Source organism: Lepus europaeus, chromosome X (assembly GCF_033115175.1).
Source record: "Lepus europaeus isolate LE1 chromosome X, mLepTim1.pri, whole genome shotgun sequence".
In the NCBI taxonomy this organism is placed as follows: Eukaryota; Metazoa; Chordata; class Mammalia; order Lagomorpha; family Leporidae; genus Lepus; species Lepus europaeus.
The window spans coordinates 128,885,804-128,998,614 of NC_084850.1; the positions used below are offsets into that span (position 1 = coordinate 128,885,804).

The window sequence follows — 112,811 nt, forward strand, 5'->3', positions numbered from 1 at the left end:
AATCCCTCAATGTGCAAGGCGCAGGGCGTTCCCTCTTTCTCAGAGGGCGGTGGCAGAGGGCGCAGGCGCTCTGGACAGGAAGGCCGAGGTGGAAACGGCCGGTAGAGGGCGCAGGCGCCCTGGACGGGGCACCTTCACGTGCGGAGGGAGAGAACGGTCGTCCGCGAGGCAGCCGGCTCCGCGCGAGGCCGAAGACAGTGGGCGGGCCCAGGGAGGGGGCGGGGCGAGGCGGTTCCGGAAGGAAGTAGTTCCGGGTCTCGCGGCCTCGCTGAGGTAACCATGGTGCCGTGGCCGCCTGAAGCGGCCGCCGTGTGAGGGGCGAGGCCTGAGGGGCCGGGCGGCGGCAGTGCCTGAGGCGGCTTTGGTGACTTCCTTGCCCGGTGAGCGGTCCTGGGGAGCGGGCGGGGCAAAGAAGGCTCCGATCCGCGGGGAGGGCGTGTCCGCTGCCCACGAGGGGCGGTTCTGGGGTGGCGGCTGGGGCCGCTGAGAGGATGCGGCGGTCCGAAAAGGGTTTCCAGAGGACTTTCCTGCGTCCCTCAGGGAGTTCGGCCGGCGCCTTCCCTGAGCGGTGGCAGCCTCACTCGGGCTCCCTTGCATCCCTTGGGCCCCTCGACCTATCCCTCCTGGGTGCCGCGACCCAGGCGCCTACAGCCGCCACCTCGCTCCTCCCCCGCCGTTGGGCAGGCTACCGTCTCCGCGCTCCGGAGCCCTGTCGTGGGGGCGAGAGGGGAGGCTGTGTCGGAAGACGGTGTCCCCGTTCCCTGGGCAGCCCCTGACGCGTCGCCTGCGGGACCGAAGCCTGGAGCCCCGGCTTTGTCCTCGTCGTGAGGCGCTCCTGGCGCGCCGCGGCATCTGCCCCTGATAACGAGCCGCGAGGGCTGCTCTTTCTCTTGTATTACCAAGTCAGTCTGGTGCTTTTAGGAACGAGGATGCAAACTGGCGCAGCTTTTGCGCTTCTCTAGGGTTTATTAGGAAAGTGGGCCAGGCAGCACTGCCCTGTCGATAGGACGGGCGGGAGAGAGACGGCAAAGAAACTTACTCCAAATATTTCCTCCCGAGGTGTTTTTCGGCTCGTCTCTTAGGTGATTGCCTTTCTTTTCTGGAACAAACTACAAAACACGGGTAGAAATCTGAAAGATCTCTTGGGCTTCCGGCCAGGGAACCTTTTTAGCATTTTTTAAATAGGAACGGATTCCCAAGGAAAGACTGGAATTTGAAAGAAAATTTTTTAAAATTTTCTCCTTTTCTTTTCTTTTCTTTTCTTTTCTTTCTGTCTTTCTCTTTTCCTAATGAGTGTTTTATTTTTCAGTGGTGTTTTCATAGTAAAGCTTCATTTTTAATGGTACTTTAAAAAACAGCTACTAAAAATTTCCTCTGAAATCTCTGCTGTTACACAAGCTTTAAAACATCTTATTAGAAAAACTTGGGGGGCCGGCACTGTGGCACAGTGGATTAACGCCCTGGCCTGAAGCGTCAGCATCCCATATGGGCGCCGGTTCTAGTCCCTGATGCTTCTCTTCTGATCCAGCTCTCTGCTATGGCCTGGGAAAGCAGCAGAAGATGGCCCAAGTCCTTGGGCCCCTGCACCCATGTGGGAGACCCGGTGGAAGCTCCTGGCTCCTGGCTTTGGATCGGCCCAGCTCCGGCCATTGCAACCAATTGGGGGAGTGAACCAGCGGATAGAAGACCTCTCTCTCTCTTTGCCTCTCCTTCTCTCTCTGTGTAACTCTGACTTTCACATAAATAAATCTTAAAAAAAAAAAAAAAAACAACTTGGATAGGGTGCCGGCGTTGTGGTGTAGTGGGTTGAGCCACTGCCTGTGACGGGCACTGATTGGAGTCCCGGGTGCCCCACTTGCCTATCCAGCTCCCTGCTACTGCACTTGGGAAAGCAGCAGAGGGTAGACCAAGTCTCTGGTCCCCTGCAGTCTCTGCTGCAGACCAGGATGAAGCTCCTGTTTTCTGATTGGCCCAGCTCTGGCTGGTGCAGCCATTTAGGGAGTGAACCAGCGGATAGAATATTTTCTCTCTCTTTCTCTGTCTCACCCTCTCTCTCTATAAATCTGCCTTTCAAGTAAATAATTCTTGAAAAGAAAAAGGAAAATTTGTATAGGAGCACCTTAGTAAGCAGTTTATCTACAAAATTACGATGGAACCACACCATTTTACCAGACCAAGTAACTGTTGTGAATGTGGTTTCACCATTCTGAATAGCCATCATGAATGTGATTATACACTTCCAGACTTTATATGCAGAGATGATTTTGTGAATTTTCCCTAAAGTGAATTTCTTTTGTAATTACTTTTTTCTATATGACATGCCTTTATATGGCTGCAGTAACTTACCTAGTTGTTTATTCCCAGTTTTTCACTGTTTAAACACTTTGTTGGATGGATGTGAAGTCTGCATATCGCTGATAATTTCTTTGATTACTAGATGATGGAGTTGTTGGGCAGAGTGTGTACATAAAGATTTATTTTTCCTTTTTAATATGAATTGCTTGATTTCCCTCTGGAAAGGGTATGTCCTACTAATAATCCGTGAGTGTCCTTACCCACACCATAGTATGGCAAAACTTAAAGGATTTTTGTAGGAATACTTTTGGGCCATTTATGTTTTCCTCCCCAACCAATTCCAAGTATTCTTCTCTAGTGAAAACATTTTTTTTATTTGTTGGTAACAATTTAGTTTCTTGTCTTTTATTCTACCTTTACCAGTTTAGTAAAGAGATTATGAGGCAGAGGCATAATAGAACAAGAGAGTTGAAGTCAGGACCACCCTGAAATCTTGTATACCTGACTACCTTGAATAAGTCACGTCACTTTTCCGAGATACTATTTCTTAAACTGTGAACTAGGGATTGTACTGTGTTTTTCTTACTGTTCTTAGAGGGTGATTTTAGGGTCAAAGGAGACATTTATGGAAAGTACACTTAAACATACTTTGTGTTTTTGCTTGTATTGCCTGCTTACAAAAATATCAGAATACAAAAGCATCCTGAAATTCATAATTTTTTGGAATAAATTTCAGAATTCAAGAAGTGATTCTTTGGTACTCTTTGTCCCCACACTCTTTTACTTCCTAAATCTGAAATTTTATACTGCTGCCTCAGTTATAATCAGAATGACTTCAGAGTTATAAACTTAGGTGAATGAATGAATCTGGCCTAATGTCAAAAGAGCAAATACTTAAAGCACTATGTAAAGCTGAGGGGATATATATGAAGCTGCACAGTCTTTGGGCTCATGATAAACATAGTCTTTGTGCTCTACAGGCTACACACTGTCCAGGCACCTGGAAGGTATAAGAGCTGTTTTGCAAGTTTAGACGGCAATTTTAGAGGTAATACGGGATGTCAACTATTCTTGAATGTGCTAAAGCGAGTCCTATTCTGCTGACCAGGCTTCTGAGCAAGTGACTGGGCTATCTTCACAGAGTCTCCTGAAGGTAGGAGTTGCAAGGTGGGGAAGTCTTAGTGTTGGAGTTCAAGAACCTGGATTCTAGCTGGTTCCAGGTCCTCTACTTGGGACAGGTTAGTTAAGCTGAGACTTTTTTTTTAAGCTGTGAAACAAATAATTCCAGCTTCTTCAAGGGTTCGTTGTCAGGATTATATGAGAGAATTTGCACAGCATTTAGTTAACCAGAGAATTATTGGCCCTCATGTAATCATTCTTACCTACTAGAGACTTTTTATTTTTATTTCTTTTTAAAAGATTTTTTTAAAATTTATTTGAAAGGTAGAGCTACAGAGGAAAAGGAGGGGAGAGAGACAGAGAGAGATCACTATTCCATCTATTGGTTCACTCCTCAAATGGCCAGGGTTGGGCCAGGCCAAAGCCAGGAGCCTGAAGCTTCTTCCAGGTCTCCCACATGGGTGCAGGGGCCCAAGCACTTGGGCCATTTTCCACTGCTTTTCCAGGCGCATTAGTAGGGAGCTGGATCAGAAGTGGAACAGCCGGGTCTCAAACTGGCACACATATGGAATCCCAGCATCACAGGCAGAAGCTTAACATGCTACACTATAATGCTGGCCCTGAGACTTAACTTCTGCAGGAAAGAAACAGTTTCTGGGTGTGCAGATGGCCCAGCAGTCATTCGCCACTTGGGACACTCGTAATCCCATATCTGAGGGCCTTTTTGAATCCTAGCTCCTCTTTTTCCTGCTAATGGGCACCTTGGGAGGCAGCAGATGATGGTGCAAATACTTGAGTCCCTGCTATGGTGTGGGAGACTTGGCTTGAGTTCTAGGCTTCTGGCTTTAGCCTGGTGCAACCCCAGGTATTGTGGGTATTTGGGGAATGAACCAGCTGATGTAAGATCTTTTCTTTCTGTCTCTGCCTTTCAATAAAATGAAAATAAGTAAATAAAATTTTTAAAAAGCTGGGTTTCTTCCTACTCTTATTCCTAGTCCCAGCATTAACTGGCACTTAGTAATGTTTGATAAATTAACATAATGTAACCACTGATAAAAATTCTGTTTGCACCAAGGAAGAAGATAATTTGTAAGTATAGAATACTGGAAACATTGTCTACATTATTCGCAGTTAATATTAAAGAATCAAAGGAAACATTGAACAAATTGGACCTAGTCTCATCTCTACCATGACTGTCATTCTAGTTTAGATTTCTAATGCCAAATAGTCCCTCCTTAACAATAAACTTCCTCCCTTAAACCCCTAAATCAACCTGCCACACTCAGTTTCTCTCTTCTCCTTTCCAGCTAAATGTTTGAAGGAATTGTTAATAATTGGCTTTCTCAGTCTCCTGATCTTCTGTATAGTCTTTATGCCATGTGTTAACACTTTTCATTTCTTTTATTTGATCTCTGCAGCATTCTCCATTAAAGTCTCTTTTCTAGAAAGATCCTTTAGTATCTGAGATTTTGTGCTCTGGGCTTCCTTCCTTCCTCAGTTCTCTTTGCTGGCTCATCTTCCTCCAAAGGTAGCTGTTCCTGTAGACTTGATCTTGTGCTTTACTGCCTCTGGAATAATTTATAAAGGTTATCTGGTGCGTGAAGGTTTGGTAGAATTCCCTGTAAAATATGCTTTTCATGGGATATTTCCGTGATAATGTTTTCTGTTTCCTTTATGGAAATTGGTGTGTTTAAGCTTTCTAACTTTAATGGGGTAAATTTTGGTGACTTTTTTTTTTTTGCAAATTATCTCTCTCACCTGGGCTTTTAAAATTTGTTTGATAGAAGCCTATGAAGTAATATTTATGATTTTAAAATTTTTCTTCTTTTTCAGTAGTCTCCCTTCATGCTGTTTCTTATTTTGTATATTTTTGCTTTCTCTATTTTTTTTTTACTAATGAAGTTATATATTGGTTTAACTATTTTGTTAATTTTTTTCAGAACCTATACAGCTTTGAATTATTAATAGATCTGTTTTTCTATTTTCCTTAATTTTCTTCTTTTTTTAAAGATTGGTTTTATTTATTTGAGAGGCAGAGTTAGAGAGAGAGAGAGAGAGAGAGAGAGAGAGAGAGAGAGAGAGAGAGATGTCTTCCATCTGCTGGTTCACTCCCCAAATGGCCACAACGGCTAGAGCTGAGCCGATCCAAAGCCAGGAGCCAGGAGCTTCTTCCAGGTCTCCCACATGGGTGCAGGGACCAAAGCACTTGGGCTGTCTTCTCCTGCTTTCCCAGGCACATTGACAGGGAGCTGGATTGGATGTGGAGCAGCTAGCAGTCGAACCGGTGCCCATATGGGATGCCGGTTCCAGAGGCAGAGGCTTAACCTACCACACCATAGCGCCAGCCTCTTAATTCTCTTATACTTCTTATTATTTCCTTCCATGCGCTTTTTTGAAGAAAGATTTTTTTTTTGACAAGCAGAGTGGACAGTGAGAGAGAGAGACAGAGAGAAAGGTCTTCCTTTGCCATTGGCTCATCCTCCAATGGCCGCCGCGGCCAGCGTACCACGCTGATCCGAAGGCAGGAGCCAGGTGCTTCTCCTGGTCTCCCATGGGGTGCAGGGCCCAAGCACTTGGGCCATCCTCAACTGCACTCCCGGGCCACAGCAGAGAGCTGGACTGGAAGAGGGGCAACCGGGACAGAACCGGTGCCCCGACCGGGACTAGAACCCAGAGTGCCGGCGCTGCAGGAGGAGGATTAGCCTATTGAGCTGCGGCACTGGCCTCAAAGATTTTTTTAAGGAAAAAGTACTTAGGCCATCATCCACTGCCTTCCCAGGCTCATTAGTGGAATCTGGATCATAAGTGGAGCAGCACCCTTGTGTCAAACACACACTCCAATATGGGTTGGCAGCAATTGCATGCTGTGGCTTAACCTTCTGCACCACACACCAGTCTTCATGTGCTTTCTTTTTATTTGCTTTCCCATTTTTAAAGTTTGTTTTGATCTTTAATTCTTACCAATAAATATTTCATGCAATGCATTTTCTTCTGATCATTTCTTTAAATATATTCCATAAAATTATATATGTAATATTGTTACTGTCATTATTTCTTTTAAAATATATAATTTCAGTTATAGAATACTCAGGAGTTATTTAATAGAAGGCTTTTAAATTTCTAGGTAGGAGGGCCTTTGTTATTTTAGATTTTAGTTTTATTACATTGTAGTCAGATAATTGTAATGTTTGCACTTTATAGAAGTTACTGATTTTTCCTTTTTACCTAATATGTGGTTATTTTTAGTGAATGTGGCATGGATACTTGCAAATAAAGTAGATTCTGTAGTATCAGGGAGTAGGATTTGATAACTATCCGTAAGATTTACTCTACTTATGTTTTTTAGATCTTTCTCCTCATTTTTGCTTCACTTAAAATGTCTTTTGGGGCTGGCACTGTGGCATAGCGAGTAAAACTGCCACCTGCGATGCCTGCATCCCATATAGGTACCAATTTGAATCCTGGCTGCTCCACTTCAAATCCTGCTCTCTGCTATGGCCTGGGAAAGCAATAGAAGGTGGCCTAAGTCCTTGGGCCCCTGCACTTGCATGGGAGATCAGGAAGAAGCTCCTGGCTTTGGATCGCACAGCTCTGGCCATTGAGGCCAACTGAGGAGTGAACCAATGGATGGAAGACCTCTCTCTCTCTCTACCCCTCCTTCTCTCTCTGTACCTCTACTCTCAAATAAATAAATATCTTTTTTTAAAAAGTCACATTCCACAATAAAAGTATAACACATACAAATATATACAGTCATATTCATATAAACATAACGAACATCTCTATGAAATAAAACAATAAGAAACAAAAGAAGACATATGTACATACATGCTAATAGTAGAGGACATACTACCCTCAGTTAGGTGGAGTGGGCATTTGGTCTAGTGGTTAAGGCACTGTGTTAGATGCCCGTGTCTTACATGTGAGTGCCTGGGCTGAGTTCCAAACTCCTGATCCCAGCTTCCTACTAATGCACAAACTGGGAAGCAGTGGTGAAGTCTTAGGTCATTTGGTCTCTGCCATCTTTATAGGAGACTTGGGTTGAATTCATGGATCCAGGCCTTGGCCTGGCCCAGTTGCAGCCTTCGTGTACATTTGGGGAATAAACCAGCAGACAGTAACACTCTTTCTCTTCCTTTGCCTCTCAGATAATCTTTTTAGACATTTTAGGAGCCAGTGTTGTGGCGTAGCAGGTAAAGCTGCTTGTGACACTGGCATCCTGTTTGGGTGCCAGTTTAAGTCCTGGTTGCTCCACTTCAGGGGCTAATGCACCTGGGAAATCAGCAGAAGATAGCCTAAGAGTTTGGGTCCCTGCACCCATGTGGGAGACCTGGAAGAAGCTCGTGGCTCCTTGCTTCAGCCTGGCCTAGCCCCAGCCATTGTAGCCACTTGGGAAGTGAACCAGCAGATGAAAGACCACACTCTCTCTCATCCTCTCTCTCTGTACTTCTGCCTTTCAAATAAATAATAAAAAATAAAAGACAATTTAAAAAATTATTTATTTGAAACTCAAGAGTTACACAGAGAAGAAGAGGCACAGAGAGAGAGAGAGGTCTTCCATCTGCTGGTTCACTCCACAGATGGCTGCAACGGCCAGAGCTGTGCCCGTCTGAACCCAGGAGCCAGGAACTTCTTCCGGGTCTCCCATGCGGGTGCAGGAGCCCAAGGACTTGGGCCATCTTGTACTGCTTTCCCAGGCCATAGCAGAGAGCTTGATCAGAAGTGGAGCAGCCGGGACACAAAACGGCACCCAAATGGGATGCCAGCACTGCAGGCGGTGGCCTCACCCGCTACGCCACAGCGCCGGTCCCCTGGAATGTGACTTTTAGAATTATAAAATATTTTTCTATCTTTGGGACTTGAATTCTGCTTTGCTTGATGCCAGTATTGCCAGCCTCTACTTTTTGTTTTTAAAGATTTTTTATTATTTATTTGAAAGACAGAGTTAGATCTTCCATCCGTTGGTTCACTCCTCAAATGAGTTCACTCCCTACTTTAATTTTCCTTTTTACTCATATACTTTGTCCATGCTTTTGTTTATGTATTTATAAAACTAATGGATTATTTGAAAGAGAGAGAGAGAGAAAGAGACTGACAGGGTTGGCTTTGTGACACAGCACGTTAAGCCACAACCTATAACACCGGCATCCCATATGGGTGCTGATTCCAGTTCTGGCTGTTCCACTTCCATCCAGCTCCCTGCTAATGCACCTGGGAAAGTAGCAGAAGATGGTTCAAGTACTTGGACCCCTGCCACCCACATGGGAGACCTGAATGAATTTCCAGGCTTCAGGTTTCAGCCTCTCCCAGACCCAGCAGTTGCAACCATTTGGAGAGTGAACCAGTGGATGGAAGATCAGTTCATTTCTCTCTCTCTCTCTCTCTCTCTCTCTCTGTCTCTCTCTCTCTCTTTCTCACTCTCTCTCACTCTGTATTTCAAATAAGATAGTAAGTCTTAAAAAAAATTATCTAGGCCGGCACCGCGGCTCAATAGGCTAATCCTCCACCTGCAGCGCCGGCACCCTGGGTTCTAGTCCCGGTCGGGGCGCCGGATTCTGTCCCGTTCGCTCCTCTTCCAGTCCAGCTTTCTGCTGTGGCCCAGGAATGCAGTGGAGGATGGCCCAAGTGCTTGGGCCCTGCACCCCATGGGAGACCAAGAGAAGCACCTGGCTCCTGCCTTCGGATCAGCGCGGTGCACCGGCCGCAGCGGCCATTGTGGGGTGAACCAACGGCAAAGGAAGACTTTCTCTCTGTCTCTCTCTCTCACTGTCCACTCTGCCTGTCAAAAAAAGAAAAGATCTATCCTCTCATTTACATTCAACATCTGGAACTGAGCCAGGCAGAAGTCGGGGGCCAGAAATTCAATTAGTGTCTCCCACAAGGGTGGCAGGGACTCACCCACTACTTGAGCCATCACCTGCTATTCCCATGGTGCACATTAGCAGGAAGCTGGAATTGGGAGTGGAGCCAAGACTTAAACTCAGTCCAGTATGGGATGCGAGTGTCCCAAGTACCAGCATCTTAACTACTAAGGCAAATGCCCCCCCATTCTTTTATTTATTTTTTTTAATTTTTGACAGGCAGAGTGGACAGTGAGAGAAAGAGACAGAGAGAAAGGTCTTCTTTTGCCGTTGGTTCACCCTCAAATGGCTGCCGTGGCCGGCGCACTGCAGCCGGCGCACCGCACTGATCCGAAGCTAGGAGCCAGGTGCTTCTCCTGGTCTCCCATGCGGGTGCAGGGCCCAAGGACTTGGGCCATCCTCCACTGTACTGCCGGGCCACAGCAGAGAGCTGGCCTGGAAGAGGGGCAATCGGGACAGAATCCGACACCCCGACCAGGACTAGAACCCAGGGTGCTGGCGCCGCAGGCGGAGGATTAGCCTATTGAGCCACGGCGCCGGCCCACCATTCTTTTATTTTTAACATTTCAGAAGCACTTTGCTTTAGATGTATCCTTTGTAAAACTCCTTGAGTTTGGTTTTATTTACCAAATTGAAAATTTTATTTTTTTTAAAGATTTATTTATTTGAGAGGCAAAGTTACAGGGAGGCAGAGGCAGAGAGAGAAAGGTTTTCCGTCTGCTGGTTCACTCCCCAAATGGCCACAAGGGCCGGATCTGCGCTGATCTGAAGCCAGGAACCAGGAACTTCTTCCAGGTCTCCCACATGGCTTCAGGCTCCAAGGACTTAGGCCATCTTACACTGCTTTCTCATGCTGTAGTAGAGAGCTGGATTGGAAATGGAGGAACCAAGACTCAAACCGGTGCCCATATGGGATGCTGGCACCACAGGCAGCAGCCTTACCCACTATGCCACATTACTGGCCCCTTTTTTTCCAGTTTTTTTTAAAGATTTATTTACATATTTGAAAGGCAGAGTTAGAGAGGGAAAGAGAAACAGAGGGAGATCTTCCATCTGCTGGTTCGCTCCCCATATGACCACATGGCTAACCAGGACTTAACATCTATGTCACAATGTCAGGCCTGAAAATTTTAATTTTAGTAAATTAAGCAAATTAATTCTTTGTCAGGACTGAAATATTTGGTTTCAACTGTAGTTATATGTGTTTTCTTTTTAAAAAAATTATATATTTATTTGAAATTCAGAGTTACAGAAAAGGAGAGGCAGAGAGAGAGAGTTCTTCCATCCATTGGTTTACTCCCCAAATGGCCATAAAGGCCAGAGCTTGGCCAGGCTGAAGCCAGGAGCTAGGAGCTTCTTCTGGGTCTCTCACCTGGGTGCAGGGGCCTAAGGATTTGGGCCGTCTTCCACTGCTTTCCCAGGTGCATTAGCAGGGAGCTGGATCAGAAGTGGAGCAGCTGGGACTTGAACCAGTGCACAATACGGTATGCTGCTGCTGCAGGTGGCAGCTTTACCCACTATACCATGGCACCCGTGTGTTTTCATATATTAGCACTCTATAAGAGTGTATATTTTGGGGCCGGCGCTGTGGCATAACTGGTAAAGACGCCGCCTGCATTGCCAGCACCCCATGTGGGCACTTGTTCAAGTCCTGACTGCTCCACTTCTGATCTAGCTCTCTGCTATGATCTGGGAAAACAGTGGAGGATGGCCCAAGTCCTTGGACCCCTGCATTCGCATGGGAAGACCCTGAGGAAGCTCCTGGCTCCCGGCTTCGGATCGGCGCAGCTCCGGCCGTTTCGGCCAATTGGGGCGTGAAGCAGCAGATGGAGGACCTCTCTTCTCTCTTTTTCTCTCTGCTTCTCCTCTCTCAGTGTAGCTTTCTCTTTGACTTTTTCTTAAAAGATTTATTTTATTTATTTTAAAGTCAGAGTTACACAGAGAGAGAAGGAGAGGCAGAGATAAATAAATAAATCTTTTTTTTTAAAGTGCATATTTTGTTATTTTATTTAAAGAATTGAATGGTGTGTGACTATTTAGGGAAGTATGTGTTTTTGTTCTAATGGTTTACTTTTGTAGAAAGAATAGTTCATACTTGATCTCCCCAGGTCTGGCTTGCATTTGTTTGTATCTACAGATTGCCCTCTTGTTCTGAGCGCTCTGACTTGGTGCAGTTCTTTTCTGGGAGTGTTGATTCTTTGTTGCCTTGGTGCAGTTCTTTTCTGGGAATGTTGATTCTTTGTTGCAAAGGCTTTCCTGGGGGAATTTTTATTTATGTTTATAAATGCTGAACTCACATTTAGTGTGGGATCTCTAGCAGTTGATCTTTGTTGTTGTTGCAGCTTTATTGAGGTAGAATTAACATACTACAGAATTCACCCATGTAAAGTATGTGATGCAATGGGTTTTAGTATATTCATAGAGTTATGCAACCATTACCACAATCTGGTTTAAGAACATTTTCTTTGCCCCCAAAAGAAATTGTATGCCTATTAGCCATCTCTCCCCACCTCTTCCTGCCTTTCTCCCTGGTGCCAGTGCACTGTTGCTGTTGAACTTGCCCATTCTTAATATTTCACAAAAGCAAGGTTATACAGTATATAGACTTTTGCAACTGGCTTCTTTGATTTAGCATAATGTTTTCAAGGTTTATCTGTGTTGTAGCATGTGTCAGTACTTCATTCTTTTTTATAGTTGAATGGTATTCCATTGTGTGGGTCTATATTTTGTTGATTCTTTCATCAGTGTATACTTGTTTCTACCTTTTGGCTATTATGAATAATGACCCTATGAACATTTATATACAAATTTTTGTATACATTTATGTTTTCATTTCTCTCAAGTATATACCTAGGAATGAAATAGTTGAATCATGTGTTTAACTTTTGGAAGAATTACCAAACTATTCCCACCAGCAATATATGACTGTTCCAATATCTTCTTAAAACACCTGTTATTGTTTTTTTTATTATAATTGTCTTTATTAGTATGAAGTCACATCCATTGTGGTTTTGAGTTTCATTTTCCTAGTTATTAGTAATGTTAAATACTTGTTGGTACATCTTTTGTATATTGCCTTTTTTTTTTAGAAATGTTTTTCATCTCTTTTGCCCTTTTTTAAAAAAATATTTTATTTATTTATTTATTTGAGAGAGAGAGTTACAGAGAGAGGGCTAGAGAGAGAAAGGTCTTCCATTCACTGGTTCACTCCCCAAATGGCCACAACAGCTGGAGCTGCACCTATCTGAAGTCAGGAGCCAGGAGCTTCTTTGAGATCTCTCACATGGGTGCAGGGTCCCAAGCACTTGGGCCATCTTCTGCTTTCCCAGACCATAACAGAGAGCTGGATCAGAAGAGGAACAGCCAAGACATGAACTGGTGCCCATAAGGGATGCCAGTGTCACAGGTAGAGGCTTAGCCCACTATGCCACAGTACCAGCCCCTCTTTCACCCCTTTAAGAAATTTAGTTCCTACATGAAGGATCTCACTGGGTGAGACCCCAGTGGAAAGAAGTGGTCATCAAAGAAGGAGGTACTTTTCTCTGAAGGGAGGAGAGAACTTCCACTTTACTTATGGCCTTTTCTAAATACTGACTGAGTTTGTGGATTCAGAAGGCTTCCATAGCCTAGGCAGCTCATGTCAAGAGCCATGGTTGATCACTGACATCATACATAAGAGTGTTAATTATTAAATAAAAAGAGTTACTATGCACTAACTTCCCATGCAGGACCTCTGTGCTCAAAGAGTTGTATTTTTTTTTTAAAGATTATTTATTTATTTGAAAGTCAGAATTACACAGAGAGAGGAGAGGCAGAGAGAGAAAGGTCTTCCATCTGCTGGTTCACTCCCCAGTTGGCCGCAACGGCCAGAGCTATGCCGATCCGAAGCCAGGAGCCAGGTGCCTCTTCCAGGTCTCCCACGCGGGTGCAGGGACCCACGGACTTGGGCCATCTTCTATTGCTTTCCCAGCCATAGCAGAGAGCTGGATGGGAAGTGGAGCAGCCAGGACTAGAATCGGCACCCATATGGGATGCCGGTGCTTCAGGCCAGGGCTTTAACCCGCTGCGCCACAGCGCCAGCCCCAAAGAGTTGTATTATAACTATGTCTAAGTGCTCCCAAAAGAAGTATCATTCTTGGGTGCTTCATTAAAATTAATTTTCTTTAAAAAAAAAAACCTGAAATTAGCTTCAAGATGCAATGACTTTGAACAGCCTTATCTTGTCTGTTGAGGAACAGTTTTGTTTTGTTTTATATTGTTTTTTTACTGTGCAAATTGTTGAACTCTTAGTATAGAGTTGGTCTTCTGTGTATAAAGTTAATCAAAAATGGATCTTTGTGGAGAATGGGACTGGGAATGGGAGAGGGAGAGGAAGGAGGAGGAGATGTGGGAGAGTGGGTGTGAGGGCGGATATGGTGGGAAGAATCACTGTATTCCTAAAGTTGTATTTATGAAATGCATGAAGTCTGTATTCCTTAAGTAAATGGTTTCTTTGGGGGGAAAATAAATAAATAAGTTAATTAATTTAGCTATTGGGGCTGGTGCTATGGCTTATTGGGTAAAGCCGCCACCTACAGTACTGGTAATCCATGTGGGCAGTGGTTCAAGTCCCAGCTGCTCCACTTCCAAATCCAACTCCTTGCTAATGTACCTGGCAAAGAGCAGAAGATGGCCCAAGTGCTTGGGCTCCTGCATCTACATGGGAGACCCAGAGAAGGCTCCTAACTCCAGATAAGCCCAGCTCCAGACATTACAGCTGTTTGGGGAGTGGACCAGTGAATGAGCCACCTCTCTCTTTCTCTCTCTATAACTTTGCCTTTCAAATAAATAAATAAATCTTTTAAAAATGTGGTTACTTATCCTTTCATTATTGAGTTTTAAGAGTTTTTATATTTTCTATGTATAATCTTTTTTTTAAAGATTTCTTTTATTTATTTGAGAGTTACAGAGAGAGGTAGAGAGAGAGAGGGGTCTTCCATCCACTCGTTCACTCCCCAAATGGCCGTAACAGCTGGAGCTGAGCTGATCCGAAGCCAGGAGTCAGGACCTTTATCCAGTTTCCTACGTCGGTGCAGGGGCCAAGGAACTGGGCCATCTTCCACTGCTTCCCCAGGCGCATTAGCAGAGAGCTGGGTCAGAAGTGGAACAGCCGGGACTCAAACCGGCACCCATATTGGATGCCGGCACTGCAAGCCAGGGCTTTAACCTGCTGCACCACAGCGCTGCCCCCTGTACAATCTTTTACAAGATAATTGATTTGCAAAATGTTTTCTCCAATTCTCTAGATCATCTGTTCAATTTCTTCATGGCATTTTTTATAGCATAAACATTTTTAATTTTAAAAAGTATTTATTTATTTGAAAGGCAGAGTTAAAAGAGAGGTAGAGAGAGAGAATCTCTTCATCTGCTGGTTAACTCCCCAAATGGCCACACTTGCAGGGGCTGGGCCAGGCCAGGCTGAAGCCAGGAGCTTCACCCAGGTCTTCCACATGGGTGGCAGGGACCAAAGTACTTTGAGCCATTTTCCACTGCTTTCCCAGGCACATTAGCAGGGAGCTGGACCAGAAGTGGAGTGACTGGTTCTCAAACCAGAGCCCATATTGGATGCTATTGTCATAGGTGGTGGCTTAACCCTCTGTGCCACATCACTGGCCCCAACATTTTAATTTTGATGATGACCAATCTGTTTTTACTTTTGTTACTTGTGTTTTTGTTTTCATATCTTAGAAACTATTGCCTGATCCAGTGTCACAAAGATCATGTATCCTTATGTTTTTTTTTTTCTGAGTTTTGTAAATTTGGTTCTTACATTTAGGTCTTTTGTCCATTTTGAGTTAATTTTTGTAAGTGATGTGAGTTAGAGTCAAACCTTATTCTTTTTTTTTTTTTTTAAGATTTATTTATTTATTTGAAAGTCAGAGTCACACAGAGAAAGGAAAGGCAGAGAGAGAGAGAGAGATCTTCCATCCGATGGTTCACTCCCCAATTGGCTGCAACGGCTGGAACTGCCAATCTGAAGCCAGGAGCCAGGAGCTTCTTCCTGGTCTCCCACGTGGGTGCAGAGGCCCAAGGACTTGGGCCATCTTCTACTGCTTTCCCAGGCCATAGCAGAGAGCTGGATTGGAAGAGGAGCAGCTGGGACTAGAACCTGCGCCCTTTTGGGATGCCTGTGCTTCAGGCCAGGGCGTTAACCCGCTGAGCCACAGCACTGGCCCCAAACCTTATTCTTTTGCTTATGGATATCCAGTTGTCTCAGCATCATATGTTGATTCTTTTAGCTTCTTAATACCGGTGTATCATTCCTCCCCTCTCCAGTATCCTTTAAATCCACCTGTTGCCCACAGTAGTGGAGCTCTTTCTCTTTTTCCCTCTTCTCCTTTCCACTTTTTTCTCCCAGTTTTTGTTGCCTTTTTAAAAAAACTATTTAACAATAAATAATAATTTATATGTTAATCTTCACTCTCATCCTTATATGTTAGTGTCTTAGATGTACATATACATATTTCCCCTGCTCACCATCAGTGCTTTTGGTGATATTTCCCCAGTCATCATTTGGTTAGGTAAGGCTCATTCTCTAGTAGATTCTGCATTGAGAGCTATTAAGTGTAGAGTTTCCTACGTTCTTACATGTCAAAACTGTGGGGCAGGTGTTGTGGCACAGTGGGTTAAGCCACCTCTTGGGATGCCAGTATCCCTTATGAGAGGGCAAGCACCTCTGCTTCGGATTTAGCTCCCTGCTAATGTGTCTGAGAAGTAGCAGATGATGGCTTAAATATTTGAGTCCCTGCCACCCTCATGGGAGACCAGGATGGAGTTCTGACTCCTGGCTTCAGCCTGCCCAGCCCTGGCTTTGCAGGCATTTTGGGAATGAGCCACTGGATAGAAGATCTCTCTATCTCTATTTCTCCCCTTCTCTCTCTGTCACTCTGCCTTTCAAATAAATCATAAGTAAATAAATAAATTTTAAGAGAGAGAGAACTGGTTATCTGTTCCCTTGAGTTTTGAGGGATATCTTGGCTGATAGAAAATTTATGGGGGGCCGGCGCCGTGGCTCACTTGGTTGATCCTCTGCCTGCGGCACTGGCATCTCATATGGGCACTGGGTTCTAATCCCGGTTACTCCTCTTCCAGTCCGGCTCTCTGCTGTGGCCCGGAGGGCAGTGGAGGATGACCCAAGTGCTTGGGCCCCTGCACCACCCGCATGGGAGACCAAGAAGAGCACCTGGCTCCTGGCTTCGGATTGGCGTAGCTCTGGCCATGGCAGCCATTTTGGGGGTGAACCAACGGAAGGAAGACCTTTCTGTCTCTCTCTTTCACTGTCTAACTCTATCAAAAAAAAAAAAAAAAGAAAAAGAAAAAATTTTTGGTTGACAATTACTGTCATTTTATAAAGTACTGCTCTTTTACCTTGCTTTATATTTTGGTTTTGGAAAATATGATAATATGCTAGTGTAACTCTTGGATTTTAAAGCTACAGTATTTATTCTTTTTTTCCTAGAAGGCTTGATTATTTTATCTTTGAAATCAAGTCAGTTTTACTGGGCTTTGTTTTAAAGTTGATTGTCCTAGGTTAATTTTCATAGGTACCTGATAAGTTTTTTTTAATTATTTATTTGAAAGTCAGAGTTACAGAGAGGTAGAGACAGAGACAGAGACAGAGACAGAGAGAGAGAGAGAGAGAGAGAGAGGTCTTCCATCCACTGGTTCACTCCCCAATGGCCGCAATGGCTGGAGCTGTGCCAATCCGAAGCCAGGAGCTAGGCGCTTCTTCAGGGCCTCCCACATGGGTGCAGGGGCCCAAGGACTAGGGCCATCTTCTACTGCTTTCCCAGCCATAACAGGGAACTGGATTGGAAGTGGAGCAGCCAGGACTTGAACCAGTGCCCATATGGGATACTGGCGCTTCAGGCCAGGGCATTAACCCACTGTGCCACAGCACTGGCCCCCCGATAAGTTAAATGTATAGATTCAAGTATTTGAGATATTTTGCATTTCTGGAAGATTTTCTTGTATTATTATAGTTTAAATATCAACTCATTTCCATTGTTTGGTTTTTCTTCTTCAGGGACCAGACTAATATATATAATACTGTTTCTTTGCCTATCTTCTATTACTACTACTTTCTCTCTGAACTTTTATCTCCCTCCCTCCCCTTCCATTTTCTTCTCTCTCTCTCACCTCTCATGTCATTTTTATTGCTTCGTTGTTTTCCTGCTTTCCTTTGATGTCCTTCAATAAGCTTTCACTTGAGTTTATTGTCCCTTGGGCCTTGTAATTTATTCTTCACTTTTGAAATAATTCAGTATTTTTCTATTTCCCCTGAGTTCACTTTACATTTTCCCTTTCGTTTCTCCCTGTTTTTTTTTTCTTTTAGTTGTTAGTCTGTTTCCTGTTTTTAGTTTTTGAGTATATGGCTCAAGGTAGGTTTTTGTTTTAATCCTTAAATGCTTTTAAATACGTTTAATACTATTTGGTGTACAGTCTTATGGTTTTCTTCTGCTTCATAGTTTTTGGGGAGGAATTTTTCTCAGGTGAGAAACTCGCTTTTTCTACTTAGTTGTCAGCATGTGGGTACCACCAAATTTAAAATTTTTGTTAATCTTATGTGTATGAAATGGTATTTCATTATTTTATATCCCCTTTTCATAGTAGAGTCAAATATGTTTTTATAATGCTTGTTGAATGTTTGTGTTGCTTCTTTGAAAATTAAAAGATGGAGCTGCTATTTATTAAGATGAAGACAGACAGTAGGAGGAGCAGATTTGGACGGAGGTCAGGATTTTGCTGTTGGACATATTTATTGCCATTATTGAGCTGTTGGATATATAGGACTGAATTACAGAGGATAGGTAGTGGCTGGAGATAATAAATTTGAGGGTGGTTAGTTTATAGAGAGTATTAATAGCATGGAGACTGAATGAGAATCTGGACTAGGGAGAAAATGTTGACAGTGAGAAGTCCAAAGACTGAGGTCACTGTTTAGAGAAAGACTGGGTTCACTATTAAGGCCAGAGTGGTAAGGGAGAATGATGAGAAACCAGCAAAGGAAACAGAATGGTTACAGAGGTAGGAGGAAAACCAAGAAGGTATGTGTCCTGGAATCCAAATGAAGAAAGTGTTTTTAGGTGTGTCAGACACCACTGGTAGGTCAAGGAGAAGGAAGGAGGAGGAGAATAGAGCATAGAGTTTAGCAACTTTGTTGGTTTTTTTTTTTGTTTTTTGTTTTTTTTGTTTTTGTTTTTGTTTTTGACAGGCAGAGTGGATAGTGAGAGAGAGAGAGACAGAGAGAAAGGTCTTCCTTTTTGCCGTTGGTTCACCCTCCAATGGCCGGACGGCGCATCTCGCTGATCCGAAGCCAGGAGCCAGGTGCTTCTCCTGGTCTCCCATGCGGGTGCAGGGCCCAAGTACTTGGGCCATCCTCCACTGCCCTCCCGGGCCACAGCAGAGAGCTGGATTGGAAGAGGAGCAACCGGGACTAGTACCCAGCGCCCCAACTGGGACTAGAACCCGGGGTGCCAGCGCCGCAGGCAGAGGATTAGCCAAGTGAGCCAGGGCGCCGGCCAAAAAGGTTTTATTTAAAAGACAATTATAGACGGGGCCATCAAAGAAGGAGGTACCTTTCTCTGAAGGGAGGAGAGAACTTCCACTTTGACTATGACCCTGTCGGAATAAGATCGAAGTCGGCGAACTCAAAAGGCTTCCATAGCCTTGGCAACTCATGACTAGAGCCTAAGGAGATTACTGACACCATAAATAAGAGTGGCAAATTGTTAAGTCAACAACAAGAGTCACTGTGTACTTACTTCTCATGTGGGACCTGTCCTTAATGTGTTGTCCAATGTGAAGTAATGCTATAACTAGTATTGAAACAGTATTTTACACTTTGCGTTTCTGTGTGGGTGCAAACTGATGAAATCTTTATTTAATATATACTAAATTGATCTTCTGTATATAAAGATAATTGAAAATGAATCTTGATGTGAATGGAATGGGAAAGGGAGCGGGAGATGGGAGGGGTGTGAGTGGGAGGGAAATTATGGGGGGAGCCATTGTAACCCATAAACTGTACCTTGGAAGTTTATATTTACTAAATAAAAAAAAAAAGACAGTTATAGAGAGAAGTAGAGACAGAGAGGTCTTCCATCTGCTGATTCACCCCCCAAATGGCTGCAATAGCCAGAGCTGAGCTGATCCAAAGCTAGGAGCTAGGAGCTTCTTCCCAGTCTCCCATGTGTGTGCAGGGTCCCAAGGACTTGGGCCATCCTCCACTGCTTTCCCGGGTGCATTAGCAGGGAGCTGGATCTGAAGTGGAGCAGCTGGGATTTGAACTGGCACCCATATGGGATGCCAGCACTGTGGGCTGGAGCTTTAACCTGCTGTGCCACAGCACCAGTCTTGCAAACTTTTTAAAAAGCAGCTTTATTGAAATATGATTTACTGGTTTAAAGTATGCAATTCGGGGCAGGCATTGGGGTGCAGTGGGTTAAGCCACCACTTAGGATGACATCCAGGTGCCAGTTTGAGTCCTGGATATTCTGTTTCAATCCAGCTTTCTGCAAATTTGTCCTGGGATACATCAGATGATGGCTCAAGGGCTTGGGCCCCTGCCACCCACATGGGAGACTCTGATGGAGTGTCAGGCTCTGGGCTTCAGCCTGGACAAGCCCCGGCCTGTTGCAGTCATCTGGGGACTAAACCTGTGGATGAAGTGCATGCTCTTGTTCTCTCTCTCTCTCTCTCTCTCTCTCTCTCTCTCTGCTTTTCAAGTAGATGAAAATAAGTTTTTTTTAAATATGCAATTATTCAGTGATATATTTGCAGATTTGTGCAACAATCTCTGGAATATCTGGTCACATTTTAGAACATTTTTAATCACCCTAAAGCTAGTTTTTTATGGCTTTGATATATAATTTATGTGCAATAAAATTCACCTATTTTTGAACGAATAGTTTGAATTTGTTTTAAAATTTTATTTATTTATTTGAGAGTCAGAGTTACAGAGAGGAAGAGACTGACAGGAAGGTCTTCTGTCCACTGATTCACTTCCTAAATGGCTGCAACGGCTGGAGCTGGGCTGACCCAAAATCAGGAGATAGGAGCTTCTTGTGGTCTCCCTTGTGGGCTCAGGGGCCCAAGCACTTCGGACATCTTCCACTGCTTTCCCAAGCCATCAGCAGAGAGCTAGATTGGAAAAGGAGCAGCTGGAACATGAACTGGTGCCCATATGGGATGCCAGCACCACAGGCAGAGGCTTAGCCTACTACACCACAGCACTAGCCCCAATAGTTTGAATTTTAATAGAGCTAACTTTAATGGTAGCTAAAGGAAAATATTCTTAGTAAGACTTCTATCTCATGTAATAAGTCTCACTCGTGAACATGTTTTCCCAAGTGATTTCCCTTAAATTTTCCCTTAAATCACTGATTCTTAGGCTGGCGCTGTGGCGCAGCAGGTTAGAGCCCCAGCCTGCAGCGACAGCATCCCATATGGGCACTGGTTCGAGTCCTGGCTGCTTCTCTTCAGATTCAGCTCTCTGCTGATGGCCTGGGAAAGCAGTAGAAGATGGCCCAAGTCCTTGGGCCCCTGCACCTGTGTGGGAGACCTAGAGAAAGCTCCTGGCTCCTGGCTTTGGATCAGCTCATCTCTGGTCATTGCAGTCATTTGGGGGTTGAACAGGTGGAATGGAAGACCTCTCTCTCTGTCCTCTGTCCTCTCTCCTCTCTCCTCTCTCTGTGTAACTCTGACTTTCAAATAAATAAAAAATAAAATAATTTTAAAAAGTCAGTGATTCTGTAGTCCCTGCACCAGCAGCATCCACATCGCCTGGGAACTTGATAAGTGGGGCTCACTCCAGGAATAGGGCCCACCAAGCTGTGGTTCAGTGAGCCCTCCAGGTTATTTTAATGCACATTCAAGTTTAAGAACCACTATTCTAAGGTATATTCCTGCATGGACTTGCTGGGCTGTGGGATTTGGGTGTGTTCAACTTTTTTTGGGTATTACCATACAGCTTCCAAACCGGTTAGACTCATTAATATTCACCAGCAATATATGAGACTTGTTATTTGTCCATGTCTTTGCCAACACTATGGAATTTGCAACTTACTTTTTTTTCTTTTGGTTAATCTGGGGAGTTTGAAAATGGCTGTGACTTTAATTTGCATTTTCCCTAGTAGTAATAAGGTTGAATATCTCATATACTCATAAGTCATGTGAGTTTTTTGTTCTGTGATGCACTATTTGGAGTCTTTTGCCTTCTGAACTAACTATAATTATGTAAATAAGTGTTCAGTGTGTTGAAATAATTTCAGAATAAACCCAGAATTCCCAAGGGTGATAAGGACCGAAGGTCTTGAGCCATCATCTGCTGCTTCCCAATGGTGCACATTAGCAGGAAGCTGGATCTGAAGTGGAAAAGCCAGGTATTGAATCAGGCACTCTGAAACAGGATGTATGCATCCTAAGCAGCAACTTAACCACTGTGCCAAATGCCAATTCCTATTCCAAATCATTTTGACAATGGTTCTGTGAAGTGTACATGTGTACATGGTGGGAGTTGGGAAGGTGGTACTACTGTGTTCAAGTACAGTAATTCTGGGTAATTTCTTCCTCGTTTTAAAATATTTATTTAGGGGCTGGCGCTATGGCATAGCGGGTAAGGCAGCTGCCTTGCGGTGCCAGAATCCCATATGGGCACCGGTTTGAGGCCTGGCTGCTCCACTTCCAATCCAGCTTTCTGCTATGGCCTGAGAAAGCAGTAGAAGATGGCCCAAGTTCTTGGGCCCCTGCACTCACATGGGAGACCTGGAAGAAGCTCCTGGTTCTTGGCTTCGGATCTGCACAGCTCTGCAGCCGTTGTGGCCAATTGGGGAGTGAACCAGCAGATGGAAGATCTTTCTCTCTCTCTCTCTCCCTCTCCCTCCCTCCCTCCCTCCCTCCCTCTCTCTTTCTCTCTCTGCCTCTCCTTCTCTCTCTGTGTAACTCTACCTTTCAAATAGATAAATTAATATTTTTAAAAAACACTTATTTAGCAGTTGGTATATGCCAAGCTCTTTTCATGATTTTACTCAGAGATCATCAAACTACTATGCATTTGGCCTACTGTCTAATTTTGTATGGCCTTTGAGCTAAAAATGGTTTCTACTTTCTTATTTTCAAAAATTAATTTTAGAGGCCGGCGCTGTGGCGTAGTGGGTTAAGCTGCCACCTGCAGTGCCGGCATCCCATATGGGCACCAGTTCAAGACCTGGCTGCTCTACTTCTGATCCAGCTCTCTGCTATGGCCTGGGAAAGCAGCAGAAGATGGCCCAAATCCTTGGGCCCCTGTACCCACATGGGAGACCAATAAGAGGATCCTGGCTTCTAGCTTCAGATTGGTCAGCTCTGGCCGTTACGGCCAACTGGGGAGTGAACCAGCGGGTGGAAGACCTCTCTCTCTCTGCCTCTCCTTCTTTCTTTGTGTAACTCTGACTTTCAAATAAATAAATCTTTTGAAAATTAATTTTAACAACATCTATTTATCCCCAATATCCAAAATATCATTTCAACATGTAATAAATATTAAAATATTTTAATAAATTATTTTGCTTTTTTGCTGTTTGGAATCTAATATATATCTTAGAGTACATCTCATTGTGGTGAATTCACATCTTTACATTTTTAAGGAATTTTTTTCAAGAGACAAGTGTGGCAGAGACCTTATATAGCCTACAAAGCCTAAAATAGTTACTATCTAGGCCTTTACAGAAAACATTTGCTAATCCCGGTTTTAACTCATTTTATCCCGATAACATTCCAATAAGATTTGTGGTAGTTTTTTCTTCTCAATATTACAGAAAAGGAAATCGAAGCAGAGAGGGATTAAGTAGTTTTTTCTTGGAGACATTCACTGTGTTTTAGAACAGGCTGCAGCCTCTTTCTATACACATGCTAATGCTATGTTTCTTTGCATTGTGAAAGGTGGATTGTGGTTTATATGTCAAAGGATGGTGCGGTCACGATCTCGATCTCGATCCCCCAGGTGGAACAACAGGTGAGTAGTTCTTAGTTTAGCTGAGTGAGCCCTGGATCCCATGGAATGTGGAGCAACTTTGAAATTTACCAGTACTGATCAAAAGAAAACCCATTTTAATAAGCTTGCAGGACCTGATTATTCACAGTAGGTGTCTTATCATGCTGGAGGTCCTATTTCTAGATTCTAGTAACTGACAGCTTTAATTGTGCCTGGGAGCTAGAATTAATCTGTAATTTTAAAAAATGAAATGGCCACAGCAAGAGAAAATGAGAAACATCTTTGAGGGTATTATGTTTTACAAATTAGTGATTTAGAGCTCTTCAGTGTATACTTCATTGTATATTTTATAATCAATATGTTTGAAAAAGTTTGAAATTAAAAAATAGGATGTTTCCTCTTTCTTCTTCATGTCAAAATAATAGTTTCCAATAGCTCAATTTTAATTCAACTCTACTTTTTCCTGTTTGGTAGTTATCAATAGTATATATAATTAGATTGGAACAGTTCGATCAGCCTTTATTGTATATCTGCTACTTTTCATGTTAATTCACATAAAACTTAGCCGTTGTATTCATTTTGGTTATACAATGAGTAGTCACTCATTTTTTCAACACTTTTCATTTTGTGTACCAGTCAGAACAGGCAGGTTCTAGGGCTACAAAGGCGAATGTGTTATCTTCAGTAGCCTCAACAAGCATGCAGGCTGGCTTGGGAGACTGACCCTGTAGCCAGCTGTGATATAGTGGCAAATGGGCTGGGCTATGGATTAGGACAAAATATTATGGATCTTCAAGGAGGGAATAATTGTGCTTTTGTCGGGGGAATAGGGAGATACTAAGAAAGTCTTCGAAGAAGAGATTTTTAAAATATAGATGAGCATATAAGGTTGGATTGAATTTTTAAACACAGAGTGGGTGAAGAAAGTATTCTAGTTAACAGTGAAAAGGAGCAAAGGCACAGGGCTAGAATATGACCAGCATGTTCTAGGACTTTAAAGGACCATAACTGGGGCTGGCATTATGGTGCAGCAGGTTGAACTGCCATCTGTGAGGCCTGCATACCATATGAGCACCAGTTCAAATCCTGGCTGCTCCACTTCCAATCCAGCTCCCTGCTAATATCCCTGAGAAACCAGTGTCAGATGGCACAAGTACTTTGGCCCCTGCACCCAAGGGGGAGAGCTGGATGGAGTTCCAGGCTCCTGGCTTCAGCTTGGCCCAGTCCCGGCCATTGTGGCTATTTGAGGAGTGAACCAGCGAATGGAAGCTCACTCTCTTTCACTCTCTGTCTTTCCTTCTCTCTCTAACTCTAACTCTGCCTTTCAAATAATTAAATAAATCTTTTTTAAAAAAGACCATAATTACACACAAAGCATAACACAATTTTCCTGTTAATGCATGTAAACTTAGCCATCATATTTGTTCATTTTGGTTATGCAATGACTAATCAGTGATTTATTCAGCAATTTTCATTTTGTAATTCACAACACCAAATTGGAATGGGGAGGAGCTTCAGAAAAAAAAGGGGATGAAGCAAATGATTTTAATGTTGAAGGTATCATAGAGGATGTTTTGTTTTGTCCTTTTGTGTTAGCTTCTGATGAGGGGCACTAGCCATCCTGCCAAGCTTAGTCCTTGGTTTCTGGATTCTTCCTCAGGTTTCTTTGTCAGGAACCACGATTTACTGTAATTTTCAAGCTAACATACCTACCTGCCACAGGGTGCTCCTGGTCAGAGATAAAGGCCTTTTTACTCATAGTGCAGCAGACAGCTAAGCTTCATGTTCCTGTAGTTGCCTTTATCCTCCATGTCTCCTGAGGGCAGGTTGTGCAGGTGGTTGGTGGGTGGGTCTTGCAAAGCAGTGAGCTTATGACACATGCAGGGACTTATGACATAGCTGAGGGACTTCAGTCCCCTATCAGAAAACTGGCCTAACCTTTACCTTGGAGGACACAATATCCTTTATTATCTTAGACTTTGGCCTTCTTCCCTGAGGGAGACTATCTCTGTATTCCAAGACTGTTTACCTTGGAACAACAGCTGTCAATGTGTTGTCTCACAAGGCTTGTGAACTTACCTCCCAACAGACCCCTTGGGTCTCTTTTGTCTGTAGAACTGAAAATTATAGAAAACATCCCCAGCAACCTTCATCAGAAGAAAGGGGCACTATACAGTAAAACATATGTTATGAAATATAATAGCAAAGCAGTTTTCTTTTTTTTTTTTTTTTGGACAGGCAGAGTGGATAGTGAGAGAGAGACAGAGAGAAAGGTCTTCCTTTTTGCCGTCGGTTCACCCTCCAATGGCCGCTACTGCCGGCGCATCATGCTGATCTGAAGCCAGGAGCCAGGCGCTTCTCCCGGTCTCCCATGCAGGTGCAGGGCCCAAGGACTTGAGCCATCCTCCACTGCACTCCCAGGCCACAGCAGAGAGCTGGCCTGGAAGAGGGGCAACCGGGATAGAATCCGGCGCCCCCACCGGGACTAGAACCCGGTGTGCCGGCGCTGCAAGGCGGAGGATTAGCCTGTTAAGCCACGGCGCCAGCCAGCAAAGCAGTTTTTAATATGCAGTAAGGATTAAAGTAAGTTATTGAGTATTTCACCAGTCTAGGAGACCTCTGCCTACCAGCTTTTCTCCTGCAGTGAAAGAGATAAAATTCTTGCAGGAATTCTTCCAGCTCAGAGGCTCCATTGATAAAGTGTAGCTAGCTGTGTGGCAGAGGTTCTGCTTTAGCTAAATAATGCTTGCTAGTATGTCTGATGTGGTAACTCCAGGGGGCAATATTGCCAAATTCACTATCTATCTATCTATCTTAGTAGGTACACGAGGAAAATAGATCTGCCTCCATCCTGTGGGAAAGACACCAGCTTGTCATCGAAAGGAAAGGAATTTACCCAAGGTTGCCGCAACAACCTGGCAGCTTCTGAGATGGGGCAGTAACAAAGGCAGCAAGGACACCTTCCTCACAGATTACAAGACATTCAGCCCTCAGGAAGGAGGTCAGATAGGTGAAAGTGTCACTAGAGCAAAGCCGAGGAACCTATAGGGTTCTTGGGGTTCTTGTCTTCAGACAAGAAAGAATGCAGGCATGAGACCAAGAGCAAAGTGATAAGGTATTATTGGGGATAGGGCATCCATTAGAATGGAAGGGACAGAATGCCCAGCCACTGGGACTGGGGGAGACAGAGGTTACATGGTTGAATGCGGGGAGCTCAGCTGAGAGGCAGGGGCCAGGGCAGAGGTAGAGAGCTGGGCGCGTAGTCTGTTTGGACTACCTAGGCTTTTAAACTTTTAAAAGATTTTATTTTATTTATTTGAAAGACTGAGTTACAGAGAGTGGTAGAGACAGAGGTCTTCCATCCGCTGGTTCACTCCCCAGGTGGCTGCAACAGCTGGAGCTGTGCCAATCTGAAGCCAGGAGCCAGGAGCTTCTTCCAGTTCTCCTACATGGGTACAGAGGCCCAAGGACTTGGGCCATCTTCTACTGCTATCCCAGGCCATAGCAGAGAGCTGAATTGGAAGAAGAGCAGCTGGGACTAGAACCGGCACCCATATGGGGTGCCGGCACTTCAGGCCAGGGCTTTAACCCACTGCATCACAGCACTGGCTCCTCTCCCTAGGTTTTTAATGGAGCCTGTTTACCCACCTCCCCCTCTCCTCCAGGACGAAGCATGGGGAGTTTGTTGGGTGAAATTTAGCAAATTCCTCCCCAGAGTTGCTGTACCAGGCAGAGTAGAGGGGCTTCCCTTAGGGAAGGTTTTATTGCCTCATGTTATCAGGACAGGTAACCCATTTGGTCCTGAGGAGAGAGAATTGTCCTGGGAGCTTTCCTTGGGAGAAGGGCTGGGACCACCTGGAAGGTTATCAGAGTCTGAACAGGACTTTGAAATGCAAAATGTTAGGCTTTGGGAGCTTCCGCAGTAGGTGAGGAAGCTACAGGCCTTTCTCACACACACATAGGCTAAATTTCTCACTTTCTACCTAACAAAAGGTCCTCAGGTGCAAAATTGAACTTTCTTATGTTCCAGGTACTGGTGCTTCTTATCCTTAATTTTAAGTCTGGGCAGTCCAAACTGGTTGCCCTGGATACAGGAGCCTCTCTTTTCAGTTGGAGTAGAAGGTTTAATGTTGTCACTGCTGAAGTATTGGAGAAGGTAGTTGCAGAGGGATGTACTGTCCCTGAAGAGTGTTACAGCTGCATTAAAGCACATCTTTATCAAAGTTGAAAGTTTTGTTTTGTTTGTTTTTTGACAGGCAGAGTTAGACAGTGAGAGAGAGAGAGACAGAGAGAAAGGTTTTCCTTCCATTGGTTCACCCCCCAAATTTCTGCTATGGCCAGCGTGCTGCGCTGATCTGAAGCCAGGAACCAGGTGCTTCTCCTGGTCTCCCATGTGGGTGCAGGGCCCAAACACTTGGGCCATCCTCCACTGCCTTCTTGGGCCATAGCAGAAAGCTGGACTGGAAGAGGAGCAACCGGGGCAGAATCTGGCGCCCCAACCGGGACTAGAACCTGGGGTGCTGGCGCCGCAGGCAGAGGATTAGCCAAGTGAACTGCGGCACCAGCTGAAAATTCTGTTTTAACAACATAGCTTCCCATCTATTTTCAAGGGAAAAGGCCTGGGAAAGAAAAGCAGCTTACCTGCATTAGAAGTGTTACCAGCGAATGCTAGGGTTCTTGTCTTTGCACAAGAAAGAATTCTGGCGTGAGACAGAGAGTAGTAGAAAGTAAAATAGCAAGGTTTATTAGGGAAGGGACATCGGTAAGAATGGACAGGCGCCTCTCCAGACAGAACCTGAGAGAGAGTGCCCAGTCGCTCAGTCTGGGGGAGAGGGGGGTTACATAGAGAGTACACCTGGCCAGGCCAGGCGGGCGGCTCAGCATAAAGGCAGAAGACTGAGCGCGCAGTCTGGTTGGGGCCGGGGGTTTTTAAGGGGATGTGTCTTGCCTTCCCATATCTGCTCCTCTTGGAACAAAGGACTTCTTGGATGTAAATACTAAAAACTATCTGAGTTTTCCCCCTGAAGTTATCAGACAGGAGGAAGCCTGGCTGGCGCCGCCCTGGGTTAGAGGAAGGGTGAGCAAGACCCCCTGGAGGATCAGGATCTGGAGCAGGATATTTGAAATGCAGATAACAAGCAGAAGGGGCAGGGACCCCCCCCCCCCCCCCCCGGCAGGTTATCCGGTAGAAGGAGTGGGGCAGGATGCAAATACTGGGCTGCCCCTGAAACGTTATCGGGATTACTTTGAGATGCAGATGCTGGACCTAAATGTCTACTCTTTAGGCCTTTGTCACACACACATAAGCTCATATCTGACTTCCTACCTAACAGAAGTATTTATGGGGGCCGGTGCTATGGCACACTAGGTTAATCCTCCACCTGCGGCGCCGGCATCCCATATGGGCTCCAGGTTCTAGTCCCGGCTGCTCCTCTTCCAGTCCAGCTCTCTGCTGTGGCCTGGGATAGCAGTGGAGGATGGCCCAACTGCTTGGGCCCTTGCACCCACATGGGAGACCAGGAAGAAACTCCTGGCTCCTGGCTTCAGATCGGCATAGCTCTGGCCGTTGTGGCCATTTGGAGAGTGAGCCAACGGAAGGAAGACCTTTCTCACTGTCTATAAACTCTACCTGTCAAATAAATTAAAAAAAAGGAAAAAAAAAGAAGTATTAATGGAAGAACTAAGCATGCGATTCAGATCTTAAGAGCCTCTTCTCTCCTTTCCTTTTCCCTGTTAAATGGACATGTGTATTTTTGAAATCTTTTTTTTTTTTTTTATTTTAAAGATCTATTTATTTATTTATTTGAAAGGCAGAGTTACAGAGAGGCAGAGGCAGAGAGAGAGAGAGGTCTTCCATCCATTGACTCACTCCCCAAATGGCCACAACGGCTGGAGCAGAGCTGATCCAAAGCCAGGAGCCAGGAGCTTCCTCTGGGTCTCCCACACGGGTGCAGGGGCCCAAGGACTTGGGGCCATCTTTTACTGTTTTCCCAGGCCATAGTAGAGAGCTGCTGGATCGGAAGTGGAGCAGCTGGGCCTCAAACCAGTGCCCATATGGAATCCTGGCACTGCAGGTGGTGGCCTCACCTGCTAGACCACAGCGTGGGCCCCTGTTTTTGACTTCTTAATGTAGCCTTCACAGAGAGACTAGATAATCAGTTGGAAACAGTATGGGATCAGTCTTGAGTCTGAGTTTGGGTTTAGCATCAGTAAGTCAAAACATAATTTATTTCAGAGGGCATATTCAGTTTCTTAGATACTTTCCTACACATTTATTTGTGTGAATCTACCCATTCTACTTACTTCTTACCTCACTGTTGAACCCAATATAAGGTTTTGCTGACTGGCCCTTTGAAGTTACTGCATTATCTCCTCTTGCTGGGACTTTGCTGTCATCAGTCTTCCAAAATAGATACTGCTGTTTACCTAAGCTGGTCTTGCCTCAGTAGGAGGGGCAAGATACACACTTGGAATACACTAGTTCAAATGGAAAGAATTTGCTTGTTGAATTAGGCGGTACTGTACTCAGATCTCTAAGTGTGAATTCACAATGTAGACACAGCAAATTGATGAATTCAGTTTGAGTAGGAAATGCAGTGGAATTTTAGGAAAAGCAAATGTTTTGAGTAGGTAATAGTAAGACAAACTCGGTTTATTGTCTTTAAATGAACTTTTTTGTGTTCATTTACATAGGTCTTTATCACCAATACCCAGAGATTCTGAACAATACAAGCAGAAGTATTCTCATGGGCATTATGGCTGTGAATATAGGAAGGATCCAAAAAGACTCACCGAATGGAGAATGGACATTGAGAAACATGAGCAGTGTAAACCAAGAATTTCCCCTCGTGGAAATATACATTACAGATTTTATGAACATAGGTCACCTTCCCCAAACATAAGAAGAAACTTTTTAGAGAGTTGTTATACACAAAAGCCTCACCGAGTGTATTCACCTGGAAGAGGGAGCAGTGACAGAAGATCTCAGTACATGCCCAAGTATTCAGAGTGTGTACCCTACAAAGAGTATGAAAGGAATTTTTATCCCCAGGAAGTGCAAGGAAGGTATATGTCTGATGACTACAGAGTTAGAGGAATTGAGAAAGTAGGGAAACCACCTCAGAGGTCAATGGTAGATTCTTTTAGATTTGAAGGAAAGTGGCATGAAGATGAGTTGAGGTATCAGAGAATACAAGAAGAAAACTATTCCCAGTCACCTCGAAGAGGCTTTGAAGACTTTGACACAAGGAGCTCTTTTCAGAAGAGGTATAAGAAAACATTAAACCTGGGTAATTTGGTATAAAGCCTCCAGTGAAAGTCTCTTTAAGGTTGAAGATGATCACCTTGAAAAGCTTTTGTCTAAATAGATAGAAAAGCATTATAATTTAGTTATGCTCTACTAGTAAAGTATTTCATTTTATATTTAATCATGCTAATGACTAGAATTTTTTTAAAATATGTATTCCTTTTTAACTACCCTTTACCTCTATGAATTGGCTTGAGGGATTATTAATTAACAATCTGCCCAAAATTCTATACATATAGCTTCTTACTTTCTTCTCTTTAGTGCAGGTATAAACTGCTTTGTGTTATCACAGGTATCCTGAAGATCATGATTTCAACAGCTATGGACACATGTTCAAAAGACTTAAAGATGTGGAGTGGTATGAAAACAGAGCGCCTTCCAGGAACCCAAAATGGAAGCCTGAACATCCTCTTTCACCTTACCAAGAAGAGAAAGATCAGTGGGACATTGGTGCCCAAACTCATCGATACACTGAGAGGGAATACCCAGGGACTAGTTCAACTGCCAAAGTGTCCTATGACTATCGCCACAAACATCAGAAGCCGTCAGGTGGAGACCAGAATTTTACTGATGGGAGAACTCAGAGGTACTTGAGGGAAGATAGAAAACATAGTTTTCAAAAAGGCACTGTAAATAGAGAATCAGATTGTTTTAGTGCTGGAAGAGGGAGAGAGACTGAAGGTGGGCAAGGCAGAGAACCTTTTAAACCAGCTAAGGAAGACTGCATCGCCTGTTCTCGCTCAAATAAAAATGAGGTTGGTTTGAGGCCCTGTAATGATAAATGGAAGGGAAAAGGAAAGACAGAAGGGGATTGCAGAAGAGAGAGCAACTTTTCCAGTAACCAACCTGATAAAAGTCAGAAACTTGCTGATGTGAAACCTTTATTTGTCAATCTTAGGAAGAATTCACTTACAGTTAAAGTAGCTGTGAAGAAAACAGTAGATAAATTCAGGTATTATCTTTGTTTTTTCTATATGATATTTAATGTTTCTTCCACCTTAATTTGCAGTTACAAAAATGGAATTTTTGGTGTGTTAGAGTCCACAGGGGTGGGGAATCACCTGAATTTTTCTCAAAAGGCCCGATGATAATGAGGGTAAATTCTGTATGTTTCTACATCCTGTCTCCAGATGCTTCTTGGATGCAAAGCTTTCCATGCAGTTGTTCTTCCTAAACTCATGTGCTTTTATGCTGCCAGATTTTCCTTATCTGTGGATTGGCTAGATGGAGTTCAAGGAGACTTATTCCTTGATTAGTTTCTCAGAGCTTTTATTCCTTGTTACCTGAAATTCAAGAAAATTTTTGAGCTGAAAGGGACCTTAGCAGGCTCTGATTTTATAGAAGTGGAAAGTGAGGCCCTGAGAGATGAGGTGAATTGTCCAAGTCAGAATTGCTGAAATCCACTGAACAAGGGGGTGACTTTAATATGGTTCCTGCTGCCAGCTCAAAATGACTATGACTTTATCAACTGGATTTTCCCATGTAGAGGAAATTAAGCTACTATCTAGGAAAATGCCTGTAATGAGACATTTGCTTTAGCTCTTAATGATTCTTTAAAAAACAGAATACTTTGTAATAGGTTACATTCTCCTAAAGCAAGCATGTATGCTTTGTTCCATTATGAATATTACCTCCGTTTATGGATGCTGAAAATAAGACATTACAGTTGGCTTTGTCAGCTAAATCTGTTCACTACCTTAGTATGCCACTAGAGTGTGAATGAAAAAGTGGTGGACCATGTTGATTTGATGCATTTACATTCATAATTGACTCTTCCTTGTATTTGAATCAAAAACAAGAGAAAACAAAATCCAAAGTGTAGAAGGGGAAGGGGAGAGGGGGGTAAACCCAGGGTCCTTTTTTTTTTTAAACAAAGTATTTTTGTTCCTTTTCTTAAAAGTTAGGCATAACAGCCCCCCTCTCTCATATTTTCTCACATTCATTACACTTACAGAAAATAGTTTTAAATATACATAGTATATTTATATGTACACAGAAAACATAAGTATGATTATATTACAAAAACACAAATACAGGGAGAGAAATCACCCCAAATCCTGCGACACTAAGGCAATTTTATTAGGTTTTTGCTTTTTATTACAGTTGCTTTTGTTATTTTTATATGTATATATAAATTTACAGAGAGAGGGAGAGATCTTTAATCTACTGGTTCACTCCCCAAATGGCTGCAATGGCTGGGGCTGGGCCAGGCTGAAGCCAGGAGCCAGGAGATTCTTCTGGGTCTCCCACATGGGTGGCAGTGGCCCAAGTACTTTTTCAGGTATGTTAACAGTGAGCTGGATCAGAAGTGGAGCAGGCAGGACATGGAGCCCATATGGGATGCCGGCATTGCAAGTGATGGCTTAACCTGCTATGCCACAATGCCAGCCCCTTCTAAGTATGTATGTATTTATGTGTGACTGTCATAATATCACATTGATAATTTTATATCTTTTTGATGTGTGTCTAAATAATTTGGTAATATTATATGTCCTAATTCTTAATTTAAGATCTCAAAGGTTACAGTAAGCATCAAGCTTTAAGAATGTTACCTTAAAGCTTTTTTCTAACCTTGTGTTGTGAAAATGTTCAAGCATACAGAAATGGGGGCCAGCGCTAATGGCGTAACGGATAAAGCCACCGCCTGCAGTGCCAGCATCCCATATAGTCGCCGGTCCGAGTCCTGGCTGCTTCACTTCGGATCCAGCTCTCTAGTATGGCCTGGGAAAGCAGTAGAAGATGGCCCAAGTTCTCGGGCCCTTGCACTTGTGTGGGAGACTGCAGGAGGCTCCTGGCCCCTGGCTTTGGATCAGCTCAGCTCTAGCTGTTGTGGCCATTTGGGGAGTGAACCAGCAGATGGAAGACCTCTCTCTCTCTCTCTCTCTCTCTGCCTCTCCTTCTCTCTTATTTCGAATAAATAAATAAATCTTTTTTAAAAATACAGAAAAAAGAAAAGAATTGTGCAGTCAACAACTATGTAACTACTACCTTGAGTCTGCAGTTAACAGTCCTCTTTTATAATCACATATCTCTCCATCTCTTCATATATTGTTCTACCTTATTTTTTTGATATGTATCCAAGTAAGTTGGAAATAGCATGCTCCCCTTAAGTTTTTAGTTTTTGTTTGCAGTTTTCCTTTTTTTTTTTTAAGGATTTGTTTATTTGAAAGGCACAGTTATAGAGATGCAGAGAGAGAGAGAGAGAGAGAGAGAGAGAGAGATCTTGCATCTGCTGGTTCACTCCCCAAATGGTCACAACGGTCAGAGCCAGGCTGATCTAAAGCCAGGAGCTGAGAGCCTCCTCCAGGTCTCCCACGTGAGTGCAGGGGCCCAAGCACTTGGGCCATCCTCTGTTGCCTTCCCAGGCCACAGCAGAGAGCTGGATTGGAAGCAGAGAAGCCAGGCCTCGAACCGTTGCCCTTATGGGATGCCAGTGCTGCAGGCGGAGGCTTAACCTCCTACACCACAGTGCCAGTCCCTCTCCTTTTTCTTTTGAGGTAAAATTACATTCAATCAAATGCAGAAAAATCTTAAAACTTTTTAATAAAAGTAATAATCTCTTGTCCTTAATAATGCAGCAGTGTTTTATACTTAAAAGAGAATTAATTAATTGCCTGTAGTACTTTGAAAGAATGCTAGAAGTAGCAATTTTGAGGAATTCATTTTTAGTAGACTTCATTAGGGATACTGTAGAGTAGATTTTATAATGTGATATGAGAAGTGGAAGCTTGAGCTTTATCATAGTTGAAGCCGTTGCATCTATTGTTTTGAATTTCTGATTTTGTGAACTTTGATGAACTGTTGGTGGGGTCTGGCAACACTTGGTTGCATACAGATCGGGACCTGCAGGCTAGCTTATAAAGAGCCTTTACTGCAAATCCCCTCTCTTCTAAGACCTGAGGAATAAATAACTGAACAAATAGATATATCTTTTCAGTACGATAAGACATGATAGTCAACAAAGTCTTCCTCTCTGATTATAATTATTTCTTGATGATTGAGTTGTGGAAGAGTTCTATGGGTTGGGTCTAATTATGTGTGTGCTAATGAAGTAACCATAAAACAAAGGTGGTTAATGCTCTCAATAGAACTTTGTTTTCAATCATTAACAGAAATTGGAGTTTTTCTGCTAGAAAATGTTAAAATAATCATGCAGTGCAGATAGAGGTTTATTTGCTGATTAAAATGTAAAGTTTATCTACTTTTTTTGAAAAGACTAAGATGGTTTATTTTATGTATTTACTTTTTTGGGTTTGGTCAGATATTGGTATTCTTTATCAGTATAATTGGAAACATAAGATTATCACCCAGTTATTTCTCTAGATTCTAGTTTGTATATAGAACAGAAGTATACAGACGCGTGAATGTTCACTGCATGGTTAATACTTCTATTTTTAATAAAGACTATTCTAGTGACTCTATCAGAAACTTCATTATCAGAAATAAAAATTACCCACAGGTCATCATTATGTATGGCACAGAAAATGAGTTAAAGAATCACAATATGAAATTTTTTTAAAGATTTATTTATTTATTTGAAAGAGAAGTAGAGACAGAGAGAGAGAGAGAGATCTATCTGCTGGTTTACTCCCCAAATGGCTGCAACAGCTGGGGCTGGGCCAGGTTGAAGCCAGGAACCAGGAGCTTCTTCTGTGTCTCCCACATGAGTGGCAGGGGCCCAGGGACTTGGGCCATCCTCCACTGCTTTCCCAGGTGCACTAGCAGGGAGCTGAATCGGAAGTGGAACAGCTGGGACTCCAACCGGCTCCCATATGGGATGCCAGCACTGCAGTTAGACGCTTAACCTGGTACGCCTCAGCCCCTGCCCCATCAAATTGAGGAAAGAAGTGCTGTACAGATGTGAAAAATCTGATGTGAAAAACTAACTAGGTATGAAGGGAGGTAATCTAATCACACAGGTTCACTTAATGATGGGCAATGTTCAGCTAGAGGCACAATAAACTGTAGATAGAGACATTTTGACAACCAAATCTGCTACTTTGCTGTTATACAGTATAAAAAAATGAAAAATTTTCTCCTTAATATTTCTCATATACTTTTTTGGATTTATTTTATTTATTTGAAAGACAGAGGGAAAGGAGCAAGAGAGAGATCTTCCAACTGCTGGTTCACTCCTCAAATGGCTGTAATGGCCAGGGTTGGGCTAGACCAAAGCCAGGTCTTCACCTGGGTGCATGGGTCTAAGGACTTGGGTCACCTTCTGCTTCTTTTCCCAAGCACATTAGCAGGGAGCTGGATTGGAAGTGGAGCAGCTGGGATTCTAACTAGCGCCCATATGGGATACTGGCATTGCAGGTGGCAGCTCAACCCATTATGCCGCAATGCTGGCACCAACTCTCATATACACTTTTGTTTGGTAAAAGTTCTTATTTATTTGAAAGGCAGTTACAGACAGAGAGGGAAGAGAGAGATTTTCTATCTGCTGGTTCACTCCTCAAATGTCTGCAATGGCCAGGACTGGGCCAGGCTGAAGCCAGGAGCCAGGAGTTATTCCAGAGCTCCCACATGGGTGCAGGGGCCCAAGGACTTGGGCCATCTTCTGCTGTTTTCCCAGGCACGTTAGCAGGAAGCTGGATTGGAAATGGAGCAGCCAGGAGTCAAACTGGTGCCCATATAGAATACCAGCATTATAGGCAATGGCTTAACCCACTATACTACAATTCTAACCCCTCATATACTTTTTTTTAACATTTGTATTTGAAAGGTACAGTGAAAGAGAAAGGAAGAGCCAAAACGAGGGAGATCTTCCACTCATTGACTCCCAAAATGGCTGCAATAGCAAGGTCTGGGTCAGGCTGAAACCGTGAGCTAAGAACTCCATCCTGGTCTCCCACATAGGTGGCAGGGCTCCAAGTACTTGGACCTACTTCCACTGCCTTCCTAAGTGCACTAGCAGGAAGCTGAGTCAGAAGTAGAGTAGTTGGGACTCAAACTAGCACTCTGGTTTGGGACGCCAGCATTGCAATCAGCAGCCTAACCTACTTTGCCACAGTACCAGCCCCCTCATACGCATTTTGTAAAATAAAAAATTAACAGAGAAATTCCCCTCTCATTTCAATTTTTCACCCTGGTTTCTCTTAGTGTCTCCAAAGGGATCTAGTACAGGGATGTGAACATTCAGATGAAGTTTGGAGAACATAGGTTTTTGTCTTGCTTTGGCTTTGGGCCAGTGAGTAGTTCTGTGACACTGAGCAGGCCACCTTGCTATACCTTATGGGCTTGAACTAACCTGGTTTAAGCGTCTGTTTCCTTTGACCATGTGTTTATATCTGTTGAAACTAGTTGACAGGCACATGGAGGGTCATCATATGATTGATTCTTTGACTTTTGTATATATTTGAGATTTTTAAATTTTTTTTGAAAAAAACAGTACTTTATTGATATTAGTGGTCATTTTGTCTATCATCATTTTTTTTTTTTGACAGGCAGAGTTAGACAGTGAAAGAGAGAGACAGAGAGAAAGGTCTTCCTTCTGTTGGTTCGCCCCTTAAATGGCTGCTACAGCCAGCGTGCTGCACCTATCCGAAGCCAGGAACCAGGTGCTTCTACCTGGTCTCCCATGCGGGTGCAGGGCCCAAGCACTTGGGCCATCCTGCACTGCCTTTCCCAAGCCACAACAGAGAGCTGGACTGGAAGAGGAGCAACTGGGACTAGAACCCAGCACCCCAACCAGGACTAGAACGCGGGGTACCGGCGCCGCAGGCAGAGGATTAGCCAAGTGAGCCACAGTGCCAACTGATTTTGTATTACTAAAAATTATATATTTTAAACTCAAATTGGTCTTAATCAAGTAAAAAATTTTGAATATAAATTAAGCCAAGAAAGTGGAAAATACTGAGGTCAGCATTATGGGTACAGCCAGTTAAACCACCACCTGTGACAGCAGCATTCTGTATGGGCACCAGTTCATGTCTCAGCTGTTCCACTTCCAAGCCAGCTCTCTGCTAATGGTCTGGGGAAAGCAGTGGAAGAAGGCCCAAGTGCTTGGGCCCCTGCCACCTCAATGGGAGACCTGGATGAAACTTTTGGCTCCTGGCTCTCCATTGAGACAGTCTTGGGAGTGAACCAGCAGATGGAAGATCTTCTCTGTCCTTCTCTGTAACTTTCAAATAAATAAGTCAATCTTTTCAAAAAAAAGAAAGCTAAGAAAATAAAATTAAATTAGCTTCAATTAAAACATTGAAGGCTATCATCTGTAATTGGGAATTTCAGTTTTTAAAACTGTGAAAAATGCGTTTCAGATGACACTTGGTCTTTTCAGCCTAACTGCTTGCTTTTGGGTGTTTCCTGAAATTAACAACTTATTAATACATGACATAGGAAATATTGGATGGTAAATGTAAACCAAGAAATGACTAAATTTACAAATGCAAATACTTAGCTGAAGTACTCATTCCAAATTGATCAAGTAATTTTCTGTTCATCATTTATTCATTTAGTGAGTATTTTTTAAAGGCCTACCTCATGTAAGAAAGCCTGTTAGGCTATCCTAGAGCTGTAGAGCTGTGCAAGAGCAGGTATCTTCCCCACTGGTTTTGTAGACAAATAGGGTGACATTGGTAATACCATGGTGTAGTAAGTGATGCAGAGATGATGTGTGACGCAGCAGGATGGGAGACACCAACTTGGGAGATTGAGGGAAGACTTCATGTGAGCTAGGCCATGAAGGCTGGTGTTTTTAGACACATGAACGTGAGGTGGAAGATGTTTCATCTCTACAGGTTAATGGCACAAAGATATAGCCAGGAACTTTGAGCTGTTTGGTTCTGAGCAGTCAGGGAAAACGAATAGAGGGAACTGAGACTGGGAGAGTAAGAATGCTGTGCCTGCCAGCCTGAAATGGATGTGAATTAGTGGCTAGGAGAGGGCAGGCAGCTCATTCTAGCCAGAGGTTTGTCTTTTTGAGTGGGACTGTGTGGGTGTTGGGGCTGGCAAGTCTGTTAGGGAACTTCTGTGAAAAAAAGTAATGAGATGCTGAATCTCATTCATTCACTCCAAAAGTTCTAAATGTATTCTTAGGAAGGCCGGAGCAAGTAATATTATTGGGAAAGTGCTTTATAAATTGTAGGATGCTGTGCAAAATGGAAAAAAAAAACAGAAAGGAAGCTCTGTATGTGCCATTTAGATTTGGTTATATATTACAGGCTTCCAGAAGGAAAAGTACCCTGTTGATTTTGGTTGTGGTTATTGTTTTGCCATGCAGTTTTTTTTTTTTTAATGAGTACTAATGTGCACAATAGGAAATTAAGGTTTAATGTAGCTTTTTATTTTTTAAGTTATTTTTATGACACACAAGGAAGAACATCAGCAAAAGTATCTTTAAACAGAGAAAAACAGGGACAATAAGGAGAAGGAACAACAGAACTTAGAAGATTTAGTGAGACCAGTACCTAATGTAGTGTTAGAATATAAGTTTTTGGCTGAATTTCAGTTTTAAAAACTGTCAAAAATGTGTTTCAAATGATATTTGGTCTTTTCAGCCTAACTGCTTGCTTTTGATGTGAAATTATTAACTTGTTAATATATGGCATAGGAAATATTGAGATGGAAAATGTAAACCAAGAAATGATTAAATTTTCAAATGTAAATACTTAGTACTTTTTGCATTTTCAGCTCTAAAGAAGGGTTTTCTTGTAGCAAAAGTATCATAGTATTTAAAATTAAAATTTCCTTTTACACTATTTTAATGTGAAATTTCTAAAAATTGTAACTTTAACGCATTTTAATAAAAATTTATACTGGGGGAACTCTAGGATAAATTTTAACTGATACATTTAAACGCTAAATTTTCAGGCATTAAATATAGCTTTATAGTACACCACAGTACTCCTATGGGTTGAGGTTTGCACCTGGAGTGGAGATAGGAGCTGTGCCAGTAATTCATTTGTAATAAATTACAGTTCTTTTTTTTTTTTTAATTTATTTGACAGCTAGAGTTAGTGAGAGAGAGACAGAAAAGTCTTCCTTCCGTTGGTTCACCCCCCAGATGGATGCTACAGCCGGAGCTACCGAAACCAGGAGCCAGGTGCTTCTTCCTGGTCTCCCACGCTGGTGCAGGCGCCCAAGCACTTGGGCCATCTTCCACTGCCTTCCCGGGCCACAACAGGAGCTGGACTGGAAGATGAGCAACCGGGACTAGAACCTGGAGCCCATATGTAGTGCCAGCACCGTAGGCGGAGGATTAACCCAGTGTGCCACGGCGCCGGCCCCATAAATTACAGTTCTATCCATTACCCAGTGGAAAAACTGGAAAACTTTATCAACTGGCTTCCTCTTTGGAAAAAACTGAGGCTGTAAAAAATAGCCTAATAACTGATGTCCACTTGTGGTTGGGCCACTTTTATAGTTCTATTTAAATAGCTTATCTTTCTCCTATAAAAATTGTTTTAACCTATACATTTTTGGAGCATGGAGCAGGCTTTTGTAACATTAAACCCCTTTAAGCAGAGAGCACTTGTGATTCCTTGTTAGTGAGATTGGTATGGGCTGTTCTAGAGTTTGGCAGTGAATGTCTCTTAGCTAGTCATCATATACAGTAGAACGCTTAGAGAAAAGTAGGAGGAAAAGGGAAATGGACCTTTTAATGAATCAAGGAAACTGTAGCAGTGACATCAGCCTGCTACATATCACTTTTCTGTCTTGGTATCTCAGCAGGAAATTTTCTCCAATGCTGCTCGTCTGAGAGCAGGTAGCATGAAAAATCAGATGAAATCCTTTCCTCTGATAAGTTATTAAGACCAGTATTTAGAAGAATTGAACATTTCAGATAAAGAATATCTATAAGCCCCTTATAACTCCAGAACAATTTCAGATATTTGGCTAAGCAAAATAAATATGTGTACACTTGCACCCACATCCCCAAACATATCTATCTGATTAGTAATGTTATATGATTGAGATATTATTTATTCCATTGGTTCTGCTAGTATTTAAAACATACTTAAAAATTCTCTTCTGAATTTATTTTCAGAGGCTATAGCATGCTCATAAAGAACCCCAGCATTGTAATCTCAGTTTTTTGGACAATGAACTTGATTTTGGGGATGGGCATTTAGAATTAAGTTCAGAAGAATAAGATAGGTGCAAGCTGATTACTGCCCTTTGGGTAAAAATAAGATATAAATATAAAATAAGGCATTTTCTCCTGTGACACTTAAATTGCCTCCAAATGGAGACTATAAGGGTAGTTTTAAGCAAGAGTAGCATCTTGGAATAAGGTACTATTTTTCATTATGATACATGAAGACTAATGTTCAATTGAGTGTTCAACCTCTTCACTGTAAAATAAAACAACCAATATATATATCATTGTCTTACTGTCATGGTCTCATTCCCATAGGGCTAGTATAAAAATTAAATGAGATAATGTTGCTAAAGTCTAAGCTACCATGTTTGGCATATGGTAATCTCTCAATAATTGTTAGCTAAATGTCATAATCATCACTTTATAATAGTACCTAGAGGTGAGGAGCGCTCTTAACAGAAATCATGAAGCTTCAGAAGGCATTTAAATAGTAAGATAGCTGGGGCGGTATAATAAATGGTAGCATTTCTTTAAGGATACATTTAGGGTGAACACTGTAATTGGTGTTAATGGCAGTAACTTTGCTAATAACTAAGACTTTTCTGAGAGTTTAGTGAGACTTCATGATTAATCTGTTAACAGAATTTGCTTTCAGGATGCTGTTCTAAGCTTTTCATTGCTGATACTGAAGTATAAGGATTTTTATGAAGTCAGAGATTCTTATGTTTGATAGCAGCTTTTAAAGTGTAGTGGTATTTCAAGATGTAATCTTGCTGGATTACAATGTTTCGGCCACTTAGGAGTAGGCAATGATCTCAGATTATTTTGCATATTAAGTGTCTTTAATGCCTTGTATTTGAAGTAAAAATTGTTTCACTTAGAATTTTGAGGATTTCTTGTTTGAGTAGCAAATATTTAATAACCTCTGATTTGAAAAGAACTCAGAAGTGTATATCTGTAGCTATTTTCTCTTCCTTGTTATTGTACATGCTTTATAGCATATAATTTAGCGTCTTAATTATAATAAAAGATAAACATAGTTTTATAGCTATCTTAACTTTAATAAGTTATTTCCTCAGCAAAAGAGTTTCCAATTTAGTTAAACATTTGCAAATTATTCTAGGGTTGCTTCTAGCTATTCCACAGAGAGACAGATGTCACATGATTTGGTTGCCGTTGGCAGGAAAAGTGAGAACTTTCATCCAGTGTTTGAACATCTTGACTCAACTCAGAATACTCAGAACAAACCTACAGGAGAATTTGCTCAGGAAATCATAACAATAATTCATCAAGTTAAAGGTTGGTATATTTTGCACATACATTAGGGATAACACAAAAATAATGTTCTGACTTTTCGCAAGATATAGGTAAATACCTGAGATACAGTTTAATAGTAAAATAGTAAACTATAATGAATATAGTTCAATAGTATTTTAGTATAAGTTAGATTGTGAATTAGGAAGTCTTTTGGAGAGTGTATCAGGCATTGATTCATTGATTAAAACTCATTGTTCTTTATGTGTAGTTTCAATAACCTTGTACTTCAACTGTTAGTAGATTAGGAATTACAAATTTAGAAAAAGAATGGCTGCTGCAGAAAACAGGCATTCCAAGAGCAGTGAGAAACAATAACTAATAGCCTTATAGGGAAAAGAGAGAAAACAGATGTTAACTCAAGAAATCCAGAAATCTAGGTCATTATGTGATATTCTTAAAGCCCCTGAGGGCATTCCTGCAACTTTGGGCAGTAAGGATGTTGCTAAGTGATCAATGAGAGATTCCAATTTGCCTTGACAGACTTTATGACATCAGAGAGTTACATAATAAATACTTGAAAGATTTTCATTAAATTGTGAATGTTTTGTTTTTGCTCTGACAAGTTTCCATTAATTAGAAAATTCAGTGATATAGACAGCTTTCCCCAGTGATGCTGCATACATAAGGCAGTTATGGGTATCATAAGCTGGAGGCCTTAAAGAATTTCAAAATTTTTATTTTGTACTTCTTACTAAGATATTGGCACTAATCTTTTCTACCATCATAAAACATATTTTGAAACTGAATTATTTTCTCTGCATCCCTCAAACTGAGGCATATATTTTCTTTAAAGCATGCAATTTGTCTGAAAGAGTTCACTCTCTCAACTCCAGGCCCTCTCACCCAAAGGAAGTGTGATTCTTGACAGAAAGAGAGCTGGTATTATAGAAAAATCCAGGAGATTGTTCCAGAACAGGAGCAGTAAATTAGGGAAAAGAATTGCTTAAGTAGAATCCTCATAGATCTTGTGTATTCTCTTTCTCTCTGTCCTGTTAAAAGCCTATTGTGTGGCTGATTTCAAAATATGTTCATGAACTTCAGGTGATGTAAAGTGAAGTAGGGGCCTTCTGTAATATGTAAATGTAATATTTAGCATTTGTTCAGGATTATTTTGATGTTTCAGGGTTGGTTTTGGAGTTAATTTTTATTGTCACTGAACTGTAAAGCTCTGTGCCATCTTTACTTCCCAGATACAGTAAGTTCTTATCTTGGAGAAGAAAGGTTCTCACTTTGAGAGAGCCACTGTCTTTTCCCTTGGAAAAATAAGCAGTCATGTCAGATAGGAAGAAAGTACTTAGATTCCCTAATCAGGTGTTTTTTACTTTTGCTTGAGCTTGAGAAAGCACTTGAGCACTATAAATTAGTCTGAAAAATAAGTTGAGGTACCACATATTTTCAAGAGAAAACAGATTGGATTTTGAAAAACATAGTCCCTTCTTCCTGTGCTTATAATCTTTTAAGTAGAATCAGTTTTGCATTGAGATAAAACTATTTGTTTCCCTTTTTAGCAAATTGTTTTCCATCATCTGAAACTACTCTGCATGAGCGTTTCTCAAAACTGCAAAAGACACAGGATGCAGATATAAATGAACTTAAATTGAGTGCGGATCCAGAAATTCACAGGTAATGATTGATTATTGTATTCTCATTTAACTCATGAGAATAAACCTAGCAGCAGGTATGGGTTAGAGTTTCTTTCTGAGCTTGCTCAGCTGGGCTTACTGTATATTCTAAGTATATTTATAACATGAAAACAGGACTAACCCAAGCAGGTACTGGGCCAGTGCACATTAATGGAATAGGTTACATTTACACTATTGAAAAGTGTTGTGTAACTTTGAAAAGCAATGACCTGAACAGCCCTTGTCATGATTGTTGAGGAACAGTTCTATTTTTCTTTTCTTTTTTCTTTCTTTCTGAATACCATTGGTTTAAGTCTTTACCTAACATAGAATTAATCATATATGTAAAGTCAATTGAAAAATAGATCTCGGGGGGAAAAATAAGGGTGGGAATAAGAGAGGGAGGAGGAAGTCTGTAACTGTAAAGCTTTATAGTTCTGCATACATGTCAATGGACTTACTTCTAAGTGTACAGTTTAAAAACTTTGCATGGGACCCCAAATCCCATCAAGCTGAGTAGTAAAAATGCCATCTTAAGTGTTACAGTGACCAAATTAAGTGTTAAAGTGAGCATATAGATAGAACTAAGTGTTAAATGCATTATATAAATATGATCTAGTGTTCACTAATAAGAATAGATAGAAATAAAAAGGAGAGAATGCTCCAACATGGGAAGCAGTCCACACAGCAGACTCAAAGAATGACAATTGCTTTAAATAGCACTCTGACCTCAGAATCAGCTCTTAAGGCATTCTGGTCTGGCTGAAAAGCCAGTGAGAGCATTTCAGGCATGGAAAGCCAAGACACTGTGGCAAAAAAAAAAAAATGTCCTTCATGAAGGATCTCCCTGAGTGAGACCCCAGTGAAAAGAAGGGGCCATCAAACAAGGATGTACTTCTCTCTGAAGGGAGGAGAGAACTTCCACTTTGCCTTTGGCTTTGCCTAAATACTGACAGAGACTACAATCTCAAAAGGCTTCCATAGCCTGGGCAGCTCATGACAAGAACCTCAGGTGATCACTGACGTCATACATAATAGTGTTAATTGTTAAATTAGCAGCAGGAGTCACTGTGCACTTACTCCCCATGCAGGACCTCTGTCCTAAATGAATTGTACTATGAGATTCAACTGTAAAACTTGTTCTCAAACAGTTTTTATATTTAGTGTGTGCTTGTGTGCAAATAGTTGAAATATTTACTTAGTATAGAGTTGGTCTTCTGTGTATAAAGTTAGTTAAAAATGAATCTTAATGGAGAATGGGACTGGGAATGGGAGAGGGAGGAGGAAATGGGGAGGGAGTGGGGGTGGGAGGGCCAGTATTGTGGGAAGAATCACTATTTCTAAAGATGCACTCATGAAATTTATATGCATTAAATAAAAGGTTTCTAAAAAAAAAACATGAATTAGAAGAAGGCTGGGGGAAAGTGTTGTTTATATGTGTAGAACTTTGAAAATACATACTTGCCTAATTTTGATTCTGCTGTGTCTATAATAATTGTCTACAGAAATTATCATTCAAAGAATGAAAGATAGTTGTCATGCTATTGAAATCATGGTTTGCTTCATGTGGTCTCAAATGGCTATTCTGGGGGTAGCTGGATGAAAACATGTGTCGTCATCTGCAGGCATTTGTCCAAGCAGGTGCTGCATCCTGACTCGTGAGCTGGACTGATCAGTGTTAGGATCACCAGAGCAAAGTTTGAGGCCACACAGACTAGTGATTTAGGAACCACAAAAACTGCCCTGTAACGTTCAAAGTTTATGTATGTCCTAGACATTTATATATAGATGAAAAACCACCTAGTATAGGTCCTTTCTCCAGGACCTACAAGATGTATTTAAAGTTGCATTCTAGAGTAGTAAAAACAGGGTATCAGTGTGTAATATAATTATTTATAATATATGACTTTATTATTCTAGGAGAATTGATATATCTTTGGCTGAGCTTCAGAATAAACAAACTACAGTATATGACTCAGAACAGGTAAGAAAATACAATTTTTGACAAGAGATTATCTTATTGTTGCCATACTAATGGGAAAGGGGATTGATGACTGGGACTGAAAAAGGAGGTGGAAGCACATGAAGAAGGATTGAGATCTAGAAATCTGAAATTTAAAAAGCTCTTCAAATGATTCTGATTATTAGATTGGAGTGAGAATACTGAGAAAAAATGAAAATATTTACAAAGAAGGACAACCTGTAGAGATAACAGCTTTTAAAATTGATAGAAAATTATAGCATTTAAGATTCAGTCCGAAACTCCACACTGTAAAGCTTGTGGAAAGTATAGTCAATACCTATTTTTCTGAAATAGTCATGTGGAATATATTTTGAAATATATTCATATAAAGTGAATGCAGAGGAACTAAGTTTCATTTGATATGGCCCCTTTAACTGTAGAATGTAGGAAAGATTGTCTAGGGTGTGAACTAGCAAAATAATGGAAATAATACATAATTTCTTTCTGGCCACAGATTGTGTATGGTTCCTACCCAACACCTCTTCTATTTTCTTTACTATTTAGAAGACAGTCTTGACTGGGAATTGGGGAGAAAACTAGCTCTTGTTTTAGAGGAAGTATATCAAGTTGTAAAAGAACTGCTAATTTATTCATTGAAAGTACAGGGTTTTTGTAGAGGAGAGATGAAATACTTTTCTGATAGAATATATAAGTATTTTTTTTTTACTTTTGAATTGCTTATAACTGTTACTGAGCTTTGAGAGACAGTTATTGAATAAATGATATTTTCAGAAAATTCCTAATCATCAAAATACTGTAATCAATTTACAGGAAATTTGAGGAATTTTTTTAACTCACCTATAATTCAACCACTAAAAATATTGTTTGAGCATCTTTTCTTATAATCTTCAATCTTACATCTTGCATTTTAATGTTTTTTGTTTTTATATCCTTTTTTCTGAATCAATAATGACATTCTTTTTATGTAAAATCTGATTTTATGATTGAAGATTTTTAAAAGTTTTAATGAACTTTTTTCAGTCAATGTTCCATATACTATTTGTTACCATAATTTGAGTAGTTGAACATTATTCTTTTGAGTTAAGTTTACCATCATTTATTTAACCATTTTTCCTTCCTCTGTGTGTTTTTTTTTACATTTAGGCTTTTCTGTTTTTTTTCTTAAATATAGTATTTTGAATAGGCTCATATTTAGGTATATAGTTTTTTCTTAGGGATACTGTCCCAGAAGGGATTCCTAATTCTATGTTAAGAACTTTCCTGACTGTATGGTCAGTTATGTTCTAAAATATTTTTAGCAGGATGATGAGTCCAAGATAATTTATTTAGGCCTTTTAAGTAAGATTCTTATTATATATGGTCTTTGTGCAATTAACAGTAATGTGAATGGTGTTTGTGTTTTGTCAAAATTCTTCAGACTGTGGTCAAAATAATAGATCCAAATGACCTACGGCATGACATTGAAAGGAGGAGAAAAGAACGGTTACAGAATGAAGATGAGCACGTTTTTCACATAGCTAGTGCTGCAGAGAGGTAATCAGTAGATGAAAAACATGTTGTTATCAGGAAGCTTTTGGTTCCAGCATCTTTTTCAATTTTTGTGTGATAATTTTCATTCAATTGAGGGATTTGACCCTTCAACTCTGTTTCATATGTTTAAGTGAACTCTATTAAAATGTTTCAGAGTTACTCAGTGATCATTGTATGTGGTTTGATTTAAACAACAAAAATTATGGGGTAGGTGGGATGTTTGAGGTCTTCATAATTCAGGAGGGGAGTTTAACAACTTTTTGAATATTTGCAGGAGTCAGGACCTGCAAGCTTAAGGACTATTGGCTCAAGTTGATTGAAACTCTGATACATTCTGCCCTTTAGATTTTGAAGTAGTCTTTAGTATTAAATTTCTCAAAGTCATTACAGGTCTTTTTTGGGACTCTTCTCAGATGTCTGTCCATGAAAGAGTCAGGTATGGTAGAAAATGCAGAGGATATCTAAATTTGAATCTCATTTCTGCCAATTTATAAACTGTTTGATCTTGGGCAAATTTGCTTAGTCTCTGGAGACTCTCCACCTTTAAATGATGATAAAACTGATATGTGATGTGAGGCAGTTGTACATATTAAATGAGCTGGCAAATGTGAAGTGCTAATACCATACTTAGCAAATACATCATCAGTAGATCCTCATTTTACTTTTCCAATCCCATACCTCTTTTTAAGGGCTCACAATAGCCTAGATTGGCCCCAGTGTATCTCCAATTATGGAATTCTAATTCTAATATGTGAAACTCATTGCAACTTTGGGACTACATATGATTTCAAGCTATAATTGAATGGGACAAAATTTCTACTTTGCACAAGGGTCCTCACATTGATTGGATCTCCCAAAAAGTGGGAATGTATAAATAGAACAGGTTTTCCCATAATCCTTAGTATTAAATTACTACAATATTTGACTAGACTTTTAACTCAGATCCTTAGCTAACTAGGCCTTGGTCAAAATACTTAGAGCTTGTTTAAAAATTGATTCTGATATAAGTTTAGGGCTAATTAAAAACAAAACTATGTATTTTGGCATACAAAATAATTGACAATGCAGTAGTAAAATCTTGTCCCTTGCTGGGTGAAACTCTGTAATTTCCTAATATGATAGGAATAATGTATTGCTTGACTGCCCCCCCCCCCCTTTTGAGAAGCAGAGAGAGAGAGAGAGACAACGACAGAAAGAGCTCCCTGTATGCCCTCAACAGCCTAGCCCAAGCCAGGCTGAAACCAGGAGCCAGAACTCAATCCAAGTCTCCCATGTGCATGGTAGAGACCAAGTTACTAGAAGTAGCACCTGCTACCTCCCAGAGCATACACTAGCAGGAAGCTAGAACTGAAAGCAGAGCCGGGACTTGAACCAAATGTCCAAATGCCTGCCCTGACTGTGCTCTTTTATGACATAAGCTTACTGTCATGCTTTTCTTGAGTCAGCAAGTTTAAGAAACCCAGTGTACCAAGAAAACAAGATTTTAAAATCAGATTTAAGATGATCAACATATTATAAAGACCATCTAATGCCCCCAGGATATTTCTTTACCCTTTGAGGTGATTGAGAGCTTGGAGTTAGATCTGAGTTCAATGCCTACCTCTTAGACGCCTAACTATGTGACCAACTTGGACAAATTACCTAGTCTCTGTTTCCTCATCTGTAAAACAGGAATAGGAATTAGAATTACCTCAGAGTGATGGTTAAGATTTAGGAAAGTGATGAATGTAAGGTAGAGTAGCTGGTCAGTGTTAAATATTATTAATGTTACCTTTCAGGACACTGTTGAAGCATGCACAAATGTCTTCTTCCGTGGTGTCTTTTACTGGGTTGGTAGGATTATTAAATTTGTATTGGACAGTTGGTATCACATATTGGAGTCATGAGGGTTTTGAAAAGTTGAGATATTACCATAGAATTCACTCTTTGAAAGTAAATGATTTAGAAGTTTTATAGCATATTCACAGAGTTGTGCAACTATCTCTAGTATCCAGTTCTAAAACAAAAGGAGACCCTGTACCCATTAGCTATCAGTCTTCCATTTCTCCTTCCCTCCAGCCCCTAGCAGCTAGTATTTTATTTACTGTCCCTGCAGATTGGCCTATTCTTGACATTTCATGTAAATGCAGTCATATAATGCATGCTTTTTGTGATTGATTCTTTCATGTAGCCTAATATTTTCAGTGTTCACCCATGTTGTAGCATAAAGATTCATTTTATGGCTGAATAATATTCCATTGTATGGACATGTCATATTTGATTTGCTTACCAGTTGGATGTTTGAATTGTTTCTACTTTGTGGCTATTGTAAATAATGATGCTATGAACATTTTTGTGTAAGTTTTTTTTTTGTGTAGACATGTTTTCATTGGGTGATAACTCTGTATTTAACTTTTTAAGGAACTACTAGACTACTTTCCAAAGTGGCTGTACCGTTTTATATTCCCATCAGCAATGTGTGAGGGGTCCAATTTCTCCACATCCTTGCCAGCACCTAAAATTGTTTCATTTTTTTATTGATATAGAACCTTTATCCTAATTTTATCTCACTTTATCCTAATTTACTTTCCTTATTAAAATAAGAAAAAAATTTAATTTTAGCCTATCATCTTAGAAATTTAGTTTATTGAGGCTGGCGCTATGGCGCAGCAGGTTAAACCATTACCTGCAGCGCCAGCATCCTATATGGGCACCGATTTGAGTCCCTGCTGCTCCACCTCTGATCCAGCTCTCTGCTAATGCACCTGAGAAAGCAGCAGAAGATGGCCCCAGTCCTTGGATCCCTGCACCCATGTGGGAGACACAGATGAAGCTCCTGGCTCCTGGCTTCAGCCTGGCCCGGCTCTAGGATGATGCGGCCATTTGGGAAGTGAACCAGCGATGGAAGATCTCTGTCTGTAACTCTGCCTTTCAAATAAATAAATAAATCATTAAGAACAAAGAAATTCAGTTTATCAAAGTTGACCTCATTATATCTTTACAGAAATCTTTTTAATTGAGTAAAGTATACTTTCCTTAGAAATTTGGAAAAATTGAAGCACAATGAAATCACAATCACAAGATATAGTGATTTCCCACCTGCAAGGTTGTCCCTTAAAAAGTTGAAGGCAGGTTATGTGTCTGTGTTTGCTTGCCATGTATCCCACCGCCTTGAGCTCAGTTTGTATTTGTTGAATGAATGAAGACTTTCCAAAGGAACAAATGAAACTGAGGAATAAAATTATAATCCATTTCAGTCTGGATTACTATTCCCTGATGCACTGGGATCCTTCACAATCAGGCCTAACACTTGGGGGTTCTGTCTAGTCTCCAGGATCCTGCTCTTCTCTGTGTGCTCCCACTTGAGACCAGTCTCTTAGCCTGATGTCTCTGTGTCTTCTCCTGACTGTTTCTCTGCTTCCTAACTAGTGTTACCAAGTTCCCTACAGTGTGATGAACATGTTATGTTATATAGGTATGCGATGTATGTTATGAAGTAGCTTAAAAATAGTATCAGTGAACTTTGAGAATACAATAAACTGCAGGACTTCCTCTTTTAGCCAGGCAGTCTGTGGGACCACATCTGTTCTTATTCTTGATATTGTAATAATCTGTAATCTATATTGAACTAGAATGAACTGTATAAAGATATCTTACTCATATATTCAACAAATATTTATTTATTAATGTCTTTGTTCTAGTTACTATTCTAAGCACTGGTGATACAGTGAAAAACTACACAAGCCCCTGTCTTCATGGCACTTAAGATTTAATGGTAGGAGAAAGAAAACAAATAAAATAAATAAATATTATGTCAGTGAAGTGATAGGTGAAAATTAAAGCAGAAGAAGCAGTGTAATACAAAAGAATGATATGTGTGATATTTTACTTAAGGTATTCATGTAGTGTACTTACGACTTTTTAAGAAATGTAGCAGGAATATAAATTAAATTAGGGTTATTTGAAGGGGTAATACTTAAAGAGAGGAGCAGTAAATACAAAGACCCTGAGGTAGGAGTATTGCTTGCTTTTGTTTAAGAAATAGAAAGCGATCTCTAGTGGGGTTGCAATGTGATGGAACAGGGAGAGAGTTAATGAATAAGATGAAATCATGAATTGCTTTGAAGGACATGAAGACTTTGTATTTCACTGTTCGTGGGAATGTAAACTATTACAACCGTTATGGAACACAATGTGGAGATTCCTCAGAAACCTGAAAATAGATCTACCATAGCACCCAGCCATCTCACTCCTGGGAATTTACCCAAATGAAAAAAAATCAGCATATGAAAGAGTGATCTGTACCCCATGTGTATAGAAGTTCAATTCACAGTAGCTAAGATATAGAATCAACCGAGATGCCATTGGCTGATGACTGGAAAAGGAAATGTGGTATATATACACTATGGAATACTACTTAGCCATGAAAAAAGAATGAAATGCTATCTTTTGCAACGATATGGATATAACTGGAGACCAAGATACTTAGTGAAATAAACCAGTCCCCAAAAGACAAATCATATATTCTCTTTGGTATGTGATAGTTAGTATAGAATACAAAAAAGAATGTATCTTAAGAATGAAACTGACATGATTCAGTTATTGTTTATAACCCTTGTCTATATTCCTGTTACTTTTTACTTGTTGAACATTATGGTTAGTGGTTCATTAAGCCTGTGATTATAAAAAAAATTGAAAGTATGTTATTACAAAAATTAAAGGAACAAAAAGAAAGGGGGATAGAGGGAGGAAAGTTTGGTTATCTTCTTAGAATTGTATCTATGAAATACTTGAAATCTGTTTTCTTTAATAAAAAATAAAAATTTTAAAAAGACTTTGTATTTTACTCTAAGACCAGAAAACATTTTGGATTCTAACCAGAGAAGAGACAGAGTTAGAATTTTAAAAAAGGATCACTGTGGTTGCTCAGTGGGAAATGGACTATAAGAACTAGAGAAAAACTATTTCTTTCTCATGTAAGAAAATAGATGGGGCAAGAATTGTGGTGCAGTGCGTTAGACTGCTGCTTGGGACACCTGAGTCCCGTTTTGGGGTGCCAATTTGTTCCAATCCAGCTTCTTGCTAATGCAGCTGAGAAGCCAGCAGTTGATGGCACAAGTGCTTAGACACCTGCAACCCACATGGCAAATTCCAGATGGGATTTCGGGCTTCTGGCTTCAGCCTGCCTAGCCCTGGCTGTTGTGGGCATTTGGGGAGTGAACCAACAGATGGAAGATCTCTCTGTCAGTCTGTCTTTCAGACTTAGAAAAGATTAGAGGCAGGAAGTCTGCATAGTAGAGTGGCACCATGAGGGAACAAGGCTCCTTAGATCTTACCCCTCCCATATCCTCCTGTGCATAATTTCCACCTAATGGTCCAAGACACATTTTTATGTTCTAGGCATTGTGTCCTCCTTCTAGCCTTTCCTTTAAAGATTTGTTGAAATTTATATATGATGCTTTAACACTTCATCCAAAATGTAGTTCCATAGCCATACCTAACTGCGGGGAGACTGGGAAATATGTTCTTCAGCTTGGGCATTCATTTGCCTCATCAAAAATGAAATAGAAAGGATTTTTTAAAATTGTTTAGGGACTGGGATTGTGATGCAGTGGATTGTTTTTTAGTATTTATTTATTTGAAAGAATTAGGCAGAGAGAGATCTTCCATCCGCTGGTTCACTCCCCAGATGGCCACAACTGGCAGAGCTGCACTGATCAGGAGCCAGGAGCTTCTTTCAGGTCCCAACATGGGTGCAGGGGCCCAAGAACTTGGGCCATCTTCTGCTTTCCCAGGCCATAGCAAAGAGTTGGATGGAAAGTGGAGCAGCTAGGGGTTGAACCAGCACCCATATGGGATGTCGGCACTGCAGGCGGCAGCTTTACCTGCTACGCCACAGCACTGGCGCCAGTTGGTGCAATGGATTAAGACTTTGTGGCCAGTGTGTTGGAATTGCTGGTAAAGTCATTGCCTGTAATGCTGGTGCCCCATATAATTATTGGCTCAAGTCCCAGGTGTTCCACTTTCCATCCATCTCCCTGGTAATGGCCTGGGAAAAGCAGTGGAAGATGACTCAAGTGCTTGGGCCGTTGCCACACACATGGGAGACCTGAAAGAAGCTCCTGACTTCAGCCTGGCCCAGCCCCAGCCGTTGTGACCATCTGGGAAGTGAGCCAGCAGATGGAACACCTTTCTCTCTCTAGCTCTGTAGCATCCCTTACCGGAATGCTGGTTCCATCCTGGCCCAGCCCTGGCCATTTTGGCTATTTGGGGAGTGAACCAGTGGATAGGTTTTCCCTCCCTCCCTCTCTCTCTCTCTCTCTCTCTCTCTCTCTCTCCCTCCCCCTCCCCTCCCCCTCTCCCTCTCCCTCTCCCTCTCCCTCTCACTCTACCTTTCAAATAATCTTTAAAACATAGTTTATCAAAATAAAATATACACATGATAGAATTTACCATTGTAGCCATTTTTAGGTGTACAGTTCACTAGCATTAAGTATATTCACAGTGTTGTACATTCTGTACAATCATCCACACTATCCAGTTCCAGAACTTTTTCATCTTATTAAACAGTAACTCCCCATTCCTTCCCTTCCCAAACCCCTGATGACTTCAATTCTTTGTGATTCTATGAATTTCTGTATTTTAAGTATCCCATATGGTAGTATCATGCAGTATTTCTTTTGTGTCTGAATTCTTTCATTTAGCATAATGTGTTTAAGGTGCAATTCTGTTGTATCCTATGCCAGAATTTCATTCCTTTTTAAGGCTGAGTAATATTTCAGTGCATGGATATGACACATTGTGTTTGTTTTTCTGTTGGACATTTGTATTGGTTCTACCTTTTGGAAATAGTGCCGTTATGAACATTGAGTATTGCCATCTATTTGATTATTCTTGTCCTAGTGGGTATAAAGTGGTTTTGATTTGTATTTTCCTGATTAGTAATATCATCTTTTTATGTGCTTATTGGACATTTGTGTGTCTTTTTGATAAGTTTTGATTCAAATTCTTCGTCCATTTTTTTAAAGATCTTATTTATTTATTTGACAGGTAGAGTTATAGACAGTGAGAGGGAGAAACAGAGAGAAAGGTCTTCCATCCACTAGTTCACTCCCCAAATGGTGGCAACAGCCAGAGCTGAGCCAATCCAAAGCCAGGAGCTAGGAGCCTCTTCCAGGTTTCCCACATGGATGCAGGGGCCCAAGGACTTGGGTTATCTTCTACTGCCTTCCCAGGCCACAGCAGAGAGCTGGGTTGTAAGAGGAGCAGCCAGGAGTAGGTCCAGCTCCTATATGGGATGCGGTGCCATAGGCGGAGGATTAACCTACTGCGCCATAGCACCAGCCTGCCCATTTTTAAGTCAAGTTATTGTCAAGGTATAAGAGTTCTTTATATATTCTGGATACTACTTTATCATATATATGCTTTACAAAGAAGATTTTTGAAAGTCCTTTGTTTTGTTTACAGATGTAATCATACATGCTAATGGTAATTATTTGGAAACATAGGATAAAATATAAAAAGTGAAATATAGAGCATCCTTAATTTCACCATTCTTAGATGACCACTGTTAAAATTTAGTACATTTATCATCATCTAGTATTTCTGGGCTTCTATGTGTATACTTTAAATAATTGAAATTATCCTGGATATATAGCTTTGTACCCTATTGTCTTTTGCTGTTTTGTATTTATTTATTTATTTGAAAGGCAGAGTTATGGAGAGAGAGGGAGGGAAGAAGGGAAAGAGAGTGAGCTTCCATCTGCTGGTTCACTCCCTAAATGGCCGCAATGGCCAGAGCTGGGCCGATCCAGAGCCAGGAGCTTCCTCCGGGTCTCCCACGTGGGTACAGGGGCCCAAGCACTTGGCCATCATCTGCTGCTTTCCCAGGCATGTTAGCAGGGAGCTGGATCGGAAGTGGAGCAGCTGGGACTCCATCCGCACCCATGTTGTAAGCTGGTTAAGCCACTGCACCACAATGCCAGCCCCCACCCTATTTGGACTTACTATCATATCATGAACATTTTGATGTAACAAGGTTTTGTTTTGTTTTTAACATTTTAAGAAACCCTGAGTATCTGTTTCATGTCAGGTTCTAGGGTCAGAGCTGAGGTCACAAAGTGAGCCATCCACAGTGCCTTCTCTGAAGGAATCTTGGCTTGTTTGATTCACAGACAGGTACATCAGTCATTACAAACATGGAGTGATGTTATGAACACATATATGCTGTATGTGCACATGGGGCACAGGACCTAGTCTGCCCTATAAGGCTTAAGGAAAGTGCTCATGAAAGAGGTACAAATGGAGCGATTTAAATCTTGAAGTTAGTCTCCATGGAAGGCACTGCATGCGCAAAGGTGTGCAAGCAGCAGAGGTTGTGTGTGTGCCAGGAACATCATTAAATGTTGCTGAAATTCAGTGTGCACGTTGGGGAGATTGGAGTGAGGCAGCAATGGGGCTCATGATGAGGAGTGTGGATTTGTCCTGATGGCAGGAAGGAATCCAAGGGAGGGACTGAAGAAGGGCAACAAGAGCAAGCATTTGTTTCACCACAGAACAGGATCTGCAGAGGACACTGGAAGGATCTGGGCAGCATTGTGGGGGAGGTGTGGGATGGCACCGGAGAGGAATCCCCAAGGGCATAGGAATGAGGCTTCCAGGATCAGGCAAAGCTTGAGGAAAAACCTCCCTCCCAGATCGGGCTGCCTGGGAAGAGTTCCTGTGGCCTCAGGACCTCATGATGACAGGAAAAGGGAGCCAGTGCCTTGCTGCTGGGGCTCAGCACCAGAGGCTTCAGCTCTGCCAGTGAGAGGACCAGGAGGAAACCCCAAGAGTCTCTGCCGAGGGTGTCGCCAAGGCTCTAGAGCAGTGAGTGTCCCTCAGAAAGCACACCTTCCACACAGAGTTTAAGGCTTGCACCACCCAGGAAGCCTGTCCTGGACCCCAGATCGGGAATCTCATTTTCCCTGTGGCTGGCTTCCAACTTACCTAGATAGCATGTGTTTAAAAATGAGGGTTTTAGCCCTGCCAACTGTCATTACTAAATGAGAGTTTAGTACTGTCATTACTAAATTGATAGTCATTACTAAGTGATAAATGATGTACTACTTACTCTGAAGGGGCTTCTTTTGATATTTGTTTATTTGTTGGAAAAGGGCCAACTAGTAAAAGATTCTTATTTTCTCTTTCATCTTATTAGGAGTTATCTGCATTCCACTTTTCCAAAGGTGAAGAATATTCTTGCTGAGGAATTTCAAAAGCCTACACAGCATATAAAACCAAATGTTAGAAAGTTTATTCAGGAACCATACATGGTAAGATTATAGGTCCAAAATATTCATTTTTTGTGCATTCTCCTCAAATATCTATGTACAGGGATTTCCAATATGTTTCATAATTGTGATAATGAGTGTAACTATTCATTAAATACATGCCATAAGATTCTCTCATTGGATTTTTTATAGTACAGTTTTCTTAAGATTTTTTGGGAATGGTTTTATTATAATTTGCATACTATAAACTCCACCCATTTTAGGTATGTAATTTAATGATTCTCAGTAAATTTGCTAAGATGTGTAACCATCACCATAATCTGGTTTTTAAAATATTTTTATTACCCAGTAAGAGTCCTTGTGCTAAGAGAACATTTAAGAGCCTATTAGATATTCCCTGTTTCCACCCCCAGCCAACCATTAATATACTTTCTGTTTTAAAGATTTGCCTTTTTATAGACAGCTCACAAAATGACTGCTGGCTTCCATAAGAGGTAGCTTAAGATGGAATCCAGAGTCTGTTTGGAACCTACTGTTAGCCGTAACATCCATTATTTTACTGCTTTCTTTCTGCAAGAAGCAAGTTACTGGGCCCTGCCCACACTCAAAGGAAAGAATAGTTGGTGGGGATTGCTGGGAGCCATAGCAATAGGTACCTAGTACAGTCCTCCCTCTGGCCAGACTCCACAGAAAATGTAGTAAACAGAAGGTTCTAAGACTGTTGATTTTAGAAAATGGCAACCGTCTTGAGAATCAGTCCTATCTATCTTTTCTTTTCCCACCAGAGGATTCAAATTCTTTGTAGGTACAGAGTTACTAATGTAGTTCTTTCTCTTATTTCTAATAATTTCTAAGCATGGCAGGAGCGTCTCCTCAAATCAGTTATCTGAGTCAGCAAAACCTGCCTCCTGCATTGTAGAGGATTTGTGTTCTTAGCAGGAATAATTGAGCAATTCCTCATAGTGGTGGCTTTCTTTTGTGAATGCCTGAATAAATACAAGATTTACAGTTAATTTTCTAAAAGTCATCCATTGTATTACATAAAAGTTTTGTACTTTTTACCTGCCCTTCACAAACTGCCATGGTTCATGCAAAGGAATGAGATGTGTGTGTGTTCCTCTAGCTAAGCTCCCTGCTCTGTAGTCTGACTCTCTGCATTTTAAATGTGGTTTTTTACATGGGAAAATGAATTTAATGAACTTTTAAAATAAACTTTAAAGTACAGTAACCCAAACTAATACTTGTTTCATGCAGAATTATATTGTGCAGAGTACAGATGTCATCACTCAGAAGCCATCTGGAGCTGAGGGAAAACGTCAAAACAAAAGAGGCAATAAAAGACCTAAGGTATTGAGTGTTTCTATTTAATTCTGGTTTTGGCTTTATGCTTTGGGCAGAATGCTTTAAGTGTTAGCAAATTAATGTCTTTTTGGCATTTTTTCAAATAGTAGGTATAAACTATAATTTCGGGACATTTGTAGTTATTTTTTTAAAGATTTTTTTTAAAGATTCATTGATTTATTTGAAAGAGTTAAACACACACACAGAGAGAGAGAGAGAGAGAGAGAGAGAGAGAAAGAGAGAGAGAGAAGGAGAGGTCTTCCATCCTTTGGTTCACTCCCCATTGGCCATAACGGCTGGAGCTGCGTCTGTCCAAAGCAAGGAGCCCAGAGCTTCTTCCAGGTCTCCCACGCGGGTGCAGGGGCCCAAGGGGCCTGATTTCCCAGGCCATAGCAGAGAGCTGGATTGGAAGATGACAGCCGGGACTCAAACCAGCACCCATATGGGATGCCAGCGATGCAAGCTGGGGCTTTAACCCACTGTGCCACAGTGCTGGCCCCTGTATTTACTTATAAATAGTTTAGTGATGGCCTATTCTCTCAGGACTTGATTTTCAAATATGTTTTTACCAGTGGAACCAATTTTCAAATATCACATTGAGATATAAATAGATGGGGCTGACGTTGTGGCACAGTGGGTTAATGCCCTGGCCTGAAGCACCAGCATCCCATATGGGTTTGAGTCCCGGCTGCCACTTCCTATCCAGGTCTCTACTATGGCCTGAGAAAGCAGTAGAGGATAGCCAAAGTCCTTAGGCCCCTGCACCCAAATGGGAGACCCAGAAAAAGCTCCTGGCTCCTGGCTTAGGATCAGTGCAGCTCCAGCCATTGCGGTCAATTGGGGAGTACACCAGCAGATGGAAGACTTCCTCTCCTCTCTCTGTGTAACTCTGACTTTCAAATAAATAAATCTATAAAAAAGAGAGAGAGAGAAATAGATAAAACAGGAGCTGATACTGTGGCATTGCAGGTTAAGCCACCACCTGCAATGCAGACATCCCATTATGAGTGAGTCCCAGATGCTCTTCTTTCAATCTAGCTCCATGCTAATGTGCCTGGAAAAGCAGCAGAACACGGCCCAAGTCCTAGGGCCCCTGCGCCTGCATAAGAGACCCAGAAGAAACTCCTGGCTCCTGGCTTCGGCCTAGCCCAGCCTCAGCCATTGCAGCCATTTGGGGAGTGAACCAGTGGATAGAAGATCTGTCTGTCTGTCTGTCTCTCTCTCCCTCTCCTTCTGTAACTCTGCCTTTCAAATAAATATATCTTTAAAAATAAATGAATGGTAGATAAAACAGATACAACTGGAGTGATACATTCTAATTATGTATACATCTGTATTTTATATAAATGATAGTTTTCAATCAACCAACATGCTGGATCATCTGGAATACCTCAACCCTCAACCAAATTGAATAAGAATTATAGCACAAAATATTATATGTCTTGTCTCCTTGCTGTCAGAATTTGAAGTGTTTTTTAAATCCGTTTTGATTGCCTTTTGTCCTTATGATAAATGCTGTATTCATATTTTTCTTTTTAAAAAGATTTATTTACTTATTTGAAAGAGTTACACAGAGAGAGATCTTCCATCCACTGGTTCACTCCCCAGTTGGCCACAAGAGCCAGAGCTTTGCCAATCCGAAGCCAGGAGCCAGGAGTTTTTTCCGGGTCTCCCCCACGGGTGCAGAGGCCCAAGGGCTTGGGCCATCTTCCACTGCTTTTCCAGGCCATAGCAGAGAGCTGGATCAGAAGTGGAGCAGCCGGGACTCGATCCAGCACCCATATAGGATGCCAGCACCGCAGGCGGTGGCTTTACCTGTTACGCCACAGCGCTGGCCCCTTTATTCATATTTTTCACTCTATGTTGTCTGTTTCCCTTGTTAATCTCCCCCTCACCCCCCAGTTTAAACTTTTTTTGTGAAAGTAGCAGGCAGGCTTGAGAGAGTAGTTAGCTCATAAGGAGGAAGTTAGTATGAGCAGAAAGGTAGTAGAACTATCCTAAAATATTAGACTAGGATGGTAGTTGAGTGACTTGCCTTTTCTAGTATCAAAATTTTTAGATGTTGGAAGGTTTCTTCTTTTTTTTTTCTAACCTGGCAATAACATAATTTGTAGGTTATACGTGGATTACATTTTTAGCTAGTGGTTTGTATACGTATAATCATGTGTGACATTGGGTTTTTAAAAATAGCTATGGCCATAGAATATATAAACATATACTGTCTTTTGATCTCTTGAGTAAGGAAGCATCAAATCAAGTGAAAATGCAAGGTTGGTGTCACAGACAGTACAGATAGGCTCTCAGACTAAGTGCTTCCTATGTGTTATTCCTCTCTTTGCTCAGATATAGTTGATAGTAGTATTTTTCTTTCTTTTTTTTATTTATTTGAAAGTCAGAGTTACACAGAGAGATAAGGAGAGGCAGAATGAGAGAGAGGTATTTCATCCACTGGTTCATTCCCCAACTGGCCACAACAGCTGGAGCTGCGCCAATCCGAAGCCAGGAGCCAGGCGCTTCCTCCAGGTCTTCCCACATGGGTGCAGGGGGCCAAGGACTTGAGCCATCTTCTACTGCTTTCCCAGGCCATAGCAGAGAGCTGGATCAGAAGTGGAGCAGCCGGGACTCGAACCGGCGCCCATACGGGATGCCGGCGCTGCAGGTGGCGGCTTTACCCGCTATGCCACAGCGCCAGCCCTGGTCACTTTTTTTTTTTTTTTAAATAACATAGTGGGAAGAGATAATCCTTCCTAAGAAGTGGAAACATTTTGTTAAAATTTACTTTTTTATGTGAGTTAGACTAATTCAAAGCCAGGCAGTAATCACTGTATTAGATATGTAAAAATGACCATGTCAATCTCAGTTAACTCTGATGCATCAAGATTTTTAGTCTTAAAATTATAGTGTGTCATTATAATTCTGTCTCACCTGAAATTTTCTGTAGCTTTATGAAAATAATTGTAAAATAGACCTGGTATAAATAAACTTACTTACACCAAAATAAACCTACTTTAATTCCATTTTCTATAATTTTTTGATGTACCCTCATGTTTGTAATGTTGTGGATCTTGTACCCAGTTCTCATATTTGACCACCTCACAACTGTTCTTTTTGAAAAAGTAGAGCAGCTCCAGCAGCATCAAGTAACCTGACCAAGCACCAATTGCTTTTCCTTCTGGCATTGCCTTGGTTGCTGCTTAATTTGAATTTTGTTATCAGAGGAAAAACAAGTGGTGTTGGAGGAGAACTTTCATTTAATGCAGTGATTGCAGTGTTTGTGAACAATTTTATTGACCCCCTAGGGACTAAAAGTACTTTCAATGTTATGATAATTTACTTAGGCATTGAAATTGTTTAGCTTTTCATGGTTTTCTTTTTCTGTTTGCTTTTGTTTGCTTTTTAAAATTTTTTTATTAATATAAAGAGAACATATTTCATGTATTTCATAGGTACAATTCTAAGAAGATAAACATACTTCCCTCCCTTCTCTCCCTCCTCCATTCCCGCTCCTTCTTCCTTTTCTTTCTTTTTTTTTTTTTATTTTTGACAGGCAGAATGGACAGTGAGAGAGAGAGAGACAGAGAGAAAGGTCTTCCTTTGCCATTAGTTCATCCTCCAATGGCTGCCGTGGCCGGCACACTGCGGCCGGTGCACCGTGCTGGTCCGAAGCCAGGAGCCAGGTGCTTCTCCTGGTCTCCCATGGGGTGCAGGGCCCAAGCACTTGGGCCATCCTCCACTACACTCCCGGGCCACAGCAGAGAGCTGGCCTGGAAGAAGGGCAACCGGGACAGAATCCGGCACCCCGACCAGGACTAGAACCCAGTGTGCCAGCGCCGCTCGGCGGAGGATTAGCCTGTTGAGCCACGGCGCCGGCCCCTTTTCTTTCTTTAATTTTTACAAAAACATAATTTCAGTCCACTGTATACTCACAGCATTAATGCACCAGTAGCCATAATATTCAGCAAGTAAAAGGTAGAAAGACCATAGTTCCACATGAATATTAGCAAGGGTTAAAAACAATTAGGGGCTGACATTGTGCTATAACTGGTTAAGCTGCTGCCTGCAGTGCCAGCATCCCATGTCGGTGCCGGTTTTTGTCCTGATCCAACTTCTGATCCAACTCCCTGCTAATCTGGAAAAACAGCAGAGGATGGCTCAAGTGTTTGGAACCCTGTACCCACATGGGAGACCCAAAAGAAGCTCCTGGCTCCTGGTTTTGGCCTGGCCCAGCCCCAACTGTTGCAGCCATTTGGAGAGGGAACCAGCGGATGGAAAACCTCTCTCTGTAACACTCCCTCTCTATGTAACTCTGCATTTCAAATAAATATATCTTTAAAAAATCAAATAAAAAAATGTCTATTTCATTCCTATACTTTTTTGTTTTCTACACTGCCACACATCATAGAAAATATATGATATTTGTCTTTTGGGCGCTTACTTATTTCACTAAACATAATGGTTTCTGGTTCCATCCATTTTGTTGTGAGAGACAGGATTTCATTCTTTTTCATGGCTGAGTATTATTCCATAGTGTATACATGCCACATTTTCTTTATCCAGACATCAGCCAATGGACAACTGGGTTGATTCCATATCTTAGCTATTGTGAATTCAGCTGCAGTAAACATGGGGGTACAAATAACTCCTTCATATGCTGTTTTCATTTCATTTGGGTAAATTTCAAGGAGTGGGATGGCTGAGTCATATGGTAGATCTATTTTCCGATTCCTGAGGAATCTCCATACCATCTTCCATAATGGCTATACTAGTTCACATTCCCACCAACAGTGTATTAGGTACTTTTCCCCAGTATCCTCACCAGCATTTTTTTTTTAAATTTTTGGATAGCCATTCTAGCTACGGTGAGGTGAAACCTCATTGTGGTTTTTATTTGCATTTCCCTGATGGCTAGTGATCCTGAGGACTTTTTCAAGTGTCTATTGGCCATTTGAATTTCTTCCTTTGAAAAATGCCTTTTCATGTCCTGTGCCCATTTCTTTTTTTTTTTTTATACTTTTATTTAATGAATATAAATTTCCAAAGTACAACTTATGGATTACAATGGCTCCCCCCCCCCATAACTTCCCTCCCACCTACAACCCTCCCCTCTCCCGCTCCCTTTCCCCTTCCATTCACATCAAGATTCATTTTCAATTCTCTTTATTTTTTTTTTTTGACAGGCAGAGTGGACAGTGAGAGAGAGAGACAGAGAGAAAGGTCTTCCTTTGCCGATGGTTCACCCTCAAATGGCCGCCGCGGCCGGCGTGCTGCGACCGGCGCACCACACTGATCCGATGGCAGGAGCCAGGTGCTTCTCCTGGTCTCCCATGGGGTGCAGGGCCCAATCACATGGGCCATCCTCCACTGCCTTCCCAGGCCACAGCAGAGAGCTGGCCTGGAAGAGGGGCAACCGGGACAGAATCCGGTGCCCCGACCGGGACTAGAACCCGGTGTGCCAGCACCGCAAGGTGGAGGATTAGCCTAGTGAGCCGCGGCGCCGGCCTCAATTCTCTTTATATACAGAAGATCAGTTTAGTATATATTAAGTAAAGATTTCAACAGTTTGCACCCACACAGAAACACAAAGTGAAAAATACTGTTTGAGTACTAGTTATAACATTAAATCACAATGTACAGCACATTAAGGACAGAGATCCTACATGAGGAGTAAGTGCACAATGACTTCTGTTGTTGACTTAACAAATTGACACTCTTGTTTATGGCGTCAGTAATCACCCTAGGCTCTTGTCATGGGTTGCCAAGGCTATGAAAGCCTTTTGAGTTCGCCAACTCTAATCATATTTAGACAAGGTCATAGTCAAAGTGGAAGTTCTCTCCTCCCTTCAGAGAAAGGTACCTCCTTCTTTGATGACCTGTTCTTTCCACTGGGATCTTACTCACAGAGATCTTTCATTTAGGTCATTTTTTTTTTGCCAAAGTGTCTTGGCTTTCCATGCCTGAAATACTCTCATGGGCTTTTCAGCTAGATCCAAATGCCTTAAGGGCTGATTCTGAGGCTAGAGTGCTGTTTAGGACATCCACCATTCTATGAGTCTGCTGTGTATCCCACTTCCCATGTTGGATTGTTCTCTCCCCTTTTTTCATTCTATCAGTTAGTATTAGCAGACATTAGTCTTGTTTATGTGATCCCTTTGACTCTTAGTCCTATCATTATGATCAATTGTGAACAGAAATTGATCACTTGGACTAGTGAGATGGCATTAGTACCTGCCACCTTGATGGGATTGAATTGGAATCCCCTGGTATGTTTCTAACTCTACCATTTGGGGCAAGTCAGCTTGAGCATGTCCCAAATTGTACATCTCTTCCCTCTCTTATTCCCACTCTTATATTTAACAGGGATCACTTTTCAGTTAAGTTTCAACACTTAAGAATAATTGTGTATTAATTACAGAATTCAACTAATAGTATTAAGTAGAACAACCAAAAAAAAAATACTAAAAGGGATAAAGTATTAAGTTGTTCATCAACAGTCAGGGCAAGGGCTGATCAAGTCACCGTTTCTCAAAGTGTCCATTTCACTTTAACAGGTTTCCTTTTTGGTGCTCGGTTAGTTGTCACCGATCAGGGAGAACATATGATATTTGTCCCTTTGGGACTGGCTTATTTCACTCAGCATAATGTTTTCCAGATTTCTCCATTTTGTTGCAAATGACCAGATTTCATTCTTTGTTACTGCTGTATAGTACTCTATAGAGTACATATCCCATAATTTCTTTATCCAGTCTACTGTTGATGGGCATTTGGGTTGGTTCCAGGTCTTAGCTATTGTGAATTGAACTGCAATAAACATTAAGGTGCAGACCGCTTTTTTGTTTGCCAATTTAATTTCCTTTGGGTAAATTCCAAGGAGTGGGATGGCTGGGGTGAATGGTAGGGTAATACTCAGGTTTCTGAGGAATCTCCAGACTGAGTTCCATAGTGGCTTAACCAGTTTGCATTCCCACCAACAGTGGGTTAGTGTCCCTTTTTCCCCACATCCTCGCCAGCATCTGTTGTTGGTAGATATCTTAATGTGAGCCATTCTCACCGGGGTGAGGTGAAACCTCATTGTGGTTTTGATTTGCATTTCCCTGATTGCTAGTGATCTTGAACATTTTTTCATGTGCCTGTTGTGTGCCCATTTCTTGAATAGATTGTGTTGTTGTTGAGTTTGTTGAGCTCTTTTTAGATTCTGGATGTTAACCCTTTATCAGTTGCATAGTTTGCAAATATCTTCTCCTATTCCGTCAGCTGCCTCTTCACTTTGTTGAGTATTTCCTTTGCAATGTAGAAGCTTCTTAGCTTGATGTAATCCTATTTGTCTGTTTTTGCTCTAATTGCCTACACTTCTGGGGTCTTTTCCAAGAAATCTATACCAATGTCTTATAGAGTTTCCTCGATGTTTTCCTCTAGTAACTTGATGGTATCAGGTCATGGATGTAGATCCTTGATCTATTGTGTATTGATTTTTTTTTGACAGGCAGAGTTAGACAGTGAGAGAGAGAGACAAAGAGAGAGTTATAGAAAGTGAGACAGAGAGAAAGGTCTTCCTTCTGTTGGTTCACTCCATTAATGGCCACTACAGCCAGTGCTATGCCCTGGTCTGCCATGCGGGTACAGGGACCCAAGCACTTGGACCATCCTCCGCTGCCCTCCCGGGCCACAGCAGAGAGCTGGACTGGAAGAGGAGCAACTGGGACTAGTACCTGGCACCCCAACCGGGACTAGAACCCGGGGTGCTGGCACCACAGGCGGAGGATTGGCCAAGTGAAAGGCAGAGTTACAGAGAGGCAGAAGCAGAGAGAGAGAGAGAGAGAGAGAGAGAGAGAGAGAGAGAGAGAGAGGTAGGTCTTCGATCTGCAGGTTCACTCCCCAAATAGCTGCAGTGGCTGGAGCTATGCTGATCTAAAGCCAGGAGCCAGGAGCTTCTTCCACGTCTCTCATGTGGGTTCAGGGGTCCAAGGACCTGGGACATCTTGTAATTCTTTTCCAGGCTATAGCAGAGATCTGGATCAGAAGTGGAGCATGTGGGACTTGAACCAGTGCCCATATGGGATGCTGGCACTGCAGGCAGCAGCTTTGCCTGCTATGCCATAGTGCTGGCCCCTGTGGTATATCTTGAAATCTGCTATTGTAATACCTCTGGCTTTGTTTTTGTTGTATAAGATTGCTTTAGCTATTTGGGCTCTCCTGTGTTTCTGTCTGAATTTTTTAAGACTATTCCCTTTTTAAAAAAAAATATTTATTTTATTTGAAAGGCAGAGTTACAGGGAGACTAAGGCAGACAGAGAGAGAGAAAGAGAGAAATAGAGGTCTTCCATCCTCTGGTTCACTCTCCAATTGGCCTCCACGGCCAGAGCTGCACCGATCCGAAGCCAGGAGCTTCTTCCGGGTCTCCCATGTGGGTGCAGGGGCCCAAGGACTTGAGCCAACCTCTACTGCTTTCCCAGGCCATAGCAGAGAGCTGGATCAGAAGTGGAGCAATCAGGACTTGAACCAGTGCCCATAAGGGATGCCAACACTGTAGGTGGCGGCTTTATCCACTATGCCACAGTGCCAACCCTTCCATATGAATTTCAGCAGCATTTTTCTATATCTGAGAACAGCATTTTTCTATATCTGAGAAGAATATCCTTGGCATTTTGATAGATATCACATTGAATCTGTAAATTGCTTTTGGTAGTATGGACATTTTGATGATATTGATTCTTCCAGTCCATGAACATGGAAGATTTTTCTATTTTTTGGTGTCTTCTATTTCTTTCCTTAATGTTTTATAATTTTCACCATATAGGTCTTTAACATCCTTGGCTAAATTTATTCAAGGTATTTGATTTTTTTTCTAGCTATTGTGAATGGGATTTGTCTTAAAAGTTCTTTTTCTGGGGCCAGTGCCGTGGCACAGCAGGTTAAAGCCCTGGCCTGCAGCGCCAGCATTTCATATGGGTGCCGGTTTGAGACCACTTCCAATCCTGCTCTCTGCTATGGCCTGGGAAAATGGTGGAAGATGGCCTGGTCCTTGGTCCCCAGCACCCATGTGGGAGATCCGGAAGAGGCTCCTAGCTCCTGGCTTTGGATTGGCACAGCTTCAGCCATTGAGGGCAGTTGGGGAGTGAACTATCAGATGGAAGACCTCTCTCTCTGCCTTTCCTCTCTCTATGTAACTCCGACTTTCAAATGAGTAAATAAATCTTAAAAAAAAAAAGTTCTTTCTCAGCCGTGGCATTGTCTGTATATACAAAGGCTATTGATTTTTGTGTGCTGATTTTATATCCTGCCACATTACCCCACTGTTCTATGAGTTCCAATAGTCTCTTAGTGGATTCTTTTGGACCCCTATATATAGAATCATGTCATCGGCAAATAGGAATAGTTTGACTTCCTCCTTCCCAATTTGTATCCCTCTGATTTCTTTTTCTTGTCTAATGGCTCTGGCTAAAACTTCCAGGACTATATTGAATAGTGATGGTGAGTGTGGCCATCCTTGTCTAGTTCTGAATCTTAGTGGGAATGCTTCCAACTTTTCCTCATTCAGATTATGAGACTGACACGCTGCCTACTGTGCTAAGGAAGCAACCCTAACTTTTCCCCATTCAATAGCTATGGGTTTGTCATAAATTGCCTTGATTGTGTTGAGGAATCTTTCTTGTATACCCAATTTGCTTAGAGTTTTCATCATGAAAGGGTGTTGTATATTATCAAATGCTTTCTCTGCCTTTATTAAGATAATCATATGGTTTTTGTTCTTCAGGGTTTTTTTTTTTTTTTGACAGGCAGAGTTAAACAGTGAGACAGACAGAGAGAAAGGTCTTCCTTCCGTTGGTTCACCCCCCCAAATGGCTGCTACGGCCGGCGTGCTGCACCGATCTGAAGCCAGGAGCCAGGTGCTTCCTCCTGGTCTCCCATGCAGGTGCAGGGCCCAAGCACTTGGGCCATCCTCCACTGCCTTCCCAGGCCACAGCAGAGAGCTGGACTGGAAGAGGAGCAACCGGGACAGAACCAGTGCCCCAACCAGGACTAGAACACAGAGTGCTGGCGCCGAAGGCAGAAGATTAGCCTAATGAGCCACAGCGCTGGCCTCTTCTTCAGTTTTTTAATGTGATGTATCACATTGAGTTGCTAATGGTGAATCATCCCTGCATACCAGGGATAAATCCCACTTGGTCCAGATGAATGATCTTTTTGATGTGTTGGTGGGTTCAATTGGCTAGTATTTTGTTGAGGATTTTTGCATCTATGTTCATCAGGGAAATTAGTCTGTAGTTTTGTTTTATATTTTTCAGGTTTAGGGATTAAGGTGATGTTGGCTTCATAGGAGGAATTTGGGAGGATTCCCTTCCTTTCAATTGTTTTGAATAGCTTAAGAATTGTTGTTAGTTCTTTAAATGTCTGATTGAATTCAGCAGTGAAGCCATCTGGTCATGGATTTTTCTTTGCTGGGAAGGTCTTTATTACTGATTCAATTTCCATCTTGGTTATTGGTCTGTTTAGGTCTTCTTTGTCTCCATGGCTCAGGTGAGGTAGGCTGTATATGTCTAGGAATCTATCCATTTCTTCTAGATTCCCCAATTTGTTGAGATACAGCTCTTTGTAGTAATTTATTTTTTAAAAGATTTTATTTATTTATTTATTTGAGAGGTAGAGTTACAATGAGAGGGAGAGACAGAGAGAGAGGTCTTCCATCCGCTGGTTCATTCCCAAAGTGGCCACATGGCTGGAGCTGGGCCAATCCAAAGCCAGGAGCCAGGAGCTTCTTCCAGGTCTCCCACACAGGTGCAGGGGTGCAAGTACTTGGTCCATCTTCTACTGCTTTCCTAGGCCATAGCAGAGAGCTGCATCAGAAGCAGAGCAGCTTGAACTAGAACCAGTGCCCATATGGGATGCTGGCACTGCAGCCAGAGGATTAACCTACTGTGCCACAGCGCTGGCCACTGTAATAATTTCTGATGATTCATTTTATTTCTTTGGTGTCCATTGTTACATTTCCTTTTTCATCTCTATTTTTGTTGATTTTGGTTTTTTCCCCCACCCCCCTTTTTCGGTTAGTTGGGCCAATGGTGTGTCAATTTTGTTAATTTTTTCAAAAAACCAGCTCTTTGTTTCACTGATCTTTTGTATTTTTTTTTAGTTTTGGTTTTGTTGATTTCTTCTCTAATTTTAATTATTTCTTTTCTCCTACTAGTTTTGGGTTTGGTTTGCTGTTGTTTTTCTAGATCCTTGAGATGCATTGATAGCACATTATTTGGTGCCTTTCCAATTTGTTGATGTAGGTAACAATTGCTATTAACTTTCTTCTTAACAATGTTTTTGCCATATCCCATAAGTTTTGATATGTTGTATTGTCGTATTCTTTCGTTTCCAGAAATGTTTTGATTTCTCTTTTGATTTCTTCAGTGATCCACAGTTCATTCAGGAGCACATTGTTCAGTCTTCATGTGTTTGCATATGTTCTAGAGATTCTTAAATTGTTGACTTCTAGCTTCATTCCATTATGGTCAGAGAAGATGCATGGTATGACTTCGATTTTTTTTAATTTGCTGAGACTTGCTTCATGGCCTAGTGTGTGGTCTATCCTAGAGAAAGTTCCAAGCACTGGTGAGAAGAATATGTATTCTGCATCTGTAGGATGACAAGTTCTGTAGATATCCTTAAGTCCATTTGGTCTGTACTGTCAGTTAACTCTGTTTCCTTGCTGATTTTCTGTCTGGTTGATCTGTCCATTGCTGAAAGTGGGGTATTAAGTCCCCCATTACTATTGTATGGGAGTCTATGTCTCCCTTTCGATCCATTAACATTTCTTTTAAATAGCCAGGTGCCCTGGCATTGGGTGCATATATATTTACTATTGTCACATCTTCCTGTGGAATTTATTCCTTAATTATTACATAATACCCTTTGTTTCTTTTAACCGTTTTTGTGTCAAAGTATTTAGTTTGATATTAAAATGGCTATTTCTGCTTGATTTTATTTTTCTTTATCTTGGAATATCTTTTTTCATCTTTCACTTTCATTCTGTGTGTATCTTTGTTGGTGAGATGTGTTTATTGTTGGCAGCAAATAGATAGTCTTGTTTTTTAATCCATTCAGTCAGTCTGCATATTTTAACTGGAGAATTTAGACCATTTAGATTCAAGGTTATTATTGATAAGTAACTGCTTGGTCCTGCCGCTTTTCCATAAATATTCCTGTTGTTTGTTTTGGATTTCCGTTGTACTTTTACTAGTAGATTTTCTACCTTCACATTCTTTCATGTTGATGACTATCTCTGTTTCTCTGTATAACATATCTTTAAGTATCATTCGTAAGGCTGGACATGTGGTGACAAATTCTTTCAATTTCTGTTTCTTTGGAAGGTTTTTATTTCACCTTCATTTATAAATGAGAGCTTTGCTGGGGACAGTCTTTTGGGTTGACAGTTTTCTTTTTTTTTAGGATTTGCACTGTATCTTTCCATTCTCTCCTAGCCTGTAGGGTTTCTAATGAGAAATCAGCTGTGAGAATCTAATTGGAAAGCCTTTGAGAATCTTTTCTTTATGTTTTTTTTTTCCAAAAGTTTGACTATAATGTGTCATTGTGAAGATCTTTTCTGGTCACGTCTAGGAGTTAGGAGTTCTGTGTGCTTTCTGTACTTGGATGTTCCTATCTTTCTCCAAGTTAGGTACGTTTTTTGCTATTATTTCACTGAATATGTCATCTAATCCATTCTGTCTTTCTACACCTTCAGGAACTCCTGAGACATGTGGTTTTTTTTTTTTTTTAACTGATTTGGTATTTAATAACAGCTAAAGGTACAATGGCAAAACAATGAAAAGAGAACCCTTTGTAGAACAGAAAAAGACAACTTAAAATCAGGTTTTGTTAAAGGGTGTTATAAGTGCAACATTATCTGTAAGCATTCCTTTTAAGGCATTTTCATTGTCCAGACAGCTCAACATGTACATCAAGGTTTATATTATAAAAGGGGCTCCTTTTGTAGTATTCTTTCAAGGCTTAAAGAAAAAAAATACATCTCAGAACTAAGTGTACCTGAAAAGAAAAACATAACAATTCACCACTTTTTTCATAAAAAGCAACTTAAAACACAAAAGTCATTTAGCATACATTATTACTCCCCATTGTAATTGCAGATTTATACAGTACAGGCTATTGTACTTCATTTGTGAGGTGTTGCAATTCCATGATATGCACAGTGATTTTTAAGTAGGCTGTTACCCTGCCTTGCATAAAAGGTGCTACAAATGAACCTGTTTTGAGAACTCTTTGGTAATCACCAATTCAAAAAGTTAGACCAAAACATTTCCAAATGGCCAGATTGTAAGCACGTTATCAGAGCTCTGGGCCAAAACAATTACTCTCTATATCGAATTCTTCAGTTTCCTCAGGGTTTTGGTGTTGATTTAGAGAAGAGTCAGAAAGTAAAAGCATGTCAGGAAAATAGCCCTGGTTCATTTTCAGTTGGCTTTACTATTGTTTGGTATAAATTTATATAAGGGAAGAGTGGCTTCCTCCAAAGTTTGCTTCTGAAGTTATCTTTTGGAGAAAGTAAAATATTCCCATGGCTGCTATCTAATCCTTTCTTAATGTATGAAGAAGGTGATGAGTGCACTTGAGCATATTTGTATTTTCGCAGTCCCAACTTGTCTTTTCTCAGGGTGATTCATTTTGGATATAGTACTCTATAGGCATCACTAAGCATTTTCTACTTGAAGCAATAATGTGCTACTTAACTCAACAGATTGTTTTGTTTTGTTTTTGACATGTGTATTTTGTCATTTGATAGTATCCCAAAAATCCGGAATACTATTATTGGTTTTTCTAATTTCTTCATCTTCTCTTCCTCCTCCTCTCCATCTCCATCTCCATGAACTGCACAAAAGATCTGTGTGCCCCTCATTGTGAGCATGGAACCCCAAGCCTGTGGAGCCAGACACAGTGATTGCCCAAAGAGCCAGCCACGCTGTGTCACACACCGTATCACACACTCACAGAATCCCCATAGTCATAGGGAGCAGGGGATCCGATCTCAGCTGCACAAGCCTCCCCTGTCCTCACAAAGAACCATGGCATCCCCGGAGCCAGCTGCCTAACCAGTAGAGATTGGTCAGTGCTCTAGAGTCCTGACACCTTCATAGAGTGAGGGGAGGGGAATGCCTCATGGGCCAGAGTGGGTGCCCTGCGCCCTGCCAACCCTGCAGGCCAGACTCAAAGTGGGAACTGTGGGTATATCCCTCCATTACAATTCTCCAGTTGTGCTTGGGCCACAACAGCCTCTACTCACCTTATTAAGATGGCATGTCCTCCCCGCTGGTGGCCAGGGGCCTTGAACCAAGAAGATGTCATCCTTTTCAGCCTCTGGCTGTGGGAGTTGCTTGCTGCTGTGTGATTGTACTGTCCTTGCTGCTCTACCATGTCTTCTTTCTGTAGAATGTTTACTGCAGACTTCTCTCCAGCTGTTCCCTGGGAATGCACTTCCTCCACCTTTTTCTGTTATCTTCCTGCAGTCAGAATAGCATCTCTTTTCCCTTTTCAGCCATCTTGGATGTCCTACTCTTCATGTTGAGGGAAGTTTCCTCTCTGGCATCTTTCAGATCCTTACTTTCTAGAAAGTAAATGTGGCTTTATTTGTGTAATTTTAGCTTCATTTTAAATCTAAATACTTTGCAAATAGTAACTGTTCCCCTGAAATGTTTTCAATGGGGCCACTGTTAAGTTCACCCCATTTGATTGGTCATGTAGTGGTTGTAATGTAAATCAGGGACTTTTATTCAGAACCAAGAAAGAATTTGATTTAAAGGACTAGTTTTCTCTTTGCAACTTTGCTTTGTTTCTAATTTTGTTTTTATTAATTTTTTTCTTTTTAGAGAGAGAGAGAGAGAGAGAGAGAGAGGGAGAAAATGCCTGTGTGTGCAAGAGTACACGCACTAGCTCCTATTCACTGATTCACTCCTCAGATGTCTTCAATGACTTGGGCTGGGCGTGGGTAGAAATTGGTAACCAGGACCTTAATCCAGGTCTCCCATGTGGGTGACAGGAACCAATTACTGGAGGCATCACCGCTGCCTCCCAGCATCTGAATTGGCCAGAGAGGGGAATTGAACCCAGGTACTCCAGTGTGGGATGAGGGCATCTTAACTGCTGGGCTAAATATTTGTTCCCTTCTTGCAACTCTGTGATCAAATTTTTATGTATAACCAGGTTTCATTTTTCTTTTTATTTTATGGAGATTTGTTTGTTTATTTGAAAGGCACAGTTACAGAGGTGAAGGTAGGGGATCTTCCACCTGCTGTTTCACTCCCAAATTACCACAATGGCCAGGGCTGGGCCAGGCCAAAGCCAGGAGCCAGGAACTTCATCCAGGTCTCCCACAGGTGGCAGAGATCCAAGCACTTGAACCATCTTCCACTGCCTTCCCAGACGCGTTAGCAGGGAGCTGGTTTGGGCAGCCAGGACTGGACCGAAGCCCATATGGGATGCCAGTGTCACAGGTGGCGGCGGCCTAACCTGCTGTGCCACACAGCCAGCCCCTATATTTTTCTTTTTAGTCAGAACATTTGCTTGAGAAATTAGGAAGATGAAAACAAATTAGCAGATGATGGAGTTATCCCTGTTAAATATCAGTTTTGTGCTCGGACTGTCATCTCTTATAAATTGTCATCTCCTGAAGGAAGAAGGCTAAGGCTGGGTCTGTTTCGTCTTTACCTTGGATGTGGGATTAGGCATGGATTTTGTTAAATGAACAGTTTTACAGTTAACTATGCCTGAGAGTGTGTGTTGGATCTTTGGACCACATCTCCTTTCTGTTTTAGATTATTCTATTTTTTATTTTTTAAAATGATTCATTTATTTATTTGAAAAGCATGGGGCCGGTGCTGTGGCATAGTGGGTAAAGCCGCCGCCTGCACTGCCGGCATCCCATATGGGTGCCGGTTCGAGACCCAGCTGCTCCACTTCCGATCCGGCTCTCTGCTATGGCCTGGGAGAGCAGTGGAAGATGGCCCAAGTCCTTGGGCCCCTGCACCCATGTGGGAGACCCAGAGGAAATTCCTGGCTCCTGGCTTCAGCCTGGCCAAGCCCTGGCCTTTATTGCCATTTGGGGAGTAAACCAGCGGATGGAAGACCTCTCTCTCTCTCTCTCCCTCTCTCTCCATCTCTCTCCCTCTCTCTCCCTCTCTCTCTGCCTCTCCTTCTCTCTCTGTGTAACTCTTTCAAGTAAATAAATAAATCTTAAAAAAAGGCAGAGTTACAGAGAGGGAGAGTCAGAGAGAGATTTATGCAGCAGCACCAGCCCCAATTTCAAATTCTTTTAACTTGACAGTTTTTAAAATTGGCTTTATGTAAAATAAAATTTTTTTTAAATATACATGTATTAGCCTATATAGTAAACTAGAAAACTAGTCTAAGGGGAACATACGTTATTACCATCATTAATCTGTTCCCTTTTAATATCTGTAATCAAGGGTAGCTCTGAGAACCAAACATTTCTCCATGTATTATACTAATAAAGGCGACTTGGAAACTGGAGTATTACTTTATTCTTTTTTCCTTTCCAGCGCAGCTTTTGGCGTGGCAGATTGCAGCCCCAGAATACATCAGGCCTGGTACAGAAGAGCTTGTGCATTCAGGCTAAATATCAGCGTTTACGCTTTACTGGTCCAAGGGGATTTATCACTAATAAATTCAGAGAAAGATTCCTGGCAAAAAAAAGGTTAGTTGGATTATGATCATTTAAAAATGTTCAATGACTTTTGAACTCCTAAATTACCTGTGTTTGTTAGGTAAATTGTTTTTCATTTAATTTTGATTTTTAAAAGATTGATTTATTTATATGAGAGGCAGAATTACAGATAGGGAGAGGGAGAGATAGAGAAAAAGGTCTTCCATATGCTGGTTCACTCCTCAAATGGCCACAACAGCTGGAGCTATGTTGATCAAAAGCCAGGAGCCAGGAGCCAGGAGCCAGGAGCTTCTTCTGAATCTTCCACATGGGTGCAGGGGCTCAAGCACTTAGGCCATCTTCCACTGCTTTCCCAAGCCATAAGCAGAGAGCTGAATTGGAAGTAGAGCAGCCAGGACTTGAACCGGCGCCCATATGAGATGCCAGCACCACAGGCGGAGGCCTAGCCTACTATGCCACAGCACTGCCCCCCATTAATATATTTTTATTGTGATGAAGTATGTGTAACATAAAATTTGCCATTTTAACCATTTAAAATATATAGTTCAGTGGGTTTAATTCCATTCACAGAACTGTAGTAGTTATCACCACTATACATTAAATCTTTTTAAAAACTGATCTTTGTAATTGACAAGTAAAAATTATATATATTTGTGGTTTCAACATGATGCTTTGACATACATATACATTATAGAATGGCTAAATCAAGCTATTTAGCATGCATTACCTCACATGCTTCTCATTTTGTGTGTGTGTGGTAAGAATACTGAAACTCTCTTAGCAGTTATGTGCATTGTTTCACAGCACGTTCAGCTGCCATTTGTGACATCCACATCCCATGTCGGAGTATTCAGGTCTCAACTACTCCTTTTCCAATCCAGCTCCCTGCTAATGTGCCTTGGAAGCAACAGAGGAAGGCTCTCTCACATGGGAGACCTGGACAGACTTCCTGGTTCTTGGCCGCAGCCTGGCCCAGCCCTGGCTGTCACATAAATCTGGGAAGTAAACCATTGTATGAAAGATCTCATGTTCTCTCTCTCTCTGTCTGTCTGTCCTTCTGTCTCTCCCCCTCCCCATCATAATGCCTTTCAAATAAATAAATTCTTAAATAATATGTTAGCAATTTTCAAATATGTGGTTATTAATCATAGTCACCATGATGTACAATAGATTTCTTGAACTACTTCTTCCTGTCTAAATGGAATTTTGTATCCTTTGACCAACGTCTCCCTAGTCCCTCCAAGCCTGTGGTAACCACCATTTTACACTGTGCTTCTGTCAGCTTTACTTTTTAAGATTCCACATGCAGGTAATATCATGTGATATTTGTCTTTTTAGAAGACTAGAGTAAGCCTAGCTTATTTCACTTGACATAATGTTCTCCAAGTTCATCCATGTTATTACAAATGACAGGATTTCTTTCGTTTCTAAGTCTGAATAGTATTCCATTGTATATTTTCTTTAGCCATCCATTTATTTTTTAAAAAAGATTTGTTAATGTATTTGAAAGGCAGAGTTTACAGAGAGAAGGAGAGAGAGGGGAAAAAAAATCTTCCATCTGCTGGTTCACTCCCCAAGTGGCTGCAATGGTCCAGGCTGGGCCATGCTAAAGCCAGGAGCCTGAAGCTTCTTATAGGTCTCCCACGTGTGTGGCAGGGGCCCAAGTTCTTGGGCCATCTTCTGCTGTTTTCCCAGGCACATTAGCAGGGAGCTGGCTTGCAAGTGGAGCAACCAGGACTTGAACTGGTGCCCATATGGGATGCCAGCATTGCAGGCAGCAGCTTTACCTACTGTGCCGCAATGACGACCCCAGCCATTCATTTCCTGATGGACACTGAGGTTTATTCCATTATGCTAACTCTTCATGTTAATAAAAATCTTTTTACGTGATAGTTTGCATTGCATACTCTTTGAGTTATGAGTTGATTTATTTAAATGAATCACATTAGTGTTTAAAAATGCAACGTAAGAATAACTTAAGGGGCTGGCACTGTGGTATAGTGGGTAAAGCTGCTGCCTACATGCCAACATCCCATATGGGCACCGGTTTGAGTCCAAGATGCTTCTCTTCCAATCCAGCTCTCTGCTATGGCCTGGGAAAGCAATGGAAGATGGTCCAAGTCCATGGGCTCCTGTGCCCAGTGGGAGACCTAGAAAAAGCTCTTGGCTCCTGGTTTCAGATTGGCCCAGCTCTGGCTGTTGTGGCCATCTGGGGAGTGAACCAGCGGATGGAAGATGTCTCTCCCTCTCTCTCTGCCTCTGCCTCTGTGTAACTGCCTTTCAGATAAATAAATATTTTTAAAAATGACGTAAGATGAAATTCTACACAATAATTCTATGTTAGAGGAGAAAAGTGGCATTATATCAGATGATACATGTTTGCAATTTCTGAACTCTTTTTTCATAATTTTAGGCTATTTTCTTCAGAGACATGTATATATATATATATGTATATGTATATATGTATATATATAGTGTTGCTATCAAATAGCCCAACTATGATTGTATATATAAATGTATATATAAATGTTTCTCTAAATGCTCATGCTTGTGAAGCCTTTACACTGAACTCACTTAGTTGTTTTAGTAAACCTAACATTTTTCAAAAGATGAATCAGTACAATGATATTGACAACTGATTGTTTTTTAGATTTTAGGGAGTTAAATATAAAATCCTATGTAACCTCTCTCAGCCACCAGTTTTAACTGAGTACCTTTGAAGAAATTCTAATTTCACTGTGCATGGCACTCATGGTTTTAGGAAAGCCATCTCTTTTTTGAAAACATGAGTGAGTTGGAGTCATTTTCCCCTCATGTACACCTACCTCCCTACTGTCCAGGAATGTCAAGGTTTGGCAAGTTTCTTGGCAGTAGATCTTCTCACCAGTTGTTTGCAGTCATAGGAGGACAGCCCAACTGTTCTCAGGGAAGTGAGGCATTGATTTCAACTTGAGAAAAGCTGAGGCAGTCCTTCTCTGAGTGAGCGAGGATTTGAGGTTCTGGTAATGGTGTCTGTTTCTCTTCTGTTAGCTCTGTGTTGAATTGTGCATTTCAGCTTCATTTCTGTCCATTTTCCTTCTATCTTTTAGATGATTTGAGGCTTCTGAGTACTTACCCGAGTGTCTGCATCTGCCTGCAATTTCTCTATGCTCACTGAACTTGCTCCATTTCATTATTCTTGTCTTTGCCCCATTTTGCACAATTTCTGCCTGGCCACCCCATTTTTACATAGTCCAGCAGCCCCATTTCGTAGCACACAGATATCAGACATCAGATCTTCATCGAAGGACATAGGAAGTGTGTCCTAAATTAACCTGCTGTGGGTCTCCAGGCTTTAGGCCGAGGCTGTGTCTGTCATCTAAAATGCAGCAATTATGGTTAGAATACAGTGCAGGTCACAGCCCCACCTTCCTGTTGCCTGTCACTGCCATCTGAATGCATTAGAAGTGACCTCTAGGCCGGCGCCGTGGCTCCATAGGCTAATCCTCCACCTGCGGCGCTGGCACACTGGGTTCTAGTCCCGGTCGGGGCACCGGATTCTGTCCCGGTTGCCCCTCTTCCAGGCCAGCTCTCTGCTATGGCCCAGGAGTGCAGTGGAGGATGGCCCAAGTGCTTGGGCCCTGCACCCCATGGGAGACCAGGAGAAGCACCTGGCTCCTGGCTTTGGATCAGCGCAATGCGCCAACTGCAGCGCGCCGGTCACAGCAGCCATTGGAGGATGAACCAACGGCAAAAGGAAGACCTTTCTCTCTGTCTCTGTCTCTCTCTCTTTCACTGTCTACTCTGCCTGTCAAAAAACAAATAAATAAATAAAATAAAAAATAAAAAAACGAAGTGATCTCTATGCACTGGGTTAAAAAAAAAAAAAAAGGCAGTGTCTGCTACTCTCCCACTGTCTGGTACTTTGTTAGGCTACTGTTCTGGATGCTACTTCCTATATCTGCACTATAGCTCCTTTAACCTGAGCTTTTCTAACCTGGCTACTGTTTGTGCCTGCAAATGAACCATAGCCAAGCTTTTTACAAGTATAGATTTGTGTTTGAACAAAGCCCAACCCTATGAGTATGGTATAAATCATATACCCTACTGTTAGCACCCTTCTTAACAGCCGGGCTCCACTCTCCTAACCTTAGGAAAGGAATGAGGCATTGTAGCTTCTTTGTTTCTGCCAAGGTCTGAACTGCAGTACTCAAGGCTAACTTGGCTTTTAAGCTGTCCCTGTAGTATTGTGTTACTTGGAAACTCCATTCCATATGTATAAGTCGATGGCTTGGACATATTTGTCCATTTTATCTCAGCCTTTGTACTCTAAAGAAAAGAGTGAAGGCCTTAAAATCTTTGGTTTCTTCCAACATTGCTTCTGCTTTCCCTTAATTAGGGATATTTTTGCTTAAATAGGGTTACTGCGTGTGAAGTACCATTTACATCACTTTTCATTCCAAGCTTCAGCATGAGGGATAACTTTGAAGATCCTACCTTGGAGAGATACCTCAGTCTGGGTAACATCTCCACACTGCTTTCGTTTACAGCCTGCTAGGGCATTCATTGTTTTGGCAATTATTAGACTACCACCTAGATTAATTAAGGATCATGATTAGTTAATGAATTTTGGTGCCCTGCACCCTTCTTGAAGCTGAAATTTTATATGAACCTACTGATTCCCATATGCCTTAAAGTCCACCGGGAAGATTAGATTGCTCATGTCTGGACTGCTTACTCCCCTGTCACATTGAAATCCCTGAACTGATCATTCATGGCTTGGAGGTCTCGGGGTCTTCATCTGTGCCACCATCTGGAACTGCATTGGCTCCCCAGTTGCCTACAAAAGAGTGAGAGTCTTAAGCAGTAGTATCAGACTGTAGAACTGAAATTCTTCCTCATTCATCACGTGCTTGAAGTAACCCAGTTTTGGCACCCCACATCCCTTTTATTGGGTTTCCTTTCTGTTAGATTCTGTGAGTTGGATGATGAGGAGGTGGGAAGTCTTTTACCCTTTGGGATAAGGCTTATCTTTTATCCGCTAGCATTCCGAAGTAGCCCCTGTTAAATATCTCCTGCTCATCCCAGAAAGTTTTCAGAAAATCTTGAGTCTGATTATATGCCACAATGGGACAAAACACCCAGTAAGAATTCATGAAGCCATCTGAAAAACTGTCACAATTGCTTATTTGGTCAGGAAGGCAGACTTCCTTAGCACCACAGATTCCCTAGCAGTCCTCAGGTGCCTGTAAGCTAGGTATATACAAGAGCTCTTCCTAGGGATAGGAAGGGAAGAAAGTCCAGGACAGAAAGAAAATGCAAGAAGGAATTCAGGTTGGGACTTGGGGCTTTGGCGGTTAAAAGAAACCTTGACAGTTATGAAGCACAAAGGTAGAACAGGAACAAAAATCAGATGAGTCAACACGAATCTATCATCCACCTTCTGTGCAAAAGATGTGTTGCCTGAGGGCCTTATGGCCATCGAGCATTTGTGATCCGAAACCTTCAGTTTTACCTTCAGTCTCTGACTTCCCACTCTTACTTGGTGATTTCTCTTTCTTCATGCGTTCTTATTGGATCTTTAAAAAAAAAGATTTATTTATTTATTTAAAAGGCAGAGGTAGAGAGAGAGGCAGAGGAAGAGAGAGAGAGAGGTCTTCCATCTGGTGGTTCACTCCCTAAATGGCCACAATAGCTGGAGCTGCACTGATCCAAAGCCAGGAGCCAGGAGCTTCTTCCGGATCTCCCACATGAGTGCAGGGACCCATCCTCTACTGCTTTCCCAGGCCATAGCAGAGAGCTGGATCGGAAGTGGAGCAGCTGGGACTTGAATTGGCACCCATATGGGATGTTGGCACTGCAAGTGGCAGCTTTACCTGCTATACCATAGTGCCAGCTTCCATGCATTCTTTAAAAGTAAGCGTTTCCTAATTTGATATTCATTATTCTCTTATTCTGCCCACTTGTGTTATTGTCCTCACTTCTTTCCAGGGTTTCAGCCATCAGCTCTGTTGATGTCTTCAGTGCTGACTACCTTCTATACCTGCAGATTTTCAGCTGCCTCCCAAACACCCTTATATGGATGCCCTTAATGTACCTCAAGTTCAGCATGTTTAAAATCAAACTTGTACTGGAACGTGCTGCAGCATGGAAGATCCTTAAGACGATATACTAAGTGACAGAGCCAGACACAAAAGACCGCCATCATATGATTCCATTTACACAAAATGCATGGAATAAGCAAAAGCTATAGAAATGCAAAGTAGATTAGTGATCACCAGGAATAAGGGGTTAGAGGAAAATCAGGAGGGAGCTTGTGGGGTTATTGCTAATGAGATGGGTTTTTCTTTTGAGGGTGAAAAAAATGTTCTAATGTGATTGATGTTAACACAGCTCTGTGAATACACTAAAAAGTGACTGAATTGTATACTTTGAGTTAAGTATATGCTATATGGATTATAGCTCAGTAAAGCTATTAAAAATCATATCACATATGCTCTCCTCCCTAGATTACTTGTTTCCCTTCGTGCTCCTCAGCTCTCACAGCTAGCCAAACAAAGCTAGAAACTTGTCATAGGAATCCTTCCAGTTATCCTTTCAACTTCAGCCATTCCAAGTCTTATATGTGTCACTCATTCAGTACTTCATTGAATTCATTTTAATGGCTGCATGTTATTCAGTTCTCTGGCTCTCTTACTTATGTCAGTGCTCTTCGTATATTTTTGCTCACATACACTCCCCATATGGCCACAACAGCCAAGATTGGGCCATGCTGAAGCCAGGAGCCAGGAACTCCATCCTGGTCATCCACATGAATGACAGGAGCCCAAGTACTTAAGCCATCTTCCACTGCCTTCCCAGGCACATTAGCAGGGAGCTGGATCAGAAGCAGCGTAACCAAGATAACAACTGGCATTCTAATATGAGAGCCAAGTGTCACAGGTAGCATCTTCACCTGCTGCTCCTCAACACCAGCCCCACCTTCCTTTTTTTCATGTGTTCATGTGTAAATATGATTCGTTGCTAGTAGTATAATACAGTGTTCAAGTTTCTATTCTATTTTTTCTTTTTGAATATGTAAATGCAAAGAAACTTTATATGATTATATAGATGGTAATTAAAAGACTTCTATTATAGCAACGCCATTCAATTCTGTACCCTCTGAATTATAGACTCAAAAAATGACTTAATGATCTGTCATCAAGAAGTATGTTGACACAGGCAGCTCATTTTTTCCCCCACCTTCAGTTTTATTAAACACTGGCAAAGAAATACAAACTATCTGACTTGCGGAAGTGTGCTATGTATTATTTGTTAGGGTTGGATCTCTTTCTTGACAAATAGCCCCTTTGATACAAAATAGTAAGATTTAGGATGAGAAGGAGTGTCTTTCTTGTGTAAGGTAGGAGATGGGAAAGCAGCCTTAACCAATTGTGCAGGCAGGACAGTTTTGGAAAGTGAACATTGTGAATTTGAAGATCTGAAAATTAATTCCCTAAAACTACCTGTACTCACATATTCCTTGAAAGTGTTCTTATGCCCATAAGGTTATGTGTACCCAAATGATTGCTGACTTACTTAACTAAGCCTTTGTTGATAACTTCAAGATAGCTTAAAGTTTTCATTTATCACATTGATATTTTGGTACTTCATAACTACCCCTTTTACTCATTTATACTCTGACCAGCAGTATGTGAAAGAGGCTGTTTGCCTCCACCATAGTCAATACTACACTACAGTTGTTATTATCAGTTGTCAATGTTGTCAATCTTACAGCAGAAAGTAGCTCTCATCTGTCTGTCTTTGATTATTAATGGCATAAGCTTCTTTTTTCTGTGTCCAGTGGCCATTTGTATTTCTCCCTCAATTTCCTTATATCAATACTCTGCCAGTGTTTCTGGTGGGATAGAGCACTTTTTCTTACTGATTTATAAGAGCTCTTAATCTTCTGAGAATATTAACCTGCTGTGCATTTTCCTGGTGTTTGTTTTATGTTGTCAACTGTTTATGCTGGCTTTTTTATAATAGAACTGTTAGATGTTCATGAATCTGTGAAGTTTATCCCATATGGCTTCTAGATTTCATATCATGCTTATGCTTCTAAAAATTCTTTGCTGTATTTCCCTTAAATGGTTTGTGATTAATTTTTAACACAATTATTTAATCCATTTAGAATTGGTTTTTATATTATACTATGCTGTCAGGATCTAATTTTTTCCCAATGGATGGTCAGTTTCTCTAACATTGTTTATTAAAGAATTTGTCCTTGCCCTGCTGATTCAAAATGGTACCTTTATTATGTTCTCCTTAAGTATTCCTGGTCTGGTTTTGGAAGCATTGGAGCTGCCCTGCTTTCCTCCTGTGATTTGCTTCTTCGGTCTCTTCACTACTAGCACAGTTCATTTTCCTGAAACACAGATTGTTTCCCACTGCTCTTTCACAGACACTTGTCGCCTGTTCTATTGCCTACCAAAAAAAGAGACCAAACTTGCTGGCTGGAAGTAGCCCTCAGCTACTTTTCCAGAGACATTTCTCTGTGGATTTTCTGCTTTTTGGAGCATAACAAATGTGTTCACCCATTTATAACATTGTTCCTGCTGTCTGATCCTCATTCTTTTAAATTTTTTTATTCATTTGAGAGACAGAGAGAAAGTTCTTATCTGTTGGTTCACTCTGCAAATGCCTGCAGCCCCGGCAGGGCCCTATTAAAGCCAGGAGCTAGAAATTCAATCCAGATCTCCTGTATTGGTGGCAGGGACCCAACTACTTGAGTCACCACCTGCTACCTCTTAGGGTGCACATTAGCAGGAAGATAGAATCGAGAGCTGAACTAGGACTCAATCCCAGGCAGTCTGATATAAGATGTGGGCATTCTAAACAGTGTCTTAACTTCTAAGACAAATAACCATCTCATTCTGTTCTGCTTTATTCTTAACATCCACTGTAAAGCCTTACCAAAGCCCCTTCTTTATATCTTGTTTCATTTGCTCTCTAAATATTACTGTTTACCTTCCTGTTTCCCCAAATAGATTATCAACTTCTTTAGGGTACAGGATGCCTTCTTAGTCATGTAGTCTTTAGAAAATACTTATTGGATGGAATTGAATATAATCTGTTCCTCCCTCCCTCTCCCCTCCCCCCCCTCATACACACACACATCCATCAGTGCATATAATCCAAAAAAGCTTAATGAATAAAAATCATGGTGGCAGGGGTCCCCAGGTTGACGGTTCACAAGGAAGACTCAGCATAGTCACAATCATTAAAAGGTAAAAACACATGGGGCAAAGCCCTGAGAAAACTAGGTAGACATTTTTAAGTGTATTTTCCCAGTGCAGTCACATAGAATGTGCTTCATTGCTCCAGTATGGAGCTGTGACAACACATGAGAAATGTTGCCAGCCTGAGAAGCTTACTAGAGACTCAGTGACCAGAGCTTTCACTGGGGGCTGGTTATGTAGTCACTCCTTGCCAAGCACATATCCAAATTCTAGACTTCCAGAAGGAAAGCAGGTATTCAGCATAAACCATGTTACTTACACAGCAGTTTAAGCACTCGTCACTTAATGGTGAGAACCCTCCTGAAGTGTGAGTTCCCAGATAGCAGCCTAGGACCAACCTTGTAAGCAGGATCCTCAAGTACAGCAGTCAGACATGCTGTGTTAACCCTCTCCTGCACAACCATATACTCTTGATTTCAGAGGTGGTAGGAGAAGTGGAGCAGAAGATAAATATGGTAGGAATGGTCAGGGGATGTATGCCAAGTGCTTTTTAGAAAAAAAAAAAGATTTGTTTTATTTATTTGAAAAGAAGAGTTACAGAAAGAGAGGGAAAGACAGAGCGATCTTCCATCCTCTGGTTCACTTCTCACATGGCTGCAGTGGCCAGGGCTAGGCCAGGAGGCTGTACCTCCATTTGGATCTCCCACGTGGGTGGCAAGGGCCCAAATATTTAGGCCATCTTCTGCTGCTTTCCCAGGTACATTAGCAGGGAGCTGGATCAGAAATGAGTCAGACAGGACTGGAACCAGCACTAATATGGAATGCCTGTGTCACAGGCAGCGGCTTAACCCGCAGTGCCACAGCACCAGCCCCTGTTAAGTATTTTTATTGAAACTTTCTTCACAGTGTTGGTAGTTTGTAAGCTGAGGCATAGAGAAGAACAAGATGTAGAAAGAAAGGACTAAAGCCTAAGATCCATGTTTGCTAGTAGGCTATAGGGTTGGGGGTACCTGGGGTGTGCAAATTAGGGCCTTGAAATCGGAGTATTTAGGATTTGATGTGGTAGCAATAAGACATCTTCCTAGACTGAGAAGCAAAGAGTGGTGCTTTGGAATGGTCACTTGATTATCATTGGGCAGGCAGGATTCTGGGGAGGACAGATGAGAGACAGGAAGACCAATGAGGGAACATTTGCAGTGACCCAGATGTGAAGTTATGAAAACCTAGACAATAGGAGTGCTCAGATATCTAATCTAGTTCAGCATTCTGCTTCTAATAGGCTTTCAGATAGGAAGGGTGGGGCCATCAGTGTGAGAGAGGGTATGGAAGAGGCTATGTCAAAGGTAAATGTAACTCAAACAAGTGATCATTTTTGTAAGCATTTCAGTTGAAAACTTTTTAGGGTTATTTTAAGAAGTTTCTTTTAAAGCTGTTAGTAAGTAACATATTTTATTTGAAGGTAGGTTTACGGTTTTTATATTGTATAATGAGTAAAGAAATAAGGTGCAATGAAATCTGCCTCTGTGTGGGGTCCTCACAAAGTTCATGGAGAATGCATATTACAAAAATGTATGCATTTCAAAAATTCTTACACCAAAGTAGACCCCCTTTTTAAAAAATTATTTATTTATTTGCTTGAAAGAGTTACACAGAGAGAGAAGGAAAGTCAGAGTGAGAGAGAGAGGTCCTCCATCCACTGGTTCACTCCCCAATTGTCAGGAACAGCCGGAGATGAGCCTATCTGAAGTCAGGAGCCAGGAGCTTCTTCCAGGTCTCCCACACAGGTGCAGGGGCCCAAGCACTTGGGCCATCTTCTACTGCTTTCCCAGGCAACAGCAGAGAGCTGGATTGGAAGTGGGGCAGCCGGGACTCGATCTAGCGCTCACATGGAATGCCAGCCCTGCAGGTGGTGGCTTTACTTGCTATGCCACAGTGCCGGTCCCAGCAGACCCCTTTTAATTCCATTTCATGAACTCTTTGAAGTACCTTGTATTTAAAAAGTGATGTTGACAAAAATACACATGCATGTATTTTGACCACTTTATTAGCCAAAAATGAAAGAAAATAAGAATTTTCTATTAGCACTATTTTTGCTTGGAATTAAAGGTATCCATACAAATATAAATACTGAAAAATAAATCAACTTTTAAATTTCTTTCAGTTTTAACAATGTAAGATCCTAGTAAAAGGTAAGCATATGTATATTAATAAATGTCTATTTTGTAATGTCCTTGAAAAACATGACATCCTACCATTTTTGCCCTTTTCTTAGTTGCATGCTCTTATGTCCAGTTTGTGGGTGATAATTTGCTATTTTGCATAGTATCACAATATAGAATCCACATTCCTTACCCTTTAATCATAGTCCTGTTGTTAATTCCTTTTCTTGGGTTTATTGAAGGGTTACACCTTTATGTTGTAGGTAACTCTCCAAAATCTACAAAGCTTCCTCTCCCCTAATAACTCTCTCTGCAGTTATCAACATAATTAGAAGAGCTCATATCACTTTAGAATTAGAGATACCATTGATGGAAAAGATGAAGTACTCACTTGAGCTTGTGCATGTGCTACACTGCATCAGGCTCCGTACTTGAGAGGCTAAGGTTTAAGTCTTGATTTTATGATGAGGATGCCCCCTCTGAAACACCTGAATTGTCATGAATTTACTAATACCAGTGTTATTCAGTGCCACATGTTTTCTTTGTCCTACTGACTTATCATTTCGTTTCTGCTTTGATATGTCCGTTCTTACTTTGTGTTTTGGGGTTTCCACATACCTTTGTGGGGATCTGGAATTGCAAATAGTACTAAATAAATTAAACTATTTTAGAAGTTGCAGTGTGAACAAAACTGTAACTTGCTGTTATAATTGACCCCTCCTTTGAAGTCTGTGTTTCTCTTGTTTTCTCTCCATAGAGACATGCAAATGTTGCTACGGAAGTCTAACCTGGAATTATTACAAATGGAAACGATACTACAGGAGGAGTTAAAATTGGCAGTACAGCACTAATACTGTAACTTTCTGGAGAAAATAACTTTATTTTTTGGTAGTGGAATGCTGCAACTTTTTTACAACCTAACGATTGCTGTTAAATTACCGGAGTCAATTTAAAACTTGTATTAACTACAGTTTCTTTTGCAAAAAGCCTCAAAAAAAGTCACTCCAAGGGCAGTTTGTTGATGCATTTTTCTCTAAGCATGGTTTCACTGAGAACTTAACCAAGTTATATCCTGACATTTGTATGTTAAAAGTTTTACTTATGTAATAAAAACAAAAACAAAAGTATCTGAAATGTATAGTGCTATACATGAAAGAACTATAAACAGTGGCCTTAAAGTAGCAAATTTTATACTGGATTTTTCTTTTTCTGATGACAGTTTGACTTAAAACTTGAACTTTTCTTAAATTTCTGAATATCAAGGCCTATATAATTCATATAGTTCATATTATGATATAAGAAGGCTAGAGAAAAGGTGCTTCAAATTTTCCATCAGGTCATTGTGAGTGCACTGATTTTTTAGTATTATGCTCATTCAGTTTTTTCCACAACTATTTACTCTTTTCCAATTTCAAATTGGTATTGTGGAAAACAAACAAAGCTTTTGTAATCTGTATTCCATCTTGTTTTTCCCTCAGGGCAAGCTTGTGCATATCATATTTTTAAAGGCTTTTTAAAAATCTTACAGACACAATCTCATATTGGAAAACTGTACTTTACTACTACAGCATTACACACGTTTGGCAAGCACTTCTGATAGTGCTTCCAGTTCAGCTGATATGTGTTGCATTCCTATGTGTAAGAGAAAATGGATGGGATTTTAAATGAACTTTGTAGATCCCAGTACCTTATTTGTTCATTTTTCTCTGTTCTGCTTAATAGCATGTGCACATTTCAAATTAATCTTTGTGAAATGTTTATTTGTAATAAAATAAAATATTCTTACTCTTTCTGCTTCAAGTTACTTGGCAGTTTGTGAAAACACTATTTTAATTTTGTGCCAGACTTATGGCCTTGGGTAAACTTTTAGATGTTTAAACACTATTCCAATGGAACGTTCAAAATAGAAATATGGAGGTCAGCGAGAACTTACCTTTTCCTAACTGGATTATGAAAAATCTTAATTTATTTTTTTTATACATCTTTAAAAATTGGGCAACTTCTTCCTTAAGTGGAAGGTAGGGCAAGGGCACTTGTTCCATTGCTAATTAGGTAATAAGTTCAGGCAGATGGCCTGACTTGTGCTATATATTGTCTCTATGGGTTGTTTTCCCAACATAATATCGCACTTATGGTGAGAAAGAAATGCATGTGCAGGATAGTGTGGTAACTTTATTGTGTTAAGTACTTATAAAATCTGCCTTGAATTATAAAATAATCAATTTCATTCATTCCCATATTCTAGGGGGCAGTTATGAACCTTGAATACTTAAACATTCTTTTGACAACTGTATACGGCACATCATTGTGCTAAAATTACAGCAGTGAACAACAGGACAAAATACATAGACCCTGACTTTATGGGACTAACAGTAATAGGGAAAATGTACATTATGCCTACAATGTAATTTGGTAATTGGCACTGATTCTACAGATCTTTGGTTGATTTAATATTATTCATTCCATACCTGATGCCCTATTTAGGCATATTTTGGATACACTTCTGACATTGTCTCAAAATGCAGAGCATGTTAACCACAAAACCTACTTGGAAAACATTGCATGTATAAGATCTAAAAACTTGCTTTATAGTTTGGAATACAAAATAATGACAAGGACCATGTCTGTCTTGTTCACTGTAGTAGCCCTAGAACCCAGCGTCCTTCTTAACATTTAGTAGGAACTCATTAAATACTAGTTGGAAAATGAATGAATTAGTAGTGAATATGTTTACTAGGAATGAGATGTCTAATTTTCATATGGAACTTGAACAGAAGGCTATTCACAGCATTTGATACTGACTAGGAAGAATTTGAATTCTGGAAGCGAATACGTAGGAATTAACAAGTTTTTTGCTAAGTCGATTGCCTCCTGCCTTTCCTTCCCTGAGTGCTAGGCCCTTCAGTGGCACTGGGAAGACAGTGATAGTAAGACATAGGCCGGCGCCGTGGCTTAACAGGCTAATCCTCCGCCTTGCGGCGCTGGCACACCGGGTTCTAGTCCTGGTCAGGGCGCCGGATTCTATCCCGGCTGCCCCTCTTCCAGGCCAGCTCTCTGCTATGGCCTGGGAAGGCAGTGGAGGATGGCCCAAGTGCTTGGGCCCTGCACCTGCATGGGAGACCAGGAGAAGCACCTGGCTCCTGGGTTCGGATCCGCATGATGCGCCAGCCGCGACGGCCATTGGAGGGTGAACCAACGACAAAAAGGAAGACCTTTCTCTCTGTCTGTCTCTCTCACTATCCACTCCTGCTGTCAAAAAAAAAAAAAAAAAAAAAAAAAAAAAAAAAAAAGTAAGGCATAGTCCCTGCTTGGAGAAACCTTATAAACTGTTAGGGAGAAGACATTCACAAGAACAAAGAATTGTGAGAGTGCTCAGGTTGAGAGAAAAGTTGTTCTTACTGGTTTAACATTATTCTCTTGTCCCATTTCTTTCCTGTTGTTTGTTGTTGTTTTTAAAGATTTATTTATTTTGAGATTTTGCTGACATCACTATAAAGTAACCTTGAAATGACCAATCCACTATTTATTCTTTTTTCCTGCTTTCTCTGCTTGCTTTTTCTGCCCACTCTGTTTATTTCATTGGAGCTCTTTTCTATTTTGTAGATTAGACGTTGCCTGGTTCATGAATTGCTAATAGCGACCAATCAGATCTTTGGAATTCAATTTGTTAAAATTTTGTTCTTTAAGAAAGTACATAGACTACTATGTAAAAGGGATAAAAATTCATCCAATATCCCACTGCTCATAAATTTGTAGTGTATATTAATATTTTTGTATTTTTCATTAGTTTTGTTTCTGAGCTTTTTTTTTTTTTTTGATAGTTGAGTTTATGTATATTGGGTCTCTGTGGATCACCCCATAGGTATTTAGAGAAGCCCTCAGTGGGAGCACCAAGGGAAGAGAGAAAAGATGTAACTGAATACCAGAATATCTAGGGGATATGGAAAGCACAAAAATGAACAGAAAATGGTCAAGTCCACTGGGTTTCTACCCAAAAGAACTGAAGACAGGGACTCAGCCACTTGTTTGGCAATGTGCATTGCAGCACTGTTTACGATAGCCAAAGGGTGAAAATAACTCAATGTCCATCAACAGAGGACGGATCAACAAAACATGGTATACGCACACAATGGAATATAACTCAGCCTTTAAAAGGAAATGATGGGCAGTGCGCACGCGCAGAGCCCGCTGCGGGCTCCAGGAAGCCGCCTCGGCGTGCTCGGCGGCGTCGCGCGGCGCTGGGCGTCGGCGTGAGCGTGAGCGTGGGCTTCGCCGTGGACGCGCGCGGACAGGGCGCCGAAGAGCTGCGCGCGCTGGAGTGGCAGCAGGGCGGGCACCGGGACGTGTCGTTGCTGCCCGCGCCGCCAAGGTGCTGGCCATGCTGGCCTGCCTAGACGAGTTCGTGCTCCAGGAGAGTGACACCGCCGCACCCTGTACTGGGGCTTTACTCCGGCCATGGCCGCGTCAAGCCCGGGGGCCGCTGGAGGCTCTGCGACTGCTTCGTGCCCTACGCGCTCAGAGGTGGTTACGTGCTCTCGGCCGACCTGGTGCGCTACCTGCGCCTCCGCTGCGTGTAGCTAGTCGCCTGGCACAGCGATGATTGGTCTCAGGGCGCGTGGCTGGCGCCCGTGGACGTACCACGCGAACACGATCCGCGCTTCGACACCGAGTACAAGTCGCGCTACCTAGTGACCCACAGGCAAAGCGTGGCCAACAGGCTGGAGAAGCACCAAACGCTGGCGCGCGGGGGCCGCCGGCGCCACTAGGAGGTGCGGCTGCGCCTCTCCCACGTCTACTATGGGTCTGCGCCACCCTCGTAGTGCTCCCTGTGCAGGGAGGAGATTCCCTAGCCGGGCGGTGCCCCCCCCCCCCCCGGTTGAGCCCAGCCCTGCGGGGGTGGGGGTAGGGGACCTGGCTTCTCCAGTGACCGACCGGCTTCGCTTTAGGGACAACGCAGTGTGCGGCTCGAACCTTTGCTGTCACTTAAGAACCTCCTGCCTGGGTTTGGGGGATGAGAGGGAGTGCCGGTGCAATGCACCACACCCCCGCATCTCAGCCAGCGCCAGCCTAGCCTGGCCTTGGGCTTCAGGGCAGAACGGAACTGCCCCATTGGTGGCTCATGCCCGCCACCCCCACCCCCAGACACCCAGGTCGACACCGGCGGGAGAGCGGACAGACAGGCCTGTGGGCCCGGATGCTGCCCGAGATCACGTGGCTTTATTCGGAGAGGTTGCCATGTTGAGTGGATCTGGTCAGCGTCGTTTGCCTAAGATGGAACTTCGCATTAGTGAGCTTTTGTGGTCTGAATTCCTGGTAAACACAATTCAGTGTTTCCCTGTGACTTCTTTATAAATGTGAGTTGGTGTAGCTGAGAGCTTAGGATGGGAGCGTGTAGGTCCCGGTATTTTTCAGGTTATCTAAGGAAAGCCTTTTAATACCAGAACTTGGAATGTGTGGGTTGGTTTGCGCAACCTGAGTCGTCACTGCCGCAGCGGAGGGAGTGTTTGTGTTTCAATGCAGAGGAATTTTTAAACTGGTTCCCCTGTGGGTTTGCAGGTGTGGCCGTGGTCTCTGTGCCTGGGCAGTGCTTCCCTGCTCTGTAGACTCTGGGTCCACGTTCCAGGAATCTGAACCCTGGCAAGTGCTGACCAGATTCTGTCTTGAGGAAATAGGTTTGCAGCCGGCACCAGTCAGCACGCGCAAATCTAACGTCCTCACGAGCTGGAGGTTTTCCTGTTTGCCTCCATTTTATGTGAAGATCAACACTGGCCACTGCAAAAGCAGAGCAAGGCGCCTGCAGGCCCAGTGCATGGCCACGGGCCCATCTCTGCCTGCAGCTTCTCCCCTGGGGTCTGCAGGTGCCCTGCCTGGGAAACGCTTTGTATTCCTGCCCACTTGGGGCCACCAGCAATGGAAAGGGGGTCCGAGCTCTGGTCTGCCTTATCGTGGCCATTCTTTTGAGTGCTCAGGCTGCGAGCTTAGGAGCAGGTTTGGACTATTTTTGTTTAAAGAAGCATCCAGAACTCAAAGTCTTGGACCGGAAGAGGGTTTCTCCTGCCTTCAGGAGGTAGAGATGGGATGGGTGGCTTGAGGTGGGACAGTTCCAGCGAGGACGTCAGTGTGAGATTTGTGATGGGCCACCTTGCAGCCATGGCGGCGGCAGGTCCCAGGCTCGGGGTGTGTGGCGGAGTTGGTGTGTGTGCCTCCCCTTTCAGGTGAGGGGAAGGCTGACATTTGCCAAGGACCCAGGGCAGAGCCGAGATTCAAACCAGGGTCCTCACTGCCGGGTCTCTGCTGTGGAAAACATGGCCCGAGAGCCCCCTGGTGGAAGCGTTGTGAAGTCCATGAATTCGCTGATTATTCAAGGGAGAAAATTTTAACTTCCAGTTTAAAAAGGAAGATCCCTGGGTCCTGGCCTTGGCCTGATGGCGTTAACCTTCATGAAGCTTTAGGGTTCGGCTGAAGCACGCAAAAATTGCCCATGTGCAACCTGTGTAGACCTAGGAGAATGGACACTTTGTGTCGTGGAACCTAAAGCACTGAGCAAGAAAACAGGACATGGGGGCCAGAGTTGTGGTGCTGCAGGTTAAGCTGCTGCTTGCGATGCCGGCTCCCGTATCAGAGCAGTGGTGTGAGTCCTGGCTGTGCTGTTGCCATTCCAGCACCCTGCTAGTGCGCTTGGGAAGGCAGTGGATGATGGCGCAAGAACTTGGGTCCCTGCCACCCACGTGGAAGACCAGAATGGCATTCCTGACTTCCAACCTCAGCCTGGCTGATGTGGCCATGTAGGGAGTGAACCAGCACATGGAAGATCTCCCCCCGCCCCACCCCCCATAATACTGCCTTCCAAGTAAATACATCTTTGCAGCAAAGCAAAAAAGGAACGATGTTCTGATACGTGCTACAATATGTGAATCTTGAAAACGTTATGCTAAATGAAATAACCCAGAGACAAATGGACAAATATTGTGTGATTCTACTTACATGAACCATCTAGAAGAGATTGGAAACAATTGCTCATTTAAAAGCGTTTCTTCATTGCCCTTGCTCACATTCACGTATATAGATGTGACCTGTTTTTTAACCCCTGGAAGATTTAGGGTTTTCCCTTTTTCTCAGATAATTCTGAGAGGTATCAATGATGGGTCCAGTCACCGGTCTTTTATTCCTGGTACTGAGCTCCCAGTAGCCCTCCATTGTTGAATCATTTTCTTTCTTCCTTCCATCAAATCTCTGTTCTGAAGCTCTGTGCATACCTCTCCAGACCTCTTCCCAGGCAGTACCCGGCTGTCTGCACTCTGACTTCTTTATTCTCAACCCTTCACTATTTTGTGCTCATTTTGGTTCCTTCCGTATCCCCTAGCTGATCTGGTGTCTGTTATATCTGCCTTTTTTTTAAGGTTTATTTGTTTACTTGAAAGGCAGAGTTACAGAGAGAGAGGGGGAGTGACAGAGAAATCTTCCATCTGCTGGTTCATCCCTAAATGGCCCTGATGGCTGGAGCTGGGCCGTTCCTAAGCTAGGAGCCAGGAGCTGCCTGTGGGTCTCCATTGTAGGTGTAAGGGCCCAAAGACGTGGGCCATCTCGCGCTGCTTTCCCAGGAGCATTAGCAGGGAGCTGGATTGGAAGTGGAGCAGCTGGGACTCAAGCCAGTGCCCATATGGGAAGCTGGCACCACAGGCAGCAGCTTCAACTGCTACACCACAGCGCCGCCCCTATCCATGTGTCTTTACCAGAAGAAACACAAGAAGCCCCGGCTGTTGTGGCCATTTGGGGAGTGAACCAGTAGATGGAAGACCTCTCTCTTTCTGTCTCTCCCTCTCTGTAACTCTGCTTTTCAAATAAATACATCTTTTTTTTTTAAATTTTTGACAGGCAGAGTGGACAGTGAGAGAGAGACAGAGAGAAAGGTCTTCCTTTGCCGTTGGTTCACCCTCCAATGGCCTCTGCGGCTGGCGCTCTGTGGCCGGCGCACCGCGCTGATCCGATGGCAGGAGCCAGGTGCTTCTCCTGGTCTCCCATGGGGTGCAGGGCCCAAGCACTTGGGCCATCCTCCACTGCACTCCCGGGCCACAGCAGAGAGCTGGCCTGGAAGAGGGGCAACCGGGACAGGACCGGTGCCCCGACCGGGACTAGAACCCGGTGTGCCGGCGCTGCAAGGCAGAGGATTAGCCTATTGAGCCGCGGCATCGGCCATAAATCTTTTTTTAAAAAATAAATTGTTTAGGGGCCGGCGCTATGGTTCACTTGGTTAATCCTTCACCTGCGGCAACAGCATCCCATATGGGCACCGGGTTCTAGTCCCGGCTGCCACTCTTCCAGGCCAGCTCTCTGCTGTGGCCCGGGAAGGCAGTGGAGGATGGCCCAAGTGCTTGGGCCCTGCACCCGCATGGGAGACCGGGAGAAGCACCTGGCTCCTGGCTTCGGATAGGTGCAAAGCACCGGCCATAGTGGCCATTTGGGGAGTGAACCAGTGGAAGGAAGACCTTTCTCTCTGTCTCTCTCTCTCACTGTCTAACTCTGCCTGTCAAAAAAAATAAAATAAAATAAAAATAAAATAAATTATTTAAATCAGTCTCCCACATTGTGGCATGCTTGCCATGTGATTATGCTGTTCATTGCCAGTCGTTGAGATTTTTAAATTTTGCTTTCCGTTTTAGCTCCGCCCCCATCCTTGTTGATTGACTTTTGGGTGTGTAGGACATTAATCTACTTTCACAAATCACAGCCACACAGAAGGCTATACTTAGAGAAGGGTCCCTGTCTCGTGTATCGCTTGAACACGATTCCTTCCCGCTGCCGCTAGGGAAGCCACGGCTGCTTGCTCCTCCCTCTGTTTCCCTCGTAAAGACGTGGATGGTTCTCATTTAGCCCTTTTCCTCACACCGAAGGAAGCGTTCTCAGCATCCCCTTCTGTACTTCGCTGCTTCCAGGTAAACTCTGGAACCTGCCCCACGTTGGTTGTGAAGCCGTCCTCGCTCGTCTTCCTGCCTCCCCGTCCTCCACCGTGTAGCTGCGTCGTGGCCTCTTCACCCATGCTCTTCCTTTGGACGCTTAGCTATTTCTGAAATTTTGTGATTACAAAGCAATACTGCAATCCATCATTTGTGCATATTTCTTTTTCTTTCTTTCTTTCTTTCTTTCTTTTTTTTTTTCTTGACAGGCAGAGTGGACAGTGAGAGAGAGACAGAGAGAAAGGTCTTCCTTTGCCATTGGTTCACCCCCCAATGGCTGCCATGGCCGGCGCACCACGCCGATCCGAAGGCAGGAGCCAGGTGCCTCTCCTGGTCTCCCATGTGGGTGCAGGGCCCAAGCACTTGGGCCATCCTCCACTGCACTCCCGGGCCACAGCAGAGAGCTGGCCTGGAAGAGGGGCAACCGGGACAGGACCGGTGCCCCGACCGGGACTAGAACCCGGTGTGCCGGCGCCGCTAGGTGGAGGATTAGCCTGTGGAGCCACGGCGCCGGCCATTTGTGCATATTTCTTTTCATACTGCTGGAGGAGAACCTTTAAATTCCTAGACATGAAATTGCTGAGTTGAAGGGTGAAATCCCTGTTCCAATTCGATTTTGACTCACATGTGTACTTACACTGGTTTTTCATTGTTTGAGAGGCAGAGAGAGAGATTCCCTCCATCCACTGGCTCACTTCCCCAGACAGCTGCAGCGACCCTGGGGCCAGCCCAAAACGCTCTGCCGGTCTCCGACGTGGTGCCAGGACCCCACCTACTGGCTCCATCACTGCCGCCCCGGGGGTGTGCTCTAGTCGGCATGCTGGACTCTGGAACTGGAGCTGGTATGCATGTGGCCACGTTAACTGCTAGGCCAAACGGCCCGCCTTCCCTGGGGTATGGCTTGTTCTCGCTGATTCTGTTCCCCGGGACTTGTACCGGTTTGCATTTCTACCAGCAGTGTCTGAGTGTGCTAATTAGCCCACGGCCTGTCCCGCAGGACGTGTTGACAAGCTTTGGAATTTTGCCAGTCCAAGCCATGAAAACGTTCTCTCTGTCTAGTTTCAATTTGCATTTCAACCAGATTTAACTTTAAAATGTTAGAAAAAAGAGCCTAATTAGAAGTGTGATTGTCAGGTATTGAAACACATTTTATACACTCTCAACTGGGTATTCTCTAGAAAATTCTCTGGAAAGAGCTTTCACGCCAGAAGAATGTTAGCACACACCCCACCCCAGTGGATCAGGATGCCTTTGGAGCCATTCTAACCGCTTTACCTGGGATTTGGTCCCTTCCTCCTCCGGTTTAGCCGCTAGCGACTCTTCCAAAGCTTTCTTGCCCCACCTAACGGGCAATGAAGGGAACTGAGCTGCCTTTCAAATGCTGCCCAGAAAGCGGATGACAGGCAGCGCCCGCGATGTTCTGGCCTCATAGACGTTAGGACAAAACAGGACCCTAAAGAGAACTTAGAAGGTGTGCAGGTTCATAGTAAGGACTTCAGGCCACTTGTAGACCAAGTCTAGCTAAAGCCTGTTTTAGAGAGCGTTAATAAAGGGAGCCGACGCCTTGTCTTGTCTTAGCTGTGCCAATTGCTCCATGTGTGATCTTTGCTGACAGCTGCTGGTGTACTTACTCTCTAGGGTTTCAGATGGTCGTGTTTGAAAAGTTATTTATTTCTGCAAAACAGAAGTCACTTTTTTTCCTGATAGTAAGAGTAATACATGCTTGATGGGGAAAAATCCTAGAAAGCTTAGGAAAGAGGCTGGCGCCGCAGCTTACTAGGCTAGTCCTCTGCCTTGCGGCGCCGGCACCCGGGTTCTAGTCCCAGTTGCCCCTCTTCCAGGCCAGCTCTCTGCTATGGCCCGGGAAGGCAGTAGAGGATGGCCCAAGTGCTTGGGCCCTGCACCCGCATGGGAGACCAGGAGAAGCACCTGGCTCTTGGCTTCGGATCAGCGAGATGCGCCGGCCACAGCGGCCATTGGAGGGTGAACCAATGGTAAAGGAAGACCTTTCTCTCTGCCTCTCTCTCTCATTGTCTAACTCTGTCAAAAAATAAAAATAAAAAAAAGTTTAGGAAAGAATAAAGAAAACATTCAAATTACCTGTGCTCCTCCCGCTCTGCGGTAAGCACACGTAACAGTTTGTGTCAATCCGTGTGGCTCTGGCACTTAGATACCTGTTCTGCACGCACACGTACACACGGACTCTCTCACACACAGTCTCTGCTTTGTGCCCGTTGCTGTCTTCCTATACGTACAATATATATGTGGGCACTTCAAAAAGTTTGTGCAATAATGGAATTAAAAGATTAGCATATTTTCACACAGAAGCTTTTGAAATCTGTGCATAGCTTTTTCACAATACGCATTTTTCATGAGCTTTATTGAAGACCTCCTGTCTGTACACTACACGTGATATATATAATGTCTACATATGTATGAGAACTGCTTATTTTTCTCCATGTTCTATACTTGTTTAACAAAAAGTGGAATACTTAGCTGACCCTCTTGTAATTTGCTTTTGTCACTTAACAAAGTAAACATCTATTTTTCTCTTCATCTAAAAGCTCTAAAGCAGAATATTTAATTGCTACACAGTCTTTGTGAGTATCCCTTCAACTTTTTAGAAAGTCATAAACATATAATGCTTAATATTTTTCAGCTTCATAAACAGTTTCTAGGAACATAGATTTTTGTTCACATGACTTCCATTAGAATTAATTCCTAGAGCTAGAGTTTGTAGGTCAAAGAGTAGCGTTTTTTTGTTTGTTTGTTTTGGTTTTTTTTGACAGGCAGAGTGGATAGTGAGAGAGAGAGAGAGACAGAGAGAAAGGTCTTCCTTTGCTGTTGGGTCACCCTCCAATGGCCGATGTGGCCGGCGCACCGTGCTGATCCGAAGCCAGGAGCCAGGTGCTTCTCCTGGTCTCCCATGCAGGTACAGGGCCCAAGCACTTGGGCCATCCTCCACTGCACTCCTGGGCCACAGTAGAGAGCTGGCCTGGAAGAGGGGCAACCGGGATAGAATCCAGCGCCCCGACCGGGACTAGAACCCGGTGTGCCAGCGCCGCAGGCAGAGGATTAGCCTAGTGAGCCGCGGTGCTGACGAAAGAGTAGTGTTTTTAAAAAATATTTTTATTAAAGTAACACAAACACATCGGAGGAAGCAGACTAATGCTCACCCCTGCCCCCTCCCCCACAGATATCCACATCCTAGTACCTGGAATCTTAGATGGCAACAGGGATTTTCCAGGTGTGATTAAGAGCTCGCCATGGGGAGATTGTCCTGGAATACCTGGGGGGGGGGGGTCCAGCGTCCTCATGGGGGTCCTAGTGAAGGGAATGAGGACACTAGAGAGTCACAGAAGAGAGGCGGTGACGGAAGCAGCACATCCAGTGGTGCAGTCGCTGCTGGGAAAGGCCACAAGCCGCAGTGCACACCGCCGTTGGTTCTAGAAGCTGGGAAAGGCTTACAAAGCATTCTCCCCTAGAGCCAGCACCTTCGTTTCAGCTCTGGGAGACCCGGTTTGGACTTCTATCTTCCACAATTACAAGAGAATGTGTTTATGTCATCTTAAGCCACTCGGTGTGTGCTAATTTGTTATGACAGCAAGAGGAAGGCGATAGACAACAGATTAAACAGCTGTCCTAGGGGAGACTCACCGCCCTGCAAAGCAGTCCTCTGCACTAGCTCCCAGACTGACCGCCCTATATCCAAATGATGTGCCTGTGCTGCTACGTCTTGGCTTATGAAGCCTGGGCACTATCTATTGAGTTCCTCTTGTACTCGAAAAGCACTTTGCTATCTTATATTATTCCTCTCAGCTTCCAACCCCCAAGTCTCCCAATTTATTTTCTTCATTTGTTTGATTAATATGAACTGTTTTACATTATACCAACGCATACATACAGTATTGTATTTTGTTTTATTTACTGAGCCACATAAATTACAGGTAGATTTTCTTTTACCGCTTTTCCGAATATTAATAAGTGCCTTGACTTTCCCTGTTTGCCTAGTTTTTTTTTTTTGACAGGCAGAGTGGACGGTGAGAGACAGAGAGAAAGGTCTTCCTTCCTTTTTGCCATTGGTTCACCCTCCAATGGCCGCCGCGGCCGGTGCATTGCGCTGATCCGAAGGCAGGAGCCAGGTGCTTCTCCTGGTCTCACTGCCTTCCCGGGCCATAGCAGAGAGCTGGCCTGGAAGAGGGGCAACCGGGATAGAATCCGGCGCCCCAACCGGGACTAGAACCCAGTGTGCCGGCGCCGCAAGGCAGAGAATTAGCCTGTTGAGCCACGGTGCCAGCCCCTGTTTGCCTAGTTGTAAAGGCACCCATTCAGCTCCTCTATATTAGTTTCCTGTTGCTGCTACAACAAGGCCAGAGGCCCAGAGGGGTCTCACTGGGCTAAAATCAAGGTGTTGGCAGGGCTTCATTCTTTCTGGAAGCTCTAGGAGAGAATCTATTCCCTTGCCTTTTCCAGAGTCAAGAGGTTTCCCTCATTCTTTGGCTGGTGGCCACCTTCCATCACAAAACCAGCAGTGACAAGTCAAGTCCTGCTCATGCTGAATCATCTCTCTGATGCTCTCTTCTTCCCTGTTCCATATGCAAGGGCCTTTGTGATTTCACTGGGCCTGCTTGGATAATCCACAATAATCTCCCCCATCCCAAGGTTAGCTAATTAGCAACCTTAATTCCATATGCAATCTTAATTCCCTTTTTCTGTGTATAACCTGATATATTCACATATTCCATGAGTTAGTACATGCACATCATTTTTTTAAAGATGTATATATTGGGGCCAGCGTTGTGGTACAGTGAGTTAAGCAGTTGCCTGTAACACTGGCATCCCATATGAGCCCTGGCTCAAGTTCCTGCTGCTTCACTTCCAGTCCAGCTCCTTGATAATGGGCCTGGGATAGCAGCGGAAGATGGCCTAAGTCCTTGGGCCCCTGTACCCACTTGGAGACCCTGATGGAGTTCCAGTCTCCTAGCTTCAGCCTAGCCCAGCCCTGGCTGTTGCAGGCATTTGGGGAGTGAACCAGTGGATGGAACACCTCTCTGTCTGTCTGTCTGTCTGTCTCTCTCTCTCTCTGTCACTCTACCTTTCAAATCTTAAAAAAAAAAAGTATTTATTTGAAAGGCAGAGTGACAGAGTCACAGGGAGATAGAGATCTTCCGTTCACTGTTCACTCCCCAAATACCCACAACAGCTGGGGCTGGGCCAGGCCAAAGCCAGGAGCCCAGAGCTCCATCTGGGTCTCCTACATGGATGGCAGGAATCCACGCACTTGAACCCTCTGTTGCCTCCCAGGCACATTGGCAGGAAGCTGGATGGGAAGCAGAAGCGACACTTGATCCCAGGCACTCTGGTATGGTAAGGAAGCCTCCTAAGTGGTGGCTTTAACCGGCTGTGCCATCCTGCAGCTTGCTTTTCCTCTCTGGAAGGTGTTAGGATTTACCGCTGGTGTTCTGAGTTCCATGATCCTATGTCTTGCCGTGTGCCTTTTTTCATTCGTAGTCCTGGACTCTTGGCGGGCCCTTTCCATGTAGAGACAGTTTCCTTCACTAAGTGGCATATTCTTATATTATTTATTTGAAAACTGCAGTCCTTCCATTTCTTTCTTTACTTTTTTTTTTTTCTTGGACTGACCCTAAATTGCGTGGACCTTCTGGAACTGTCTCTATTTCCTAGCCTTTCTCTCTTGTTTTCTGTCTCATTGTCTTTTTATTCTATTTCCTGAGAGATGTCCTTGATTTTACATGACAACCCTTTTTTTCAGTGTTCCAGTTTCCAAGATCTCTTTCCCATCCTGTGATTATAACTTGTCCACCTCTTCCCTGCTCACTTTCCTCTCTCTCTTTCTCTCTTCCTTTCACCCTCATTCAGATTCTGTCCTTGTTTCTTGGATGCAGTCACTTCTCTTAGCACTCGGTAAATCTTCCAGGATTTTGGTTTTTGATGTTGAACTCTTCTTTTGTCCCCTATATATTTTTTATCTTAGTTTATTTTCTGTTTGTTTTTTCCTTTACGTTGGACGTGTTCCTCCGCTGTTTGGGGATCTTTGTTGATAATGAATACGGAGGCACCTACAAGCAAGGCCTGAGGGAGCAGTGCAGGGAACTCAGTAAGAGTCTGCATGTGGGATGTTGACAGCAGCCATGGTCTTCAGTGGGACACAGCTGATCTGTGACTCAGCAGGGAGTGAGTGCAGGGAGCATGCCATGGCTTCTCTCTCTGCCCACCATGCGCAAATGAACTTGACACAAAGCCACCCATACTTCCACCGTCTCCAGAGGAGGCTGGAGGATGAGCAAGGACGGGGACAGAAGCCAACAGCACAAGCTGTATCCACTTAGGTTCAGTCAGGAAATCAGAAGGCACTCTGGGCATGTCAGGTCTAAAAGGCTAAATACAGATTCAGGGCTTGACATGGGGATTGAAAGAGTTGGAGGGGGTGGTAAGGCTAGAGGTCAGGTCACTGCCAAAAAGGTCAGAGGGTTTGACTCTGAAGACCTTGGCCTGAGGCTCCAGTGTTGGCATGGAAGCTGCAGCAGTTCCCAAGAGTCTCTGAGAAGCTCCTACGGCTGTTCCCAGTTTTCAGTGGTGAAGTGGGCTATTCCAAAAGCTTACTTGGAAGCCAGTGCCAGCCTCATCTGCCCACGTGCCTGGTTTCTACCACCTGCAGCAAGCCAGAGTTTGGTTGAGTTTCTCCCATACCCACATCTGGCAGTCTTTCCTCTAAGCCCCTTTGCTGTTTTCTAGAGAAAGTGGCTCTCATCCCGCGCTTGAGGCAGGGCAGGTAGGCAGGTGGGCCAGGCTTGGTGCCGAGGGTGCCAGGAACTGGACGCCCTCGGGTTTAATGCCTGGAGAGAAGGAGGTTCCTGTTTCCTCCCTGGAGGGTCACCGTGGCGGAGCGGCATCAGGAAAAGGACTCGAGCGTCAGCCGCTCCGCGCACAGGTGGTGGCGCTGTCCTCCTGATCTCAGCTTTGCGCCTCGCCTGGATTGTGCTCCGCTACGGGGCGCCCTTCCTGGAGCTGCTGTACACCCCAACTGGATAGCTTCCTGCCGAGCCTGCCATCCCTCCCTGGCTGCTGTCTGCACCCCAGCAGTGCCCTGAAGTGCCACGTCTGTTGATGTCTCCTTTCCCATTCTCCTTGTTCTTGCAGGAGGATTGCTTTTTTGTGCCTGTACTATCATTTCACCAGGATTCGGAAGGCCGAGATGATAAAGACAAGTTGTAAGTGTGCTAGGTAATTGCCTGCAGGTGTGGGCTTTTTAGAACTTTGCCACAAATTGTTAAATGTAATGCTTGCTTTAAAGTCATGCAAAGACTTTTAAATGTTTATTTGTTCAATTATAGCCTTTGCTTATTCTAAGATATTCAAATAGGAAAAATATAAAATAGTAAAGGCATAACACTCTCTAAAAGCAACTTTTCCCATTATTAAAATTGTGCTCATTAAAGAAAATCTGAATCAGGGCCAGACATTATCCTCAGCCCATTAAGCCCCTCCCGGCCACATGACGACCCTATGAGGTAGGTGCTGTTCTCCCGTTTTACAGATAAAGGACCTGAGGCCAGACGGGTGATGAAATGAGCCACGGCTACAGGCTAGCCAGTACCAGGGAAAGCCCAGATTGATCATGCTCAGGCTACGGCCTGCACCCCAAGACTCTGCTGGCTTGGAAAACAGCAGGGAAAAGGTCAGCTCTTTCCACATGGCTCCAGGAGGACCTTTTGGAGTATTTGCTTGCAAAGTTGTAGTGTCCTTTCTCAGCTAATCTGCAGCTGTACGTGTAGGGGTTGTTTACGTGTGTAGTCTGTGTTTTATCACGTAGTCCTGTGCCCTGAGCATTTTATATGTATCTAGACTTCATACAAAGTAAAACATCAGTTAGGTGTCCACTGAAATGTTATGGTAAGACCTCTGAATAGGAATTCTAAATCATGAAAAAAAAAAAAAAGAATGCCTTGTCCAGTTTCAGACTGTCGTCTTGTGTTTCATGGAGTCTTGCGCGGCTGACTGGGTGTCAGTGGGTCTGCTGTCTCCAGGTAAGGGGCTAACCGGGCATGACATTCGGCGTCTCTAAACGCGAGTCTCCTCACCTGCGGAGTGGGGAGAGTAACTTCTATGGAGCATCCTTGGACCACTGCGGGAATTTACAAGAAGATGAAAGGGTGTCCGAGCCCCCGACCCTCCGGAGGTAAATGGCAGTGGTTGTTATTTCAGGATTATCCTCGCTGCCCGGGAGACCCACAACACACTGTACACGAGGACTACGGAATGTTCATGGAGAACGGAATTAAAATGTCAATTGATTTTGGTGTAAGAACTTTAGAAAGCCACCTATAGTTTCTCATATTGTGCGTTTCCATGAGCGTTCTGCAGACCCCTTGTATCCATGGGTTTCAGATCTTTTTGCATCCACACCAGCTCATCTTTTTAATTTTTCCCCCAACCCTCTTAAAGTTCTCACATTTTTCTGTCAGGTTGACCCTTTCGGCCTTTATTTAGGTGCCAAGCAAAGAGCTGATTGGCTACTTGGCTTGTTTCCACTGACGAGAGACTGGAGCATGTGTGCTACACTCTTGAGGAAGTGTACTTACGAACAGTAGCGAGGTTTCCCCCTTGGTTGGGACGTTCTCTGGGAAGGGCATGGCCGGAGGACCCTGGTCAGACCGAAGGCGAGGCAGGACAACGTGTGGGGAAGCAGTACGGCACTTCTGACCAGAGGCCAGGCCGGAGGGCGGGCAGGGCGCTGCTCTCCCTGCAGGCTTCTCAGTCTCAGTGCAGACTACCGGGGACTTGCTCGAACACTCCCATCAGGAGTTGTAGCTGCTTCCCAGAAGAAGGGGATGAAACACAGTCTGTAAGAAAGGTCCCTTTCAGGCAGGGCCAGTATTTCACAATCAGATGTGTGAGGAAAGGGACAGGTGACTTGAGAGTCCTCCAAAGAGCAAAGCGCCCCTCCCTGAGGTTCACAGCACCTGCCATCAGCGCACTGAAGAGAGTCCCGAGCTCGAGGCTCATCTGTATGTGAGTACTGCCCGGCCGTCTTTAAACCCCTGGAGGGATAACCCAGCAAACGTTCACCGCCGTCATCAGTTCTGTCTGCAGTGGTCAGTAACTGTGAGATTATGGAAGATTTTCATCTTCTGCACGTAACTGTTCATGTTTCGGTTTTTGAAAAAAAAAATGCCGACCAGGTAATTGCGTCCGTTGTGAGAATGACACAAATATGTTTCACAACACATCAAGTCAGTTTTAGCGGCTCATGGATGTGTGTCACTGGTAGCGCCTTTGAACCCATTTTCATTGCCAAGAATCAACCAGTCCCTCAGATGGCCCAGGCGGTCACGTTGGCCCTGAGCTCCAGCTGGATCACGCTGACCGGGAGGCCTGGGTACCACACAGAGCTCCTCATCAGGAAGGGCTGGGGCTGGGGAGACCCTGTGTGTTTCTAACAGCCCCCGCGTGCACGCTGGGTGAGCCTGTGTGCTAGAGGAGCGAAAACCAGCAGGGAATGGAAACCTCGCCAGGCAGGGACTGGCAAGCCAAACAGGGAGGATGAGCCTCCCGCCTTGCCACTTTCGCCTCTGGCTGGCGGCCTGTAATCATTTGGAGGAGAGGAACTTGATTTGACTGACTCTATTTAATAAGAAGTCGCACTAGAACAGGGTTGTGCCAGATCTTATTAAGTGAGCGCCTGGCTCAGAGACTTCCCAATGAAGTCCCATGGCCCCTGGCGCTTGAGAACCTGTCTGGGGCTGGCTGGCTGTGTTGGGGGCTTTGGGACCTGGGGAGGGCTGTGGCTTCTCACCCTCAGCTCAGGCCACGGGTCCTGGTTTCTCTGAACCCTGAGGTGGTGACGTGGAGGGGGATGGGGTAGTGGTTATTGCAATGTTGACTTCCTGTTTGTGGAGCAGTATGGGGTTATAACTGGGGGAGGCCAAACAGAGATCACCCACATCCAGCCCCATAGAACCCACCAATCACAAATGCACTCACTCTTCCTGTGTGGAGAAATATGCGTAACATGAAACTTAGCATTTTAACCTTTGTTTCTCATTGAAATGTTTCTATTTGAAACAAATGGTTGCACTAAGCAAGATCTTACTTTTCCCACTCTAAAATAAAATGAACACAATAGGGGCAACATCCATTTGCAGGACAGTTCCAGTATGTGAACTCACTGTGGTTGGGGTAATTTTATTCCTAAGCGGTTGTTCTTATACAAATACTAACCCCAAACTACTCACATCACACAAAAGGGAGTGGCTTGAGTCTTGTGTGTAGGCCAGTATGTTCTGTAAGTGCCAAAAGATGGGAGATGCACAAACAGAACCCACTCTTTAAAAAAATCTAATTCAGCTGTTCTCTCTGCACTGGGAGACAGCCTGTTGGGTTTTCCCACCCAACAATAAACCTTTCCCCTTTAAAAAAAAAATCTAATTCAAAGTAGAATTTCCAATCCCCCCTTTCATCTCTTGTAGTAAAAAGTAGCCCTGGGATCTGGCCCACCAATTGGGTTTTATGCTGACCATTTACCAAGTGTTCCCCCAGGACTGGCGTCATCAGATGACGTTTGCTCTCTCCAAAGAGATGTAGCTATCTACTCCTTTCTCCTCTCCTTGCCTTCGCGTTCCTGCTCCTTGGGCCACAGCTATCTGAAGATCTTCTGGAGTCACCATGCTGTTTGGCTTCTTCCAAAAACTTGTCCAAACCAAAAAGGTCTTCCTCGAACTGAACTGTTCCTTTTTGGGCTCTCGGCCTGTGGGCTGGACCAGAAACCTCCTTGTTGGAGAACAAGTCTGTTGGTCTTTGTTCTGGCTTCTGGGTCCTCACCATACATGTCCTTGTCCAGAGTTTTCCTGGGCCTCTAAATACTCTGGGCCACATCTTTACCGCTTCTCCTGCTTGATCATGAAAGCTGTACATTTTGTCTCTCCACCTGCAGATCCACTGTCCGCACCCTTGGACTGCTCCAAGAGCCTTTGGCCGTCCTGAGCTTCACGAAGTCCGAGGACTGGGCCTGGCGAGAGCAGCGACTTCACGGACGCCTCTATGGTTTGGGCCTCTTCTCAGGAGCTGCCCTGGAAGGATTCCGCTCCTGCTGCCTCTCCTTACACCTGCCAGGCCGCACTTCGCCCCCTCACGTGCCTCCCGCTCCTCTTTTTCCACACGGGTTGTGACCCCAGCTCTCCTCTCCAGGCCTTTCAGGCCATCTCAGTTTTTCCTCACATGTCTCCTTTTCTGCGTGAGGCATCCTGCTGTCTTCCCAGGTGTGTGTCTCCACGGCTCCAGGAGCCTTGCGAGCAGCGATCAGGGCCTCAGCTGTGCTGTCTGTAATCCTCTCCCATCAGCCATCTGTCTCATGCACTTGTACAGCCCTTTGCGATTTTCCGGTTGGAAATACAAGGAGGGGTCTTCCGGTCTTCTTGGTCCTTTCCAGTCATCTTGTGGCTGGGAGACTGCATTGACAAGAGCAGGAGGAAAAGGTGGTTCCCAGGGAATTTTCTTGTTACTGTTTTTTAAAAAAGCTTTATTTATTTATTTGAGAGGCAAAGGCAGAGAGGGAGGTCTTCCATCCACTCGTTTACTCCCCAAATGGCTGCGATGGCTGGAGCTGGGCTGATTCAAAGCCAGGACCCAGGAGCTTCCCCTGGGTCTCCCACACAGGTGCAGGGGCCCAAGCATTTAAGCCATCCTCTACTGCCTTCCCAGGCCATCAGCAGGCAGCTGGATTGGAAGTGGAGCAGCCGGGTCTCGAACTGGTGCCCTTATGGGATGCCAGCACTGCAGGCAGCGGCTTTAGCTGCTATGCCACAGTACCGGCCCCTTCTTACTAATCTTGAACTTTGGAGACTGCATTGGATCTTTGTGCATTTCTACCATCCGAGTCACCCTCTGTGTAGCTCCAGAGTTGAAAGCCACAGCTCGTTGAGATGGTGTGTATCAGTGTGTACTGAGCAGGGCCCAGTTTACCAACCCCTCGAACTGGCATGGCTGCGGCACCCTTCTGCGACACAGATTGTCCCAAGGCCACTCTTGGCTTTTCTGTTTTATCTCTCTTTTTTAAAAAATATTTATTTTATTTATTTGAAAGTCAGAGTTATGCAGAGAGAGGAGAGGCAGAGAGAGAAAGGGGGATCGTCCATCCTCTGGTTCACTCCCCAATCAGCCACAATGGCTGGAACTGCGCCGATCCAAAGCCGGGAGCCAGGAGCCAGGAGCTTCTTCCGGGTCTCCCATGCGGGTGCAGGGAACCAAGGACTTGGGCCATCTTCTACTACTTTCCCAGGCCATAGCAGAGAGCTGGATCAGAAGTGGAGCAGCCAAGTCTTGAACTGGTGCCCATATGGGATGCCGGCACTTCCGGCCAGGGCGTTAACCTGCTGCACCGCTGTGCCACAGCGCTGGCCCCTCTGTTATCTCTTTAATAGCGTCTTCATCAGGTCTTTGCAGGTCTGGATCATCTGCATTCCTAACCTCCTTTGGAACCAGTTCAGAATATTTGCTATAAATGACCTTGTCTTGACTGTTCTTGTCCAGCAATTACATCATATTTAATTTTTCCCTCAGGAGCTACCGGAATGGCCAGTGCATTTGACATATTTTTCTTGCGTCCCGTATGTGCTGAGCCACGTGGACCTCTGGAAAAGCACCTCCATCTCTAGAATCCTCTTCCAGCTGGGGTACCCAGGCTTTCTGGGGCCTGTGTGGGGAAGGTTCTCTTCGAGATGAGGCCACGAAGGTCCGCCGCCGTCTGTGGGACCTTGCCTTTTCTTCAGCCTCAAGCCGGGCCTGAGCGAGCTGAGTAGGTGCAGGTAAAAAGCTGCTGAGCACCGCGTTCTTCTGCTTCGCCATTGAAGTGGACTCGTGCCGCCCAGTGGCCCCGAGTGCACCCACGCATCCACAGCGCAGGCGTTATGGCGCGGCAGGTTAACCAGCACTTGCAATGCCAGCATCGTGTGTCGGAGCACCCATCTAAACCTTGGCTACTCTGCACTTCGGTGCAGCTTCTGGCTACCAAGCTCGGGAGGCAGCAGAGGATGGCCCATGTACTTGGGAGACTTGGGTGGAGCTCCTGGCTCCTGGCTTTGGCCTGGCCCAGCCCCAGCCATTGTGAACGGGAAAACTTGCTCTCTGTCTCTCTGTCACTCTGCCTTCCAAATAAATAAGTCTCTTTTTTTAAAGTAAAGTCACAGCGTGTGCAACCATTAACACAATCCATCTTCAGAACCTTTTCATCTACCATTTGGCACCGCATTTGCGAGAGTCTTCCATGCTGTAGCTTAAATTAGTACCGCATTGCCTTTTGTGGTCACTCTTAACAAGATGCAAATTTGAAATCCACACTCCTACCCTCAAGAAAAAGTCCTGCCCCACTTGGTTGATGTCTCTGTCCAGCCAGCCTTCCAGGATCTGTTCCACACAGTTCTTTCGAATTTCCCATCTCTGCTCCTTACCCTCCCCATATCCACGGCCTCACCAGATCCCAGCAAATGTACTTCAGAAATGGCTCCCGAATAGAACCTCTTTTCTTTGTCACTGCCATGGCCAGCCTATTTCCTGCCTTTACTATCCCAAGCCATCCTTGACCTGCACCTGCGAGCACTCTCTCCTCTAGTCCTGCTTCCTCAGAACAGAGCTGAACAGCTGTCTTCCCTCAGGCGCTCTCTCTGCAGCCTGTGCTCCTGCCCAGTGCCCGCAGCTTCCTGTTCACGCTTGGCCACTGCGGAGACCTCCCAGGATGGGATACCTGGCCGCCCTGCTGCCCCTTCCACACAAGCCGCTCTGAAAACACGCTCTGTTCCCAGACTCTGACTGGCCCTTGCGCTTCCTTCCACTGTCTGCAATGCTGGCAAATGCCTGCGAAGCCTGGAGACCCCACTCCAATGCAACTCACACGGCGATGGGGCCCCTGAGCCCAAGATGTGCTGTTAGCCAGCTCCCATTTGACAAAACTGCCCTGTTCTTGGATTATCCCTATGGTACCCGCCAGTTCTTCCACCTAATGTTGACATTTATCATGATGCTTATCTCACATATGTGATCTTCATGTCTGGTGCTTTGGGAACATTTAAAAATCATCATTTAATTTGCTTTTTTAGTTGTGAAAAGTGCCCTTCCATACACCCGACTTTTTGCAGTCTGGCGGGGAGGGGCCGGCAGGGTGGGGAGAAACCAGGAGAAACCATATCTCTTGTTGATCTCCGGAGACTGCTCTCCTACTTCACTTCTTTTCTAGATACAAGTCCCTGTGGCTGGTCAGCTTCGAAGCTGACTCAGGCATTCTTTGGCATTTTAAACAAGAACACCCGACTCTAGCTTTTCAGCCTCACCAGATCACATCTCACCTTCAAGGTGTGCCTTTGGCTTTCCTGTACCAAGCAAGCCTTTCCTACAGCCCTTCTAAAGAAGATCATGGCTTTATAGCTGTTCTGTACATGACCGACTTCGGGGATCTGGTAGCTTCTGCACCTCTATAGAGCAAGGAAGTCCAGTTCTCTTGGATTTATTGGAAAGGACAAGGGGCAGGGGGTGAGGCATTCCACAGGAGCTTGTCAAGTCAGGCCAGCAGAGCAGCACAAGATGTGATTTCTGGGACTTCATGCAGGAGTAAGTGACCCTGAAAGCAGCGTCCCCCATACAAAGGAGAAATGGAAAAGCCCGCCTCAAAACCAGCCACCCGCGGCCTTGACCTGCTAGAAATGCTGGCTTCCAGGCTTCTCCACTGTGAAGTTACTCTTTTTCCTCACTTTATATATGAAGGCGTATTTATTTTGTGAGAAATACCCAGAAACCCGGCAAATATCCGGTTTCTCCTTAAACTTCCACGTGTTGATTTGGGAATTGTAGTAGGATTGTGCCTGCATCAGCTCTTCCTGTGGGACTGTGATGGCGCTTTTCACTTTCCCTCATTTCTTCTACAGGTAGTAATTAGAATTCCTCTGGGAGGAAGATTTGGCCATTCGCTCAAGTTATTTCCTTATTTAGTTATATCCCTGTGGCCTCAAACATACCAATTTTATTCTTTGAGTTGTAATCCATACTGTTATTTATTTATTTTTAAAGCTTTATTTATTTATTTGAAAGAGTCACACACAGAGAGAAGGAGAGGTGGCGGGGGGGGGGGGTCTTCCATCCACTGGTTCACTCCTGATTGGCCGCAACGGCTGGAGCTGTGCCGATCTGAAGCCAGGAACCAGGAGTTTCTTCTGGGTCTCCCATGTGGGTGCAAGGACCCCAGGACTCGGGCCATCTTCTACTGCTTTCCCAGGCCACAGCAGAGAGCTGGATTGGAAGTGGAGCAGCCGGGACTCGAACCGGCACCCATATGGGATGCCGGCACTGAACACCGGGGCTTTAATCCACTGCACCACAGCACTGGCCTCTATTTATTTCTCCCCCTCACACACACCCGGTCATTTACTCTGTTGCTTGGACTGCTCCAGTTTTGGTCTTCGGGAGCCCATTCAGGTGGGCCCCTGTGCCCTGTTACTGTGCCAACTGTGTGTGTTGAGTGTGTCTGTCTATCACTGTGAGATTTTTACATTTCTCTGGGAAGCTCATCAGAAGCACCATATAATGACTATCTTTGGCAAAGCACTCAGCGTGTAATTTATATTAATGTAAAGATATCAAAGGTTATCAAAGCCAAGTATCATTCATTACATGCAAATTATAGATGTCAAGTCCGAGTTCTCAGAGAGAGCAGGTGTGACAGCCTTAAATGCGAGAGAGGCAGAGGCTTAGCCGCCATCAAGTTTTTTCAAAATGCCTCTCCCACTGAGGAATACAGTGGTGCCTTTCAGTCCTCTGAAATCTTTGAGTGTGACAGCTCAGTTCTGCCCACTCCTCAAATGCAGGATCTTTCTGATAAGAAGGGGACAAAAACGTGGAGTTGAACATGAGGGGACTTCAAAAAGTTCATGGAAAGATGGAACTAAAGACTGTTTCCCACACACTTCTTGAAGTGCCCTTATACCATTGTATTTCTTTAGAAATAGTCATGAAATGAATTGACGTAATTTGAACTGTTGCATTAACTCTTCTGTTAAAAATATACTTGTGAGAGGGAGGCGGGATGAGGACTTAATCTATTGTCAGCAGGTGGACTGCCGTCTTGATATTAACTTCCCTTGTGCTGGTCAGCAAGTTTCTCAAAGGAAAAATGAAAGGACAATAGAAACAATTCAGAAGAACTAAACACGAAGTGAAAAACTGTGCTGTTCATTCATAACTCAGGGAAACAAAGTGATAAAGATCTATAGTGTTTTGAATACAATCGACATGACTTCATTTAGCTAAGGCATTACAATGAGCACACAGCTGAGGAATTTTCCAAAATGTCCACTCTTTTTTTTTTTGACAGGCAGAGTGGATAGTGAGAGAGAGAGACAGAGAGAAAGGTCTTCCTTTGCCGTTGGTTCACCCTCCAATGGCCGCTGCAGCCAGCGCATTGTGCTGATCTGAAGCCAGGAGCCAGGTGCTTCTCCTGGTCTCCCATGCGGGTGCAGGGCCCAAGCACTTGGGCCATCCTCCACTGCCTTCCCGGGCCATAGCAGAGAGCTGGCCTGGAAGAGGGGCAACCCGGATAGAATCCGGCGCCCCAACCGGGACTAGAACCCGGTGTGCCGGCGCCGCAAGGTGGAGGATTAGCAAAATGTCCACTCTTGCCATCAGTCTGTCTTTTGTCGCAAAATGGCGAATTCTGACATGCAGGCAATAGGGACACAGCACTCCAGGTCAACAAGAAAAATGCATGCCCTGAAAGAGACCAGACTCAAAACGAGACTTTAAGCTGCAAGCGATCTGAATACAGCCCTGTGAAGCTGGAAAAACAATGCGTGGAGAAGACTGTCTTCCCCATGTAGGACAGTGAGATGGCTAAGACACACGTGGCTGGGTTTTGTTCGTTTTCTGTAGCCCTACAGCGTTCAGCCACTAGTCTGCTGGTTTGGGTGTCTAGGGCTCTGAGGTGTCCAGGTCACCGCAGCCACGGTGGGTGGCATCAACGACACTCAACTCATCCTTCGCAGCATGCATGCGGCAGCTGGCCAAGACTCCTCAGCACCCCAAGGCGCACTCAGTCCCTTTTGGGGGTCTGGGTCTCTTTGTAAGAGGGTCAGGATGACCTAGTGAAGCCAGCTGGAGCAGAGAATCACATGCGGAATTGCATGGGCCCAGGCCAGTTGTGGGTTTAGCCAGGCTCTGTGAGTTTCAGTGTTTGCTAACTCTTAGAATGTATCATAGGGCTTCCTTGCCCTGGAGAGACCAGGCTCTGCTAAGACGTGTGATAAGTGAGGCACCTGCATGCCTGCTGCAGGCGTAGCTGACTAGTCATCCCTGCCTTCAACACTTCGATTCTTTTTCGAAATATTTATGTATTTATTTGAGAGGCAAAGAGACCAAGAGCGAGGCAAATAGTGAGCTCTCATCCGCTGGTTCACTGCTCACATGCCCGCAGGGGTTAGCGGCTGAACCTGGGAGTGGGGTTCAATCCATGCCTCCAAGGTGGCGGCAGGGGCCCAAGTACTAAGCCATCACAGCTGCTTCCCAGGGTGTGCATTAGCGGGAAGCTGGGGAGAGGACTTGGGCCATCCTCCCCTGCTTTCCCAGGCGCATCAGCAGGGAGCTGGATGGGAAGTGGAGCAGCTGGGACACCAACTGGCACTCATAGGCCGGTGCTGCAGGCCACGACTTAACCCTTTGCACCCCAGCACTGACCCCAGCATTTCAGATTCTTAATCTCCATGTTCTTTAGTCCCTTCCTGAGCCTCATTTTGATGTTACCCTATTCCCACAGCTGTGTGGATAGGCCTCCTGTCTCTCTATTAGCCTCTTGTTTAAGATTGCTCCGACACACATGAACAGTATTTAAAGATGATGATCTTTTGTTGGTAAGACCTTAACTTTGTGTTTTTTTTTTTCCCCAAAGCTAACAAAAGGGGCCTGCGCTGTGGCATAGTAGGTTAAGCCTCTGCCTGTGGCACTGGCATCCCATACGGGCACCAATTGGAGTTCCGGCTGCTCCACTTCTGATCCAGCTCTTTGCTAATGCGCCCAGGAAAGCAGTGGAAGATGGCCAAAGTGCTTGGGCTTCTATACGCACCTGGGAGACCTGGAAGAAGCTCCTGG

General features: G+C 43.3%; 1 protein-coding gene and 2 pseudogenes across 11 annotated transcripts; 2 read left to right on the forward strand and 1 right to left on the reverse strand.

Annotated features, from left to right (window-relative positions):
* Nucleotides 1-268: 268 nt before the first annotated feature.
* BCLAF3 (BCLAF1 and THRAP3 family member 3) lies at nt 269-87,448 on the forward strand. Of its 11 annotated transcripts, none has more exons than XM_062183781.1 (14): nt 269-380; nt 3,276-3,448; nt 23,235-23,307; nt 29,980-30,552; nt 30,885-31,178; nt 31,491-31,544; nt 41,761-41,936; nt 43,463-43,577; nt 45,497-45,560; nt 46,978-47,093; nt 56,269-56,383; nt 57,596-57,688; nt 74,233-74,387; nt 86,474-87,446. In XM_062183781.1, exons 3-14 carry the CDS (start codon nt 23,261-23,263, stop codon nt 86,565-86,567), a joined length of 1,896 nt encoding a protein of 631 aa, XP_062039765.1. In that variant the 5' UTR covers nt 269-380; nt 3,276-3,448; nt 23,235-23,260; the 3' UTR covers nt 86,568-87,446. The 11 variants fall into 11 exon arrangements, with proteins under 11 accessions (XP_062039765.1, XP_062039768.1, XP_062039762.1 ...); XM_062183784.1 differs by having other exon boundaries at nt 41,821-41,936; XM_062183778.1 differs by adding an exon at nt 85,719-85,746 and having other exon boundaries at nt 30,885-31,544; nt 86,474-86,546.
* A 2,234-nt stretch (nt 87,449-89,682) lies between these two features.
* LOC133752880 (beta-1,3-galactosyltransferase 6-like) lies at nt 89,683-90,536 on the forward strand (annotated as a pseudogene).
* Nucleotides 90,537-105,279: 14,743 nt separating this feature from the next.
* Nucleotides 105,280-107,534, reverse strand: LOC133752881 (SNW domain-containing protein 1-like; annotated as a pseudogene).
* Nucleotides 107,535-112,811: the final 5,277 nt, after the last annotated feature.

What these genes read in the sequence shown, in the direction of transcription:
- BCLAF3 (XM_062183777.1), top strand. Translation starts at nt 23,261, where the DNA reads ATGGTGCGGTCACGATCTCGATCTCGATCCCCCAGGTGGAACAACAG. An exon ending in AGGAGCTCTTTTCAGAAGAG is followed by an intron (nt 30,553 to 30,884) that starts GTATAAGAAAAC and finishes GTGTTATCACAG; the next exon opens with GTATCCTGAAGATCATGATT. An exon ending in CAGTATATGACTCAGAACAG is followed by an intron (nt 45,561 to 46,977) that starts GTAAGAAAATAC and finishes AAAATTCTTCAG; the next exon opens with ACTGTGGTCAAAATAATAGA.